The sequence below is a fragment of the Zootoca vivipara genome, chromosome 13, assembly GCF_963506605.1.
Source record: "Zootoca vivipara chromosome 13, rZooViv1.1, whole genome shotgun sequence".
Lineage (NCBI taxonomy): Eukaryota > Metazoa > Chordata > Lepidosauria > Squamata > Lacertidae > Zootoca > Zootoca vivipara.
The window spans coordinates 30799533-30910964 of NC_083288.1; the positions used below are offsets into that span (position 1 = coordinate 30799533).

Consider the following 111432-nt stretch of genomic DNA (forward strand, 5'->3'; position numbering starts at 1 on the left):
TATTCTTCCTTCCTTCCCTCCCTCTTCCATCCTTAATAAAATACTGGGGGGGGGGGCAAATAAGCCCCACATAGAAAGCCCATCAAAATGGGGGGGGGGGTGTGACTCTTTCAAATACGGTATTTACCAGTAATTGGGGGGGAGGCACCTAGGCCTCTAGGAGTTGGCTGCTATGCCTAGGAGTAGGACAATTCAAGAAAGCAGAATGATGCATATGCTATGGTAATATATCAATGGAATCATAGAATTGTAGTTGGAAGGCACCTCAAGGGTCATCTAGTCCAACCCCCTGCAATGCAGGATTTTTACCCCAAGGTACCCACAGCATGGTTGAAATATGCTGATATGCAGCAACGCCTCAGAGCTGTCGTGACTGCGGCCGTGCCTTCCCTCGCCCTCGCCCACCCTGCCACCCCCTCTCGCCTGCCCGACCCTCCCGTCCTCTTGCTGCAGAGTTCCAGCATCACACCGTCACCCAGAGGCACCCACAAATGTGAGTTATCCCTCTCTCTATTTCTTCCTTCCTTTCCTCCCTCTTCCATTCTTAATAAAATATGGGTGGGGGCAGATAAGCCCCACATAGAAAGCCCATCAACATGGGGGGATGACTCTTTCAAATATAGTATTTACTAGTAATGGGGGGGCGGGGAGAGGCACCTAGGCTGCTATGCCTAGGAGTAGGAGAATTCAAGAAAGCAGAATGATGCATATGCTATGGCAATATATCAATAGAATCATAGAATTGTAGTCGGAAGGGACCACAAGGGTCATCTAGGCCAACCCCCTGCAATGCAGGAATTTTTTCCTAAGGTGGGGCTTGAACCCACAACATGGTTGAAATATTATGCTGATGTGCAGCAACGCCTTGGAGCCGTCGTGACTGCGGCCGTGCCTTGCCTCGCCCTCGCCCACCCTGTCACCCCCTCTCGCCTGCCCGACCCTCCCGTCCTCTCCAGCCAAGCAGGGTAGCCGCCGCCGCTGCCAGCCCCAGAAGCACAAGGTGGCCGCTGCCGCCACCACGACGTCGTCAGGCCAGCTGGCCCTGTAGCCCCGCCCATGTTCCCACTTTCTGGGCCCGCCCCTGAACGACCATGGCTTGCCCCCCCTAGTTTTGATCCTGGCTACGCCCCTGCCGCTGGCTCAGTTAATATTTAAACCACAGTCACTAGGTTTTAAAAAATAAATATAATATAAAATAAAACAATAAATCAACAAATACAGATAAACAAGGCATTGGGCAATATGTAACTTCTGCTTGCAATGTAGTCTCGGTTCCCCTAGGTGCGCCATGTGGGTGGCTCCTCGGCTGCAATTGGCTGTAAGCCTATACTTAGGTTTACCGGAGGAGCGTTTTGACTCCCCTTTCCCCAGGACATCTTCTGACGGTACTAGTTTAAACATGTCAACATAGTCCCCATTTAGGATCTTAGCGCTTAATTTGGGGGTCAGATGAGAACTTGGGGTGTCATCAGTGGTGGTGTGTGTGGACTTCTTTGCATCTGCCACCAAGGCCCCATCTTTCCATTCCAAAGTTCCCCCAAATTTCTTCCGATGGGAGTTGGCTCTTCGCTCCCAACACCAATCTGGCAGGCCCCCAAATCTTCCCCTTCCCCCCAGTAACAATCAAGTGAGGCGTTGCTGTCATACGCAGAACTGGATGTACCTCATTCCTCGGTGTACAGCTGAATTTCTGTAATACCTTCTATGTTGGGCTGCTCTTGAGTGTGGTTTGGAAGCTCAAGCTAGTGCAGAAAGCTGACTGGTTGATGACACATGACAACATTGGTAAAACAGCTGCACTAGATATCTGCTTACCACCAAGCCAAGTTCAACATTCTTGTATCAATCTACAAAGCTTTGAACAACTTATGCCCAGGGTACCTGAGGGATGACCTGAACCCTTATATCCCAGCTTGTTCACTGAGATTTCTGCAGGAGTGCTATTTGTCATCCCCAAGTTGATGGGGGTTCATTTACAAGAAAAAGAAAACAAGCCTTTGGTGTCATTGGCCCAGTCCTGTAGAACACTCTGCCAATAGAGATTCAACTTTTAAATACTTGCTGGAAACTTTTCTATTTCACCAGGCCTATGCAGGTAATTAAGACTACATCCTTCCACACTGATGTCTGTTTTATTTTTTTTGTTAATGGCTTCTTAGAGTTTTATTGTATGGCTTTATGTTTGATTGATGTATGTTTGTTATATATATATTTAGTTATTTTTGTTATTTTCGTTATATATACATTTTAGTGATATAGTGATATACAAATATTTTTATAAAAAAATAAATAATAAATACATTACTGTTTATTATTGTCATCTGAAGTTTTATCTCTAATTTATTATGGGCTCTGTAACTTCAGAACTAGATAGTTAACTAGGGAATATTCCAATGTGGTTTAACGAAGAGGAGACTGGCTAAAGAGGTGGGGGGGAATTGTTGAAGAAGGATGGTTGTTCTCATATTGGTAACAGGATTTGACTGATTTCTATTTATGACTCTACAAATGAGGTTTTTAAAAACCAGCAATGGCTAAAAGTATGAGCAAATTAGCAGTGGGAATCTTTTTTTCTTTTTTTAAAGGTCAAAATGGATTTTAAAAATCCCTAAACAATTTTTCTTGCTAGAATGCCCAGCACTATTCCCACTACTTGTATTGGCTTGTCATGCCAAGTATTATTCCTTGAGAAGACTTGTTTTGTATCAGAGGTTCTGCCAAAGGGCTTGGGAATCTAATATGGATTACAGTATCTGTAATCGACTCCTGTATTCTGAAGGCTTGTCAAAATTACAATGTCATCTAAAGTAGCAGAAGTTCTATCTACATGTTGCTTCTGCATTCTGATCTGTACTGTAGGCGTGTATGAAAACTGCCAATTATCACTACATTGAGATACCTTCCAATAATTCTCTGAAAAAAGTACAGTGAATTACAGAAAACAATGAGTTTCTTGGGGGTGGGGGGATTACCAGTGGATATCACCTGTTATTCTTGCAAAGGATTATTGCATCTGAACCAGGAAGCTGCATCCTGATTCTTTTTCATACATAAGAAGAAAGGGGGGCACTTCAGAATACCTGTTATGTATTAGTGCATATAGTTTTCACTCAGGTCCTCAGGTCCTTGTCAGTTGTTTTAGGAGGGAACTTTAGGAGGGAACTTTAGGAGGGAACTTTGAATTATGTTTGATACATTGTTTGAGCCAGCCTCTATAAAAGCAGGCCGGCTCAGCAATGCAGTTCAGTTCTGTTCTGGCTTCCGAATAAAGAGCTCCTTGAAGAACTGCTGTGTTGTCTACCCACTATTTAATAATACCAGTGTGTGCTTGTCTATAAGTATGTGTTTTACCCATAGTGAATTGAGCGGAACAGAAGGTGAGAGGTGGCAGGGTGCCAAATTCTGGGTTCACGCAGGGTGCTGCCAAAATGTGAAAGATCGAAGTCTGCCCATGGGTCAAGGAAGGGCTTCTTTCAGAGCAGCCTGTGATTGCCTGCCTCCTTTACAGCAGGTGGGCCTGTGCCTTCCCAAAACTTGGCATTTTAACAATTCTAAAATTATTAGTTTTATTCAAATTACAGTAATCAAATAATAGAATTTACAACATTTATGCAGTCACTGAAATTTACTTCCCCTATTTATACGTGCTTACAAGGAACAACTAGGCTTTGAATCATTTATATTTTTTAAATTACATTTTATTAAGTTTCAACATTTTTAACATATACAGTCAAAACACAGTTTCATCTTTTATTTTTGTTTATGCACACACACACACCCATTTTCCATTGAATTGTTGTTTCTCTCCTGCTGCTGCACTCTATCTTCTACCTAACAAATCATAACCAAAATATTATAATCTAATCTATTATATTTCTAATCTAACCTAAACATTTTGTCTTTTGTCTCCCATTCTAATATTAATTTATACATTTTTGAAATACATTTTTTTCTTTTTCCTTCAAGTAAAACCTTTTCAAAATCATAACTTCATTTTTAAAACACATTTTTAAATTACTCATTAATATTAACACCAATCCATTCCCCATTCTCGGATTTCTTCAAACTTTTTCAATCTGCATACGTTTCCAGAAAAATACAGTGTGTCTATATATCTGCCCCAATTCTCGATCATATTAAGTTTATTTTGTGTACTAGTTGCTACAGGGCGTAGCCATAAAAGTGTTTCCCTTCCAAGTAGATCTTGGTATTTTGTCCACACTCCATATGCTTTGAATCATTACTACTTCTTAGATGGGGGAACATGATGGAATTCATTGATGCCATTGGGTCTACTCTGTTTCTCTCATTTTTTGGCACCTGGATTAATACCACTATCCTGGCTAAACTAAAGGGTTGCACTAATTCTGAGCCACAATCACTCTTCCAAATTCAATGGAAGAATCCTTAGTGGAGAACTATCTAGGTCTGCAGTCACAGATCCTGTGGAGAAGAAGGGATAAAGCTCCCCAGAACCAAGTGTTTTATAAGTGTGCAGTTTCCTTTGACTGGAGACATCATAAAAAGATAAGCTTCCAGCTGATATATCTAGGAATATTCCTAATTTTTTAAGCTTTCCGTTCACTTTCAGGCGGGTCCATTGCTCTGTCCGAGCCCAATAATCTTTCCCATCATCACATCCTATGACCCAGTAGCCATTCTCAGGAGACAGGGTGATCTCCCCCTTTCTAGAAGCTTTTGCAGAGGCAACTCCCAAGTCCCAGGTTTTCTTCTGACCAATCTCCACTTCCCAGTAATATTTGCCTTCTAAAAATCCACGTTTTGCCAGAATGAATGTGTGGGAGTCAAACCGCTCCTCGCAGTCAGAAACCTTAGAAACAGTTCCTGTGTTCCAAACACTTTTGCCATCTTCAGACACTTTTAGCTTTGGGTGAGCTGTCCTGGGGTCCAAGATCACATCGACTGCAACAAAAAGAAAGACCTTGATTCAAAGGCACAGACTTAAAAGAAAATGAGAAATTGTTAGCATATTAATTCAGTAAGGCGGTCTGTGGGAATCTCTCTTTTAAGTCACCAGTCTGTGGACCGCATCCTCATCTGTCTGCCAGACAGCTACATATTCCTGCCTTGCAGGGAGTTGGACTAGCTGATCCTCAGGGTCGCTTGCAACTCTTCAATTCTATTATTCTTTGATATGATGACCGATACAAATTTCTATCCAAGCTTACTGCATTGCATGATTCGCCCGCTCTCTACAAGAATGTGATTCTTCTATATTCCGCAGCATATCTCCTTATGCTTTATCCATCTGCAACATGTTTAATGTGCTAAGCACATTCAGATTCATTTATTATTACGGTCGAGGACCAGCTCTTAGAAGTAAAATAAAATAAGAATAAAATAAAAATAAAACGGATCCCTTTGAAAAACAGTTTCCGGGAGCATAACGTATAAAAGTTGCTTTGAACAAGAATTAAAAGAAAATTATTAATTATATAACAGTGCTAAAAGTTTAACCCTTAAAATAGTGGCTGCAGAAAGCTGAGCCTAGCTCGCTCGGGGTGCCATTGAGGAAAAAATCAGACGGGCTGGGAAGAAAGTCTGTGTCTGCATATTTGGGCACAGAATCTGGCGACCGCCCTGGTTGTTTTCGGGTCTTTGCCTAGCAAGAGCAGGTTGTATAATTGCTTTTCCAGGAGGCTTGCTAAGCTCCCCGGTATGGGGTCCAGGATCTCCCTGCTAAGCACATTGTATTCTGGACACATTAAAGGTGTTCATCCTCACTTTTGCATGTGCTTACCTGTCAATCCATTTCCACATCAATCTACCCTTCCTGTATGCCTATTGTATAAACATATTGCATAAAGTCTTTCTCCTCAAAATGTGCATTTAAAAATGTTCCTGCTTTTCTTAACCCAAACAGCATTAGTTACTGTGTTTCTCCAAAAATAAGACACCGTCTTATATTTATTTTTCCTCAAAAAAAAACACACTGTGGCTTATTTTCAGGGGATGCCTTTTTATTATTAAGTGTGGTACAGTTCAACCTAGAAGGTTAAACTGCCTATCACTATGGCTTATTTTTGTTGGGCAAAATACGCACCAACCGAGTGGCAACAGCGGCAGGGTCGACGAAATAACAAAGTCGTCTTCAGTATCTTTGCTTGCTTTTATTTACAATTATATACAACACACTCCTCTACTCCATTCCTCTCATTTCTCAATACATCACCATCACCACACCCACGAACCATTTGCTTAAATACAGAATTCAAAATAGTCAATTACCCAATCACATTACAGTAAGCAAACTCTAACTTCAATTATTCAAATTAGCAAAAGCTCACAGGTGTGCTATCATTCAGAACAAGGTTACAAACACACATCTCTGTGTAGCACCATTGACCACATCAGTCTTAAAGGAAAAACCTAACAACCCCCTGCTGGTCAATGATGCGTAGCAGTAACATTTAGCATTTTCTGTGTATGTTTAAGATGCGTAGCTGTTGGCAAAGCTTTTGTGAAAATATCTGCTATTTGCTCTATTCCAGCTACATATTCAAAAGTAATAATTTTTTCATTAATCATTTGTTTTGCAAACTCCAAACATAATTGTAACGTTCTGGTACGTTGGGTATTGCCTTCTGATGTCAAAATGGCTATTCCACTTTGGGAATCAATGTGCACAGGTATTGGTGATTTTACTTTTATTTTTAGGTCTGCAAACAACTGCAAAAACCATTCAATGTCTTTGATGGCTTCAGAACATGCGCAAAGTTCACTTTCTGTGGTTGACATACAAATTATATGCTGTCTGCGCGTTCTCCATTCAAATGGACATTCATTGTATCTATAAACAAAACCGGACACACTTTTATCTTTGGAAAGGTTCAGATGCATGAGATGCGTCACAAAAAATATTGAACCCTGTATCATTATGCGCCTTAAAATGTAATCTGCAATGCAGTGTATTTTTAAGATACAGCACCACTCTTTTCAACGCTCGAAAACACTGCTTGGTTGGATTCTCCACAAATGTGGAAAGAAAGTTAAAACTGAAAGATATGTCTGGTCTGGACACGCGCTGAATAAAGTTCAGCTTTCCTAATATCGACCTGTAAAGTGTTTTGTCATGAAAAGGTGTATCCTCTTTAGTAAAAGTAAATCCACATGTTAATGGGGTTTCTTTTCCTTTTGCGTTCTCCAAATTTAGCACTTCTATTAAATCTTTAATTTTTGCAGTTTGATGTACAGCAAAAGAACCATCTGCAGCCCTGTCTATTTGCATGGACAGGTAATTCTTGACTTTCCCCAAATCTTTTACATCAAAACATTTACAAAGTTGAGAAATAAACAACTGGTATTCCTTTAAATGTTTACATGAAAATAATAAATCATCAACATAAACGGCCAATTTGACAACAGAATTATCACATTGTCTGGTAAAAATGCAATTATCAGCTTTCCCCTGCGCAAACCCAAATTCAATCAAGGTTTGTTTTAAAGTTTCGTGCCAATTCCTGCCACTTTGATGCAGGCCATACAGAGATTTGTTTAATTTACAAACTACCCCAGGTGTAGCATCTACACCATCCGGAACTTTCATGTATATGTGTTCATGCAAATCAGCATTAAGATAAGCTGTGGAAATATCACAATGGTACAATTCGCACCCATTTTTAACAGCGTCTAGCATCATCAATTTTATACTTTCATACTTCACACTTGGAGAAAACACATTCTCATAATCAATGCCTTCCAATTGTTGGTAACCCCTTGCTACTAACCTAGCTTTATATCTCATTACTTTATTTTTATCATTAAGTTTTACTTTGAACACCCATCTTGAATCTATGACTCGCATATCAGGTGTTTGCTTCACAAAAGTCCAGGTGTTATTTTGCTTTAGAGATGCAAGCTCAGAGTCTATCGCTTTTTTCCATTGTTGAGCTTGTGACTTTGGCATGGTTTGTATCTCTTTAAAACTTTTTGGTTCAAAATTAACTTGGTTACAATATACATTGTTTGCAACTTCTTCTATTTCCTCATCAACAGTAGCAATATTTCTACGTTTAAACAACTGCTCCTGTCGTTTCTGCCTCTGTAGCTGTTGTTCATTGATGTAACGCTGAGGTGGTTTAGTTATTCTACTGGAGCGTCTAAGCTCTGGTAAACTTTTAAATTTACTTCTGAAACTTCAGACATATGGCTAGTAGAGGGCTTTGGACTTAAAGTATGGTCTGAGTTGTCCATTGCCTCTTGTTCCCCTTTAAACTCATATTCTCCAATCTCTGACTGATTACTGTCAGGATCGGTATCAACTGGCTGCTCGTTAGCATCAGCTGTACTCTTTGGGGATATTTCTTTAAGACCATCATCATCTTGAAACTCAGCTACACCATCCCAGTGTACTGATGGTATAATGCTACGGGTAAGGTGAAACTTTTTTGTGTCTAGTAAATAAATGCGATAATTCCCTTGTTGATATCCCATAAATTTACCCGGGATACCTCTTTCCTGCAGCTTCCCTTTAGCTGGGTAATGCATCATAACATCACTGCCCCAAACGCACAAATACTTTAGATTGGGACGCTTTCCAAAAAGCATTTCATAAGGTGTTACTGTTAATGCAGAATGATAAGATCGATTCTTTACATGCGTGTAACAGCTCAAACATTCAGCCCAGAAGCTATCAGGAAGTTGAGCATCATGAAGCATTGTTTTTATCCCAGATTGTAGGTTTTTGTTAACAACCTCAGCAATCCCATTCTGCCAGGGACTCCTAGGTGATGACACTTGGCGTACTGTCCCCTGCGCATTTAGGAACTCTTCAAAATCCTGCGACATAAATTCACCTCCAAGATCAGAGTACAGATTTTGTATATTTTTACCAAAATGAGTCTTAACCCAGTTGCAAGCACACATTTCTAGTGCTTGAGACTTCTTAGAGATTGCATATGTCCAAATATATCTGGTTTTCTGGTCCACAAGTGTTAGCCAGAATCGGGACCCTCCAAGAGATTCTGGCAATGGTCCTACTAGATCACAGTGAACCCTTTCAAAAGGCTCTGCTACTTCTCTCATAGTGCTTTTGCCCTTTCGTGCCACCTTAATTTTATGTTTGCAGCATGACAGGCAGTTCATGTAAAATTTACACGGTTTAATCTCTAGACCATGCACTATATCTCGTGTTTTCAAAACATCTGCGAAGTTTTTATGAAAAAGTTTGCGGTGAGCTTCATGTAAGCAGTTTTTATGTGGCTGGCAATTTGCTAACCCCTGCCTGCTCCTATTGGCTACACCACAACAGCTATCGCTTCCTCCTGAGGAGGAGTGAAACTTGAGCCTGTAAAGCCCATGAGTCTGTTTTGCAAAGAGAACCTGCTTATTGGCCCGATAAAACCGGCACATTTTTTCAGTAAATTTAGCTCTGACACCTTGACGTGCAAACTGATAAACCGATAATAAGTTACCACACAATTCAGGGCAATAAACAACATCTGATATAGTAATATTCAAAATATGCAGTTTTATAGTCCCCTTCCCAAGTGAGGGCAAAACTATTCCATTCGCTAAATGCACATTTCCAGTCTCTGGTGTGTAATTTATGGAGAGACTGCGATTGCTGCACAAGTGCTGCGATGCGCCACTATTGATGATGAAAAAGTCCCAATTACCTCTTTTAACCTCACAAGGCTGTGGTTCTGCAAAGAATGCTTGTGGCTCGGGTCGACTACCTCGCTGTGGTCGCTGTGAAGGCTTCCACGCCTGAGTGGCTGTGTGTCCCTTTTGCTACCTAGAGGAAGTCTTTTTACTCTTTGCTCTGCATTCTGAAGCAAAATGCCCCCAAAGGCCACAGGCAAAACATTTCTTGTTGGCTCTTAAAGCTACAACATCCCTATTGTCATTTGAATTCACATTCTCCTCTTTAGGAACCGGCATAACAGAGGCGTCTCGCCTGTCCAGCTCCGCCATCAGTTTCGCAGTCACGCCTTCAATACTCAGCTGGTCAGGAGGGACCAAAGCGAGCTGGCTTGCGACTGCATCATACTCTTTGTTTAATGAGCAGAGGATTATAAAACAAAATTGATTATCAGGAACCACAACGTCTCTTCTCAAAAGCTCCAACCTGATTTCCTGTAAATGTCTCAGATGAGCTGCCAAGTCACCGCCAGGTTGCAGCTTTGCCTGATAAAGCTGGCGGTAAAAAGCCAAGGCTGACGCGGACTCTTTTCTCAAATGGACTGCAGCCAAACTCTCCCACATTTCTTTAGCCGACGTTTTATCTCTGATATATACAACTTGCTGGTTGGACACTGCCATGTTTATAAAAGCTTTGGCTTTGTTATCCCCCCGTATCCATTCAGGGGTGAGTGGCTGAGGAGGGGTGTCTGTGGCGTAGTTAAACAGGTCCTTACATTCGAGTAATCCTCTCATTCTAAAGGACCAAAGACTATAATTACCATCAGTTAGTTGAGGAGAGGTAAGCGCCATCATCCATCCTGGATATACTTCCGGCTCCTTTTCGACTGGCAGATAGCTCAGCTTCACAGCCCTCTTAGCAAGCAGTTCAAACACCCATGCGCAGTTCCTGGGCCCATAACCGGATGTTGGGCAAAATACGCACCAACCGAGTGGCAACAGCGGCAGGGTCGACGAAATAACAAAGTCGTCTTCAGTATCTTTGCTTGCTTTATTTACAATTATATACAACACACTCCTCTACTCCATTCCTCTCATTTCTCAATACATCACCATCACCACACCCATGAACCATTTGCTTAAATACAGAATTCAAAATAGTCAATTACCCAATCACATTACAGTAAGCAAACTCTAACTTCAATTATTCAAATTAGCAAAAGCTCACAGGTGTGCTATCATTCAGAATAAGGTTACAAACACACATCTCTGTGTAGCACCATTGACCACATCAGTCGTAAAGGAAAAACCTAAAAAATTTTGGGGTATGGCTTATTTTCGGAGAAACACGGTAAGTACAGTGGTACCTCTGGATGCAAACGGGATCCATTCCGGAGCCCCATACGCAACTGGAGCAGTACGCAACCTGAAGCGCCGAATCTGCGCATGCTCGCTGCGCGATTCGGCACTTCTGCACTTGCACATGTGTCATTTGGCGCATCTGCGCATGTGCAAATCGCCGAACCCGGAAGTAACCCGTTCCAGCACTTCCGGGTTTGGCGCGTTCGTAACCCATGATGTATGCAATCTGCAGCAAACATAACCAGAGGTATGACTGTAAACCAGTCCAGTAGGTATGGATCTGGACTACAACTCCCATCAGCCCCAAACAGTATGACCAAAAGCCAGGGGTGATGGGATTTGCAGTCTAGCAACTTCTGGCAGCACACAGGTTGAGCTACCCATTGTAGGATGATTTGAAGAAGCCCAATATCCATTCTGCACATAATTTTGCATCCTTCTCACCTCTGTAGAAGCGGGCATCTGAGAATTCTGTGAATAAAAGAATGAACATAAAGGTTTCATTGGCAAGCATGTGATGAGTACTTTTACCAGTGCTTTTTTCTTTAAAAATGTTTGGGGTACTCTCATTTTGACTCAAAAAATCAACATTTTATAGTTCAAATCGGGGGAAATAAATACAGTAAATGGATTCACAAAATGTTTAGGGGTATGTGTAGTACCCCTGCGCCCCCTAGGAAAAAAGCACTGACTTTTACTAATTCTCCAACCTACAAAACAGGCACAATTTATTTTTTTGCTCAGTTAAAATATTTCTCCTCTACCCTTCCATGGATCCTAAGGCAGTATACAAAGGGGTGAATAAAGGGTGGATGGATTTAATAAACCATCCTTTGTCAAAAGACCACAATCAAAACAATTATTATAATAAATATTTCATAAAAATATATTCTAAAAGCATAAGTTAGTACCTACTCATGTCAGGCACAACTATAAAGCATAACATAATATATTTCTAAAATGAGGGAAATGCAGCACTCACAGCTTTTTCAAAACTCTGCACAGATACGAAATGAAATTTAGCAACTGCTCAAATCCCCTTATGTCCAAAACTGATGAAAATTTGAGAATACAAAAGCTTGAAGTGTGTCTCCTCTTTGGACATGCCCTTTTTGGTTAATGCCTGGACTAAGTGCAAAGAAAACGGTGGAATGAAGTGGTTGTGGCATGTGTGGTATTTTTATGATTCAGGAATATTTATTTTCGCAACAGATATCGTATACAAAATGTTAGACTACTTGCCTTTTTCGATCTTCAAGATTTCTGCAAAAGAAAATTTGCATGGCTTACAAATGAAGAACCTCAATCAAATGAAAAAGAAAATCAAATTCCAAAAAAATCAGTTTATACTGTAATGTCTTCGCTTATCAAGTTGTCTAGAATTGGTAACAAAGACTTGTACCCAAAGGACCTCCTCCACTGATGAAAGTCTTATTCTGTTAAATGTTTAATTTATGTTTTAAAATTTGCATATTGTATATTTTATTGCTGTAAGATGTTTTGATACCTCTATAGGATATGCATTTTATAATAAATAAATATAATACCCGTTCCATCCATCAGAGAAAGAGAACCTTTGGTTCAGCTTGAGTCAAAATGAAGGGGAGGAGGGTAAAGGGGAAAATATTTTAAGTGGGTGAATTGCTTGCATCGGTGATTTTTTCTTAAGTCTTCAGTGTCAAAAGCGCCTCTTTTCTCTTTTCAAATTTATAGAGACAGAGAGCACTACTACCGGTAGCTGCCCTGTTAAGACCAAGTATGGTTCCTTGGCAATGACACAACATTCACTGCACAGATCAAAACCAATCTAGACACATGATGCCCCTATTTTCATCAGAGAAATGTTAAAGGGTATGATATAGTTCTGGGGCAGACCCAAGCTGCTCAGCAAACATACAGAGGATGGTAAAATGGCAGAAGCCACTTGGATTCCGCATGTTCCAAAACTGAAAGATTTTGCAAGGCTTACCATTCACTGCCTTTAATTCATCTGCAAAAGAAGCCGGGGGGTGAGAGAAAAAGAAAGAATTATATTTCCTTTCCGATTTATAGAGACAGCGAGCACTACTAGCTGCCATTTCTCCTCAGCAGGTTATGACAATATCACTATGTCAGATCCAAGTATAGCTGCTTGGCAATGACACAGCATTTGTTGTACAGAACCAACCAATCTATACACATGATGCCCCTATTTTCATCACAGAAGTGTTAAAGGGTATGATATAGTTCTGGGGCATGTTCAAAGTTCTAGCAGACCCAAGCTGCTCAGTAAACATATATGGAATGGCAAAATGGAGGAATTCACTTGGATTCTGCATGTTCAAAAACAGAAAGATTTTGCAAGACTTACCATTCTCTTCTATTAATTCACCTGCAAAAGAGTCAGGGGGTTAGAGAAAAAGAATTACATTTCCTTTCCGATTTATAGAGACAGCGAGCACTACTAGCTGCCATTTCTCCTCAGCTGGTTATGACAATATCACTATGTCAGATCCAAGTATAGCTGCTTGGCAATGACACTGCATTTGTTGTACAGAACCAAACTAAATTAGACACGTAGTTCTGGGGCATGCACAAACTCCAGCAGACCCAAGCTATTCCCCCCACACCTCCCAGCACATAGGATGGCAAAATGGAGAAAGTCATTTGGATTTGCATGTTCTTCAAACCTGAAAGATTTTGCAAGACTGCAAGATTTTGCACTAAAAGCAATACTGTACAGTACAATGTGAGTACTGGGAGCCATTCAAAATCAGGGTGCCTGTGACACATCAGTATTATGGAAAGACACTTTGGTGGAACACATATAAAAACTGTTCTGAAAATGTTTTTTTTTAAGTGTTTTTAAAAATACATTGAATTTTCCATAAGGCTCACCATTGCTATCTATTGTCACATTGTATATTGCAAGTAAAACGTTTGATTAGCAGCCCGGGCCGCTAGACAGCTGATGTCTGAGCCCTATGGCTCCGCTGCCGCCTCCTCTCCTTCAACCCGCGGGAATCCCCTCAGCCACTGCCTGCCGAGCCGCTGTCGCCTACAGGAGCAGCGGTGGTGGGAGCGGCTCCCAAGGGGCCTCCTCTACATCTGGTGCCTGCTGCCCCACCACCACCACTCCTGGGGCACAGGCAGCGGCATGGCAACCGCCTCCTGCTCCTCGGGCCGCTGGGAGCACAGCGGGGAACAAGTGGCGCACTGCAGGACCCGGAATTCACCGCTCACGCTTGTTTTCTCCGGTGCGGATAGCGGCCGCTGGGCCACACGGCCTCTGTGTTGGGGAGGTTGCGGGAGCTGGCTGGGGCGGAGAGGGGTCAACGGCGTGACCTGGGCTGGCAGCGGGACACCGCGCAGCAGGTGAGGGGCAGCGGGAAACCTGGGCTGGTGGCACTGGGGACCCTAAGCCAGGGCGAGAGAGAGCAACTTGGGGAAAGGGAGGGGGCGCCAGAGGGACCTTTGCGCCACGGCGCTAGATTTGCTTAAGATGGCCCTGTTAGCAGCTGTATAGCTGAGTCCTTTATCTGAATGGGGAATTGATTTTAAATGTTTTTTCTTCTTTTATTACTAAACTGAGACAGTGTGTTGGGGGACAGGAAGTTCTTCTGTATTTTCTCCTTACATTGTTCATTATGGAAATAATAAATATTTTTTATAAGAAACCAATGTCCCTGGGCATGTCAGGTCTTGATGGTATTTCATAAATATTTTAGATATTTTCATGCAAACCCCACCACCACCTTAGCCTCTCATATATAACATGCAAAATTTCCCGGCGGAGAGGTACATCCTCAAAACCCAGTACTCTGAGAAGGTCTAGCTATATTGAATTCAGTGTGCCTGGAGGCAGGAGCCCCACACACTCTGTAGCCATACTTTTAAAAAAGAAGAGAAGAAGAGGAGGAGGAGGAGTCCCCTGAAATACTGAAATATCATGAAGCACAATATTAGAGTAACTCAAGCAGGAAACTCACCTTCAGACCCACCATATTGTGAAATCTTGCGTTTCTCTGGAAAAACAAGAATACAAATACAGATAGGTATTATTACTCCATTTTTTAAAGCAGGTGTTTTACACAGGAGCATCCTGGGAGCCTAAGTGCAGAAGAGGAAAGAGAGCAGCATTTCTCCCAAAGTGGTCTAGAAAGGACAGGTAGACCTCCTATTCCTCCCCTCAGACGTGTCCCAGCCTGGCTCAAAATGAGGAGTGTGCAGCTGCACAGGCACAAGCCCTCAGTCAGCCTGGACTTGGGAATTCATAAAGCTGAAGAGAACAAACCAGCCTGTGGTTTGCTTGTCTTCAGCATGGAGCAAAATCAAGAGAGGCAGTTCAGCCAGGAGGATAATATGTCCTGTGCTGTACACCATCCAATTCCCTCCACAAAAGTTCCTTTCATTGGCAAGGGGAAATTCCCTCATTGCCACTAAAATGCCTGAGAGGAATTGGGTTCAGAAGGTGTACTGTGATGCACAACGTTGGTCTGGGGAGATTGGATCAGGTGCATCTGAATCATTGCCTGCTCGCCTCCAGCCCCCAGCCTCCGGCCCCCTTCCTAACCACAACATTTAACATTTAATAACATTTAAATTACCCTAAGACAATAATGCAAAGATTTAGTTGCCAGCACCAAAAATCTACTATGCGGATATATGTAAAGCAGTAGAAGGGGACGACAGAGGACGAGATGGTTGGACAGTGTTCTCGAGGCTACAAACATGAGTTTGACCAAACTGCGGGAGGCAGTGCAAGACAGGAGTGCCTGGCGTGCTGTGGTCCATGGGGTCACGAAGAGTCGGACACAACTAAACGACTAAAGAACAACAACCTGTAAAGCATAAAATAGCCCAAAATAGGCTCGGCACATTCAGTTAAAAATGAAATAGAGAGAATTAGAACAGGTCCAGGTCTAGGACACACTACCCTGTCAGGGTAGCCCTGAGTTTCAGAGCCTGCACTATGAAGATTGCCACCCCACGTGAAATTTGGGGATTTGCATCCACAAGAAGTGATTTCAAACAGTCTTCCTTAGATGTAATGGTGGACGGGATCAAGAGGAGGAGCTTAGATCTTATTGGCTCATAAATGGGGCAGTAGAAAAAGAAATGTAGGAAGTCATTCATTGTGCATGGGCATAGGCGCTGAGTAATAGGGGTCTTAGAGTAAATCCCCTGCAGGAAGGCCGTGGGTATAGAATGGAAACGGGCCATAGTAAACGCTCTTCTCAAACTGGGCTCCGTCCGGTCTATCAAGTAGTTGGCAAGTGATCTTACCACTTTCACTTTAGGAAACCACATAGAGAAGCGGGCTGTGGTGGACCGTGCTCGGTCCATGGCCTTGTCCCTTGTAAGAATCCAGGCCCGGATTTTATGTTGGTCCCAGGATGACAGCGTGTCGAATTCTGGGAGGGAGTAGCGTGTAATAATAGTCTCCATGCCCTTAGACCATATGTTGCTATGGGAACAAGTTAAAAAGGCTTGCCTGGCTAATAGGGAACCTGGGGCATTTATTAATTTACAATAAAAACTGATAATTCTAATGTGGGCTCTCGCAACAATGGAGGGGAGGCCCAGTTCTGTTCTTAACTGTGCAGCAACCGAGCCCTTGGGGAGACCCAGTATCTTTGCAAATACTCTTTGCAAATGAGTTTTGTAGAATCTCCAGCCGTTGTAGTATTTTTAAATTCCACCCTCAAATTTCAAATGTTATTACGCCAGCAATATCACCTTGAATTATGCTTTGTTGCTTGTCTCTGGCATTTTGTATTGTTTTATTTTGCTATGGCTGTATGCTAACGCAGTAAAGGTTTTTGAACTAACCACAACAATTCCTCTGCCTTTCTTTCAGGACTAATCCTCCTTCCCCTATACACTTCCTTCTAATGGTACTTCCTTTTCAAATCTGAATGGACGTTTGCATGCACAGCTTTGTTTTAACTTTAATCACTGTACAGTTGTGCTGGTTTTCAGTGCTTTAAAGCATAAATGTAAATACATAAATATCCAGAAGCACATCATTACATTAACTCAAGCAGGAACCTCACCTGGTATTATTCTTCTGCTTTCTATATCGTCTCTACTTTGTGAATTCTTACATTTGTCTGGAAAAGGAACACAGAAAGGCAATGCATGTTTATGGGTGAAATGGGCTCTATGTTTTCCATTATTAATACAGGATGAGAAGGTAGCAGGAAAATGGTTGGCATGGCAAATTAAGAAAAGGAAATCTCAGAATACAATAAAAAAATAGAATTGAAGAAAAAGAAATAGAAAACCCGAAAGAGATAAGAAAAGGCTTGGTTGAATTTTACAGACAATTGTATAAAACATCTAGAAAGGAAAACATAGGAAAAATGGAAGAATCTTTAAAAAAGAAAGACGTGCAACGGATTCTGACAGATAAGAAAGACTGAGTGAATGAACCAATAGGAGAAGAAGAAATTCTGAAAGCAATTAAAAACCTAAAAAGTGGAAAGGCACCGGGACCGGATGGATTTACTGCAAAATATTATTTAAAAAATTGAGTTACACCCTACTGGTACCTTTCAAATAAGTAAAGAACTATATATTAAGAAAAGGAGAATTGCCAGAGACATGGAAAGAAGCATATATTACATGAATACCCAAACCAGATTCAGATCCTTTACAAGTTAAAAATTATAGGCCGATCTCATTATTAAATAATGATTATAAAATATTTGCTAGCATCCTTGCAAATAGGTTAAAGAATATATTAAATGAAGTAATTCACGAAGACCAAGCAGGCTTTCTTCCAGGCAGACAGATGAAGGATAATATAAGAAATGTTGTAAACATTATTGAATATCTGACTGCCAGGAATGAAGCAGCATTGATCTTTGTAGATGCACAAAAGGCCTTCAATAATATATCTTGGGAATGTATGTTTAAAAGCTTGGAGTTAATGGACTTAGGACAATGGTTTAGAAGAACTATAAAGGCCATATATTCTGAACAAAAGGCGAAACTCATAGTGAATAATGTTTTGACTGAAAATATTGAAATTGCTAAAGGTACAAGACAAGGGTGTCCATTGTCACCATTATTCATATTGGTACTCGAAGTCCTCCTGAAGACAATAAGGAAAACAGAAGAAGTTAAAAGAATTGCAGTTGGAAGAAAGGAACATAAAGTTAAAGCCTTTACCGATGACTTGGTACTGACAATAGAAGAACCGTTAGTCAGTGCTAAGAAAGCATTAGAGAAAATTGAAGAATTTGGACAAGTACGGTAGCAGGTTTTAAATTAAATAGAAAAAATACAAAAATGTTAGTTAAAAATATGGATAAAGAAATGGTAGATATGATGCAACAACAAATAAATATAGAGGTGGTTAAAAAAATTAAATATTTAGGAATTTGGTTAACTTCAAAGAATATAAACTTGTTTCAAGATAATTATATAACGGTGTGGAATAAAATAAGGAGAGAATTGGAAGTGTGGGAAAGAATGAAATTATCACTCCTGGGTAGGATATCTGTAATTAAAATGAATGTGATACCAAAGATGTTGTTTTTGTTTCAATCAATTCCAATAATCAAGGGGGCAGGTATATTTAAAGATTGGCAAAGGATAATTTCAAGATATATCTGGCAAGGGAGGAAACCGAGATTTAAATTTACACTATTAACAGACTGTAAAGAAAGAGGTGGTTTTGCCCTGCCGGACTGGAAGTTGCATTATGAAGCAGGAATGGATGTTATTGGGGGGAAAGATTTATTATATTTAGAAGGTCATGATAACAGATTTGTGTGGCACGCGTATTTATGGTATGATAAAATCAAGGTACATAAAGGATTTGGAAACCACATATTCCGAAAGTCTCTATGAAGTATGTGATAGGTACAAAAATATATTAGAAAGGAAAACAGCCTGGTGGTTATCACCGTTAGAAGCTATGAGTGTTAAGAAAATAAATATGAATAAAAATTGGGTAACATATGAAATGTGTCACGGTCTGGCCGGCGGGAGGTAGCAGTCCCGACTCAGGATGTCAGGACCAGAGGCAAGATGGCAGAGTGGAAGCAGGAATGGGAGTCCAGGTGGCGTGGGGCTGCAGGTCAAGCAGCAGGAAATCGCAGAGTCGAAGAACTGAAGGTCAGGAAGCAGGGTGTCACAAAGGTGAAGGTCTGAAGGTCGAGGAGCAAGGAGTCATGCAGGCGAAGGTCTGAAGGTCGAGGAGCAAGGCGTCAGCAAGGTGAAGGTCCAAGGGCCGAGGAGCAAGGCATCGGAAAGCGAAGGTCCAAGGGTCGTTAAGCAAGGCGCCGGCAAGGTGAAGGTCCAAGAGTCGAGGAGCAAGGCGAAGGATCAAGGAACAGGAGGCCAAATGCAACAAGGCAGGGATCGCATTGCTGTGGCAAAGAGCTGAAGGGAAATGCTGAGCTTTTATCCCTCCCAGCTCTTGCCACCAGGTGCAGTGAGTTATCAAGTGGCCTCACCTGAGTGGCCACTCCTTGCTTCTCCAGCACAAGCTGAGGCAGGCCCCAGTCCTGCAAAGCACTACAGGCCCCAGAGCCTGACTCCTGCCCATACTCCTGATAAAATGTTACTCAAAAATGATGGCAATAAATGGAAATTAAAACCATACAAAGAGGTGAAAGGATTTTTTAATGACTGGTTGCACTATTACGAAATTAATGAGATGTTTAAGGATGATATGAAGAAAAATGGATTTGGAAATATCAAATCAAAATTTGAAATGGAAATATTGAATAACAAATATAAAACATTGTCAACAATGTATAAAATATTGCTGGAATGGCATCTGAAAGATGAAGAGGTAAAGTTGGTAATGATTCATTGGGCTAAAGATTTTGGGTATAATATAAAGTTAGGAGACTGGGAAAATTATGGAAAGGAGGAATAAAATTTACAGCATGTAATGCCTTAAGAGAAAATGTGATGAAAATGATGTATTGATGGTACATTACACCGGTGAAGTTAGCCAAACTCTATAAGGTAGATAATAAATGCTGAAAATGTAAGGAAAAAGAAGGTACCTTTTATCATATGTGGTGGGAATGTAAGAAGTGAAATGCTCCTGGGATACAATATATAATGAAAATAAGAAAATATTGAAATATACATATATTAAAAAACCGGAAGCTTTTCTGCTGGGAGTTGGAGGTACAGGCATTAACAGACAAGATACCAAGCTTTTCCTATACACAACAACCGCAACAAGAATTTTATTAGCACAGAAGTGGAAATGAGGAATTACCGACAAAGGAAGAATGGCAACTGAAGTTAATGGAGTATGCGGAACTGGCTAAAATGACGGGAAGAATCCGAGAACAGCAGGACCAGAAGTTCATCAAGGACTGGACTAAGTTTGTAAATTATTTGAAAGACAATTGTAGTCAATCAAACACGTTGGTAGGATTGCAAGAAACTTTGTAAGGAAAGGTATAAAAATCACTGCAGAGAAGAATAAGAAAATACCTGTATGATGTTTTGATGTTTCTGATTTGAAAGCAATGATTAAGTAGTGAAAATGCAGAAAATTGAAATGAAAGATATAAAATCATAAGGACGGTTTGAAGGAAGTCATGGCCCTTAAAAGCCAAAATGAATAATATAAGAGGAGAAATTGTAATGGAAAGCATTATTGTAAAATTAATAAAAAAGATATGGCAAAAAAGAGAAGGTAGCTATTATGATGCTATATTTTTAAGAGTGTGTGCCACCTCTGAGAATCCTGGTAGTCTAAATGCAGAAGAGCAAAGCGTGGCACGTTTCTCCAAAAGTGGTAAAGAAAAGACAGGTTGGCCATCCAATTCCTCCCCTCAGCCTTCGCCCAACCTGCCTCAAAATAAATAGCCAAGGATGAGGGTTGTGCAGATGCATAGGCACAAGCCCTTAGTCAGCCTGGACTTGGTGTTCATAAAGCTGAAGAGAACAAACAGGCCTGTAGTTTGGCTGTCTTCAGCATGGCGCTGAACTGGGAGAGGCAATTCAGCCTGGGGGATATGTGGACTGTAGGTGAAAGGGAGGGGCAACAAGGCGAAGTGGGACTGAGCCACAAAGCTCCTTTAGGGAGAATCAGAAACAAATACCAAAGAGGGGGCATCAGATACTTATTTGTAAATGAAACTGAGTGGGGGCTTACAATATTTTGCAAAACCGGGTCCTTCAAAGTATGAGTCATTGATACATTTTTAAAATCATAGAAACAATGGATGACACAAATACACCTAAAACAAAAGCGTTTCCTTATTTTCATCAAAGACTGCTATTCATTCATTTTGCTGCACAGATTCAGCCAAATTTGAGATGCATTTTATCAAACACCTTTACAAAAACATGTGGCAATGAGAGCAAGAAAAAATATGACTGCAAGCAGTGTCCAGGAAACAGAGTTCCAGTTCCAGGCAGGGCAATCTGAGGTAGGGTTTCCTGCAAAACAGAAATGTCAAAGAAGTCAAAATAAAATAATAATAATAATAATAATAATAATAATAATAATAATTTATACCCCGTCCATCTGGCTGGGTTTCCCCAGCCACTCTGGGTGGCTCCCTACAGAATATTAAAAACACGATAAAGAAGGTAGTAAATGAATTACATCTTTCTAGACTTTATTGCCCCATATTTTTATTTTCAGTGTATCCTACATTGTTATATGGGGCAGTTAACACAGCATAACGGCTTCGCCCAAGCAGAAGCCAATTTCTTTGCTGAGGACTAAGCATGCTCATCCCAATAGATTTTACCATGTCTCACATTATGGAACATTGCATGTTTAAATATGTGGACTATGGCTAAGGACAGGCTCACTTTCTCTTAGTTTCTCATTTCTCTAATCTTCCCTTTAGCCTATTTTCTCATCAGTTCGTTTTGGACAGCTGGAGATATATAGATAGGTAATCAGCACAAATATTTGTGCAGTTTCTTGTGCATTTTTCCTAATACACATATTTTTCCTTACAATAGTTGGCCTAATATAATCTATTTTTGTACATTAATCTCCCTAATGTAAATATTTTTGTATTTACTTTCCCTAATATACGTTTTAATATGCAACTTGTAACTTACATTATTTATTTAATCACTTCAAATACTATTTAATATACAGTGGTACCTCTAGTTGCGAACACAATCCGTTCCGGGGTGACATTCGCACCCCTAAAAGTCCGCAACTAGAGCAGCTCTTCTGCGCAAGCGCAGAGCACGATAGAGCACTTCTACGCATGTGAAACCCGGAAGTATACACAACATTCGCAAACCAAAAATCTGCAACATGAAGTGAACACAACTAGAGGTATGACTGTAATTTTACATATACAGTACCATAAGCTGTGCTCCCCCTGCCACTCCCCCCACACAGGACAGAGTAATCATCATTACCTGAAGCAGAGAGACTTAAGGTACTGGTATTTAGAAATGGTCTTTCATTATGTGATGCCCTTAAACCTCCAGATGGAGCTTCAGAAAACAAAGAAAAAAATAGAAAATGAGTGAATTCTTCATCACCAATAGAAACCTTTAAAATCCTGCTACAACACCTTGTGGTACAAAATGGGCTTTGCATGCAGTCAGCTCCAGGTTCAATTCCTTGTACTTCAAGTCGTTCAAAATGTGGGAAGGCGCTGTCAGAATAGGTGCCTTGCGGCCCCTTGTGATATGTGGACTCCATACAAGTTGCAGAGCAGTCTTGTGATGTATTGTGGGCCTATCTTATTGCAGTGGTTGGCATTGATTTCAGTTGCTGTGGCCAGCAGTTGTAGACAGTTTTGTTTTATCTGTCTGTTGACCTGAGCTCCAGATCCTTGCCCTCTTCACTAATTCTAACTTGCTGTGGGAAAAGTCTTGCCATAGACATTTCTTTACAGTTCTTTCCAGGCTGTGTTCTTCATAAATTCTCACCCCCCAAAAAGTTCAAAATGACTTTTTTTTTAATTCTGTAAATAATGCAGCCATGTAAAAATAATCCAGAATGTGCTCTAGATCAAGGAATTCAAAACAGTTTGTCCTTGAGTCCCTGAGGGAGTCCCTTTGCAGTTCCTGAAGGTTGGGAAGGAGGTGGGCAGTCCTGTTCCCTCCCCTCATAATCTAGACCAGGCATCCCCAAACTGCGGCCCTCCACATGTTTTGGGCTACAACTACCATGATCCCTAGCTAACAGGACCAGTGGTCGAGGAAAATGGGAATTGTAGTCCAAAACATCTGGAGGGCCGAAGTTTGGAGATGCCTGATCTAGACTGTGATATGAAACACTGCAGCTGCTTTTTGTTCAGATGAAATGAGACCTGTATAAGCACATGTTTTGGATATGCATATGTGAATAATGTCATTTGTATTTTGTCTCTTAATGACTTCAACAGGGAGTCACAAATAAACACATTTTTATAGGAAGAAGAAGAGGAAGAGGAAGAGGAAGAGGAAGAAGAAGAAGAAGAAGAAGAAGAAGAAGAAGAAGAAGAAGAAGAAGAAGAAGAAGTTGTTTAAAGTTCCTGGTGTGTTTTAATGAGATTTAAAGTTGATCCTGAACTACAAAAAGGTATCGATTTAGTTGCTTGGATTCCCTCAGCATCTGTAATAGGAGCATAGCCCCAAAGCAGGCACTTGTTTCCTGATTCTGGTAACCTGATATATACAAGTAAGGGTTCCTTGATGAGAATTATGGGAGGTGGGGGAAAGGCCCATTTATTTGTAGGAATGCATCTGCTATGAAGCAATAGGAGCCTCAAGCACACCTGGCTCATAGCCTGCATTTAAGTACTTTACCAAATCTATGACGATACAACATTTTTCTAGTGTTTCTCTGAACCTTTTACCTAATAAAGGGATTGGTGTTCCCAGGATAACAGCACAGAAGGAAGCAGAAATTATACATTCCACGAGAGCCATGTCTCTTGTTCCTCTTCAGACTGTTCTGATCTAAAATAACAGCAACAATGCCAGCAAAATTAAATATGTGCCAATAACATGAAATTGCTTTCTGTTACATTCGTGCGAATGCAAAAACAGCCCACCTGATTCAAAATTAAGGAAGAGCACTATCTGCCTTTCTACCTAGCTGTTTCAGAGGGATCAAAATGTTCTGGAACTGACCTTTTACTGAGGATGAACTGCCAGGCCCGGCTCGCCCATTGACTCTAGTGGCGCAATGCACCACGGCGCCTGGGCGATCAGGGGGCGCTGAGGGGTGCTGAGGGGCACCCCAGCAAGTGGGGGAGCTTCGCGGCAGCCTCCCTTTTCCCTCCACCAGCCGCAAAGCGAGACCAGGGAGGGAAGCGAGCGGAACAGGGGCACTAGTACCCTGTTCCGCTCTGCAGCACCAGGGTCATCCCTCACCCCGAAGCTGCGTTTCATTGGTAGAGGTGACGGCACATGGCAGCACCTCTACCAATGAAATGCACCACCCCGTTGGTGGGAAGGAACCCAGCGTGGCCCGGCCTGCCCAGGCACCCCGCTCCGCTGGGAGAAGGGATGAAGGCCCCCTCCCCCACTCAATCCGGCAGCATCGGACAGGCAGGCGGCCTCTGGTAACGCCTGGTAAGAGTTTTCCTTTTTTTTAAGAGTGGGGGGGGTGCCCGAGGGATCCCTGCACCAGGGTGCCCGATGACCTTAAGACGGCCCTGTGAACTGCTATAAGAAAGGTGGAGAAAGCTTTTTTAATATAAAATCATCATCTCAATCATCTCCATCTTTTAAGAAAATGGTATAAGCAAAAATAAGACAAACACAACCCATTTTACAAACAAGAGGTCACTCACGCAAATAGTGCAACAAGGCTGGTGCACACTTCTGATTACTCTGCACCCTGACCCAGTGCACTCCCACAGCTGGTGTGAAAAGCTGTATACATGAAACATTAACCACAATATAGATCTACCCTGAACTTCCTTATGAAATGCTGCATTTTGATGTTGTTTCCCTCAGACCAACTTCAAACTGAAATGAGAAAAAGAATAACATAGCTGCATTTTAAGCCAGTGATGCATATACAGCCAGAGTATGTAACCATAAGCACATTTAACCATTTCCCCAATAGAATTATAATACAATCTATTACCTTGACAAGTGCTAAAAATGTATCTTGCATTTTTCATGCAGGGTGTTCTTATTGAGACCATGATTTTTTCAGTCCCAGAAACTACCAGGAGAGCGAAAGTTCAATCAATGACACAATTTAATATACAAGGGTGTGTGAACTAACTTGCATATAATGGGAGGGAGACAAAGAAACAGGTCATAATCCAAAAATATTTCATGAACTGCTCACCGCCCCCCCCCCCTTTTAAACAATATATCACCCATTTTCATATTATTTGGGGAGAGAAAACAAGGAAAATGTACCTTTTCCTGAGCATTAGAAGTAATCCCAAAGTTCAGTCCCCAACTACTGAAATGAGAATTGCATTTGACATGCATTTTTTGTGGCACAAATGAAAGTGAGAGTAGAGAAATCATAAAGCACATATTTGTCTTGAACATTGACCAGGAAAACTTAAGGATTAGTTACCTATTAATACACAGATCTTTGTTTGCAAGAACTCCCTTTTGAAAGAGATCTTTGTTTGCAAGAACTCCCTTTTGACACACATGTAACTGGTTTGTAACTAAGAAAATACGCTAGCAGAAACCACCTGTCATTATGATGGGTGGCTTGTGTTTGAACAGAGAGCTTTCTGGGCCTGTGTGCACATTTGCCTATTGTAGACACTGTGCTGTGGCACTCCACATGTTGCAGCAGTACAACTTTCATCAGTTCCAGCCAGTATGGATGAGGATGATGAGAGTTGTTCAGGAACAGTTAGAAGAACACAGGTTAGTTACCTAAGGGGCATAGCTGCCAAGTTTTCCCTTTTCTCGCGAGGAAGCCTATTCAGGATAAGGGAATTTCCCTTTAAAAAAGGGAGAACTTGGCAGCTATGCTAAGGGGTCCCTTTTTCTAAGGCTTGGAACTTGCCCCACCCCAACTCTCCATATATGTTGTCCTCATGTCGAATTGTACTTAGTAGTTTATCCAGTACATTAGGTCGTTGTTGATAACTTGGTTTTTTTTAATTGATTAGGAGTAATATTATATGGAGAGCATAGCTACCAAGTACCCCGTTTTCCCCGGGAAACCCCCGTATTTTCTTACCGTTTCCCGCAGGTGTCCCAAATGGCAAAATACCCCATATTCCCCCGGATTGCGGAGCTCCTGCCGGCGGCCATGTTCTTCTGGTGCCGCGCCGGCACCAGAAGTCACTTCTACGCACTTCCGGACATGCGTAGAAGTGACTTTCGATGCCGCTGTGCCCATTTCCAAAATGTCCGCAGCGCCAGAAGTCGCTTCTACGCATGTCCAGAAGTGCATAGAAGCGACTTCTGGCGCTGAGGACATTTTGGAAATGGGCACAGTGGCATTGGAAGTCGCTTCTACGCATGTCCGGAAGTGCGTAGAAGCGACTTCCGGTGCCGCGGCGCTGCTGATCCCAGATTTTTCAATCCGGAACTTGGCACCTATGATGGAGAGCTGAAAAAAGAAATTTAACTTGCCATTTTCTCACTGCAACACTACACAAATATAGAAGGCACTGTTCAAGGCTCTCTTCACACTTCCTCACCTGCCAGAAAAACACTATCCCTGCCTGACCATGCCTAAGGCATGAATGCTTTCTTGTGCCCTCAGAGACTGCCTGGCTTGAGCAGATGCAGCCAACAAGCCCAGGACAAGGAAAGCCATGAAGTAGAAGCCAGGACAGCATCAAACAACATTCTAATGTTATCATCACTAATATACTCTATATGTATTTTTATTCACACTGTTACCGTTTGTGTACAAATTATTTGGCTAGAGAACTGCATGGCAAAATTTGGAGCAGTGTGAATTTCAAAGGATGCCCGTGCTGTGCTTGTTATACTGTTTCAGAAAGCATGAATTTGGTAGGTTCACTTTTAAATGCAAACTGAACTTAATTCTTCCCCAATTGCTAGGCAAGAATCACTAGGCCAGGGTGCTCCATGGCTGGCCTCTTCCATGCACCTTCTGCTTTCCCTCTTTATGTTCCCCATTTTCTCCTCCTTACTCTTGAACTTTCCCCAATTCTCCCCTCGCCCTTTTCTTTCTCACACATTTATTTCCCCAATCCCCCACTTCCTAATGTGCTGCTGCTTCTTCCCTCCTACTCCTCTGCCAGCAAAAAAAAAGCGAGGATTGTTTTGTTTGCATTTTCTGGTGTTTATGTTGCAGGTTCCCCCTAAACAGCTCCCTTCCATTTAAAAAAGGTTATCTCTTTGCTTGCTTGCTGCCCCACTCCCTGTGATAAAAAGGCAGAGATTAGTGGGATGGGGGCTTAGGGGGTGGGCGGCTTCTGTGCCACAATAGGGGAAATGGAAGGTGGAAAATTTAACTGGCCACCTTATGATGAAATGGGAAGTTAGATAATTGTGACTAAATTGTTGACTATCCTCAACCTTTCTGTTTTGTTCCTATACTTCAGAGTGCCGCTATACCCAAATGGGTGAGTTACACATTATACAACCCCCCTCCCAAGTCATTCCTATAATTGTGGGGTGGGAATGAGGAGGAGGGGGAGCTTGTCAGTAAACAGTGCAAGCAAATGTGTGTCTGTCCACATGTAAGCCCTACTAAATTAAGTGGGGCTTACTCCCAGGAAAGTCAGGGATTTCCACACAGTGGGGTCAATGTTGCCAGCCTTCGTGTCATGTTTGCAGACATCTTTGTAATGCAGAGTTGGTCTGTCAATGGACCTGGTGCCTGAAGCCAGCTCCCCCTAGAGCACATCCTTAGAGAAACTGCCATTTCCATTCTGTGGACATGACCAAACCAGTGTAGATGTTGCTATTTAATATGTGGTTGGCCAAATGTTATTGTGTGGTACAGAGGCATATAAACTGCAGGTCCATATTAAGTGTACTGCTTCTGTTTCAAACTTTCATGCAAATTAGGAACTGGGAATGGTGTGCTACGCACAAAGCATCTCGTTCTGAAGCATAGGAAATGCTGTGTGAGTAGCAGAAACCTCTGTCCGGTTTGCACAAAGAAGAACTACTGTTATATTTGTAATGATACTTCTGCTGGGGCTCTGCCTTTGTTGTGAGTATATTAAGGGTTAGCAGGGGGTCCATTTAAAGTGGAGTGATTTATAATATAATATAAATAATCATGTTTATTTATCTAGTCAATTGGTGCTTGGAGCATTTTATAAAATGGAATTATATGATAGTCGGGATTATAATGAAAAAGGAGCCACTCTTCCAGAGTTGCTGAATTCCTTTGCCAAATCTGTATAAACTACAAAAATTTTCCAGCATGCTGAAACATTCTGTAGCTCCTTCATATTTGTTTGTTTGCTTTTGTTTGTTTTATAAACTGTCTGTCATCCAAGGATCAGAGGGCAGTTTACAGTATAAAAACACAAAAATACATAACATAATAACAAACTAAACACACAACAACAACAACAACAACCATTTCCCATCTTTGTCAGTCATCCAAGGACTTGGCTACAAAAAGCAATTGCTGGAAAATTGTGAGTGGAGATTCTTGTTCAATCTCATTTTTGTGTGTGCAAATGCTACAGTAGTGAGTAGGTCTTTAAGAAACAATGGGGAAAGTTTATAATTTATTTGAAAAGCTATTGTAAACAACTACAGTGGTACCTCAGGTTAAGTACTTAATTGGTTCCTGAAGTCCGTACTTAACCCGAAGCGTACTTAACCTGAAGTGAACTTTCCCATTGAAAGTAATGGAATGTGGATTAATCCGTTCCAGATGATGAAAAGCACCCCCAAAACAGCAATTTAACATGAATTTTACTGTCTTAACGAGACCATTGATCCATAAAATGAAGGCAATAATCAATGTACAGTGGTACCTCGGGTTAAGTAAATAAATGGTTCCGGAAGTCCGTATTTAACCTGAAGCGTACTTAACCTGAAGCGAACTTTCCCATTGAAAGTAATGGAAAGTGGATTAATCTGTTTACTTCCAGGTCCGCGGAGTACTTAACCTGAAAGTACTCAACCTGAAGCGTACTTAACCCGAGTACTTAACCTGCTGCCTTTTAAAGAGGTCAAAATCAGTATTTCCTTGCTACTAAAAGCTTATTATGGTATGTTCACTTTTAAAGGTATTCATCTCACAAGGCAACAGACTTGTCCCACCCCAGGTAAGTGTCGCTCTCATTATGGGAGCTGTTTACCTTTTTGCAAAAAAAGAAGTGCTTTTTCCACCTCACTGCTATTTATACACCACCTCTTTGCCACTATTCTCCTACTAATATAGATGTGGGAAGTTTTGGAAATGGTGCTACCTCCTTAAAAGGGTAACATGACTTGGACCCTAGACAGACAGGAAAAACAGCTTTAGTTTTGTAATGACTGTTTTTTGGTGTGCAAATAGCTCATCCAGTAGAAGTATATTTAAAGAGCCTTCCCTCTATGTAGATATTTGAGGGCATCTAAGAACCAAACTAGATGTACACATGTTTAATAGACTGGCACACTTTTAGTTTGGTCTAGAGGGGCTTGTTTATGAGCAGTATTATGTGCAGTGGTGTAGTATGGTAGGGCACAGGGGTGGTTGCCCCAGGCAGGAAATTGTTAAGGGCACAAAATTTCAACACCCGGTGGTGCTTCAATACAGCTGTGTGCTTCTATCACTGGGCTCCATTGCAAACGGCTTCTACATGCAAACTGAAAGTGATCTCTCCAGACAATGGAATGACTCTTCTTATCTCTGTGGCTGCGATCTCTTGGGTGATGTGGATGCCATTAGGCAGCTGAATGCACAGGCGTACTCCATCCATTTCCACCCCTCTACATGGCCCTGGGGACTGGCAATCCATGCTACACCACTGACTATGTGAACATCTAACAGAGTGGGATCTGAATGGATTATCTATCCAGGTTTTTTGTGGAGCACAGTGTAGTTCATCAAACACATGCAGTAAGTACTGCTGGTGGCAGTGCAGGAGGTTATTAGAAAGATGTGACTACTTAGTATTGATTAATGAGAACTCTTGCACCATAGCTATAGAGGTGACTGCCAATATACTATTATAGGAGTGCTATAATATCAGTTGTGTCCTAATTCAAGGTACACAATCATTCTCAAGTTGCATGAAGATTTTAAAAAAAATTTAAAGCTATTCATCTCACAATGCAACAGACTTGTCACACCCCAGGTAAGTGCTGCTCCCATTGTGGGACGCAAGGAGAAGGAGTTTACCCTTCTGCTCCATCATGGTCCCAAAATCATTTATCAGCAGCTTCTATTTGCATTAGAAGCTAAGCTCCATTTGGTACGAATTGGAACTTTCATATTTGTATGCAATTTATTGGGTTGTTTTCTCATTCCTACAGGTACTCTTACCAAACCAAACATATTTCTGGAAACCTCACCCAGTGATGAAGCAGATGAAGTTTTGGTTAAGTGTCAAATACCACCAGTCTCTCCTTTTACCAAAATTATTCTCTGTGAAGACGGGGTAGAAATCAAAAGTCAGAAGCAAAGGGATGCAATATTTTTATATAAATTCTCTTATAAAATATCAAGAGCAAGTACAAGACAGCTTTCGTGCATGTACCAGAACAAGGATAAAAACAACCAGGTGAATAATTCCTCTCCAAGTGATGCCAGGAACCTTTATATTTCAGGTAAGAAAACTACAAATGAAATAGATTTTATAGAAAATTGTAATATTCTTGGTGAATCAAGAATGGAAATTTCCTGTTGTGATACATTAATGCTACCCAAAATGCCTTGAGTTTATTTCCTTCAGGCTTCAACTACTTTTATTGCTGCTGCTCTTCCTCATTTCTGTTTCTTTTTTAGAAAGGGGGACTTGGAGAATAGACTCCAATGAAGATTTCAGGATACATGCAGGTAATTATGCTAATTATGCACTCTCCTATCAAACTGAGCCATGGCTTTCCTAGCTCCTTATTAGAAGGAGTGATTGTAGCAAGTGAGAAGCCACAGCAAAATATCTAAGGTAAACTTTGCCCCTAACATTAGGCTTATGGTGCTGTTTAGGGCTTGTGAGAAGGAAAATGACACCTTTGTATTGCTCATCCTTCAGAATGCTTAGGTTCAGGGACCCCTCCTCTCTCCCCCCAGCATAACTGCTTTACTGCTGTTTATGTGAAAACAGTTTCTGCTATTCGTCCCACCATAATTCTCCCTATATGATACTTCAAAGGGGCTCAAGAGGCTGGTTTCTTCTTCCCCACTGACAGCCTCATGGTCCTGGATGCCAATGAATCGTCTCAGTTCATGTTTTATATAAAAGTAGCAGACCCGGCCACGCGTTGCTGTGGGTTTTTTGGGGGGGGAGTATTGATGTCATTTGTGTTTTGAATGGTAATGGTTGCATAACTTGTTTTTGGTTAGTGTTTTGATGTAATATGCTTTTCCGGATGTATGAACTTTGTCCTTGGATTTGTTGTTTTAATTTATTTTCTTATGATTGTTTGCTGTGCCTGGCTCAGGGTCCTTGTTTCCTAGGAAAGGGGGAGGATGTGTCCGTTCCCCCCTGGACTATGTGTTTTTTCCTCCCTCCCCCCTTTGTTGTGTCTCATCCCTGTGATTACTCCCATCCTGCAGCGACCCATGATGTATCCTGTCCCCCTACCCCTACCCTGTGGCTCCCCCCACCCTACATCAGGCCATGACCTTTTTGGGCCCCTCCTCACCCACCCCCCCCCCAGGGCTCCACTCGGGATAGTATTTAAAGTAGAGTACAGGCCTAGTCTGTAGGCTGTATAGTTGAGGCCTAGTCTGTAAAGTGGAGCCTAGGCCTAGTCTGTAGGCTGTAAAGTAGAGCCAAGGCCTAGTCTGTGAAGTAGAGTCGAGGCCTAGTCTGTAGGCTGTAAAGTATAGGTGAGGCCTAGTCTGTAGGTTGTAAAGTAGAGCTGAGGCCTAGTTTGTAGGCTTTAAAGTAGAGCCAAGGCCTAGTCTGTTGGCCTTGGCTTGGGCTAGTATTTAAATGCGAGGTGAGGCCTCTGCCCTGTATCTCCATTCCTTGGCTGTGTATTGTCTGGTAATGGCCGCCTTGGTGGTTTCAGTTGCTCGGTTGATGGTGTCATTATTTGGCACAGCCCTTCAGAACTTTTGCTGATGACAGCGTGCAATCTGCTTTTCTACTGGATGCTGCTGGAGTCTTCAGAGCTTCTGCTGGTGATGTCTAATTTGTGCACCACTTTTTGTGTTTAATCATTATTTTAGGTATGAAAGGTGTGCTTTGGGGGGGGGATTATGCCAGATCCCTCCCTGATGGGCAAGGTACACTTTGTCCTAATTTGATGCAATTCGGTTCAGCGGTTACGGTGAAAGGCTGGGACATCTGCGCACGCAGTGGTAACATTGTTTTATATATAGATATATCCACTTCTGCATACCTGGGAAGTCCCAGAGTGTGCTGAAGCCACTACCTTATATGTGGTTGGCCCTGTTTCATTTTCAAATATGTAGACTCATGAAGTTTGAAATTCAAATACAAAACGACAATGATAATACTTTAACAAGCCGAGTAGAAAATGAGTCCATTCTCAACCTCATATAAAGTGGTTCTAGTAATATATGTACAGATATACCAACAATATCCCACAAGTCCACAGGTCACATACATATCAGAGCTGCCCATTGTAAATCTTACATAAACCCATATCTGGATTTCACCAGCTGTTTAGCTGGGTTTTTATGTTGAAGGTGGGATAAATGGGGGTGGGAATTCGTTTAATTTTAGGGGGGCGGTGTTTCTGTTTCTTGTTTAGTTTCTATTTTATTTAGTTTATATTTTGGTTTTAAGGGAAGAGGGTCAGGGCTGCCTGGGAGTGGGCCCCAGCCAAGAGAATAGCAGCTGGGGCAGGTTCCGCTGGGGGGGGGGGGAATGTATTGGGACACCCGATCTCAGTGATCACAGGCAGGAGGTTGAGTTACTCTGAGGCCAGACCATGTCATTACCGAGGAGGCAGGCTTAGTTGTTGTTTGAGGACTATCCCTGCCTCCAGGTCTGGTCCTGACCAGAAGGATATTGGAATCAGCAATATGACCTGAAGGTGCTGCTGTGCAATGCCAGGTCAATGATTAATGAGACCACTGCCATCCATGACTTGATCCTGGATGGGGGACTAGACCTGGCATGTGTGACAGAGACTTGGTTGGATGAAGCAGATGGGCCTGTGCTTGCTGCTGCTTGTCCACCAGTTTTCTCTTACACACAGCAACCCAGGTCATATGGGCGGGGAGGGGGTACTGTAGTGGTTTTTAGGAAGTCGTTAGCTTGCACCAGGTGTCCTGTTGGGAAGACCCAGTTTTCTGAGTGCATGTTGGGCAATAGGGGCAGTAGAGGATTCCTTTTGGTGTACCGACCTCCCTGCTGCACCAAGGATTCTCTGGCCGAGCTGCTTCAGGTCATGGTGGATGTGCTCCTGGAGACACCTACTGTAGTTTGGTTGTCCAAGTTAATTTTAACATCCATGCCAACACAACCTTACAAGGGGCCACTCGGGACTTCGTGGAAAGCATGGCCTCCATGGGGCTGTCCCTGAATAGGTTTGGCTCAACTCAGACCTGGTGTTTACCTCTATGGATGTGTAAAAGTGAAACAAAAGAAGTGCCATGGTCAGATCACTTCTTGGTGCAACTGCAGAGAGGTGGGACTGATTTGGATTGTTCCCCCCCACTTAATGGATTCAAATGGTTTCCAGAGAGTGATTGGGGATGTTTTCTCCCATGTTGATGGCCTTTCAGCTGATTCCCTGGTGGCCTGCTGGAATGCGGAGTTAACCAGGGCTATCAACTATCTGTCTCCGAAGTGCCCTCTTTGATTGCATGGACCCTGGACAGCCCTGTGGTTTTCCCCGGAGCTACAGGTTACGTGTATAGTTTTAGATGAAAATTTCCTTTTATTCTCTGTTGTCCATTGTAAAGGCCTTTGGCTATATACAATAAAAATTGATTGATTGATTGATTGATTGATTGATAGTATTTGAGAGAATCAATAGGAGTATATAATCAGAGTAGGGAAAGTGTTATGATACGCTTGTACATTCTTCCCAAAAGCATCAAACCATAGGGAACTTGTTAATGTTTATTTGCTGATTTATCTCCCTGTCTCTGCTCATATCTGAATAGACACCCAAACCTTTCTGCTTTTTTTTCTAGTCGATCCAGGTCAGACAATACCTCCCTATATTTGGATTCTCTGTTCCTCATTGGTGCTTCTTCTCCTGGTATCTCTGCCAATCATCACCTATTTCATGGAGAAGTATAATTGCTCCTTGGCTGGACCTAGAAACTAGGAAATTCCATTAGAAGTAGAAAATGCCTCCAGACTGTTCTTTGTCTGTCCTCCTAACCTCACCCATTTATTCACTTACAATAATGTTTCCAGTATTTTACTAAGTCCAGTTCAAGTGCTGGTTTTGACCTTTAAGGTTCCAATAAATGGCTTGGGTTCATGATATCTGGTAGGCTTCCCAGAAGTTTTTATAGCAGGTACTGAAAACAATAGAGCAAAGGTGTCTGCATGGTATTAATGGACATCGTCAATGGATAGCCTTTTGTCTGCTGGGATTTATATTATTTGCTGCTTATTTTAACATGCCGATGTTTTAAAATATTATCTGTATTTCTGCCAAATAAATTGTTTAGCTATTGTGTCGCTTTGTATTGTGCCATATTTCTATAATATGTTAGCCACCTGGTGTGTGCTATGTTTACAAAGACCAAATTCTATGTAAATGAGCAGAGAAATATGTAGACAGATAGAAAAACAATTATATAGGGATCCTCAGTAGACTATGGTGGGGAACCTTTGGGGTCCAACCCTATTAGCCAACTTTGATAGATGGACCAGGCAACCCACCTGTCCATCACATGACATAATTCTGTTAAAATCCCTTCATAAGGTTCCCAAATATGGGAAACTCAAATCAGGGAGGGTTGGCAGCCCTATGTTTGTCAAGCCACCTCCAAAACTAAGGACTCAAAAGAAGAGGAGATCTACCCTGAGCTTTCTTATGAAATGCTGCATTTTGTTGTTTTTTCCCTCAGACCAGCTTCAAACAGAAATGAGAAAAAGAATGACATAGCTGCATTTTAAGTCAGTGATGCGTATACAACCAGAGTATGTCATAACCACATTTAACCATTTTCCCAGTAGAATTATAGTACAATCTATTACCTTGGCAAGTGATAAAAATGTACCTTGCATTTTTCATGCAGGGTGTTCTTATTTATACCATGGTTTTTTGAGTCCCAGGAACTACCAGGAGGGCAAAAGTTCAACCAGTGACACAATTTACAGTGGTACCTCTGGTTATGAACTAAATTAGTTCCGGAGGTCCGTTCTTAAGCTGATACCATTTTCATCCTGAGGCGCGCTTTCTCTAATGGGGCCTCCCGGTGTGCGCACGCCTCTGGGGTTCACATCCTGGGGCAAAGTTCACAACCAGGAGCAGCTACTTCCGGGTTAGCAGAGCTTGTTACCCAAAGCGTTCCTAACCAGAAGCGTTTATAACCAGAGGTACCACTGTAATATCCAAGGGTGTGGGAACTAACTTGCATGTAATGGGAGGGAGACAAAGAAACAGGTCATAATCCAAAAATATTTCATGAACTGCTCATCGCCCACCCACACCGAGGCCGTTTAGGGCTTTAAAGGTCAGCACCAACACTTTGAATTGTGCTCAGAAACCTACTGGGAGCCAATGAAGAAGAAGAGGAGTTTGGATTTGATATCCCGCTTTATCACTACCCGAAGGAGTCTCAAAGCGGCTAACAATCTCCTTTCCCTTCCTCCCCCACAACAGACACCCTGTGAGGTGGGTGGGGCTGCGAGACTTCAGAGAAGTGTGACTAGCCCAAAGTCACCCAGCAGCTGCATATGGAGGAGCGGAGACACGAACCCGGGTCCCCAGATTTCGAGTCTACCGCTCTTAACCACTACACCATACTGGCTCTTTCAGGACCGGTGTTATATGGTCTCGGTGGCCACTCACAGTCACCAGTCTAGCTGCCACATTCTGGATTAGTTGTAGTTTCTGGGTCACCTTCAAAGGTAGCCCCACATAGAGTGCATTGCATGGGATAGTCCAAGCGAGAGATAACTAGAGCATGCACCACTCTGGCAAGACAGTCTGCGGGCAGGTAGAGTCTCAGCCTGCGTACCAGATGGAGCTGATAAACAGCTGCCCTGGACACAGAATTGACCTGTGCCTCCATGGACAGCTATGAGTCCAAAATGACTCCCAGGCTGCGCACCTAGTCCTTCAGGGGCACAGTTACCCTATTCAGGACCAGGGAGTCCTCCACACCTGGCCGTCTCCTGTCTCCCACAAACAGTACTTCCGTCTTGTCAGGATTCAATCTCAATCTGTTAGCCACCATCCATTCTCCAACCGCCTCCAGACACTCACACAGGACCTTCACCGCCTTCACTGGTTCTGATTTAAAAGAGAGGTAGAGCTGGGTGTTGTCAGGAGTATGGGCAGGAGTCAGGCTCAGGAGCCTGTAGTGCTTGCAGGACTGGGGCCTGCCTCAGCTTGTGCTAGAGAAGCAAGGAGTGGCCACTCAGGTGAAGCCACTTGATAACTCACTGCACCTGGTGGCAAGAGCTGGGAGGGATAAAAGCTCAGCATTTCCCTTCAGCTCTTTGCCACAGCAACGCGATCCCTGCCTTGTTGCATCTGGCCTCCTGTTCCTTGATCCTTCGCCTTGATCCTTGGACCTTCATCCTGCTCCTCAACCCTTGGACCTTCGCCTTGCTCCTCGACCCTTGGACTTTTGCCTTGCCAACACCTTGCTCCTTGACTCCCAGACCTTCGCCTCCGCCTTGCTCCTTGACCCTGCGACTGATTGCTGCTGGACCCTCAGCCTTGCACCTGTTCCTGCTTCTACACCACCATCTTGCCTCTGGTCCTGACGACCACAGCCAGGGCTTAAACCGCCCACCGACCGGACCATGACAGGTATCATCTGCATACTGATGAACACCCAGCCCAAACCCCCTGATGATCTCTCCCAGTGGCTGCATGTAGATGTTAAAAAGCATGGGGGAGAGGACAGAACCCTGAGGCACCCCACAATTGAGAGCCCATGGGTCTGAACACTCATCCCCCAACACCACTTTCTGAACACGGCCCAGGAGGAAGGAGCGGAACCACTGTATGACAGTGCCCCTAGCTCCCAAGCCCTCTAGACGGTCCAGAAGGATGTTATGGTCGATGGTGTCAAAAGCCGCTGAGAGATCCAGCAGAACTAGGAAAGAGCTCTCACCTTTGTCCCTAGTCCGCCGGAGATCATCAACCAGTGCGACCAAGGCAGTTTCAATCCCATGATGAGGCCTGAATCCCGACTGGAAGGGATCCAAATGGTCCGCTTATTCCAGGCATGCCTGGAGTTGTTAAGCAACCACTTGCTCAATCACCTTGCCCAGGAATGGAAGATTTGAGACTGGGCGATAGTTGGCCATATTGGCCACATCTAAAGACGGTTTTTTAAGAAGCAGTTTAATAACCACCTCTTTCAGCGGGTCTGGGAAAGCTCCCTCACAGAGAGAAGCATTCACCAACCCGCGAAGTCCATCGCCCAGCCCTTCCCTGGCTTTTATAAGCCATGATGGGCAAGGGTCAAGGAGACAGGTGGTTGGTTTCACTCGTCCAAGCAGACTGTCCACATCCTCGGAGGTAACAGATTGGAATTGATCCCACACAACTTGACTAAACAGGACTCTAGCACTCCCCGGCCCCGGCCCTGCTCCCACGGTGGAGTCTACCTCTTCCCAAATCTGAGCGACTTTATCTGCAAAAAAACTTTGCAAAATCATTGCAGGAGATCATGTGGCCTGTACTGGGCCCCGATGGAGCAGGTAGTTCTGCTAAATTGCGAACCACCTGAAAGAGTCTCCTGCTGCTGCCGGTCAGCTTCAGAATGAGTTATCGGCCACCGGCGCTCTAGCCGTCTCAGCGATTGTTTCATTGCCCTCAGATCCATGGAGAATCACGGGGCTGTCCGGGCTCCATGCAATCGGAGAGGGCGATTCGGAGCCAAACAGTCAATAGCCCTAGTTAACTCCACATTCCAGCGAACCACCAGGGAATCGGCTGAAAGGCCATCAACATGGGATAAAGCATCCCCTACCACTCTCTCGAAACCATTTGGATCCATTAGGTGGCGGGGGCGGAACCATCCGAATCGGTCCCACCTCCCTGCAGAGGGGAAGGGTCGCGGAGAAGTCCAGTTGCACCAGGTAGTGATCTGACCATGGCACTTCGTTAGTTTCGCTTTTACTTAGTGTCAGATCACCAACATCCATAGAGGTAAACACCAGGTCCAAGGCATGTCCGCAGCTATGAGTTGGGCCAGACTTATTCAGGGACAGCCCCATGGAGGCCATGCTTTCCACAAAGTCCCGAGCGGCCCCTTGTAAGGTCGAGTTGGCATGGATGTTAAAATCGCCTAGGACAACCAAACTAGGTATCTCCAGGAGAACATCCACCACAACCTGAAGCAGCTTGGGCAGGGAATCATTGGTGCAGCGAGGAGGTTGGTACACCAAAAAGAATCCTGTACTGCCCCTATTGCCCAACTTCCAGAACATGCACTCAGAGAACTGGGTCTTCGCAGTAGGACGCCTGGTGTAAACTAATGACTTCCTAAAAATCACTGCAACCCCCCGCCCACAAGGCCTGGGTTGCTGTGCGTAAGAGAAACCTGGTGGACAAGCAACAGCAAGGACAGGCCCATTTCTTCATCCAACCAAGTCTCTGTTACACATGCCAGGTCAAGTCCTCCATCCATGATCAAGTCATGGGTGGCATTGGTCTTATGGATCATTGACCTGGCATTGCACAGCAACACAATCAGGTCGTTTGGGTACCCCTTGCTGATTCCAGTATCCATCCGGTCAAGACCAGAACCGGAGGCCGGGATAGTCTTCAAACAACGACTAAGCCTGCCTCCTCGGTAATGACGTCGTCTAGCAATTTTTCTTGCTAGAATGCCCAGCACTATTCCCACTACTTTGCCTTCCATGGGAAGTATATTGGCTTGTCATGCCAAGCATTATTCCTTGAGAAGACTTGTTTTGTATCAGAGGTTCTGCCAAAGGGCTTGGGAATCTAATATAGATTACAGTATCTGTAATGGACTCCTGTATTCTGAAGGCTTGTCAAAACTACAATGTCATCTAAAGTAGCAGAAGCTCTATCTACACATTGCATTCTGATCTGTACTGTAGGTATGTATGATAACTGCCAATTATCGCTATGGTACATTGAGATACCTTCCAATGACTGTCTGAAAAAAGTAGAGTGAATTACAGAAATCGATTAGTTTCTTGGGGGGGATTACCAGTGGATATCACCTGTTATTCTTGCAAAGGATTATTGCATCTGAACCAGGAAGTTGCATCCTGATTCTTTTTCATACATAATAAGAAGGGGGGCACTTCAGAATACCAGTGTGTGCTTCTCTATGAGTATGTGTCTTACATACTGAATTGGGCAGAACAGAAGGTGAGAAGCAGCAGGGTGCCAAATTATGGGTTCACACAGGATGCTGCCAAAATTTGAAAGATCAAAGTCTGCCCATAGGTCCAAGGAAGGGCTTCTTTCAGGGCAGCCTTTGATTACCTGCCTCCTTTACAGCAGGTGGGCCTGTGCCTTCCCAAAACTTGGCATTTTAAATTTAACAATTCTAAAATTATTATTATTATTCAAATTACAGTAATCAAATCAATAGAATTTACAACATTTATGCAGTCACTGAAATTTACTTTCCCTATTTATACATGCTTACAAGGAAAACTAGGCTTTGAATCATTTATATTTTTTAAATTACATTTTATTAAGTTTCAACGTTTTTAACATATACAGTCAAAACACAGTTTCATCTTTTATTTTTGTTTATGCGCACACACCCATTTTCCATGGAATTGTTGTTTCTCTCCTGCTGCTGCACTCTATCTTCTACCTATCGAATCATAACCACAGTATTATAATCTAATCTATTATATTTCTAATCTAATCTAACCATTTCATCTTTTGTCTCCCATTCTAATATCAAGTTATACATTTTTGAAATTTGTTTTTTCTTTTCCTTCAAGTAAAATCTTTTCAAAATCAGAACTTCATTCTATAAACTTTTTAAATTACTCATTAATTTCATAATATTGAAACCAATCTATTACCCATTCTCGGATTTCTTCAAACTTTTTCAGTTTGCATACATTTCCAGAAAAATACAGTATGTCTCTATATCTGCCCCAATTCTCCATCATATTAAGTTTATTTTGTGTACAGTGGAACCTCGGTTTATGAACACCTCAGTTTACGAATTTTTGGTTTATGAACACCGCGGACCCATCTGGAACGAATTAATTCATTTTCCATTACTTTCAATGGGAAAGTTCACTTCAGTTTATGAACGCTTCAGTTTATGAACAGACTTCCGGAACCAATTGTGTTCATAAACCGAGGTACCACTGTACTAGTTTCTACAGGGTTTAGCCATAAAAAGTGTTTCCCTTCCAAGTAGATATTGGTATTTTGTCCACACTCCATATGCTTTGAATCATTACTGCTTCTTAGATGGGGGAACATGATGGAATTTATTGATGCCATTGGGTCTACTCTGTTTCTCTCATTTTTTGGCACCTGGATTAATACCACTATCCTGGTTAAATAAAAGCTAATTCTGAGCTATTCCAGGCCTAGCTGGTATGTTTTCCCATTCTATAGCCACAATCACTCTTCCAAATTCAATGGAAGAATCCTTAGTGGGGAACTATCTAGCTCTGCAGTCGCAGATCCTGTGGAGAAGAAGGGATAAAGCTCCCCATCACCAAGTGATTTATAAGTGTGCAATTTCCTATGACTGCAGACATCATAAAAAGATAAGCTTCCAGCTGATATATCTAGGAATATTCCTAATTTTGTAAGCTTTCCGTTCACTTTCTGGCGGGTCCATTGCTCTGTCCAAGCCCAGTAATCTTTCCCATTATCACATCCTATGACCCAGTAGCCATTCTCAGGAGACAGGGTGATCTCCCCCTTTCTAGAAGCGGTTGCAGAGGCAACTCCCAAGTCCCAGGTTTTATTATTACCAATCTCCACCTCCCAGTAATGTTTGCCTTTTGAAAATCCATGTTTTGCCAGAATGAATGTGTGGGAGTCAAACCGCTCCTCCCAGTCAGAAACCTTAGAAACAGTTCCTGTGTTCCAAACTCTTTTGCCATCTTCAGACACTTGTAGCTTTGGGTGAGCTGTCCTGGGGTCCAAGATCACATCAACTGCAACAAAAAGAAAGACTTTGATTCAAAGGCACAGACTTAAAAGAAAATGAGAAATTGTTAACATATTAATTAAGTAAGGCGGTCTGTGGGCATCTCTCCTTTAAGTCACCAGTCTGTGGACCACACACTCATCTGTCTGCCAGACAGCTGCATATTCCTGCCTTGCAGGGAGTTGGACTAGCTGATCCTCAGGGTCACTTGCAACTCTACAATTCTATGATTCTTTGATATGATGACTGATACATATTTCTATCCAAGCTTTCTGCATTGCATGATTTACCCTCTCTCTACAACAATGTGATTCTTCTATATTCCTCTCCTTATGCTTTATCCATCTGCAACATGCTTAATGTGCTAAGCACATTGTATTCTGGTCACATGAAAGGTGTTCATCCTCACTTTTGCATGTGCTTACCTGTCAATCCATTTCCACATTGATCTACCCTTCCTGTATGCCTATTGTATAAACACATTGTATAAAGTATTTCCCCTCAAAATGTGCATTTAAAAATGTTCCTGCTTTTCTTAACCCAAACAGTATTAGATAAGAACAGTGGTACCTCTGGATGCGAACGGGAGCCATTCCGGAGCCCCATACGCAACCAGAGTAGTACGCAACCTGAAGCACCGAATCTGCACATGCTCAGCGCGTCTGCGCATGTGCAAATCGCCGAACCCGGAAGTAACCCGTTCCAGCACTTCCGGGTTCGGCGCGTTCATAACCCATGATGTATGCAATCCGCAGCAAACATAACCAGAGGTATGGCTGTAAACCCATCCAGTAGGTATGGATCTGGACTACAACTCCCATCAGCCCCAAACAGTATGACCAAAAGCCAGTGGTGATGGGATATGCAGTCTAGCACCTTCTGGCAGCACACAGGTTGAGCTACCCATTATAGGATTATTTGAAGAAGCCCAATATCCAATATCCATTCTGCACATAATTTTGCCTCCTTCTCACCTCTGTAGAAGCGGGCATCTGAGAATTCTGTGAATAAAAGAATGAACATAAAGGTTTCATTGGCAAGCATGTGATGGGTACTTTTAGCAGTGCTTTTTTTTTCTTAAAAAATGTTTGGGGTACTCTCATTTTGACTCAAAAAAATCAAGATTTTATAGTTCAAATCGGGGGAAATAAATACAGTAAATGGATTCACAAAATGTTTAGGGGTATGTGTAGTACCCCTGCGCCCCCCAGAAAAAAAGCACTGATTTTTACTCATTCTACAACCTACAAAACAGGCACAATTTTTTTTTTTGCTCAGTTAAAATATTTCTCCTCTACCCTTCCATGGATCCTAAGGCAGTATACAAAAGGGTGAATAAAGGGTGGGTGGATTTAATAAACCATCCTTGGTCAAAAGACCACAATCAAAACAATTATTATAATAAATATTTCATAAAAATATATTCTAAAAGTTAGTACCTACTCATGTCAGGCACAACTATAAAGCATAATATAATATATTTCTAAGATGAGGGAAATGCAGCACTCACAGCTTTTTCAAAACTCTGCACAGATACGAAATGAAATTTAGCAACTGCTGAAATCCCCTTATGTCCAAAACTGATGAAAATTTGAGAATACAAAACCTTGAAGTGTGTCTCCTCTTTGGACACACCCTTTTTTGTTAATTCCTGGACTAAGTGCAAAGAAAATGGGGAAATGAAGTGGTTGTGGCATGTGTGGCATTTTTATGATTCAGGAATATTTATTTTCGCAACAGATATCGTATACAAAATGTTAGACTACTTGCCTTTTTCGATCTTCAAGATTTCTGCAAAAGAAAATTTGCATGGCTTACAAATGAAGAACCTCAATCAAAATTAAAAAGAAAATCAAATTCCAAAAAAATCAGTTTATACTGTAATGTCTTCGCTTATCAAGTTATCTAGAATTGGTAACAAAGACTTGTACCCAAAGGACCTCCTCCACTGATGGAAGTCTTATTCTGTTAAATGTTTAATTTATGTTTTAAAATTTGCATATTGTATATTTTATTGCTGTAAGATGCTTTGATACCTCTATAGGATATGCATTTTATAATAAATAAATAAATATAATATCCCTTCCATCCATCGGAGCAAGAGAACCTTTGGTTCAGGTTGAGTCAAAATGAAGGGGAGGAGGGTAAAGGGGAAAATATTTTAAGTTGGTGAATTGCTTGCATCGGTGATTTTTTTCTTAAGTCTTTGGTGTCAAAAGCACCAGTTTTCTCTTTTCCAATTTTTAGAGACATTCGCCGAAGCAGGGTGCAGGCTAGGACCCAGATCCTGATAGGCGGGAGTGTCGCGAATTCCTTCACGGCGCTTTAGCAGAAATGTTAAGAGTTCCAGGTTCTTTAGTGCAGTATATTTATTGTGAGCTATATACAGGGGCGGCTCGCCCATTGGCCCTAGTGGCGTGGGGCACCGGGGCGCTGAGGGGTGCCTCAGCAAGTGGGGGAGCTGCACGGCGGCCTCCCTTTCCCTCCTCCTGGACGCCCGCCAGCCGCGCCGCTTGGGGAAGAGAGGTAAACGAGCGGAGCAGGGGCACTAGGACCCTGTTCCACTCCGCAGCGACAGGGTCATCCCTCACCCCGGCGCTGTGTTTCATTGTTAGAGGCGATTCCACATGGCAGCACCTCTACCAATGAAACACAGTGCCCTGTTGGCAGGAAGGAAATGGCCGTGGACCCAGCAAGCGTTGGAGTCGCGGGAGATGGCCGGGAAGGCCCTGGTGCAGCGCGGCCAGTGCCCAGGCACCCCGGCCCGCTGGGAGAAGGGAGGAAGGCCGTGCGGAGCAGCGGCGCCCCTCCCCCACTCAATCCGGCATTGGACAGGCGGGCGGCCTCCGGCATAGCGTGGCCCCGCTGTGAGGTGCGGAGGCCACCGTGAGGCTCCCGCTGCCTGGCACGCCAGATAAGAGCTTTCCTTTTTTTAAAAAAAAAAGTGGGGGGGGGCACCCAAGGGATCCCTGCACCAGGGTGCCCGATGACCTTAAGACGCTACTGGCTATATACAAATATCTACAGGTAGTTCATACACGAGCACTTCATACACTGTCTAAACCTCTCACTGACCACACCCTTCTACAACACCACCACACTCACTGCTGGAAAGGTTTCCCTTTTAAACTGATGACAGCCAATCAACTGACAGCACATTACTGCTGAGTCATTCTGACCCAGCACTCCTATAGAAAGTATTGCATCAGCCAGTTTCACTTTACTAGTACAGTCAGGCCTGCAGACTTACTATCTCACAAAGCATTCTGTGGATCCCAACAGGGAGGGGGGTTATGCCCCCACCGCCTGTCAGGAAGGGCACCACTGTTCCAACTCCACCATCAGAGCCCCAGGGAAGCCTCTGCCATCCTGCAATGCCGCCGCACCGAGGGGTGAGCGGACTTGTACAAATCAAAACCAAACTAGTTCTGGGCCAATTTCAAAGTTCTAGCAGACCCAAGCTGCTCAGTAACCCTCCCACCCCGCCCACATACCTACCTTTTTATTAATCTAGCATATTTCCTTTTAATTGTTGAATGATTCTGTGTACATTATGGCAGCCTTTGGCTATGTGCAATAAAACTGACTGACTGACACTTGGATTCTACATGTTCAAAAACTGAAAGATTTTGGAAGACTTACCAATCCTTGCCTTTAATAAATCTGCAAAAGAGGGGGGTATAAAAAAAAGAAAGACTTACATTTCTTTTCCAATTTATGATTTATAGAGACAGCAAGCACTTCCAGCTGCCATTGCAAGACCAAGTATGGTGTTTGGCAATGACACAACATTCATTGCACAGTTCAAAACCAATCTATACACATGATGCCCCTATTTTCATGAGAGAAATGTTGGAGGGTATGATATAGTTCTGGGGCATGTTCAAAGTTCTAGCAGACGAAAGCTGCTCAGTAAACATATATGGAATGGCAAAATGGAGGAAATCACTTGGATTCTGCATGTTCAAAAACTTAAAGATTTTGCAAGACTTACCATTCTCTGCTATTAATTCACCTGCAAAAGAGGTGGAGGGGTGAAAAAAGAAAGAATTACATTTCCTTTCCGATTTATAGAGACAGCGAGCACTACTAGCTGCCATTTCTCCTCAGCAGGTTATGACAATATCACTATGTCAGATCCAAGTATTGCTGCTTGGCAATGACACTGCATTTGTTGTACAGAACCAAACTAAATTAGACACGTAGTCCTGGGGCATGCACAAAGTTCCAGCAGACCCAAGCTATTCCCCCCACACCTCCCAGCACATAGGATGGCAAAAATGGAGAAAGTCATTTGGATTTGCATGTTCTTCAAACCTGAAAGATTTTGCAAGACCTTGCAAGATTTTGCACTAAAAGCAATACAGTACAATGAGAGTACTGGGAGCCATTCAAAATCAGGGTGCCTGTGACACATCAGTATTTATAGAAAGACACTTTGGGGAACACATACAGTGGAACCTCGGTTTATGAACACCTCGGTTTATGAATTTTCAGTTTACGAACGCCACGGACCCATCTGGAATGGATTAATTCACTTTCCATTACTTTCAATAGGAAAGTTCGCTTCAGTTTATGAACGCTTCAGTTTATGAACAGACTTCCGGAACCAATTACACCCATTCTTCGGGTTAAGTACGCTTCAGGTTGAGTACTCCGCGGACCCGTTTGGAACGGATTAATCCGCTTTCCATTACTTTCAATGGGAAAGTTCGCTTCAGTTTATGAACGCTTCAGTTTAAGTACTTTGCGGACCGTCTGGAACGGATTAATTCACTTTCCATTACTTTCAATGGGAAAGTTCACTTCAGTTTATGAACAGACTTCCGGAACCAATTGTGTTCATAAACCAAGATACCACTGTATAAAAACTGTTCTGAAAATGTTTTTTTTAAAGTGTTTTTAAAAATACATTGAATTTTCCATAAGGCTCACCATTGCTATCTATTGTCACATTGTATATTGCACTTAAAATGTTTGATTAGCAGCCAGGGCCATCTCTAGGCCTGGGCTGGGTGGCGCAATGCGCCAGGGCGCCTGGCCACCAGGGGCGCTGCTGCGCCCGCCAGACAGCTGATGTCTGAGCCCTATGGCTCCGCTGCTGCCTCCTCTCCTTCAACCCGTGGGAATCCCCTCAGCCACTGCCTGCCGAGCCGCTGTCGCCTGTGGGAGCAGTGGTGGTGGGAGTGGCTCCCGAGGGGCCTCCTCTACATCTGGTGCCCGCTGCCCCACCACCACCACTCCCGGGGCACAGGCGGCGGCGTGGCAACCGCCTTCTGCTCCTCGGGCCACTGAGAGCACAGCAAGAGAGCGCAGGCGGAGGCAGCGGTGGATAGGTCAGCCGGCCAGGGAACAAGCAGCGCACTGCAGGACCCGGAATTCACCGCTCATGCTTGTTTCCTCCGGTGCGGATGGCAGCTGCAGGGCCACGCGGCCTCCGGGCTGGGGAGGTGGCGGGAGCTGGCTGCGGCAGAGAGGGGTCGGCGGCGTGACCTGGGCTGGCAGCGGGACGTCGCGCAGCAGGTGAGGGGCAGCGGGAAGCCTGGGCTGGTGGCGCTGGGGACCCTAAGCCAGGGCGAGAGAGAGCAACTTGGGGAAAGGGAGGGGGCGCCGGAGGGACCTTTGCGCCACGGCACTGGATTTGCTTAAGACGGCCCTGTTAGCAGCTGTATAGCTGAGTCCTTTATCTGAATGGGGAATTGATTTTAAATGTTTTTTCTTCTTTTACTACTAAACTGAGACAGTGTGTTGGGGGACAGGAAGTTCTTCTGTATTTTCTCCTTACATTGTTCATTATGGAAATAATAAATAATTTTTATAAGAAACCAATGTCCCTGGGCATGTCAGGTCTTGATGGTATTTCATAAATATTTTAGATATTTTCATGCAAACCCCACCACCACCACCACCAGCACCTTAGCCTCTCATATATAACATGCAAAATTTCACTGCGGAGAGGTACATCCTCAAAACCCAGTACTCTGAGAAGGTCTAGCTATATTGAATTCAGTGTGCCTGGAGGCAGGAGCCCCACACACTCTGTAGCCATACTTTGAAAAAGAAGAGGAGAAGAAGAGGAGCAGGAGGAGTCCCATTAAATACTGAAATAATAATAATAATAATAATAATAGTAATAATAATAATAATAATAATAATAATAATAATAATAATAATAATAATTTATTATTTATACCCCGCCCATCTGGCTGGGTTTCCCCAGCCACTCTGGGTGGCTTCCAACAGAAAAATAAAATACAATAATGGATTAAACATTAAAAGCCTCCCTAAACAGGGCTGCCTTCAGGTGCCTTCTAAAAGTCTGGTAGTTGTTTTTCTGTTTGACATTTGATGGGAGGGCGTTCCACAGGGCGGGCGCCACTACCGAGAAGGCCCTCTGCCTAGTTCCCTGCAACTTGGCTTCTCGCAACGAGGGAACCGCCAGAAGGCCCTCGGTGCTGGACCTCAGTGTCCGGGCAAAACGATGGGGGTGGAGACGCTCCTTCAGGTATACTGGACCGAGGCCATTTAGGGCTTTAAAGGTCAGCACCAACACTTTGAACTGTGCTCGGAAACGTACTGGGAGCCAATGTAGATCTTTCAAGACCGGTGTTATGTGGTCTCGGCGGCCGCTCCCAGTCACCAGTCTAGCTGCTGCATTCTGGATTAATTGTAGTTTCCGGGTCACCTTCAAAGGTAGCCCCACATAGAGCGCATTGCAGTAGTCCAAGCGGGAGATAACCAGAGCATGCACCACTCTGGCGAGACACCCCACAAGTGAGAGCCCAGGGGTCCGAACACTCATCCCCCACCACCACTTTATGAACACGGCCGAGGAGGAAGGAGTGGAACCACTGTATGACAGTATTAGAGTAACTCAAGAAGGAAAATCACCTTCAGACCCACCATATTGTGAAATCTTACATTTCTCTGGAAAAACAAGAATACAAATACAGATAGATATTATTACTCCATTTTTTAAAGCAGGTGTTTTATATAGGAGCATCCTGGGAGCCTACGTGCAGAAGAGGAAAGAGAGCAACAATTCTCCCAAAGTGGTCTAGAAAAGACAGGTAGGCCTCCTATTCTTCCCCTCAGCCTTGCCCCAGCCTGGCTCAAAATGAGGAGTGTGCAGCTGCACAGGTACAAGCCCTCAGTCAGCCTGGACTTGGGTATTCATAAAGCTGAAGAGAACAAACCGGCCTGTGGTTTGCTTGTCTTCAGCATGGAGCAGAATCGAGAGAGGCAGTTCAGCCGGGAGGATAATATGTCCTGTGCTGTACAACATCCAATTCCCTCCACAAAAGTTCCTTTCCTTGGCAAGGGGAAATTCCCTCATCGCCACTGTTGTGTATTAAAGTAATAGCACAGCCAAGTATGTATTGTAATATAGAGTTCATTGTATTGTATTACAGAGTTTATTTGAATGTATATGTTCCAGAGGGAACATCTATCATTTGCTGGTTCAGAGTGCAGGATTTGGATCCGCTGCTGGATTGGTTTCCGCTGGAGGGAACCCTTGCCATTGGTTCCCGCCAAAATGTATCTTTTCCCTGCTAGTTCTCTGTTACTATATACCAGTAAGCCCCAGTTTTCCCCATTCCCTGTGTTCTGGCTCTTACTTGTTCTTTGAAGTAAAGAGATGTTGTACCAGATCCTCGCCTCCTGTTTCTTATTTGCACTGAGCTGAAATCACTGAAGACCCACTACACAACAGCCACTAAAATGCCTGAGGGGACTTGGGTTCAGAAGGTGTACTGTGATGCACAACGTTGGTCTGGGGAGATTGGATCAGGTGCATTTGCGTCATTGCCTGCTCGCCCCCAGCCCCTTTCCTAACCACAACAATTCCTCTGCCTTTCTTTCAGGACTAATCCTCCTTTCCCTATACACTTCCTTCTAATGGTACTTCCTTTTCAAATCTGAATGGGTGTTTGCATGCACAGCTTTGCTTTAACTTTATTCACTGTACAGTGGTGCTGGTTTTCAGTGCTTTGAAGCATAAATGTAAATACATAAACATCCAGAAGCACATCATTAGATTAACTCAAGTAGGAACCTTACCTGGTATTTTTATTCTGCTTTCTTCACTGTCTCTACTTTGTGAATTCTTACATTTGTCTGGAAAAGGAACACAGAAAGGCAATGCATGTTTATGGGTGAAATGGGCTCTATGTTTTCCATTACTAATACAGGATGATAAGGTAGCAGGAAAATGGTTGGCATGGCAAATTAAGACATGTTATTAAACCTAAAATGCGGGAAAGCACTGGGACCGGATGGAATTACTGCAAAATATTATAAAGAAATGAGTTACACCCTATTTGTACCTTTCAAAGAAGTAATGAACAATATATTAAGAAAAGGAGAATTGCCAGAGATATGGAAAGAAGCATACCCAAATAAAAATGGGTAACATATGAAATGTTACTCAAAAATGATGGCAATAAATGGAAATTAAAATCATACGAAGGGGATTTGTTAATGATTGGTTGCACTACTACGAAATTAATGAGATGTTTAAGGATGATATGAAGAAAAGTGGATTTGGAAATACCAAATCAAAATTTGAAATGAAAATATTGAATAACAAATATAAAACATTGTCAAAAATGTATGAAATATTGCTGGAATGGCATCTGAAAGATGAAGAGGTAAAGTCGGTAATGATTCATTGGGCTAAAGATTTTGGGTATAATATGAAGTTAGAAGACTGGGGAAAATATGGAAAGAAGGAATAAAATTTACAGCATGTAATGCCTTAAGAGAAAATGTGATGAACATGATGTATAGATGGTACATTAAACCGGTGAAGTTAGCCAAACTCTATAAGGTAGATAATAAATGCTGGATATGTAAGGGTAAAGAAGGTACCTTTTATCATATGTGGTGGGAATGTAAGAAAGTGAAATGCTTCTGGGATATGATATATAATGAAATTAAGAAAATGTTGAAATATACATATATTAAAAAACCGGAAGCTTTTCTACTGGGAATTGTAGGTACAGACATTAACAGACAAGATACCAAGCTTTTCCTATACGCAACAACCGCAGCAAGAATTTTATTAGCAGTGGAAACAAGAGGAATTACCGACAAAGGAAGAATGGCAAAACAGAAATGTCAAAAAAGTCAAAATAAAAGAAAATAATTTATACCCCACCCATCTGGCTGGGTTTCCCCAACCACCCTGGGTGGCTCCCAACAGAATATTAAAAACACAATAAAGAAGGTAGTAAATGAATTACATCTTTCTAGGCTTCATTGCCCCATATTTTCATTTTCAGTGTATCCTACATTATGGAACATTGCATGTTTAAATATGTGGACTGTGGCTAAGGACAGGCTCACTTTCTCTTAGTTTCTCATTTCTCATTTCTCTCATCTTCCCTTTAGCCCATTTTCTCATCAGTTTGTTTTGGACAACTGGAGATATATAGATAGCTAATCTGCACAAGAATTTGTGCAGATTCTTGTGCATTTTTCCTAATACACATATTTTTCCTTACAATAGTAGGCCTAATATAATCTATTTTTGTACATTAATCTCCCTATTGTAAATATTTTTGTATTTACTTTCCCTAATATACGTTTTAATATGCAACTTGTAACTTATATTATTTATTTAATCACTTCAAATATTATTTAATATACATTGGTACCTCTAGTTGCGGACACAATCCGTTCTGGGAGGCCTTTCACACCCCTAAAAGTTTGCAACTAGAGCGGCGCTTCTGCGCATGTGCGAAACACGCAGAACGCGTCTGCACGTGCATGCGCGGTGAAACCCGGAAGTATACACAACATTCGCAACCCGAAAATCCACAGCATGAAGTGAACGCAACTGGAGGTATGACAGTAATTTTACATATACAGTACCATAATCTGTGTGCCCCCCCCCCCACTCTCCCCACACAGGACAGAGTAATCATCATTACCTGAAGCAGAGAGACTTAAGGTATTCAGAAATGGTCTTTCATTATGTGATGCCCTTAAACCTGCAGATAGAGATCCAAAAAGCAAAGTAAAAATAGAAAATGAGTGAATTTTTCATCACCAATAGAAACCTTTCAAATCCTGCTTCGCAGTCAGCTCCAGGTTCAATTCCTTGTACTTCAAGTCGTTCAAATTTGGCCACAACCAATGTGAGGAGGTCATCATGCACTTACACTGACCAGCTGACACACCTAAGACAGGTATAAACCTGGATTTGTGGTCCCAAAAATTGCACCCACCAGTGGTCACTCAATGAATAACGGACAAACATACTCCCACAATCCCTCACTTTTCGGAGACGATGACTCCAACAGAGAGCAAACCGCACGGAGACCAAGCTGCTCCTCAGGGAACCAAGCCCGCCTCGGAGATTGCACATCCGAGACCAGGCCGCTCCCCAGGGACCCGCGCCCACCCAGGAGATCACGTACCAGCGACCCCCCCCCCCGACCAAGCCCGCCCAGGAGATCACATACCAGCAACCCCCTCCCCCCAACCAAGCCCACTCCACACACACCCCACGGATCGCGCCCCTGCCGATTCCGCCGCCTCGCACGACATCCTCCCACCCCGAACAAGCCCACTCCACACACACACACCCCACGGATTCCCCCCCCCCGCCGATTCCGCCGCCTTGCACAACGTCCTCCCACCCCGAACAAGCCCACTCCACACACACACACCACACGGATTCCGCCCTCGCCGATCTCGATGTCTCCCTGACCACCCGATCGTACCCCCGCCAATTCCGCCGCCTCGCACGACCTCCCCCCACCCCCACGGACCAGGCTGCCTCCACAACAGGCCTAGCCCTCTGCAAACTACCTCCCGCGACCCCCTCCCCCCTGAACAACCCCACCCAACACCCCACGGATCACACCCCCACTGATCCCAACAGCTATCAGTCTGTCAATCACCCACTCCCTCCACCCTTCTGGGTAATACCTCCCCCCCACCATCTGACTATATATAAGTGTCTGGGGACTTCTGCTTCAGTGCATGCACACGAAAGCTCATACCTATGACAAACTTAGTTGGTCTCTAAGGTGCTGCTGGAAGGAATTTTTAAATTTGTTTCGACTACCGTGTTTCTCCGAAAATAAGACACCAACTTGTATTTATTTTTCCTCAAAAAAAAAACACAGTGGCTTATTTTCAGGGGATGTCTTTTTTATTATTATTAAGTATGGTACAGTTTAACCTACAAGGTTAAACTGCCTATTGCTATGGCTTATTTTGGGGTATGGCTTATTTTCGGAGAAATCCGGTACGTCAGACCAACACGGCTACCTACCTGTAACTGTGACTAATAAAGTTAGTGCAACTACGATTGCAACTAAAATTATACATTCCATGAGAGCCATGTCTCTTGTTCCTCTTCAGGCTGTTCTGATCTGAAATAATAGCAACAATGCCAGCAAAAATAAATATGTGTCAATAACATGAAATTGGTTTCTGTTACATTCGCGCAAATGCAAAAACAGCCCACCTGATTCAAAATTAAGGAAGAGCACATTTAACCTATTTTGTATAACTGTAACTACCACTGCTATCTGCCTTTCTGCCTGGCTGTTTCAGAGGGATCAAAAATGGCTGGAACTGGCCTTTTACTGAGGATGAACTGCTATAAGAAAGGTGGGGAAAGCTTTTTTAAAAATAAAATTGTCGTCGTAGTCATCTCAATCATCTCCATCTTTTAAGAAAATGTTATAAGCAAAAATAAGATAAACACAACCCATTTTACAACAAGAGGTCACTCACACAAATAGTGCAACAAGGCTGGTGCTTACTCTGCACCTAGTGCACTCCCACAGCTGGTGTGAAAAGCTGTGTACATGAAACATTAACCACAATATAGATCTACCCTGAACTTCCTTATGAAATGCTGCATTTTGATGTTTTTTCCCCTCAGACCAGCTTCAAACTGAAATGAGAAAAAGAATGACATAGCTGCATTTTAAGCCAGTGATGCATATACAGCCAGAGTATGTAACCATAACCACATTTAACAATTTCCCCAATAGAATTATAATGCAATCTATTACCTTGACAAGTGCTAAAAATGTATCTTGCATTTTTCATGCAGGGTGTTCTTATTGAGACCATGATTTTTTGAGTCCCAGAAACTACCAGGAGAGCGAAAGTTCAATCAATGACACAATTTAATATACAAGGGTGTGTGAACTAACTTGCATATAATGGGAGGGAGACAAAGAAACAGGTCATAATCCAAAAATATTTCATGAACTGCTCACCGCCCCCCCCCCCTTTTAAACAATATATCACCCATTTTCATATTATTTGGGGAGAGAAAACAAGGAAAATGTACCTTTTCCTGAGCATTAGAAGTAATCCCAAAGTTCAGTCCCCAGCTACTGAAATGAGAATTGCATTCGACACGTATTTTGTTGTGGCACAAATGAAAGTGAGAGTAGACAAATCATAAAGCACATATTTGTCTTGAACATTGACCAGGAAAACTTAAGGATTAGTTACCTATTAATACACAGATCTTTGTTTGCAAGAACTCCCTTTTGAAAGAGATCTTTGTTTGCAAGAACTCCCTTTTAACACACATGTAACTGGTTTGTAACTGAGAAAATATGCTAGCAGAAACAGGGCCGGCTCTACATAGATCCCCGGTGGCGCAGTGCACCACAGCGGGGGGCTGGTAAGCTGGGCCCCGGCCTGGCAAGGAGGGCGCCGCGCAGCAAAGCCGCACGGAAACCAATTGCGCCCTGCGAGGGCGGGGCGGGCGGCGGAGCGATCTCCGCCCCTCAGCACCAGGGCGCGCGAGCTGCTCAAGACGGCCCTGAGCAGAAACCACCTGTCATTATGATGGGTGGCTTGTGTTTGAACCATAGCTGCCAAGTTCTCCCTTTTTTTAAGGGAAATTCCCTTATGCTGAATAGGCTTCCTCGCAAGAAAGGGGAAAACTTGGCAGCTATGGTTTGAACAGAGAGCTTTCTGGGCCTGTGTACACATTTGCATATTGTAGACACTGTGCTGTGGCACTCCACATGTTGCAGCAGTACAACTTTCATCAGTTCCAGCCAGTATGGATGAGGATAATGAGAGTTGTTCAGGAACAGTTAGAAGAACACAGGTTAGTTACCTAAGGGGTCCCTTTTTCTAAGGATTGGAACTGTCCAACTCTCCAGATGTGTTGTCCTCATGTCAAATTGTACTCAGCAGTTTATCAAGAACATTAGGACATTTTTGATAACTTTTAAAGGATGTTATCTCTTTGCTTGCTTGCTGCCCCACTCCCTGTGATAAAAAGGCAGAGATTAATGGGAAATTGTTGACTATCCTAAAACTTTCTGCTTAGTTCCTATACCTCAGATTGCCGCTATACCCAAATGGGTGAGTTACACATTATACAACCCCCCCCCAACTAATTCCTATAATTGTGGGGTGAGAATGAGGAGGAGGGGGAGCTTGTCAGTAAACAGTGCAAGCAAATGTGTGTCTGTCCACAAGTAAGGCCTACTAAATTAAGTGGGGCTCACTCCCAGGAAAGTCAGGGATTCCCACACAGTGGGGTCAATGTTGCCAGCCTTCATGTCATGTTTGCAGACATCTTTGTAATACAGGGTTGGTCTGTCAATGGACCTGGTGCCTGAAGCCAGCTCCCCCTAGAGCACATCCTTAGAGATACTGCCATTTCCATTCTGTGGACATGACCAAACCAGTGTAGATGTTGCTATTTAATATGTGGTTGGCAAAGGTTATTGTGTGGTACAGAGGCATATAAACTGCAGGTCCATATTAAGTGTACTGCTTCAGTTTCAAACTTTCATGCAAATTAGGAACTGGGAATGGTGTGTACGCACAAAGCATCTCATTCTGAAGCGTAGGAAATGCTGTGTGAGTAGCAGAAACCTCTGTCTGGTTTAAGAGGAACTACTGCTATATCTGTAATGATACTTCTGCTGGGGCTGGGGCTCTGCCTTTGCTGTGAGTATATTAAGGGTTAACAGGGGATCTATTTAAAGTGGAGTGATTTATAATATAATATAAATAATTATGTTTATTTATCTAGTCAATTGGTGCTTGGAGCATTTTATAAAATGGAATTATATGATCGTTATTATAATGACAAAAGAGCCACTCTTCCAGAGTTGCTAAATTCCTTGGCCAAATCTGCATCACACATCTGCATTCCTTTGCCAAATCTGCATGTACTACAATATTTTGCCAGCATGCTGAAACATTCTGTAGCTCCTTCATATTTATTTATTCGTTGTTTGTTTGTTTGTTTGTTTTATAAAGGATCAGAGCGCAGTTTACAATATAAAAACACAAAAATACAAACATAATAACAAACTAAACACACACACACACACACACACACACACACACCATTTCCCATCTTTGTCAGTCATCCAAGGACTTGGCTACAAAAAGCAATTGCCGGAAAATTGTGAGTGGAGATTCTTGTTCAATCTCATTTTTGTGTGTGCAAATGCTACAGTAGTGAGGAGGTCTTTAACAAAGAATGGGAAAAGTTTGTAATTTATTTGAAAAGCTATTGTAAACAACTACATAAATTTTTATAGAAAACTTGTAAAAATTTGAACTATGGATTGACAAAGAATTTATAAAAATAGAGTTATGATAGAGTTGCAGAGGGGAAAATCATTAGATTAAGATCCGCAATTGGGGGGAGGGAAGTCAGAAGGGATTATATTTTATGTTTTTAATTCATTTGTTTATGTAAAATAGAAAATGCAAAAATCAAACTTATTTTAAAAAGTACTACTGTAGAAATGGGATTTTGACTCTCTTCTCTTTGATCAAACACTCCAGTATCATATTCCAAACTCCCCCAAATGTTCATAATAATTTTATTGCATAATAATAGGAAATAATACTGGGGAAATTAATGATATCACAGTATTTTTCCATCATATATTGAGTGGTGGTTTTAGAGTTAGGTACGTTTTTATTTGAGATACAAATCTAAATATTCTCAATGATTCTTGCTTCTGAATGACACTGCTGCCTTTTAAAGAGGTCAAAATCAGTATTTCCTTGCTACTAAAAGCTTATTATGGTATGTTCACTTTTAAAGGTATTCATCTCACAAGTCAACAGACTTGTCCCACCTCAGGTAAGTGTCCCTCTCATTATGGGAGGTGTTTACCTTTTTGCAAAAAAAAAAGAAGTGCTTTTTCCACCTCATTGTTATTTCCACACCACCTCTTTGCCACTATTCTCCTACTACCGTGTTTCTCCAAAAATAAGACACCGTCTTATATTTATTTTTCCTCAAAAAAACACACTATGGCTTATTTTCAGGGGATGTCTTATTTTTTTATTAAGTATGTTACAGTTTAACCTACAAGGCAGTTTAACCCTGTAGGTTAAGCTGTCTATCAGTATGACTTATTTTCAGCGTATGGCTTATAGTCCTTGAATGCTTAAAAATCCTGCTATGGCTTATTTTATGGCTACGTCTTATTTTCGGAGAAACAGGGTTATATAGATGTGGGAAGTTTGGGAAATGGGTTCTACCTCCTTAAAAGGGTAACGTGACTTGGACCCTGGACAAAGGAAAAACAGCTTTAGTTTTGTAATGACTGTTTTTTGGTGTGCAAATACCTCATCCAGTAGAAGTATATTTAAAGGATCTTCCCTCTATGTAGATATTTGAAGGCAGCTAAGAACCAAACTAGTTGTACACATGTTTAATAGACTGGCACACTTTTAGTTTGGTCTAGAGGGGCTTGTTTATCATCAGTACTATGTGCAGTGGTGTAGCATAGTAGGGCACAGGGGTGGTTGCCCCAGGCACAAAATTGTTAAGGGCACAAAATTTCAACACCCGGTGCTGCTTCACTACAGCTGTGTGCTTCTATCACTGGGTTCGATTGAAAACGGCTTCTCCATGCAAACCAGAAGTGACCTCTGCAGAAAATGGAATGAGGACTGCTATCTCTGCGGTTGTGATTTCTTGGGTGATGTGAATGCCATTAGACAGCTGAATGAACAGCTGTACTCCATCCATTTCCGTCACTCTACATGGCCCTGGGCACTGGCAACCCATGCTATGCCACTGACTATGTGAACCTCTAACAGAGTGGGATCAATATATTATCTATCTAGGTTTTTGTGGAGCACAATCCAGTTCATCAAGCACATGCAGTACATACTGCTCTTGTCCTTCTGGCTTGCACTCTTTATAAAGATTTGAGGAGTGTGGTTATCACTCCTCTATTATTGTCCATTCCTGGTCACCCAACCACTGTTACAGTGTACTTTCTCTTGGCAGACCAAGATAAGCAGGTGACAGCAAAGGCTGCAAAATTTTTAGCCAGGGCAATTAGAATAAGATCCATTATTTGACTATTGACCCAAACCCCCAAAATGTATTTTATATAATTGACTTTTTACCTTTATCCTCTGCATACCGCATTTTGTTTGTTTTATTGCGATGGCTGGTGGCTGATGCAAATAAAGATTCATTCATTCATACTGCTGATGGCAGTGCAGGAGGTTATTAGAAACACGTGACTAGTTAGTATTGATTAATAAGAACTCATGCACCATAGCTATATAGGTGACTGCCAATATACTATTAGAGGAGTGCTAGTAATATCAGTTGTGTCCTAATTCAAGGTACACAATCATACTCATGTTGCGTGATTTTTTTAAAAAAATTAAGGTATTCATCTCACAAAGCAACAGACTTGTCGCACCCCAGGTAAGTGTTGCTCCCATTGTGGGACACAGGAAGAAGGGGTTTACCCTTCTGCCCCGTCATGGTCCCAATATCACTTATCAGCAGCTGCTATTTGCATTAGAAGCTAAGCTCCATTTGGTACAAACGGGAACTTTCTTCCTGAGGCAAATAGCAGCTCCAGAGGAATGTTTGGGAAGAGAACAATGAGAGGAACTGCTCCCCAAAGTACAAATCCTGACCGGAGTCCCCATTGATTGGAATTTTGCAGTTTTAAAACAATATGCTATATTATGTTAAACAATATCATGAGTTGTCTGGACAAAATATACACTGTCTTTAATGGATTCCTGGCACAGGAAATGGACTGAAAACTATAAACTAGTCAAACGCTACACAAACTTTCATATTTGTATGCAATTTAGTGGGTTGTTTTCTCATTCCTACAGGTACTCTTACCAAACCAAACATATTTCTGGAAGCCTCACCCAGTGATGAAGCAGATGAAGTTTTGGTTAAGTGTCAAATACCACCAGTCTCTCCTTTTACCAGAATTATTCTCTGTGAAGACGGGGTAGGAATCAAAAGTCAGAAGCAAAAGGATACAATATTTTTATATAAATTCTCTTATAAAATATCGAGAGCAAGTATAAGACAGCTTTCTTGCATGTACCAGAACATGGATAATAATAACAAGGTGAATAATTCCTTTCCAAGTGATGCCAGGAACCTTTCTGTTTCAGGTAAGAAAACTACAAATGAAATAGTTTTTATAGAAAATTGTAATTTTCTTGATTAATCAAGAATGGAAATTTCCTGTGATACATTAATGCTACGCAAAATGCTTTGAGTTTATTTCCTTCAGGCTTCAACTATTTTGGTTGCTGCGTATTCCTCTACTTTCTTTCTGTTTTGTTTTTTTTAGAAAGGGGCACTTGGAGAATAGACTCCAATGAAGATTTCAGGATACATGCAGGTAATTATGCTAATTATGCACTCTCCTATGAAAGGAATGATTGTAGCCAGTGCTTTTTTTCTTTTTTTAAAAAAAAGTTTAGGGGTATTCTCATTTTGACTCAGGAAAATCACCATTTTATAGTTCAAGTCAGGAAAAATAAATAACAGTAAATGGACAAAAGTACAAAGATTCACAAAATGTTTAGTGGTATGCGTACCCCTGCATCCCCCCAGGAAAAAAGCACTGGTTGTAGCAAGTGGGAAGCCACACTGTAAACCTCACCCCTAATATTAGGCTTATAGAGCTGTTTAGGGCTTGTGAGTAGGAAAATGGCACATTTGTATTTCTCATCCTTCAGAATGCTTAGCTTCAGGGGCAACAGCCCTACTCCCCCCAGCCTTGCCTTTCATAGCTGCCAAGTTTTCCCTTTTCTTGAGAGGAAGCCTATTCAGCATAAGGGAATTTCCCTTTTAAAAAGGGAGAACTTGGCAGCTATGTTGCCTTTACTGCTGTTTATGTGGGAACAGTTTCTGCTAGTCATCCCACCATACTTCTCCCTACAGGATACTTTAAAGTGTTAGGGGTTCAAGAGGCTTTGACAGCCTCATGGTCCTGGAAGCCAATGAATAGTCTCAGTTCTCATTTCATGTTTTATAAAAAAAATATATCCACTTCTGCATACCTGGGAAGTCCCAGAGTGTGCTGAAGCCACTACCGTACTTTAAATGTGGGTGGCCCTGTTTCACTTTCAAAATGTGTAGAATCATTAAGTTTGAAGTTCAAATACATACAAAACAATGACAATGATCATACTTTAACAAGCCAAGTAGGAAATGAGTCCATTCTTAATCTCATATAAAGTGGTTCTAGTGATATTTATATATCACTCACCAACAATACCCAACAAGTCCCCAGGTCACATATATATTACAGCTGCTCATTGTAAATCTTCTTACATAAGCACATACCGGTATCTGGATTTCACCAGCTGTTTAGCTGAAAGCCTTGTTAGTTACTGGGTGTGCGGCATGTCATGATAGCATTGAGCAAAATAAAAGTTCTGAAGGACTGTATATCTGAACGATGGCTGGTGAAAAGGGGAAGTTACTGGAAAGTCTGTTTATTGGTAGTATATGTGTGTGCTGCTTAAGTTCTTGCTTATGTTTTATTGAGTCTGTTCTTTGGCTTATTGAATTTTCAGTAAATGGGGTAAACATTTGGGTTGGATCAAGAGTAATTTAGTTGCACTTCCCTTTTGAAACCAGGGAGACTAATAATGACTGTCACATGGATTTCAATGGGAAATAAGTGTGACTAAAGCACAATCCTATTAATGTCTCCTGAGACGTGTCATTACTTTAATGAGGTTTACTTCAATGTAAGTAGGTACAGTATAGGAATGCAACCTAAATTGGTCAGCAACTAACCCATTATGTTCAGTACCTCCTGTGCAGAAAGCACAAAGGGCTTCAGCTGCTCTAAATGATATTGTAATAAATATGAATCTTTTTTAACACCTTAGCTGATCCTCAAAAAGGCAGTCACCCCTGTGTGATTATACCTTTGCAAGCACCATAGAAATGGAGTGAATTCTCAGCTACAGCAGAAGTGGTAAGAAATGCAATTACATCTTGCACATTGATCCAATTATCCACTTTTATCCAATTCACAGGTGCCTCAAATAATGCAGGTTCCTTAGGTAAGTGAGTTTTTACTCTAAAACCCAAATGCCACAGGACTCTTGATTAAAGCCTTCTTTGGTTATTGGATGAATTGATGTTCCATCACTGGGTGAAGATGCAAAAGTCCTGTGAATCACAGAGCCCAGCAGGCAGTGCTATCTATTCCATTGCTCCTGAAAGCCACTGAGAAGTCCCTATGCAGAATCCCTTATGCAATGATACTCTAGCAGGAAGAATAGGAAGGGGCAATTCTCATCTCAAAAGGAAAGAAATTACATAGGTCATTTTAAAGCCATAGATTATAAAACCTACCGGTAAGTGATCAGAGATGGGAGGATTGGTTGGTTGACATGCTGTTTCTTATAACTTTGTAAAAAGCACCACAACTTGAAAAGCCAAAAAGGAGGGAGAATTTTTGTATAACAGATTTGCTTTCAATTCGCAGGTTTTGAAATTTCCCTAGGTAAGTAGTTTTTATTTATTCCAGGGGTGAATGTGGCCATGTGCTTTAAGGCAACTTTTGGAGGGTCACATGTGATTGGTTGGTGAAACCCAAAGCAAACATGGGCAGAACAACACATCTGGATTTTATCTTTGCATGCACACATACCTGACTACAACCAAGGCAGGCAAGAAGCATTAGAGTTCAGTAACACATTCCAGGCAGCCAATAATCACTCAAGAGGATGCAAAGCAGGGCTGGTGAGGGTTGTGGCCTGGGCAACACCCCCAGGACCAAACATTTAGCCCTTGCACATGAGGTTTCTCCAACCCAAAGCCTAGTACAGTGGAACCTCGGTTTATGAACACCTCGGTTTACGGATTTTCGGTTTACGAATGCCGCGGACCCATCTGGAACGGATTAATTCACTTTCCATTACTTTCAATGGGAAAGTTCGCTTCAGTTTATGAACACTTCAGTTTATGAACAGACTTCCGGAACCAATTACACCCATGCTTTGGGTTAAGTACGCTTCACGTTGAGTACTCCATGGACCCGTCTGGAACGGATTAATCCACTTTCCATTACTTTCAATGGGAAAGTTCGCTTCAGTTTATGAACAGACTTCCGGAACAAATTGTGTTCATAAACTGAGGTACCACTGTACGTCTATTACTTGTTACCAGACTCTTGCTTGCAAACCTCCATGTTGATCCCATGAGTTGCTCTGTTGTAAGTTCCACAGCAGCAGACACACTGTATCATAACAAAGTTTCTTTTCTTTTTTTAATAATTTTTTATTGATTTTACAGAATAACACATAAAATACATATATCAAATTCATCCCACCCTCTTCCACCACCCCCCACGAGTCCCCTCCTGCCACGAGAAGATCCCGCGCCGGGCAGATAGTTGAAGGTGGTCCATTTTCTAGATGGGTTTATCCCCCTCCCCCTTGTCCCTCCCCCAGAGCCCTCTTCTGCCACCAGTGGGCCCCGGGTTACGAGGCAAGAGAGAGGAGAGTGTCCACCCTACCTCTATCCATACATATAAGAAAAGCAACAGGAAAAAAGCCCCCCTATCCCTCCCCCTCCCCCTCCCCCCCGAAAATAAAAATAAAAATAATCCCCTCCCCCCAAAAAAAGCTTTTAAAAAACGGGAGAGAAAAAAGAAAGGAAAAAAGAGGAAAAAGAAAAAGAGGAACAAAAAAAAGAAAAAAATCCTTAGTTCATATCATTATTTAAAACAATTTGGACTTCCCTGACTCCCCCCGCTCTGTGTTCTTTGTTAATTATCAATTTGGCAGTTTCCACAATAGTAATAATATAATCCTTTTTGATACTCAAAATTAACTCTTCTGTAATATACATATTATCCATAATTATATATCTAAATAATTCATTTTCATACTATCAATTCCCAAACTTAAATCACCTCTATCTTAATTCTTCTGTCTTATATTTCTTCCCTTAACTTATTATTTTTACCAAGAATGTATTCAATTGCATTTTAAATCAAATAATCTGTCCTCTTTATTCCTCAATAATTAGTTAGTCCCATCCCCCCTACTGCTGCAGCCAAATCCTCTGGACATTTCAGCGAATTCCTTTTATCATACCCAAATCACGCCATTCATACCAGTCCATTGAAAAATATTCTTTACTCATTCATCCTACTCCCACCCTATCCCAGATCCAACCCCAATGTTCTTCCCACAAACTCTGCCGCCCCCCCATGATTACACCTGTTGTCCAATCCCTCCCCTCTTCCTTTGCGCTCTTTTTCTCCTCTGTATCTCGTAACCGAGTCTTTGCATAGTCCATCTCCATATCTGTCTCTTTTTTCCTGCTTTTTCCTTCTTTCTTGCAGCTTTTACCCTGAACTCCTCCTCTCACTAGGAGTTCAGAAGTGTCCGCTGTTTCTTTCTTGAGGACTCCTTGGGAAAAGTCTAGATCTCGCCCCACATCTCCCACTTGTGGGGCATTGTGTTCTTCCTGTTCCTCTTCTTCCAGAGTTTGTATTTGTAAATCTTTTGTACTGACTCTGTCTCTCCATAATTTGTTCAGCTCCTGCAGCTGTTCTGAATCTTGCTTCAACACTTGCTTAATGTCCGAGAGTACGGAGGAAATCTTTTGCCAAACAAGGTCTTGTGATGTTGTTGTGGCTAAGTCCTTCTCAGACATCTCGGATTTCATGTGCCTCTAGTTGTTTGGGCAGCCGGAAATGGCAGGAATCAGATTCCAGCACTCTCTACGCCATTTTTAATTGAATTGGGTATATTCCTCCTTTATTATAAAATATCCTTTTTCATATATCTCTTAAATCCATTATCCACATTTTAACAGTTCTGTTTTAAGCACCTCCAGATTGTTCAATTCCAACTTCAAAATTATAATCCAAATCTTTGATAAATTCGTATTCTCAGGTCCTTCACTGAGCTGTCCCTGGACCCGGGTACAGCTTTCAAGGGAACTCGCTTTTGTCAAATTACATTGCTTGCAGGCTCTCCATTACAATCAGCTCTCCCCCCTGCGCCTGCAGCAGAGGGGCTTCTGTGTCCGCTTCCCTGATAAATTAGATACCTTCTATCTTTTGGACAGCCAAGGGCTAAGTCACTGCCTCGTTGTCTCACGGGGGGGGGGGTAATCGACTCCCTTTTTGAATTACCCCCTGTTGCCAATTGGTTTTTCTGATTAGCTTTGATTTCACAGTCTTTGGTATTTATAAATAGTTTGATCCTTACTTTAGGGGAATCCGCCGCTCTCCTCCGCCGGTATCAGGGCTTCGCTCCGTGGGGGTAAGATGACGCTCAAAATGGCTCCCGCGGCGCTACCTCCACTTTCTCCGGGGCTCTTTCGGAGCTTACCGGGAAGTAAAGGGGCCTGCGTTCGGAGCACTGCTGAGCAATTTCATCCACAGAAAGCTCAATCTGTGGCTCTATGGGGGTCGCGACGCCTTCGCGACTCCCCCCCCCCCCTCGCGGAGCTGGGTTGCCTCGGAGCCGAGGCAAATCCTGCCGACGGAGCTGGCGGCAGACCGGAAGTCTTCGTATCATAACAAAGTTTCAATGGGCATGTCTGAAATCACAATGATCAAACTGTAGGTACTCCATGCCACATTTCAGAAATCTGGACAAATCAGGTTCTTGTGAACTGCCCTGAGATCTTTTGATGAAGGGAAGTATATAAATCTAACAAATGAAAATAAAAACTGTTCTTTTTAGCAATTCAGACTTTCAGGTTTTATGATCATTGAATGTTGCTTGATGTATCCACCTTTACTATGCACGCACCATTGTATAACATGTTTCCTTTTGTGCTCTATTCACTATCTTAGCTTTCTCATCCTTTGGAATAAAGTGGGTTGATCCATGCATTTTTTCTCCCTGTCCTTAGCATTAGGATTTGGAATTGCAACTGCTTCCACCTTTATCTGTGCTGCATTGTTTTATGTGCTGGAGAAAAGAGGTAATGTTCAAGCAAAACACAGCAATCATAATTTAACTACTAAAATAAACCCTCTGCAATCCTGCCTTGCTAGGATTTATGTTACAACCGACTTACTTCAGTATAGTCTTATTGCACAGTCTGTTTCTCTGACAGTGGTGGATGTGGATGATGCCTCTGTCTTGACACTGTTCACACATTCATCTTATCTCTTGGTTGCTCCTGGATGGGCAGCATATGCATAATAATGTTCCTGCATGCTGTCTGCATGTCCACTCCAGCAATCACACTGTAAGGTGTGTGCACATATAATGAACAAATGTCATGTTGAAGGAATGAGCACTACTGTCCCTGATATTGGAGGAACAAGTGGGATGATGTCCCAGGGAGGGGCAAGTTTTAAATAGCTGTCCAGAACTTTCCCCATTTATGTCTGCCCCCTTATGCAATGGTTCAATGTGTGTTATAATTATGGTATTATGTCATAGCAGCTATGAAGAGATTTATCTAAGATGATCCAATGTACACTGTATCTCTCTCAGGTATAATCAAATGGAGAGCAACCAGGTAGGTGTAATGAGACTTCAATAATTATGCCTTGAATTCAGTAAAGTGTGATTCAGTATGCAGGAAATATGGTAAAGCAGCTTTGTTCCTCAAAACAGCATATTCTGGGCAACAAGTTCTTTTCTGGATATTGGTCATGCCTAAACCTGCTTCATATCGTAACTGGAACTAATGCTTTCATATCTTCTCCTGGGTTAAATAGAAATCACGCATTTCAAGTAGAGACAACTTCCTCTATTCCTCACAGTAATAAAATTGGAGAAGAAGTAGCAAAACTTGGATGGGTAAATTCAGACAGTCATTTATCAAGTAGTAATGTTTCATGGCACTATATCTAATCATATTTTAAAAATGAGTTCATATAGTGAAGCGCCTGCTCTTAAGAAGGGTCAGACAATATGTTGTATGGGGGCAGTTTGTCCTCCTCTTGAGTTGGGGCTCTTAAGTTTCTTTCCACTCTAATACTTGTTTTGTGAATACAACACCCATAGGTAGATTTAGGGAAGTGTGTGAAGCTGATTCTCCATGGAAAAAGAGAGAATTTGGCTTTAAATGAAGTTGCCTGCTGGAATGTTATTGCAGACATATAATGTCTGTGTTTATGTTGTGAACCACCCTGCAGATAAAGGACAGCATACAAACTTAATAAAAAATAGAACCCATGCTAATCTTTGACTTCAGTTTAATAGCTTGAGATGTATATTAATGTATTTCATAAAAATTGATATACTGCTTGATTGTAGAAAAACCTCAAAACAGTTTATAAAAGAGATAAAACAATAAAATTTACAGCAATAATTTAAAGTATACAAAAAGTTGAAACAGTAATAGATTGAAGCTAATTAAAACTCTCTAAACTTTCTATGTATGTCCACATACACATTTGAAACTAGAGAACTTCTCTCTGCCCCTCCAGCTTTATATATCTCACACATCTTTGCTTTCCACAGACATCCAGAAAGAGAAAACCAAACACGTAAGGATATGCTTTATCATCTCTCTCTTTCTCTTCCTGTATTGTAAAGATTGGAGCACGTAGTCAAGTGATGTGAGGTCTGGCGCTTGCTCACAAGCAAGCAAGAAAGAAAGAAAGTTGAATCTACTGTGCTTATGTCCTTATGTTGTAAAGGCAAGCATGTATGGGCAGAATTGTGTGGTAGGGAGCTGTGGCCCTCCAGATGTTGCTCTCTGATCATTGACCATGCTGAACTGGGTTGATGCAAGCTGGTGTTCAACCATGTCAGGAGAACCAAAACTTGCCCTTAATAAGCTTGTGAGCCCTCCTTCCCACTACCACTTCCCTCTCTCATAAGAAAAAGGAGCTAACATGCAGTGGGAAAGAGCATGGCTCCTATATTTGATATCCCCACTCCATCCAATGCAGCCAATACATGCCAAATTGAGGAGGGCCTGCTCTTTAAAATCCAAACATGGGTTCTTGCATGGTAGTGCATCCTTCCTTGAATTCTTGTCCCATCACTGGTACTCCTGTACAGTGGTACCTCGGTTTACAAACACAATTCGTTCCGGAAGTCTGTACTTAACCTGAAGCAAACTTTCCCATTGAAAGTAATGGAAAGTGGATTAATCCATTTCAGACGGGTCCGCGGAGTACTCAACCTGAAGCGTACTTAACCAGAGGTATGAGTGTAATTGGTTCCGGAAGACCGTACTTAACCGGAAGTGTACTTAACCTGAAGTGAACTTTCCCATTGGAAGTAATGGAAAGTGGATTAATCTGTTCCAGACAGGTCCGCGGAGTACTTAAACTGAAAGTACTCAAACCGAGGCATACTTAAACCGAGGTATGACTGTATCCCTATTATCCCTTTTACAATCTAGGCTGACGGGGAAATGAGGTTAGAGACCACTGTTTCCCACCTGTGATTTAAATTGGGCAGGGTCACAGATTATGTTTTATCATTTTCATCCTAACTATTACTGCTAACCCCAGGCTTTTCTGTTGTTGCTTTTCTTCCCAGAAGGGCAACCAGTTGGTTCATTTAACGATGAATCAGAGCAGAATCCCTTGCATGTTTACACAGATATAAACATCAGTCCCGTCAGTGGGATTTACTGCCAGGTGAGTATGCATAATGTTACAGTCTTGGTGAGTTGCAGAGCAATTCTAATCAGACCGATCCCCCAAACCTATAACAATATTTTTCAATACTTTTGATACATCGTGGGTACTTCCGTATGTTTTCATCTCTTTTAGGTCCAAACTGGACCTAAAAGCTGCATTTGTTTATAATGTGTCTACACATTCACATAGAAATGGTGGATGTTTAATTTTTACAACTCTTGTGAATTTAGGTTGTGATCCTATGTGCACTTGCGTGTTGCCCATCCCCACTTGGGACATATATAGGATTGCATTCCAAATCTGCATGCTGGCCTGCTCCTGTCTGCTGGTGGTAGTTTACCTCTCATTGGTTACTCCTCCTGTATGTCTCCCCCACCCCCGACTCACACACACCCTTTGGTGTGTTTCATGGTTTTCAAAGAGAAGAGCACCCATATAATCTGACACTTTTCCCCCCCAAGGCAGAGGCACCCAAAGGAATTTTGCATCCAGCCTATAGCCATGTAAGCTTTAAGAAGAGACAGGAAGCTCATCCTGCTCTGGGAAGGTTCTGTGAGGTCAGTATATACTCAGAGTGTGCCCTAAAATTCATCTTTTATCTATATGTATGCATTTTTTTAAAACCCAATTTATTTTTGAATAGCTCTGTGTTGATCTCGGAAAGATCTGTATACAATGCTTTGCAGGTGTTGCAGTGCCTGGCCTTTACTTGCCCAATGATGTCAGGTGTAGGGCATATAGGGAGGACTGGGGGGGGGGGGCAATAGGCCCATGGACAAGAGATTCGCTAACACTATATCCTATTGTGAACATCTCTAATGTAGTCAGCGCAAAGTTGGTATGTGGGAATCACATGCTGATGTTTTAGCCACATGCTTGAGATTTCATTTATTCATATGAAATATGTATGTTAGAGTTTCATTTTCTGTTTTGCTTCCTAGGAAAAAGTATGATTTCCAGATGTGGGGCTTAAATAACACAAACTATTCCAAAACCTAAATCTCAACATCCTGAAAAGTATTCTCATTTCTACTGCATGGAAGATTCCGCATGTTGAACTTATGCATGCAAAGATTACCAATTCTTCACAGCAGATTCTGTGAGGCTTCTCACAGTTTTTGAAGTTTTCATGTTGTTCATTATGCAGATGCATTATGTTAACCAGAAACTTTATACGTTCCCAGGAAGGAGAGGCCCACAGACATAAACTACAGACATAAGCTGTTAATTAGGAGTAAGGGGTTTGTCATAACCTTAAGTAATATAACTATTCAATTAAAATTATTTTGATTTGGGCTTTTTGGTGTGTTTCTTCAAGGAAATTGAGTGCTCAAGCTCCACCTCCACCACCACCCCTCACCCTACCTCCACATAGAATAACCAGACCGGACAACATATTTGGGGGCAAATAAGGCCATGACTTTATTTATTACAGATGTAGAGGTTTGGCATAGGCATTGAATTTAACTGTTGACTTCCAGCCCAGTAGGGGAGTCCTATGACATACGTCAAATGACATACATAGGCAGGGGAGTCCTGTGACATACGTCAAATGACATACATAGGCAGGGGAGTCCTATGACATACATCAAATTGGAATACTGCCGTGGGATCACCAGTTTGAGAAGTGCCATAGCCCAAGCCCCCACTTGGACCTCTGGACAGATGCAAGTCCTCCCAGATCCCTTTAACAGCATACCCTTTCCTTCGGAGAGGTAGGCAAAGGTTACAACCTCCCCTCCAGCCAAGACTAAGACTTATTCAATGCCTAAATTGCCAAACGTTGTGGCAATTGCTATGAGGTAGGTGAAAACCACCAAGCGGGAGGCAATTGGCCTGGTAGGGGAATTCCTGCCCAGCCCCGAAAACAGAAACCAACAACATCCAAGTACCAAACAAGCTTAATACTGTAATGGTGGGGAGGTAAATCTGGTGATCCATCCCCCAGGAATGTCCTGCTTCCAAGCCTGCTTGTGATTGTCTGAATTTTCAGGCAGGCTTGGATTCCAACCAGTGGAGAAAGCCGATAGACTTCTCCACCAGCAGGAGACTACTGTAAGAGGTGTCCATCAATGGATCTCATTGGGGCAGCAGAGCCACCCTGCAAAGCCACCGCTTACAAGTTCAAGGACTCAGGTGCTGTTCTACCTCATAAGCAGCAAGTACACCTTGGGCTGTGCTCACATTTCCATTATACCTGCTCTAAAGAACCCTTTGGTGGTGGCACAATGAGGCATACCTCCAGTAGGACAGCCCATGAGAACTTGACATTGTGTGCTCTTGACAGATGCCATTTCTCAATCTCAGGATCTAAGAGTAAATGTAGTTGTGTACATCAAATGTCTGTAGATGTGACATGAAGGCTGCCAACATTAACCCGGTCACATGGGAATCCCTTGCAGATGACCGCAGTGCCTGGAGACAGACAGTCAGGTTGTGCATCCGCAGCAGTGACCAGATGAGGAATAACTGCTAGGAGGAGCACAGAGAGAATAAATGTCATGGAGCCTCTACAGCAGCACAACCGCAGGAAAACATGTGTCCCTGGTATCAGTTTCCACAGCCACAGCAGGCGCTGTAACTTTCCAACAGTTTGACCTTACCATTGAAAGCACACTCTTCCATGTAGATGGCAATCACATCAAATTATTGAGAAGAAAGAAGCTATAGCTGAGTAGAAGTAGATTTGTAGCAAGGAAGGCAATAAACAGGGCTAAGCTGCACATTCACTGCATAAATTCAGATTGTCTGGTCTATCGTGATTTAGAATGAATGAGCTGTGTGCTTGCATATGCTGCTGAATCTCCTCCTTTAATGCTAGTAGCATAAACAAATCAGGAAAAGCGGGCATCAATTTGCATGTTCTGATTTATACATTACATGTAGATGCAAATTTAGAAATAATTGCTATATTTTAAATAGAAATTCAACACAGCTCATCATAGAAAGGAAGTCTGTGACTAGGAGACTTGTGTGACTGTTGGGCTGTTGTCCTGATGCTAATTGTTGCTGCAGTACTTCAAGGTCTCTGTTCTCCCTTCTTAAGGTTATCTTCTAACCAGACTTGGGGTACAGGGACATTCATATAGGACTGTCCTTTCAAATGAAGCCCTGTAGTCACTGCATTAGCTCGACAAGTATCTGTGGAGCATAGTGTTTCCATGGGACAAGCATAGTGTTTGCACAGGGCACTCCTTTTTCCTTCAGAGGTAGGTGCTGAATGTCACAGCCATTAACTGTAGAGCAAATTGCTGGCAGTTACTTACAGTATCTCAATGCAGAGCAGGAAAATGAAAGTAAATAACTCCCGTAACAAAGGTCTGCCAGAAGCGGGAGCAAGGTACAGGAACTGACGAACAAATCTCACTGTTTGGTAAGAAGGTAGGAAAAAATATTTCCAGAATTACATTTCATTCTTTTAGTTATTGGAATGTGTTTGCTTAATGATGAATTGGTGGTCAGGTGAAAGGAGAAAGGCTTTCCCCTTGCTTCCATTCAGGATATATATAGGATTAGTTTACCCTCGTGTAGAAACTTTCAAGCCACATTTGCAAATATATTTGTGATAGTAAATTTCAGGAACTTCCACGCAAAATGTAAGTTTACAAATAGAAATGTGTGTGTTTGAGAGAAAGATGAATGAAAGCGACTTGCTCATTTCTGCAAAGATCCTTCCTAGCCACATAAGCCTGAATACTCGTCAATGCTTCTTTCATTTGTAATGGACCTGAAATGGCTGCTTCTTTGCCACTCCCATTTTAACTGGCAAGTGATATTTATCCCTTAGTTCTGCCATGGGACGTCTCAGACTTTTTTCCACCAAGTTCCTGGTCTTCTGAGTAGGGGATGTCATTGACCATCTCTCAACTTGAAGGGCTTTTCCTGCTTTTGAAGCTCTTTAGCTAAATATGGATCTCCCATATAGTCATTCATTTCAGTACAGATGCAGAACCAGCCACTTCTAGACCCTTTCCACAAAACCTGTTTTTCACTTTAGAGGATGAAGTTTCCCATTATGGGAATATTTCTTATACCTCAATATGTTGTGTTGCACAAAGCTCTGTATCAACATTTACATGAGGAAAGTGGATCACTGAGTGTTGTGGGACCGACAGAGCAGTAACTGTGTGGCATGCATACATGGTGCTGCACAACACAATTTACCTGCAACTTTTTGAATTCTGTATTGTGGCTCAACAATATTGGAGCAGGGCGTTCAAGATATGTAATACATTGCTTTTATCAGCTCCAAACTGAAATAGGGTAAGAACATAAAATGTATTATATATAAACAAAAGTAAAATCCTATACATGCCTCATTTTCAGATAAGTGTGCCTATAGAATACAGCTTTAGTTGACACATACATTCTGCTGGTGTGGTAAAATGCACAGCTATAATTCCCTTTGTTTTATTTAAAAAAATAATAAATTACAAATATACCTATTTGTGGAGAAAGAGTAGAAGAAAAGACAAAAGGGGACACTGGAGCGAATGAATACTATAAGTAGCAATCTCCTTTTCAACTTCCTTCCAACTCTAGAGGAAAGTGGGGGGAAAGGCTTGCCAGTATCGTTGCCACTTTATTTGTGTACCATTTCCCCACATACTTTGTGCTCGAAGTGATACACATGAAATGCATGACCAGAAAATCATTAACCATATTAACCCATAAGAGCAAGTGAGCCCAGGCCAGAGAGTCCGTATCATTGATTTCTGACAAAACTACCCAATTGACTTGAAAGAATCATTGAGGCAGCCCCTCCCCCATGTCCTAGGGCTACTGTCCTCCTTAAGGAAAATCAGAAACTGGGATGCCCAGGCTAGAGCTCATTGGTGCATCAGCTCCTGATAGGAATTAACAGTGGCCTGAGAAAACTACTGGGACAGCCCCTCATTCACCTTCTCTGGGACAATTAAAGTCCCATCTGCCCTGAGGGATGGCAAGGAAGCCGAGGCCAGGAGCAAATGCCATCAGTTGTCAGTCAACCTGAGAGGTCTCTGCCACTACATTTTTGTTCTACTACAGCATTTTAAAATTGTAAATGACCTAAAGTGCATTGACTTAAAAGTGCTGTATAATAAACGCAATGACTATATTGGTAAAATAAGTTCAAAACAAGATAATCAGAATATCAAAAATACATCATAATAGAAAAATAAACTTCAAAAGTAGCTTGGCTACCGGGAAGAACAAAACAAAACACTGTATTGAATACGGCCCTCTGACCCACTTGTGAAAGAGGATGCAGATTTGCATAATATACACCATTCCTTGTATATATAGCATAAATTAAGTTTTAACAAAGCCAAAGTACATTACATGAAGATTAATGTACAAAAATGCCTATATTTATTTAAATAAAGTAGACAGAACTGTTGACAGTAATTAATAAATGGTGACCAGTGAATCTTGCAATTTTATATTTTATTTCTTCCTTTCAACAATTGTATAGTCCTATTCTTCAGATCTTTGAGCCATGTGTTCCTCATCAACGACTGTTTGCATCTTTATCTTTCTTCAGATCTCCCATGTGCTAATTGCAGGTAGGCACGATACTTTTGTAAAGTTTATTGCAGTGAGCAGTTCACCTCTGAGGTAATACTTATTTAATGAAGGACAATCCACCACTTTCTGAGGGAATCCGTTCCACTGTTTAGCAACTCTTACTGTCTGAAAGTATACCCGTATTTTTCAGAATAGAGTGGGATTATTGCTTTTCAGAACATTATACCTCAGTTGATGCAGCCTAGAATAGCTTTTTTTGTTACTGCATGACAATGTTGACTCATGTTCAGGCCTAGTTTTTCAATCCATTATGGTCAACTTAAGGTTACCAGATGTCCCCGTTTTCTGGAGACAGTCCCTGGATTTGCAAATCAGTCCCCTGACAAAATCCTTCTGTTTAGTAGGAAGTTGAAAAATGTCCCTGGATTCATTGAAAAAAATCTGGTAACCTTAGGTCAACTTGGATCTCAATTGTCTTCAGTGGCATTATCTACCCCACCCAGTTTGGTGTCATCTGCAAATTGGACAAGCATCCTCTCAATTCCTTCATCCAAGTCATTTCTAAAGATATTAAACAACAACAGACCCAGGACTGAACCCTATGGCATCCTCTTTGTCACTTTTTTACAGAATGATGAGGAATTAATAGAAAACACTCTTTGGGTTCGGTTCATCAACACGCTACAAATCCACCTAACACTTACCTCATCCAACCCACGTTTTATCAGCTTACTCACAAGTTTATCATTGTTGAAGGCTTGGCTAAAATCAAGGTACACTACATCCATGGCATTCCCCTGATCCACCAAGCTTGTAACTCTATCAAAAAAAGAAAATGAGACTTGGCAAGACTTGTTTTTTGAGAAAACCATGCTGGATCTTTTATTTCATCATCCTGTTTTTAGGATGTGAAGATAGAGGGCATTTCATATTTAGAGGAGTTGCACAATTAGGGGCAAGGGATTGGATATGCTTAGCAGCAGGAGCTACCATGGTCCTAGCTGTTGGTGATGGGTGCCATATTCTTCCAGCCCCCCAAAAAAGAATTCCACAGAGGAATCACCGCCAGTAGTGGTCTGTTTAAGGTGAACTTTTGGTTTTTTTAATTCCCCAAAGGTCAATATGAAATCATTCCACCCCAAAACCGTATAGTTGGTTTCCTTGGAAAAGAAGTGATCCTGCCATGTCAACTAACAACGTCAAGCATACCAGAAAGCACCAACATCCAGGTCCAGTGGATCTTGGATAAATCCTCAGAAAAAATTGACGTGAAATCTTACTACGGTCGAAACAAGCCAGAAACACAGGATAACAGATACCGAGGTCGAGCTGAGCTTTCCCTTACTGATCTTAATAAAGGGAACATGTCTCTGATTCTGAAGAAAAGCCGTCTGTCTGACCAAGGAAATTACACCTGTATGATCTTCCTTGGAGACTGGTATAATGAGGTGGTGGTTGAGTTGGTGTTGGCAGGTGAGTCTATTCTTATTATTCTTATTATTAGGGTTGTCAAACCTCTGGGGCTGACCTGGAATCTCTAGGTTTGCCTGCCCCCCTCCAGGGTGAAGAAGAGGACTTGAATCTCCAGGTAGGCAAGAGCACCTTTTGGAGGGGACGGGACACGGTTGGTGTGTCTCTGTGTGTGTCTGCCAATTAACCTCCTTCTCCAAGGCTCTGTGGTGGGAGAGAAAGCAGAGGAACAAAAGGAACTGGGCTGGGTTCTAGAGGAGGATGGGGTTAAGAATGTGCATGCACACTTGGCACAAGATGTATGGCTGCAGAAGCAAGAGGAACACATGAAGAATAGCAGCAGCAGCCAAGCCTTGCTGCCTCCACCACCTACACTAACCCCTGGGCCATATTCAGCATTCATTTTCAGAAATACAAGTTGTCTACCTTAAAACTGTAGAACCCAGGTCAGTGACTCAGTCATCCAGACTTCTCCCTCTCTTCTCAGCCATGAGTTCTACTCATAGGACCAATCATTATAGGACCAATACAAGAATATATATGAAATTTTGAATGGTAGCTTGGCACAAAATGTGTACTGTAAGAGCTGACTGTAATAAAGTATCATTCCTGGTGTTTGGTCAGAGTGCAGAAACTCTAGACAGGTTCTATGATATTTGGAACAATGGAAAATTAATATGTGGTGTTCTTCTTGTGCAGCAAAAGGAACAGAGCCCACCATTGCCTTGGTGGGTTATAAAGACTGGGGGATTGGCCTCACCTGCAGCTCCAACGGTTGGTACCCAAAGCCCAAGGCTCTCTGGCTAGACAGTGAAGGGAAAGTCCGAAGTAAACAGTCAGACACTACAATCACAGAGACCAAGGCTGGGAACTTCATTGTTTCCAGTTCCATTACGACAGAATCAGGAATTGACCATGAAGTCTCTTGCAAAATCATCAACGAATTGCTAGGGATGGAGAGTGAATCGAGAATCCTGATCTCTGGTGAGTAGGGGTGAAGCAAAAGAGCCAAGAAGTTCAATGCTTTCAGTGTTTTTTCAGTACAAGTACTATAAGAATTATTTTATTTTCCCCCACCACTCTGGGCGGCTTCCAACAATACCAAAATACATTAAAATATCACAGATTAAAAACTTCCCTAAACAGGGCTGCCTTTAGGTGTTTTCTAAATGTCAGGTAGTTGTTTATCTCTTTGACCTCCGATGGGAGGGCGTTCCACAGGGCGGGCGCCACTACCGAAAAGGCCCTCTGCCTGGTTCCCTGTAGCTTTGCTTCTCGCAGTGAGGGAACCACCAAAAGGCCCTTGGCGCTGGATCTCAGTGTTAAACGATGGGGGTGGAGACACTCCTTCAGGTATATAGGACCGAGGCCGTTTAGGGCCTTAAAGGTCAGCACCAACACTTTGAATTGTGCTCAGAAACGTACTGGAAGCCAATGCAGGTCTTTCAAGACCTGTGTTATGTGGTCTCAGCGGCCACTCCCAGTCACCAGTCTAGCTGCCACATTCTGGATTAATTGCAGTTTCCGGGTCACCTTCAAAGGTAGTCCCACGTAGAGCGCATTGCAGTAGTCCAAGTGGGAGATAACTAGAGCATGCACCACTCTGGTGAGACAGTCTGCGGGCAGGTAGGGTCTCAGCCTGCGTACCAGATGGAGCTGATAGACAGCCGCCCTGGACACAGAATTAACCTGTGGCTGCATGGACAGCTGTGAGTCCAAAATGACTCCCAGGCTGCGCACCTGGTCCTTCAGGGGCACAATGACCCCATTCAGGACCAGGGAGTCCCCCACACCCGCCCGCCTCTGTCCCCCCAAAACAGTACTTCTGTCTTGTCTGGATTCAACCTCAATCTGTTAGCTGCCATCCATCCTCCAACCGCCTCCAGGCACTCACACAGGACCTTCACCACCTTCACTGGTTCTGATTTAAAAGAGAGATAGAGTTGGGTGTCATCCGCATACTGATGAACACCCAGCCCAAACCTATAAGAAGAGAGAGGTTTGGGAAATTTATTCAATTTTGTTGCCTCTGAAGTACACCAGGCTCTTTATTTGAATGGATTATCCAGATTCTCTACAACTGTAGTTCTGCTCAGCAGCATTTCATCAGTTATCATCTGGGGTAATGGCTAAAGTGTCTTCTGGCTTCTATCCCATATACAACAGCAATCTTTATTACGGTCCATAGACCCATCAATTCATTACAAAGCGATACCCAATAAGGACATCCTGCCTTCAGGTTTCAATAACATTTTGTTCAAACCTAGAGTTGGGATCATTGATTCTTGCAACCACCAATAGGAACTTCGCCGCTGCTAATGTTCTATCATTTGACCGGTCTTCCAATAGGAACTTGATATAATACTCCTCCGATTTTCCTGGGATCAGAGCTAGCAAGGGTGAAATCAATTCAGCCCTAGCTTGCTTGAACTTCACACAGTGCAGCATAATATGTTTTGTAGAGTCTGTGTCTTGGGCACACGAGCACAGTATTTCCTGGTAGGGGACTCCTCTCATCCTACCCTCCAGCACTGCAGAGGGGAAAACGTTTAATCTGGCTTTTGTGAATAACCTTCGGTAGTCTGGTACAGTCAGGTTTTTAATGTAAGCTGTTAACTTAAAAACATGCCCATATTGTACTCCTACTGCCAACAGACTGCAGACTGCATGTGATCGATGTCGCAGGTCACTGTGTGTATTATCCCAAAGTCTTTGCTTTAAGGTCTTTAGGGCACCTTCATAGCCCAGGTAATAAGAGTTGGGTGGGTGACAGGCCAATAGCAGTGACTTTTCTAGCCATGGTTTTCTGCCAATTGCTGACATATTCCTCATTGGTCAAGTGTTTATATAATCCCACCCCAAGTCCAAATACTGCAACCTTGAGCCAATGTGTTAGTGCAGCCCACCATGCTTTTGTTGAAATTGGGCATTCACCCATTTCTAGCAGGAGTATGGAATTTTGGACACAATTGGGCACCTGAAGCAAAGATCGTAAAAATTTTGCTTGAAAGCCGTCCAGCTTAGGCAGGTCCCCATTATGCCAGACATTTGCAGTGTACACTATTCAGCGGAGAGGCAGACAGGTCACAGTTGAAACCCCACCCCCACCCCATTGGCACAACTTCGCTCAGTTCTGCCAATCCCTCCCAAAATGGGAAGTTCAGGAGAGTTTGGGGCAATGAAGGTGAGTGGCAAAATCAGACTCTATTTGGGTTAGTTTTGCAACTTGAAACTGGTTGGGTTAGTTTTGCTGTAACTGAGATTTTAATGTGTGTTTCAGATGCCCTTTATCCTACCACATCCCCTTGGCTAGCACCCTTCCTAATCATTCTGTTGATTTTCATCTGCCTTCTTGTTGGTGCTGGGTACAAAGTGAGACGTAAGTATTTTAAATCTGTCATTTTCATAATCTCATTTAACTGTAGATGTGAACTGTTACAGAAACCTTCAGGTTTTTGTACCTATGTTTATAAAAATGAGTGGTGTGTAGAACTAAAATGTTGGTGAATTTTCATGAAGAAAAAATGCAGAATATTGCAAACTAAACTTAAGATTTAAAATGAGAAATGGAGAGAAACCAAAATTCGTGGATTTATTCATTGCTATTGGCAGGTCATGTAAATAAAGCAGAATTTGCTTGTCCTTTTTAAGGGGCATGACCCACAGACTAAGGCACACCCGCTGAAGGGGCTGTTGGCCTGGCAAAGGCCAGACTCAGGGACTCATACCAGGCTTCACTAATCAAGAATCTTCCTACCGTCTGACAGTGACACATGCTGGTATCCCTCAGGTTCAATCTCAAGAGTCTTTGGCAAGAATAATCAGTGGCATTCATTTGTGATTCTCCCACCCACCCAATCCTAATATGGTTATAAACAGTCCGATTTTAATAATTTGCTATACTTTGTTTCAGAGAGTTATCAGAAGTTATCTCAATGTGGTAAGTAATTGACAATGGCATATTTTATACATATCATTTATGTAAAGGACAGAGAGTTCACTGCAATGTTATCGGGAGAGGTATAAAGGATCATAATCAAATTCCCTGGCATGACTATTTTCTTTTTCTTGAATGAAAGCAAATTCCACCTCTACAGAGGATCAAGCCTTATTCAACTATGGCTAACCATGGAAAGTTCTGTTATTCAACTTTTCTGGGGTTTCATTTGCCTTTTTAAATGTTTATTTGTTGATTTAAAATTGTAATCATATATTCTGTGAATTAGTTATATTCACACTTTTGCTATCAGATCTTGTGATGAAGGGCAGTCAAATTACATTTTAAGTATTGGAGATGTCTCTAAGTGATTGATAATTAAATGTAGATCATACCCTCCAACATTTCTCCAATGATGTCCCATTCCATAATGATAATTTTACTATTTATACCCCACACATCTTACTGGGTTTCCCCAGCCACTCTGGCCAGCTCCCAACATACATAAACACAATAAAACACTAAACACTTTTTTTAAATAAAAAAACTTCCCTATACGGCAGGCATGTCCAACAGGTAGACCATGATCTACCGGTAGATTACTGGATGTCTGTGGTAGATCACTGGTAGATCACTGGCTTCCCCCAAAGAAGCTGAACAACTGTGGCTCCCCTAAAAAAAAAGCTCAACATTTTACCTCCTCCCTGAAAAAACTCAACTTTGACCCGAACCCCCCCAAAATGGGCCTTCCTCATTCCTAAAAAAACTTCAACAACTTTAACCTGAACCCCAAAAAAGGGGGTAGATCACTGCCACTTTTTAAACTCTGTGAGTAGATCGCAGTCTCTTGGGAGCTGGCCACCCCTGCTATACGGGATTGCCTTCAGATAACTTGGGAGTCAAATAACTCCATTGTTGTTGTTTAGTCGTGTCCAACTCTTCGTGACCCCATGGACCATAGCATGCCAGGCAATCCTGTCTTCCACTGCCTCCCGCAGTTTGGTCAAACTCATGTTCGTAGCTTCGAGAACACTGTCCATTGTCCAACCATCTCGTCCTCTGTCGTCCCCTTCTCCTAGTGCCCTCAATCTTTCCCAGCATCAGGGTCTTTTCCAGGGAGTCTTCTCTTCTTATGAGGTGGCCAAAGTATTGGAGCCTCAGCTTCACGATCTGTCATTCCAGTGAGCACTCAGGGCTGATTTCCTTAAGAATGGATAGGTTTGATCTTCTTGCAGTCTATGGGACTCTCAAGAGTCTCCTCCAGCACCATAATTCAAAAGCATCAATTCTTCGGCGATCAGCCTTCTTTATGGTCCAGCTCTCACTTCCATACATCACTACTGGGAAAACCATAGCTTTAACTCCATACCCTCTAACATTTCTCCATTGAAAATAGGGACATCCTAAGGAAAAGTGGGACATTCTGGAATCAAATCAGAAACTGGGATGGCTTCTCTAAATCAGGGACGTCCTTGGAAAACAGGAACACTTGGAGGGTCTGGTAGATGAAGTCATGCTCAGACATCGTCTTCCTGCTGAGATCAGTAGGATCAATTGAAATAAGATCATTGATTATAGTGCGTCTACTTTGATTACTAATTGTTAGATACAACCAAGAAGTGGGGAAATCCACAATGGCTATAATTAATTGCTGGTTGTTTTGGGGAGAAGCATTAAATTCTTGTTTTCTGTTTCTGAAACAGAAAACTTTAAATATTGGCATTGGAATCCCTGATGACCTTGGTGGCTAGGAGTGCCTTTTATCACCTTGGGCTGGTGCCACAGCTAGAATCATTCCTGAACTGTGATAGCCTGACCACAATAGTTCAATCATTGGAAATGCCAAGAGCCTTGTAATTCAATCTATGCAGGACTTCTGTGGTTGATCTGGAACCTGCAGTCAGTGCAGAATGCTGCAATACTGGCTGCACCGGCTGCAACTTTGTTACTAAGCTAAGTTGAAGGTATTACTATTAGTATGTACAGCCATTAACGATTTGGAACCACTTTACATGTCAAGTTGAATGTTTCAGTCGGCAGAACTTGCACTTTTGCAGGTGCCACAAACTTCTTTATTTCAGCAAGTCTCCCCAAATATATATTTAGTTTTCTATGCTCTGTTTCATTGATATTTATCTTCTGTATACTTTTTAATCAGTCTTGTGGGTTTTAACTGAGTTTAGCTGAGTTTTACTAATACTTTCAGTGTGTACATCACTTTAAAAGCTTTATGATTGTGGTCTACGGATCTTTCTAAATAGATACAGTGCAGCATATAATGTTTAGTAAATGAATGAATAATGTTGCAATGCATCTTGTTTTCTGCAGAAAAGAAGAAGAACGAAACACAAGCTGGTAAATGCCTCTAAGAGAGATGCACATCTTCTATAGTACTGTTCCATAATTGTTTATAGTTTTAGCATATGCCTCCCCCTATCAGTATTGTTTTCAGGGTGACTAGGAGTAACACTTTTTTTAACCACAATAAATGAGTAAACCACAGATTTTTTAAATTAGTTTTATTTATTATTTATACCCGCCCATCTGGCTGGGTTTTCCACTCCGGGGAATATATAAATGCACTTATTACCTGGCATAACTTAATATGCTGAGATAGCTATATGAGTGGATGGTCATACAGTAGCCCTGGTGACTAAAATTAATCAAAGCAGAGGTTGGGTTGGGTTGGGTTGAGCAGAGAAGGAATAATCCTGCCATATCCTCAAAATGACAAGCTAATGTTTTATATGCCATAACTTGTATTATTAATAGTAGTTGTGTTGGCAATCATAGCTAACAGGCAGAGTAGTAGAAGGGACTCTCCCCGCATAAGATACCCCTTTGGCTATATTGGTGGAAGTAAATCCGTGATTAATACTTACATGTATGTATAGAGTGTGTATGACTAACTGTGGAACATTTTGATATCACTGTTTTCAGACCGAAATAATCTAACCGAAGCAATAGGTAAGATGAGATTATTTCCCTTTTCTCAAGTTCCCTTTTATATATAGGCAGGATTTCTTCTATACTTGCAAGATTTCAAAAGCCCAACTTTCTGCAGTATAGGTTCATCAATTCATCTCCTGTCTAGGCATTTCATATTGCTATGAAGTTTTACTCCTGGAACCATGTTCAAATTGTCAACTGCAAGAGGCATTTCAAACTGGAGGCATCCCATAATGCTGACAACTTGGAGTTGGGCTGCTAAGGGTCTTCCAGATATATCAAAAAAGGAAAAGTTGAACTTGACCCATTAGCTAGAGAAGAGAAATCCAAGAAGAAGAAGATATGTAACCACGTTTATATGTTGGGGGGATAAAAAGAGGGAGAATAGTATATGTATTCTTCTGTTTTAACGTGTGCCTTATAATGTACAGTACCAGAAATTCAAGTGGTAAAACATTGTTGGGCAAACCCTGCCACTGTCTATATATGGTCACAACTCACTTAAATACCCTTGTTGTTTTACAGTCATATATGAAAGCAGCATATAAGAGAGAAGTACTTCTGGGAAAAGAAATCTTCCAAATTATGGACAAATAGGTTTAGGATTTTTTTTCTGTGGGGCACAAACTAAATTAAAAGGAATTTGCTTCCCTGTCGCTGGTTTTAAGAGCAACGATTTTATTATTAAAATAGCACACATCATACAGGTATCCATAGGAAAGTACTGTAACCTGCACAATTGCAGGAGGACAGAGGCTATGAAATTACGATGAATGGAAGATGGGCTGCCTCAGGCTAGTGTTCTGCTCAAATTGCACCAAGTATCCCAGGAACTGAATGAAAAGCTGTGTACATGTGTGCTAAGATTTACTCTTTCATTTATTGTTGTAGAAACTGAGAAACGCACAGGACAAGCAAGTGAGTATCCTTTTAATGAATAACTAGCCACAAAGTGCCTGTAGTCTTTGATAAACTGCAAGTTTTTTTCCTGCACTTATGTGAACCATTCTTACCAGCTCCTTGATACACAGCAGGCACTGAGAGAACCCTTGGGATTTGTTTTCTTCCAGATCTCCAGACAGGCATTTGGGAGCAAGGGTCAGATGTACATTTCAAAATGACTCTATGAAAATAGAGACAAGGCACCTATTTTTATAACCCAAGAAAATATTTAATAAAAATTATTTAAAAAATAGAAAATGAAATAAACAAATCCATGTTCCTAGTAGAATAAAGAGCATGGGGAACAGGCCCACCTAATGACTGCTAAATAAATAACTTTGCTGGATGTTGTGCTGATGAATCATTTATTGTTCTTGGGGCAGTGAAATAACCCATTATCATAAAAGTTTGCATGTGATAATAGCAGTTTTCAGTATATACATAGGAGAGACATGGCTGCAGTGGGGAAGAAGGGGATGAACACCCAGCAGTGGGGAGCAGCAGGGGGTGGATGCCTGGCGGTGGCAAGGAACAAGGGGTCACGGAGGGTCACGGGGAGCAGCACTGTGGGTTTTGCATCTATCATCTACTGAAAGCAACGTATGACCTATATGGATTTTCAGTTGTGTAGCTTGACCTCACATCTTAGTCATTCGCTTCTTCTATTTTCTTAACTCTTCATTGTACTAATTCAAGTCATTCTTTTATAGGTGTTTCTGAACTAGAACACCGTTTTGGTAAGGCAAAACTTGATGTATGGATTTGGAGGCAGGGATTGGGAATTGAATTAACAGGGAAGGAGTAGGACAGTGACATCCATTTTGGTATGAGAAAGTACTGTATTTTGCAATTATATAATAGTATTATGAGTTTACCCTGCAATATATTTTTCTTAGGTTGGATCCAGACTAAGTTAGTTGCACTTGGTCCACCTTTACATCAATGGGACAAATAGGTCCCTGTGACTAATTTCTTACTTTAATTTCAATAGGACCTAAGTGTGACCAAGGTCACACCTGCAGCATACATTGAAAGCAATATTATACCATTTTATCAGGAATGGCTTCCCCAAAGCATATTGGAACTGTTATTTGTTAAGGGTGCTGGGAGTTGTGAGGAAACCACTATTCCTCTCACAGAGTTGCACTTTCCAGAGATTGATGGTTAAAGCACTGTGGGAATTGTAGCTCTATAAGGCGATTAGGTGTCTCCTAACAGCTCTCAGCATTCTTAACAAACTGCAGTTCTCAAGATGCTTTAGAGGTAGTCATAGTATAATAATGTTATAAATATAAGTTGAGGATGTGGACTAAGTTTGTCATGATGCAACCCCATATATTTTGACAATGATATCACTAATTGGAATATTCTTTCAATTCAGGTCATCTCACCAATGAGCTGGGTAAGGCAGATTACTTTTGATGAGGCAATGATTGTTCTGTACTGAAGTATTGTTTTCTAGTATTTTAATTGGGTTTAAATCACTTTATTCAATTCTGAAAAATTCTGGGCTGTTCACTTATTTCATAGATGTTTGCCTGTTCTCTATGACTGATCAATTTTCTCTTCTGTTTGTAGAGGCTAGAAAAGCTCAGGAATGCGCAGGTAAGGAAACTGTCATGATTAGGCTTAATGCATGGATGTGCATAGATGACTCAAATGTCATCACTCAGTGACTTTTCACTTGTGGTCCTTTTTCATATGAAAACATCACAGACAGAGGTGAAGCTAGATGCCCCAACACCCAGAGAGGTGCACATGCTGTGATTCAGGGATGACACTCGGGGGGGGGGACCGCACCCCCCGCACCCCCCTTCCTCCACCAGTGATCACAGTAGCAATGGATTGATTCAATTTGTGCTTTCATAGTTTGAATTAATTTTAACGCAACCAGAATTCAACATCGGGAGGTCTAAAACTGCCCTATCCTTGCTCTAGTTGTATGTATTTGCATAGCTGACATGCATACAGACCAGGGAGAAACTGAGCTAACTGATTCCTTTAGGACTGTACTTTGCATGTGGCTGTCTGTATAGAAAAGTCCGCACTTGAGCTCTTTCTCAGGTGTATTATTTATTTATCCCAAAAGAGCCCAGGGCAGAAAACAGATCCACAATGTAAAAACAAAACAAAAACATTCTGAAACAGGGGAAGGGGTGATCACGACTCCTCTACAGCCATGTCTTCTCATTGTACTGAGTTTCTACACAAGTGTGTTGGCATTTCTATATAGACAAACCAATTAAGTTTCTATATCCAAGTTGAGCAGTAAGAATAATTGGTCAGCTATGAGATAAAATGTGTTTGCTACAGCAGATTGAGGCATCTACTGCTCCAGAACTAAAAATTGTTTCCTTTTGCTCTGTGATTGCTTCCTTATAGTTGCTGTCACTTTGGATTCATATTATAAACATCCAGATATCAGCATCAGTGGGGATAAAGAAAGAACCAGCCTTCAAACTCTCACCCCAGGGGAAGGAGCAACTGTTCTGGGAACTCGAATTTTTGTGGGGAAAGAAGGTTATGCTGCTGGGAAACACTACTGGGAGGTGGATGTGGGAGAGAGGTTGGACTGGGAGCTGGGGGTGCTGACTCAGGCTGAAAGGGACAAATTCAGAGAGAAAAAGGCTGTTAAGTCCTTTAAGGAAGGCCGCTGGGCTCTGAGAAGCAGCCAAGGAAAATTCTTTTCCGGTCCATGTGAGAAAATGATTGAAAAGAAGCCACATCAGTCTTATTCAGTGATTGGTTTGTTACTGGATCAAGAAAAAGGGGAAATCTCATTTTATAACACCAGTAATCCCATATTCCTTCTGGATTCTATCCCCATTAAATTCACTGACAAATTGTACCCATTTTTAGATTATGGCAGTGCTTCAGAAAACAGTGACCCAAAGCCATCAGAGAAAAGCAATGCTTCAGAAAACAGTGGTCCCAAGTCATTAAAGAAAAGCTTTTCAAACTTTTTCAAGAAACCCTGATAAAAGAAGAGTTCTCGGGGAAGAACTGTTGGCATGAAATGTCCAGGTTTCACAAGGAGGGTAGAATAATGGAAACAGTAATGGACATACTAGCACGATTGAACTGATGGATATTTTGCTTTGCTTTTGCCATTTCTTTTTCTTTCATTTCTTTTTAAACATTGCTACGGATATACATTTATGGCATCAACTCAGCCACCATACTGTACAGTATATTTTCCTTCATTTTTGTGTATGAGCCTTTCTCATATTTGTAAATAAATTTAAAATAAAAAATACTAAAAAAAAGAGTTTGTTGGGAATTTAATGCTAATAGTAGGGTCCTCACCCCCTCCCATGCACACACTGGTTCAAGTGAAAGCTTTTATGTCCTAGAGTTCATGTGCAAAGCAGGCAGCAGAGTCAAGATTGTAATGGGACGATCTGTGTTTAAGGAAGAGTGGAGAAAAGGAAGGAAGAATGTGAAAGGGGAAAGAGAGTGAATGTGAAAATGGGGGGACAAAAGGGGTTGCAAAAAATGAGGGAATGGGGGACATGGGAAAAGGGTCAAAGATTAAAGCAGGGGTATGCAGCAGCCTGAAGAAGAGGAGGGGATGATGTCTTTAGAACTGAGCAGGAGGTAAAAAGAGTGTTGTGAGATATACATGCTTGTACACCACACACATCAACCCAGTGCACAGGTCCAAGAGGATTAGGACCTTTTGTGTGGAGTCAATATGTGAATAGCATTCTCAGTTAAACAAAAAAACAAAAACCTGTCACACTAGGAAGTAGGGAAATATTGGTTTATTACATGGAAATGAAAAGCGACAATGTAGATTGATGTAGTACAGACACCTTTATCCTAAAGAGCAAAGAGAGTCCCTAAGTAGTCAATGAGTGCAGTTGTGTGCCACAGACTCCCACGAAAAAGAAAGGAAAAGTGAGGGGTACATCTGATCAAGAAGCAAGCAGAACACAAACTGAGGGATCTGAGATCTATGCCTTTGGAAAAAGTTAAGTTCTCCCCTTCAAGGCAACAGTGTCTCTCACCCATTCCTTGGCTTGTGGTGAGGAAAAGTGTGTGGTTCAAAAATTCACTTTTGAAACAGGATTTCATTGTCTGTGTGAATTCCGGTTCCTGCTTATAGGATGGTGACAATTAAACTTTCTGGTAAATACAAGGATTTGTGTGCTGATCTTTACTGTAACTGTTAAGGGTCAGGTATTTGCTATACCTTCCAGATCATGTCTTAGATAGGAGCTTGTACCAGCATTACAGATAGTTCATGAGAAGTATACTTTATGTTAAACTCATGCTAGCTGCACTAATGTCATAATCCATTGGTTTTCAACCAGTGTGCCATCTATAGGTTGGAATACTTTTGTTATTTTAATCTAGAGGGGAGAAAGTGTTTTGGAAATTGAAAAGTCAAATTGATTTTGGTAGGGAGGAGCACTGCATGCAACTGGAAGCAAGTGTTCCACAAACATTGTAAAACCTTGGTGTGCTTAGCATGTTGACATGGGATACACAAATTCAAAAAGAAGTCTTGTGGTAAGCTTTATATATAGAATCATTCATCTGAAATTCATACTTGGGCCCACTTAAACGGACTGTCTTCCTCTGTCCATATATGTGCAAAAATATTTATTTGTTTATTTGTTTATTTATTTATTTCAATGGGACTGTGCACACTAAATAAGTACTGTAGAAGCCCTACTGTGATGAAAACAAGAAGGTTAAAAATTGCAGGCCTGGCAACTCAAAATGTTATCAGTTGCCACTGATTGTAACTTTTTGTATTTAATTCTAAGTATCTGATTATAATTTAGATAGATGTCGGTAACAATGCAGAGGAGGGGAAGTGCAATATACTCCGTTGTTCTTTCTTGCTCCCTTATCCAAGCAGTCATCTGTACGGTGTGGCTGGCAACCTCTCCACCATTCCCGGATGTTGATATGCACTCTATGAGTGAAGAAATTGTACTTGAATGTAATGAAGGGGCACCTATTCTGTTTTATTGTGTGCTTGGGTACCTGGGTTTCCTGGCCATTGTCAGTTTGGTAGTGGCTTTCCTAGCCAGGAAACTGCCTGACAACTTCAATGAGGCCAAATTTATCACTTTCAGCATGTTGGTGTTTTGCAGTGTTTGGCTGTCCTTTGTTCCCTCTTACTTGAGCACCAAAGGGAAATGCATGGTGGCTGTGGAGATCTTCTCCATCTTAGGTTCCAGTGTTGGGCTGCTGGGCTGCATCTTCTTCCCCAAATGCTATATTATTGTCATGAAGCCAGAGTTGAATAACAGGGAACAGCTAATGAAGAGACCAAGTAAAAGCACTTAAGTGTCTGGAACTTCTGCTTCAGGCTGTAGGCTGCAGGCTTGCAAAGGCATCAATAAAAGTTTTAAAATCCACATGAGAGTTGATGCACAGAATTATTAAACCACGGGTTGGAACCTGCAGCCCATAGCCTGAATCCAGCACACCAACCAGCTGTCAATGGCCCATCAGCCCCCAGAAAAATTGGGCACCTCTTTCTATCTTTGCAATGGCTCTTCTTTCCCAGGCATAGCTAAAAGGTATTCCATTTTACTATTAAAGAGAAACAACAATGAACATCCAAAATGTTATTGACCCTTGACTTTGCCGTTTAGGAGCTCTCCTTCCTGAAATGCCCTTTAACACACAATGTAAAATCTATGCAATAACAATTGTAAAATGAAAATGCAATGTCAGGTTTAGCACTTCTCCCACACAAGACACGACACGTTGGCAGTTTGACCAGTTGAGGTCTATTTATCAAGAACAGGCTTTGAGCAATCCAAGCTTCCCACAACTCATACCTCACTGTCGGAGTCAGTTGACTCAGCTGGCTTCCGGTCCCTTCCAAGGCCAGATATACACCAAGCTCACCCCCACTTCCTGCTGGTCTTCCTTTCTTCTAATCGTTTGCTTCACCTCCTACTTCTTGGAGACTCGGGTGCAGCCAATTCCCCCTCCTCTGGAGTTGAATTAAAGCCCCTACTCATAGCTGTCAAGTTCTCCCTTTCTTTAAGGGAAATTCCCTTATGCTGAATAGGCTTTCTCACAAGAAAGGGAAAACTTGACAGCTATGCAACGAAAGACCCTTACTTCCGTCTTATTTATTCTACCTCTCACTTAATGCAAGAACTAACAGGGATGATCTGGGGTAAACCGATCCTCCCCCTATTGTTCCTTTTAGCCTATCCTGTATTCCCTCATGCATTCGAGGGTTTTATTCTTTTTCTTCTCCTTTTATACAAAAGAGAGTCCTCTTCCAGCGCAAACGTGGCCAGGTACCTTTTAAAGTTCAGGGCTATATCTGAGGCTATGCCTTGTGTCCACAGTATAGGGAGTTCTGCCTCTAGAAATCCCTTTCTGTAAAAGCTTGCCTCTCCTCTGAGGTAACTTTATGACACCCTGGGTCTGTCTGTCTGCCTGGCTCGCCCTCTTGGTGCACCCCAAAGATACAAACTAACCGTTCCCCTCTCAAAGGAAGTGTTGTCTTTTTAATGGATGAATTCCTGAATGAGTTTTCATGTACCTTGGCTGGGAAAATAACACAGAAGATTTTCTAATTGGCACTTTAACACTGGAAATTGTATTGCTCAAGAACGTAATGGTTGCTTTAAGGTTTCCTTTGCACAAGCTTAGTTTCAACAGTCATAACTTTGTTACTCGTGTACTAGATAACCTATCGACTACCTAGCCTAAACATACTCTCCTAGACCTTCTTTTCAACCACCCTCACACTCCCGCTCCTCAGCACCCTCTCAACTGACAAAACGGCTGACCCTTCTCCTTAAACATTCAACCATTCCCCTCCCCTCATGGAATGTCCAGTCAGTCGACACGGAGTTTGAGTTAACCCTTGATGGGTTGGGTTGATAAGGCTATACCAAACAGCGTAAAAACGTCACACCCCTACTACCACCTGCCTCCTGCTCCTTCATCTCTGTGCTGCTGCGAAAATTTACAGGCAGTAATCCAGAGCAAGAAGGGCTTATCTCACTTTTGTGGTGTGAATGAATCAAGTTCCTGTTTTCCTCTGCCTCTTCCTCCCCCTCTGCAGAGTCCTCTCTGCTGGCCATGTCTCTGACATGTATATAAATAAATAAATAAATAAATAAATAAATAAATAAATAAATAAATAAATAACAATTCATGCATTATTGTTGTGGGTTGAACTGTAGATTTCTTGTAAATAATAAAAAAAGATATATAAAATTATTGAAGTCCCCCCCCCCACTACATCTGTGTACTAAGCACTTTCTTCTTTTGGTTGTCTAAATATGTTTTGATATCTAGCTACAGAACATTTAAAAATGTTGACCTGCACAGTCACATAACTCTTAAATGGGACTGCAAAGACCGCAAAGAATAAAGGCTTTTTAAAATTTTTAAAAAATGGACTACTTTTACTTCCAGTGTGGAACCCTCAAATCTTGCAAATATTTTTGCACACAGAGAGGGAGAGACCTCAACCTTAATCTGAGGTAGCTATTTGAAGTTTATATATATATATATATATATATATATATATATATATATATATATATATATGGAATCACAACAATCGAACACATTTGCTCGTGGTTATTTATGCTATGTGTTTTTAAGATGGAGGTTAATAGATCCATATATAAATACCTTAGTCCTTGGAATATTCTCCTGCCTGAAATAATTTAGAAAGTCCTTGTCTGAGAAACAGTGATCAAAATTTTTCATGGAGTTTTTTGGGTCCCTGCACTAGCATTTTTTCAAGTGTGTGTGTGTGTGTGTGTGTTTCTTAGACAAGGACTTTCTAAATCATATACAAAAGAAGCTGGTACGGCATTAAGTTAAACTGGGATAAAGTACACTCATTTCCTTCTTCCTAAATTTCCTTCTCCCATCATAAAATTGGGAGAGGAATTCAATCACCTTACATTTAAAGGTATTTTATAACCATCTGTCCCAGAAGACAATCGAAGGGTGTGCCTTCAGAGGTGAGGTCAACCCGCTGGAAAGTTACAGCGCCTGCTGTGGCTGTTGAGACTGACATGGGAGACACGTGTTTTGTTGCAGCTGGGGCAGATGAAGGCGTCCAGTTGTGCCAGAAGCACCTTTGCTGTTCCTGTTAGCCTGAGGCTGTGTTGAAGACGAGAGCAGGCAGGGGGGGGGGGGCTGGCACGCATCCTGGGGGCGGGACGTACTGCCTGCGGGGCGTACTGCCTGCCGGGATCACGCTGCCGGGGGCAGTGCACTCCAGTGCCCACACCCCATGCTACACCCATCCTGGCTACACCCATGCTTGTGTGGCAGTGCATACTCAGCCCAGCAAATCCTGCTGGCATCCCTGGTTGAATGTCCCTTCTCAGTGAAACTTGACTAGCACCAGATCTTCTAACTCTTAGATCCCAGGTGAAAACCAGGGCCGTCTCTAGGCCGGGGTCCGGTGGCGCGGGGCACCAGGGCGCCAGGCCACCAGGGGCGCCACTGCGCCCGCTGAGAGGCACTGCGGAGGCCGCTCCAGGCGCACCGGATGCAGCCCTAGGCGCGCCTCTCAGCTGTTCAGGCCGCTCTCCAGAGGCGCGCAGGCCTGGGGCCGCCTCCGCCGCGTGCAGGGGAGTTGCAAGAGGGGACAGCCAGGCTGGATGGCGCAGAGTGCTGGCCCTCCAGGCGGCAGCCGCACTGCACCCGACCGGCTGACCACCGCACCAGGAAACGGGGCGGCGCCAGAGGTATCCGTTGCGCCAGGGCGCCAGGCATGCATAAGACGGCCCTGGTGAAAACGTTGTTTTCTCAAGCATATAATGGAAAGGGGGCATAACGATGGCAGAACCATATTTTTCTCCCTGGAAGAGAAGGCAGTTGTGGCCTTATTTAGAACACCCAGACTTCCAACCTGCTTGGACCACCTATTACAAGTCTGTGTGTATGCTGAGGTGAGGGAGAAAATATTAGGCATTAAAACACAGCTTGGATTTATCTTGTAAAACTATGTTTTTAAAAGAATCTTTGGAAATTCTGCCAAGTCCACCTGAGAAAGCACCACTGAAGAAGTTGAGACTCTTCCATCCAATGCCACATGGAGTTTTCTTTCAATTTCATCATAATCCCGTTCAATTTATGTAGCTGTTAAGAGTTCCTCTTTCAAGAACTGTTATATAGCCTTTAGGTCATGTTCAGATGCATAAGAAGAGCATTGCTGGATCAAACCAAAGGCCTTTCTAGCCTAGCTTTCTGTTCTCACTGTGTCCAACCACAATATACATGTTGGAAGCCCACAAGCTGCACCAGAGAGTAAGAGCAGATACCCTTCTCTGCAGACATAGTGACCAAATTACAGGCAGAGATGAGTCTGGATAGTACCGGTATGTGTTTGCGCAAGCTATTTAAAAAATCATTAAGGTAACAGGTTAAACAGTACGTTAACAAAAACCTCAAAGGAAGAGAAAAAATGAGCAAATGTCCCAAAATAAATGTTATGCTGTCGCAATGTGGTCAGTTCTACAATCAGCCTAAAATACATTCTGAAGTTGTTGTTGTTGTTTAGTCGTTTAGTCGTGTCTGACTCTTCGTGACCTCATGGACCATAGCACGCCAGGCACATTCTGAAGTATTATTATTTTTTACTGTTCCCCTTCTGAGGATTTTGCCAACACAGCTTTCATACTTTCTCTTAATCAATGTAACTAGTGAGATTTAGGTATTGTTATTATTACTATTAGGGACCCAGGTGGCGCTGTGGGTTAAACCACTGAGCCTAGGGCTCGAATCCCTGTGAGCTCCTGTTGCTCGGTCCCAGCTCCTGCCAACCTAGCAGTTCGAAAGCACGTCAAAATGCAAGTAGATAAATAGGAACCGCTACAGCGGGAAGGTAAACGGCATTTCCATGTGCTGCTCTGGTTCGCCAGAAGTGGCTTAGTCATGCTGGCCACATGACCTGGAAGCTGTACGCCGGCTCCCTCGGCCAATAATGCGAGATGAGCGTGCAACCCCAGAGTCAGTCACGACTGGACCTAATGGTCAGGGGTCCCTTTACCTTTATAATTACTATTAATTATTTATTCGATTAATATACTGCCCTTTATCTAAAGATCCCGAGGTGGTGTACAACATTAAAACATTAAAAATACATTACAGAACATCAATGATAAAAACATAGTAAAAAGCACAGTGACAGGCAGCCTGAAATGAGAAACTACCTGACAGACAGGTATGCTTCCGATTAAAATCTGGCTGGGAAAGCTGCTCCTTCCATCCCAGTCAGACTCCTCCTGCAGGTCTTGCTGTTTAGGGACGTTCCTGTTACAGGTGCATGGAGGCACATAGTCTTGAAGTGCTTCATGATGGACCAGCAAGGCTTTGGCTCCAAGCTCACGCTTGATAGTTGCCCATTTGTACATATGGCCCATCATGGCCCTCATGGCTTATTTGGCCAATAGGCCACGTTTATCTGTTGGTTAATCAGGATTCCTCAGCACTGATGCAGCTTCAGTTTGAGGCAGTGTTGCCCCAGGCCCTACATCACCAGACGATGTGACTATTTGGAATGCATTCATTCCCTATTGGAACCATGGCTGTGGCTTGATGGGCATCCCTACAGATCGTATCAAGGACATCAAGAGAAGGCGTTCCAGTGTTTACAAGTTAAATGTTAGGTGCACTCTGGTAACTCTCTCCTTTCTTTAGACAGATTTGGGCCAGTTGCCAGAGGCTGCCAGAGTTACACTATGAGAGCAATCCCTCTTGTTCTGTGTGCAATGGAGGACTGCATTATCGGCTGTTGGTATGCAGTTACTTCTTCCCACCCGTATTACTTTCCAGTGTGTAACTAGGAGAAGCATGCTTTGAGGAGAGCTGCTGCCCACATTTTCTCACCTTGAGGAGCCTGGGTTCTTCCCCCACATCTTACACATTCATTTGGGTGAGAATTATTTCATCCAATGGACAGGAATAAACATCCTAGCAAGTTACGAAGGATCTTTGCTGGATCCCTACCTTCTTTCCTTGATTTGCTCTGAGTCCTTGGAGCCTTGTGTGTGGTGAGAGGCACACCTACCAATCAAGGTCAATAGGGCCCACAGGAAGATGAATTGCCTCTTTAAGGACTTTGTTTGGGGAACATTCCTCAGGGGAGGATCCACGTTGATTTCCCCCAGCATTTTTCAGGATGATGGCATCCAACCTGTCCTAGGCAGGCTGTGGCTTATTTCTAGAGGATCTGCAGAGAGCTGTTTTTTGAGTTGTATTTATGGAAGACGTAAACTGGATGGAGTGATGGGGTAATTAGATGTGGTCGTATTGGGTTAAAGGCACTCTTGGCCAGTCTACACTTTTCTGGTGTCATTGGTGGTGCTCTTATTATTGGCATGCATGCTGAGGTGAACATCAGGGCAGGGGGGCCACAGGACACAGGGCATGTTTACATACAGAAGGTGCTCGGAGCAAGGCTTCCTTCCAATCTTTTCTACCACCAGCGATGCCTGCAAACATGCTCCCATGAATAAGGAAGGTCTTGAACCCTCCAAATTAGGGATCTGCCCTGCCTGGACTGCATGTTTTTTGTTCGTTTGCTTCTTTTGCAGAGGCTCTCTGCAGCAGTTGTCATTTTCTTTCTCCACTTAAAACATTGCACTTGCAAACAGCATTGTCAGGAGGTACCCCCACCTGTGTCTTTACTAGCAGGAATTTCATAGTGAACCACAGTTTTCAGTGGTCTTAGCAGTAGGCAAACCCTACCTCTACAATACACCATTTATCATATTGGCAAGTATTCTGCTAATGCAAACATTATGTATTATTGCTGGGAGGTGGTTGCTCAACTGAAGCCGAGGAAATGTTTCTTGGTAGGGTAGCTACTTACACATCACCAGAAAAGACGCAAAAGAGGGCACATATTTGCATAAAATCAGCATGTGCTAACTGCCTGGAAGAGAAATTCTCTGCCACTGAGCTTCAGCCCTTCCCCTAAATTAATCTGTAACTTTATCTGTTGTTGTTTTTTCTGGTCAAGGTTAAGCAGCACTGAACCTGCTCTCACCCTTTCAAGAAGAAAAGCAAAACAAATACCAACCGCAGTTTGGTTTCTGGTAGTCAAGGGCAGAGCGTTTTTATCATGATCATGATCACAATTTCTTCTAAATCCAGGAAAAGGTACCTTCTTCTTTGTATTTTTCTTTTTAAAAATTAATATTCTATTGTCAAAAGGTGGGACAGCATAGCTGCTTTTATGGATAATTCAAAGTGCACTATCATAGTCAGAAAGTGGGATTTCTTCACATGATCGTCCGCTTGAGCTTTTTCACCGTTCACAAAATGTAAGGACACAATAGAGTCAAAATTAATGACCTAACATAACCCCCATTGTTGTCAGCAGGAACATTAAGTGTATGCTTGGATATTCTAACCTGAAATCAAATCGGATTAAAACTGAGGTTAGATTATGTCCTGGTCTCAAATTACCTTTTTCTGAATTGCTTAAGCAGTTTTATAGAGTATATCATTTGCCTGTAGAAGAGAGAGAAGAAATGGAAGAGGGGATATGTGGAACAGATTTGAAGAACTTGCGTTACCTACAACTCTTTAGTGGGAGGAACTGAAACAGATACCAAAGGGGAGGGCTGTATTCACACCCCCACTTCCTCTCCATTTAGTACACTACCCCCTGCTGGTTGGGGAGGCAGTCTACACACAACGTTAGCCACTATCCATATCTATCCTGCCTGCATAAAATCCTGCATTTTAATGCATTTCTCTCTTGTTTCTCTTTTCCCCCAGAAAAATACATAGAAGTTATGTCTGAGAAAGCATCCAGGAAGTAGGTTTTTCCCCCAATGGATGAATGTGCAATTCTCAGTGCTGGTGTGAGGTATGTGTACATTGCAGAGGTTTACTACTACTACTTTACTACTTTTTAACCCAGGAAAATCTTCTCAAAAGTCAGGGGTCATCTTATATGCCGGGTCGTATTTCTTATACGGTGAGTATATCCCAAACTCTATATTTTAACTGGAAAAGTTGGGGGTCGTCTTATACGCCCAGTTGTCTTATACGCCCAGTTGTCTTATACGCCGGAATATACAGTATATTACAGTATGTTTTCTAACAGCCAACAAGACCCGGACATTTTAGTGCTCACTTTCCCTTCATGGATCACTGCCTTGTCGTGGCTAAGGGGCTTGAATAACTCCAGGAAGCTATGAGCTATGCCAGTGTTTCTCAACCTTTTTTGGGCCACGGCACACTTGTTCCGTGAAAAAAATCACGAGGCACACCACCATTAAAAAAGTTAAAAAAGTTAACTCTGTGCCGCCCTATATTATAATTATGACTGTAAGAAACACTTGCCAAATATTGCTTTCCGGCGGGTCAGAGTTGTGCATTGGCAGCCGCCAGGCTCGTTTGCACTGAGCTTTGGGAAAGAGGAGGAGAAATATTGCTTTCCGGTGGGTCAGCGTTGGTTATTGGCAGCCGCCAGGCACGTGACAATGCAAATCGCCCTTCTCGTCGCCGCACGTCGCGGCACACCAGCCAGCGTCTCGCGGCACACTAGTGTGCCGTGGAACAGTGGTTGAGAAACGCTGAGCTATGCCGTGCAGCGCCACCCAAGACGAACAGGTCATAGTGGAGAGTTTAGACTAAATGTGACCCACCTGGAGAAGGAACTGGCAAACCACTCCAGTATTTTTGCCATGAAAAATCCATGGACATTTAAAAAGAGAAGCTTTGAGAAGAAATTTCCAAGGCATGCTCTGGTTCATGGGGTCATGGAGAGTCAGACACTACTAAGATGACTAAACGATGATATTACAGTATGTTTTCTAACAGCCAACAAGACCCAGACATTTTAGTGCTCACCTTCCCCTAATGTGTGCATTTTTGTACACAGATTTTGCTTGGAGAACTGCATCGCAAGAGTCAGTGTGAATTTTGAAGGATCGCTGTGTTTCACTTTCGTGTGTCTTTTTAGCAAGCGCAGATTAAGTAGATTCTCATTGAAATGTGAACCAAACCAAATTTCTCTCCCATCCCTACCCAATACTCTATAGCAGGCATGTCCAACAGGTAGCTCACTGGACGTCTCCAGTAGATCACTGGCAGATCATTGGCTCCCCCAAAGAAGCTGAACAACTGTGGCTCCCCTAAAAAAAAGCTCAACATTTTACCTCCTCCCTGAAAAAACTCAACAACTTTGACCTGAACCCCCCAAAGGGGGGTAGGTCACTGCCAGTTTTTAATTCTGTGAGTCGATTGCAGTCTCTTGGGAGTTGGCCACCCCTGCTCTATAGCAATAAAACAATCAGAATGAGGCAAGCAACCAACTACAAACCTAAACCACACAGGTTTATTTACTGTGTGGTTTCAGGAAGATGGAAAATAATAATGTATCCAGTTCGCTTCAACTCCTGAAAGCTTCCCTCTCTCTACAAACTGCATTTTAAAAAAAGCTTTACTGTACATGGCTCTTGCTCCAGACTGACTGGACTCCCAAGCAGCAGCAGCAGCAGCCCTGTTGGGAAGCAGGAATGATATGCAAAATTTTGTTTAGGTCCCCATTTTTCATGTGGTAATGTCCCTTATTGTCACTGCAGTACCTCAGAAAGCGCATGACAGGATTTCTTCTTCAAAACCCCTCACCATCCAAAACCTCCCTAGCTGCGGAATGCCAGCAGATATTATTGTAGCTGATTTTGATACTTTTGTCGTAATCATTATTTTACATTTCTCTTCACTCGCCCCGCCCCGCCCCCCCCCCCCCACTTGTACTTTACCCTATGGTCTGAGGTCGGATTTCAACAATGTAAAAATGCATTATGAAAAGTCAGCTAAAACATTTTACAACCAGAAAAATAAGATCAGCCTCAAAAGTAAATATCTGAAGTGTCGAAGGCCAAGGTAAAGAGATGTGTCTTAGAATCATAGAGTTGGAAGAGACCACAAGGGCCATCCAGTCCAACCCCCTGCCAAGCAGGAAACACCATCAAAGCATTCTTGACTTATGGCTGTCAAGCCTCTGCTTAAAGACCTCCAAAGAAGGAGACTCCACCACACTCCTTGGCAGCATGTTCCACTGTCGAACATCTCTTACTGTCAGGAAGTTCTTCCTAATGTTTAGGTGGAATCTTCTTTCTTGTAGCTTGAATCCATTGCTCCGTGTCCGCTTCTCTGGAGCAAAAGAAAACAACCTTTCACCCTCTTCTATATTACATCCTTTTATACATTTGAACATGGCTATCATATCACCCCTTAACCTTCTCTTCTCCAGGCTAAATATACCCAGCTCCCTAAGCCGTTCCTCATAAGGCATCGTTTCCAGGCCTTTGACCATTGCCCTCTTCTGGACACGTTCCAGCTTGTCAGTATCCTTCTTGAACTGTGGTGCCCAGAACTGGATACAGTACTCCAGGTGAGGTCTGACCAGAGCAGAATACAGTGGTAATATTACTTCCCTTGATCTTCTAGATGCTATACTCCTATTGATGCAGCCCAGAATTGCATTGGCTATTTTAGCTGCTGCATCACACTGCTGACTCATGTCAAGTTTGTGGTCTACAAAGACTCCTAGATCCTTTTCACATGTACTGCTCTCAAGCCAGGTGTCTCCCATCCTGTATTTGTGCCTTTCATTTTTATTTTTTTTGTTCAAGTGTAGTACTTAACATTTCTCCTTGTTAAAATTCATCTTGTTTGCTTTGGCCCAGTTGTCTAATCTGTTAAGGTCATTTTGAAGTGTGATCCTGTCCTCTGGGGTATTAGACACCCCTCCCAATTTGGTGTCATTTGCAAACTTGCTCTTGTTGTGAATATTAGCAAGAAGGACTTCTAAATCCCAGCTACATTAAATTTCCACATGGAAGTAGCTATTGACAAAAGGGAGTTTTTTAACAAGCAAAAAAAAAAACTTCACAGAATTAAAGCATATTATTCTCCTTGACTTTGACACCTGGATTGCTATGATTTGTTGGGATAGATGAGGATGTAACAGAGAGGGGCTTCAAAACACAAAGCTTTTGCTCCTAATTATGTTTGCTGGTGCTGGTGCTCATATTTCAGATCGGAGCGGTCTAAAGAAGGATGGGGATCAATAAATCTCAAGAAATTGTCCATCTCATTCTTGGTTCTTTCTATATTGTAGTCCTGGCACTGATCCCTTCATCAGGTAAGAAGTGTAGAGCAGCAGCAAAATGTTTTGTTGCCATGGTCTTAGCCAAGAAGGACTTTTAGGCATGTTGTGACACAGAAATCATTGTGTGCGTTCTCATTGGCGGATCTTTGCAATTTCTCCTTTCCTACTTGACAGTGGAGAAGCAGTAGCAGAATTTGGAAAGGTGTCTGCCTCCATCTTGATTGTGTTTGCATTATAAATCGACTGATTCTCATGGGGAAACTAGGAGCTGCAGTGGCCCTGCGGAAAAGCTAATTAATTCTTTCTGCCTCCCTACATCTTACTCTCATTTCAAGTAGGAGTAAGCAATGAAATGTTCAAAGGGAAGGTGGGGTAGTCACTGTTCAGCAGGAGGGTGTCTCAGTAACGGATGAGGCTTTGGTGTGAGAAGAGTTCAGTGAGCAAACTGTAGTTTTGTTTGAAAGCAGCCTAACCCTTATACTGAATTCAGACCACTGATCCATCTAGCTCAATACTGTCTGCACTGACTGGCAGCAGCTCTCCAGAATTTCAGGCAGGGTTCTCTCCCAGCTCTACCTGCCAATGCTGGGGATTGAATCTCAGACCTGCATTCTCTACTATTGAGCTACACACACTCACCTCCTTCATAGTTGATTTAAAGGCTTCTCCTGCTTCTATCATCTCAGCTACCTCTGCTGTTGAGGCTATGAACTTATTTATAACCTTGACTGACAGATTGCAAAACCACTTGAGAACTGAGTAGTGGCTCACAAAGATCATTGGGGTCTTCCAGCTGGTTTGACAAAGAGTGCAAACAGGCCAAAAGCCAGCTGAAGAGAATCTACTGTAAATACAGGAACTCTAATAATAATAATAATAATAATAATAATAATAATAATAATATTTCCCTGCCCATCTGGGCGGCACCCAACAGAATATTTAAAACATGATAAAACATCAAACATTAAAAACTTCCCTAAACAGGGCTGCCTTCAGATGTCCTCTAAAAGTCAAATAGTTGTTTATTTCCTTGACATCTGATGGGAGGGCTTTCCACAGGGTGGGCACCACTACCAAGAAGGTCCTCTGACTGGTTCCCTGTAACCTCACTTTGAGGGAACTGCCAGAAGGCCCTCGGAGCTGGACCTCGGCATCCAGGCTAATGATGGGGATGGAAACGCTCCTTCAGGTATACTGGGCCGAGGCCGTTTAATTCAAAACTTCCCCGATAGTGATAATCAGATAGTGTAGCCATCAGCAAATGATCTCAAAATGAACCTTAAAAATGGTATTCCGTGCAAGTGCGTCAAACGTCTGTAGACAAGTCTGGCCCATAGATCCAGTGAGATCCTTGTAAAGGCTGCCTGTTCCTCTCAATCAGAATATTCCCCAATCTCACCACTCACCTCCATGTACACAAAGTCATGTGGAGGGAAAATATTTGCTCCTTCTGTAGGAAATCCAAACCCTTAGATGTACCATTTGAGGAAACGTTTCAAACTTAGACATGGTGGTGCTGTTGTTGCCTTTATTATTTGTGATTTTCCCCCCCAGACCATTTTGAACTAAACTCTGCCCTATTTGTCATTGGATATGTGGGGCAAAATGTCATCTTGCCATGCCAGAGCTCTTCTGGGACACTGCCACAAAACGTGGAAGTTCAGTGGAAAAAAACTGTAGATGACAACACGGAGAACATCTACCAGTTCACAGCTTTCACTGGCCAGGAAACATTTGGGCAAGGCTACGAGCCCAGAGCAGTGTTTGCCAAAGAGGGACTGGACACTGGAAATGTTTCCTTGATGCTGAAAATGGCCAAAAAGGCTGATGGAGGGAGCTACAGCTGCATTGTCAAGACCAAGGACTGGGGTGCTCAGACCCAAACTGTTCTGGTTGTTGAATCTTCAAAAGGTATGAATCACAAAGTAGGACGGGCACGGAGGAAATAGCTCAGGCCTAACTTTTGCATTTGTGGTGTAAAATTTAAAGCTACAATAATCACCAGAGATGACCTCTTCTTTCCAAAGGACAGTCCTATTTGAAGGCACCCTCTCTTTGAAAAGCTTCCCAGTCCAAGACTGGTTTAAAGATGAAGAGCCATAAGGGGGGGAAAGCAGTGGCCTTGAATTTGATCATTAAGAGTTAGTGACCGCTCAGCAAACTGAGCAGGAACCTGGGTCATCTATTCACTAGGGTGAATTGCATCCTATTTTTGCATCTATGCTTATAAAGTGGCACAATGTATTTCATCTTTTTTGGTTGATTGATGTGGGCAGGGGAGGGGGGTAACAAAGGAAAACAGGCCCCCTTACAATTATATTTCCCACTACTCTCTTTGCGACATCATAATCCGATCAGCAAAAGAAAGGACCAGGCTGAACTTCTGGAATAATGTGTTGCCAGAGTCTTCTCCATTGTCCTCCATGAGTTCTTGTTGCCACAACTGATACTGATTCCCTGGATAGATGGCAATGACTCCAAAAATCTCAGAACTCAAGTGGTTCCATTTAAAATGGTTAACATTCTTTAAATATCTGCTGCCTGGTCAATTAGGAACATATTTTTAATCGATCGAAAGGTTTTCAGTTGATTGATCATACTGCCTGATTGTCTGACTATCACAGCATATAAAAAGACAACCCTCATTCTCTGTCATTTCTTTCTTTCAGGCAACAGTACCTCAGAGAATTCTTGTTCCTCCACTGCCTTTTGAGTGACATTTGTCTTTCTTCTTCTCGCTCTTCTCGCTCTTGCAGTCACTGTTTGGAGATTCAAACACAAAGGTACCGTATAAATCACTCTCTCTAATAGCGAATTCATGTGAGGAGTGGAGTACAGGCAGTGCGGCCATCTTGCATAAAATATTGGGGGCCCCAGGTAAGCCCCTCTCCACATAATCAATCACAAGATGCAGTGCGCACACACCATTTGCACAGCAATGCCCATCAATTTGGGGGGCAGCCCCCCTCAAATATTTTATTGGGGGGCAAAGACCCCTCAGCCCCCAGGGACTTGGCTCCTATGAGTGCAGATAAGATTATAGCCAAAACTATAATCTCGAGACTCAAGAGAGATTTATCTACATGCTCAGAGTAATTACAAGACAATGGTGGACCCTGGCTTTTCACATTTCAGTGGTGTCCCGTGTGACGCCCAAATCTGGCCTTCTGTAGGACTTCATAGTTGTGTCACCTGCTGCAGTGTTCCAGAAGCTCTGTGCCCAGTGTGGCCGAACCAGCCATGCTCCCCTAGATCTGCCTCTGCACAAGGTCTGCAGATGTACAAAAAGAATTCAACAGAGGGTACAATCCCCCTCAAATGGCTTATAGCACAGATGACTTATCTGTGATTTTAACAGTACTGTACTGTAGCTGGATTACAATTCCCATCATCCCTGCTGATGCTGGCTGAGGCTGGAGTCCAGCAATATCTGAACAGCCACAAGTAGACTACCCCAATCCACAGCATTTACCCACTCCTACATCCTTGCCTTGGGACTTTTACCATAGAGTCCTACAGCTCTATAATCCGTAGTTGGGTGCAAATACAAAAATCCTTTAGGGTACTCTATTCTGGTGGTGCCCTTAGATGCCAAGCTAAATTGAACTTCCTTATGATTCCCCCAGCCCCCCGCTCCACATCTCAAGGCGCCAGAGAAAGGGGAACTTTCTCACAGAATGAAGAGCAGAGTGTTAAAGAAGAAGAAAGGGAAATAAAGGAAGAAGAAGGTATGTCTTGTAAAATCCGTCTGCTTGTAAACAACCATTTGATCAACTGAAAACACAGCCATAAATTCATTTTTTAAATTTAAAAGGAGAAATATGAACCATCAAGATTACCCCTTTGCTAAACCAAGAGGCATTTTCTACCAGCCTGAGCCCGACATTAAACCCAGGACATTATCTGGGGTGTGGGTAGGTGGTCCAAGCATCTCCTTGTAACTGATGTGTGGGTTAGGGACTGAATAGAAACAACGCCCCCTGCTGAATGTAGCCTGGATCAGCTCTACTGATCAGAGGGAAGTGGTGTGAAGCAATGGTCTCCAGAATAACACCATCAACCCCCTCCACACACAAATCAGGTTGGTGCTTGTGTACACACAGCAACTATGCCACTCTAAATGGTATTTGTGGAAAGTTCCTCAGTCAGTCAAATTCCTCCTGTAGGCAGGCCACTCACTCAGAGAGACCTGGATCGTTCCCTCTGTTGAGATGGGTGGGCCATATCGTTTAGAATGAAAACCATATGCATTTCTGTTTTTTAGGACTATTTCTAGGACTATTTTTAGGACTATTTGCAGGAAGAAAAAGCGATGCCTTATAAAATGTTTCTGCTTTCAAACAACCGTTTGATCCGATTAAAATATAACCCTGTATTTCATTTCTCCTTTGTGACAAAACACGTTGTGTTCTGCATAGTTGTAGTACTTTGAAACACATGAAAACAAGGTAGACTTTCTTTTTATCCTTTATTAAGTCATTGTAGAGGCACAATAGGAGATTCCACTTAATACCACAAAACAGAACACCAGAGAGAGTGAAAGAGAGAGAACCACTTGCCTGTTGAATAAAATAAATTGTCAATAAACATACTTTTAGATATAATTAGCAGATTACTAGTCAATGAGCTTGAGTGGTGGGAGGGAATCAGAAAGTTCTGCACACTTTGTGTCATGCAGCATATTCTGATGGTCCTGTAAAGAGCAGCTCAATTCTTCCTTTGTAATCATCCTTCAGTGAGAACACAGAAGGGACTGTGCACTCTTCTTATTTATAATTATATGTGTAATGCTAAAAGCACATCTGGGGGTGAGATTTGAACATGGATATAACTCCATCTTCTCCTTTTATAAAATCTAGTTACGACATTCTCACACTCTGGGCTATTGAACTGGGGTGTTGTTTAGAGGGTTTTTGTTGCTGGGGAGGGACGTTTTGCTATTGATGTTTTTTGGGGGGGGGGTTGTATCTTTGTTTTGTATCTTATTATTGTTGATCTTGTGATAGTTGATCTTATGAAGAATTGTTCAGTTTGGTTTTATACTTGTTGGTGTTCTATTGTTTATGAATGTACCATAGTTATGTTAGGAAACTGGTGTTCTGATTGAGAAATGTTACGTGAATGTCTTCCCCAGTCCATACTTCCCCCTGTGTTACTCCAGCCAGTAAATATCAGCATTATGAGCTGGCACAAATCCCTTCTGTAGACATGCCACTAACCCTAAGGGACCTGGATCATTCTCTCTATTAGGGGATTGCAGGCCATATTGCTTAGAATGAAAACTGTTTGCATTTCTGTTTTTAGAACAATTACAAGAAAACAGAAAATCGCAGGAGGAAAAAGGTATGTCTTATAAAATGTTTGTGTTTTTAAACAGCCATTTGATCCAATTAAAATATAACCACATATTCCATCTATCTTTGTTTGTGACAAAACACATGAAAGAAGTAGGTACAGTGGTACCTCGACTTACGAACGACTCGACAACCGAATTTTTCGACTTACGAATAGGGCAAATGGCCGCACGCTTACGAATTTCTCGACATCCGAACGGAAACCGCTGCGGTTTTAGATAGGGTTTTTTCAGCTTATGAATTTTTAGATGGGGTTGCTTCGACTTACAAATTTTTCTATTTCCAATGCATTCCTATGGGAAATCACGTTTCCAATGGCGCTTTTCGACTTACGAATTTTTCGACCTACGAAGTTGCCTTCGGAACGGATTAAATTCGTAAGTCAAGGCACCACTGTATTAGATTGGAGGGTTAAGGTGCACATTGGCATGGATTCAGTTAGTTAGGGGCCTTAGATTAAGCCACAGTGATGGCACCAACACAGTTTTAAAGATCGCTGGGCCTGAATGTTTTGTTCTTCCCTCAATCACCATCTGCCACTGCCTAGATTTCCCTCAGTTTTGTAGCTTGCCTTTGTCATTTTTGTATTAAAAAATGAACCATCAAGATTATCCCTGTGCTACGAAGCATTTTCTGCCAGTCTGAGCCAAACAGTAAACAAAGGACATTATCTGGGGTGAGGGGTTCCAAGTACTTCCCTGTAACTGATTTGTGGGTTAGGGGCTGATGTCAGAAACCTGGCTCTCCAGGACCCAGCAAACGAGGCAGGAGACGGGGTAGGACAGGGGACCCCAAACTAAGGCCCGGGGGCCGGATGCGGCCCAATCGCCTTCTAAATCCAGCCCGAGGACGGTCCAGGAATCAGCATGTTTTTACATGAGTAGAATGTGTCCTTTTATTTAAAATGCATCTCTGGGTTATTTGTGGGACCTGCCTGGTGTTTTTATATGAGTAGAATGTGTCCTTTTATTTAAAATGCATCTCTGGGTTATTTGTGGGGCATAGGAATTCATTCATTATTATTATTTTTCAAAATATAGTTCAGCCCCCCACGAGGTTTGAGGGACAGTGGACCGGCCCCCTGCTGAAAAAGTTTGCTGACCCCTGGGGTAGGAGATGGGAGTCAGCTGGCAGAAGAGACAGGAGGCTTGTCTTTTCAGAATGACACCCCGTTTCTAGGCCTGACACTGTGTTATCAATGGCAGGGGGAGAGCTGGAAGGGAGCTCAGACGAAGACAGTCCACCAAGGGGTCGTGTGACTCCGGAACCACTCTCTTGTGACAGTGATGGAGAGCCAATTAACACTCTCAGTCCGAAGTCCCAGTGTTGGGCACACCTATAGGAAGAGCATAAACACAGAGGCAAGCTTCAGAGGTTTTGGCATGGATCTTGTTGGGAACATAACCAGAAAGACTCAGATTCGAACATCTTTGATGTGTGGTGGATGTGTGTGAGAGCAGCTCTGTAAATATGCTTGTAAATAAAGCTTAATTGAACTGATAACCATTCCCGTGCTTGCTGGACTGTTCACTGCTAACAATCATTATAGCTGAATGGAAACACTGTCCCATGCTGAATGTAGCCTTGATCAACTCCTCTGTGACTCTCTGTTGGTAGTGAGAGAATAACCTAAGTCTGATTGAGTGCCCCACTACTCCATGCATAGTTTCCATGGTGTTCTGTCTTTACTTATTAAGGACCCACACCCCAGTATCTCCTGCATCTTCTTATTCAGATCTCTTAAGTGCCACATAACTACTTTACTTGGACTTCCTTGTCCACTGCTCTGGTCCACAGCTGAGGCAACAAAAGAAACCCTGCAGCTGTTGCCATTTCTTTTTGGCCGGTCCTAATGAAAGTATTGCCCAATTGTAGATCTGGATGTTTCTTTTGATGCGATAACAGAGTTACCTTTGTTTTCCACATACCTTTTAGATTTTAAATTAAATGTTAGGTGTTGTAATTCATGCATTCATTCATTATATCTCTATGCTGCTTTTCACTCACATGAGTCACAAAGTGGCTTACAAACAATAACGTAATAGAACATCACAGCATAAATCATACAAAATAATTTACAAATCAGTAAAACAACCACTTTCTATAATTAATAATTTTTATTAGTTTTCAATTACAGCCCAATAATAGCCTCATTATAACAATACCAATTTATAATACCAATCGTTCAAATACCGAATTATATAATTTAGATAACGTGCCCCCCACGTGCTAGATTTGATTGTTTGGTGGGTTTTTTAAATTTCTGCATTCAAAATCATATTAATTCCAATTACATTCCAGTCATAATAATCCCTCATACAACAACTGCAATATTAATAACTTCTATTTGTGTTGACACATTAAATGATTTATAAAACTACAAATGAGGAACTCAATCTATATCCTATATCTTTCTGTGTGTGGAAATTATTCTGTCCATGGTGTTCCTTCCTGTCCTTGTAAGATGTTATGTCTTTCTTTCCCCCAATTGTTGCTGTTATCTGTCTTGCCTTGGGTGGAGCTGATATCTCACTGTTGTTCCAGAAATTTCTCATTTGCTCCGGCCAGTGCTTCATTGTTTTGCAACTTTAATGACAGCTGCAAAAATCACTCTGTCCCAGTAAATATTACCTGTTGTCACCATTTTTCCTCTCAGCCTGGGAAGAAGAGCGATCTGTTGAACTGCAGATGACTCAGTAAAGAACCTTATCAGTTCCTTGGCAGTTTACAGACTCCTTTCATCCTTCCTTTCAACTGAAGATATAGGAGCAATTATACTTCCAACTTAATTAAATTCCAAGTCCTCTTGGCGTTATTCAGTTCACTTCATAAATAATAAAGGATGGGGAAGAGTCAGCTCTAAATTTGCATTGTATACCTTTTGCAAAATAGAGCTTCCCTCCCTTTTTCCTTTTTTTGTGGTGGAAAGATACATGATCTGAGCTTAATAAATATAGCAGTGATGGGGTAAATGTAACATATTCTTTGTTTTTGTTGCTTATATTAAATTGATGTTTTATCCACTGGTTTGTTGTTTCTAAAATGACATTTTGCAAGCTAATTTCAGCGCCCTCTCACTCCAAAAGATACATATATTTCATTCAAAGAAGTACACAAAGAATCTGGGAGAAGCTCTTCTTAACACCCTGAAGAGCTATCGCCCGTCAGTATGGGCTACAGTATACTAAACCACACACTCAAATAGTCTTGAGCTTCAATAAGACACTTCCTGGGGGAATTTGGGCAGCTCCAAATTACAAACTAATTATGTGGTTTATAAAAATTCATTGACAGCAATGTACAAAAAAAAATCAACACCACCTAATACTTAAAGAGTCTTTAATGGGAAAGAACACTCCTTTCAATCATGTCACTGGTCCCATCTGACTCCTGTGTTCAGTGATGGTTTGAAGGAGCACATGCATAGGTTCCTTGATGGGTTGCAGAGTCCTTCATGATCAGGATTTTCAAATCTAGAAAAGCCTACACACGAAACTATGTGTGTGCAGATTCCTCAGTCCGTATTCTCAGTCCATGTTTAATGTTTTATTCTGTTTTTAATATGTGTTGGAAGCCTCCCAGAATGGCTGGGCCAACCCAACCAGATGGGTGGAGTATAAACAATGAAATGATGATGATGATGTTCTTCTTGTATTCCTTGGCCTTCATTTGAGTATGTTAGCCTACCTAACTTGTGATTGGTGGTGCAATGATATCAAAAGTGTGACAGTTGCCTAAAGTACCCCCCCCCAAAATCATAAGACCAGAAAGGTCACCAAGATTATCAAATAAGAATTTGCTGAAATCATCCAGCAGCACCCTAAAAGCAGGCCTTCCCCATAGTCAGTCCAGGGTTTGGGAGTCCAGGGTCTAAAATTACCTAAACAACACCACTAAAATTGTGAGATCAAGTTTTGGCTACGAGGAAAAGGCACTCTGTGAATGCTCAAAGATACTTTGTTGTGACATTTCAAAGAAGGGGTCTGGGGGCCTAAGATACAAGAAGTGATGCTAAATGGCTGAGCAATGATGGAGCTACATGACCAAGAACAACTGTGCCTGCAAGAGATTATTATTATTTTTAATACATTGCTAATGAGACCATGAGATATTTCTGCACCTTTACTTTGGAAAGCATCTCTGATGTATCACGGTATTTTCCATATCATTCTTAACATTTAGCAAATACAGTACTGTACAGTACTGTACTGTACTTAATAGCCTGTCATTTTAAAATTTAAACACCAGAGGGAGCTAAACACATACAGCTTGTTGCAGAATTGATTTTTATTTTTTAACAAATCTGACTCTACTTCTCAGGAGGCAAGTACCGTCTATGAAAACACCTGCAACAGTCCAAAATAATTATTTTTTAAGGGAGGAGAGTGGAATTTGGATCAAAAACCAGCACAAAAGAGACTGTGCCTAATCCTTTGCATCCCCTCGCCACAATTTCAAATGTCAGATTGCAGCAACACCGCAATAACCCCGTCTCATCCTTCAATTTATAATTTATTCAGTCTCTTTTTTAAAAAGAGCTAGATTCCTATGCCCTCATAGATGGTTTAGCAATCATGTCACCTCTGCTCAGAAAAGTAGTAGTAGTAGTAGTAGTAGTAACTACCATCACAGAGATTTGAAACTTCCTGGTTCCTTTTTCTTTTACTGTCCCAGGGGAGAAGCGAGAGCCATAAACAGAAAACAAGCAGAAGCACCTGCAACTAAGATGTTGCAGTGTATCATCACCACTAACAGGAGTTCATTTCAGAGCTCCAGCTAGTCAGCCATGCATTCCCTCCATATTATAAGCTGGAGGTGAAAGGATAAAGGAGGGCATTCCACTCTCTCAGTTTTTCTTTTCCAACAGACATTCTGCGTTCTGTGGTTACTACCCAGTCTTCATTGGGCTGTGTGTGTTTGTTTCTCTTGGGGGGGTGTCCTAATAATAATAATAATAATAAATAGTAATTGTTCTCCATACCTTGGGGTTCCCTAAAGTATATCAATACTTCTCTTTTGCTTCTTGGTGGCATCATTTTAGCTCCAACCCTGTTAGGACACACTACCTGAGTTTGATATTAGGAAGAGTGATGAAGAAATCCAAGATTTTAGTATAGTCATGATTGCTAAGCAGCATGCCGACCCAGAAACAAAAGATAACAGCAAAGACACAAGACTGTGCCTTTCTAACTTAGTTCTTATTTCATGCAAGACGGGAAGCTATTACCAAGAAGTAACATAGCCCACTATTAATACTGCCAGTCAAACAAAGGGCTGAAGTTGGTTTTGATCTGTAGCCAGGAAACAAACACACACCCTTCAGATTCCCAGCCCAAATCCAGCACTTACAGATGAAACTCAGAAAATTAGAATATCGTCGAAAAGTGCATTTATTCCAGTAATGCAACTTAAAAGGTGAAACCAATATATGAGATAGATGCATGACATGCAAAGCAAGATATGTCAAGCCTTTATTTGTTGTAATTGTAATTATTTGTCGTTAGGCGGGTCAATTATAAATGAAATGTAATAGCGATGTTTATTTTTGTATTATTGTAACTATTAGTTTTATTACTGTGGAATTTCCAAAAGAAAGCATTTGTAAAATAAAAAATAAAAAATAATAATAATACCGGTAAGTTGCATTCCTGAAATAAATGCACTTTTCGACGATATTCTAATTTTCCGAGTTTCACCTGTGATTGCCAACAGAAACCTTGCGCTCCTTTAACTTAAATGCAGGCATGCGGTCCTATTCAATGTTTAAACGCTAAACAAACAATTTAAATACAAAAAGAGGTGCGTGTTCAGAAAAGGAAGTTTCTATCTATGCTGCTATCGTTTGATGGGGAGGGATGGATGTTTCTGCCCAATCACAGCAAACATCCGAAGAGTCTGTAGATTTTCTCCGGGCATCTAAACCAGGAAATGGACCCTGTGGGTCAGTCTACCCTTAAAAGTCTATGGCGATCTCATGTTCAGCCCCAGGGGCTTGTGGGAAGGCATCTCAGCCCCCACCCACTGAAGCAGTTAAAGAGCCTGCGCAGGTTTGAAGAGTCGCAATAGCTGCAAGGCGCAAGCTACACAAACCCGCTTAAGAAGCTTGCTGAGCCAGTAGGAGCAGTTGTGTGTGAAAGAGCACAGCGAGAAGCAATTGGAAGCAGCCAGTTTTGTGAAGGCAGCGTAGCCCCCAGGGCACACACACATACAGCTTTGTTTTTTTTAACAAGGAATGCCGCACCAATGTACGAGGATAAAATTCAAAGAAAGTATTTGCACCACCTTTTCTGCACACAGATTGCTGCACCTGGATAGCTTGCACACTGTGTCCTGCCTGGATTATTTACTCCCTTTGTGGGAAACTAACACAGATGACTGCCAAATTAAAGAAGTCCTAACTTTGCAATCTTCTTTATTATGCTTACTCTCTGGCTGTCATGCAGATGTTCCTCATCCTTGCCAATACTCCCATTCTACTCTGGGCATTCTTTTGTTTCTAATCTCTTGCGCATATTCACCTATTCCTCAGTTCCAACTATCTGCTTTTCTGGTTTGTTCCCCATCACATATGCTGTGTAACCCCATCCACTTCCAAATCTCACAGAAATAAATGTTTCCTCCATCCCTACCTCTTAAAGATGGACTCTTACAAAGATAAAGTTGAACACATTTAATACTTTAGAGCAGGAAAGTGTTAAGAAGAAATAAATCCAAATAGGAAGCATGCAAACAGCAGAAGAAGAAACAGCAAGAGAAACTTGTGGTAGATCAGATGTTGGAACTTTGGGAGCAGGGAAGCCTAGTTTCAAATCCATACTTTTTGGCTGGTCTTCAGCAAGTAGCTATTGAAAGCCAGGGTGGTGCTGTGGTCTAAACCACTGAGCCTAGGTCTTGCCGATCGGAAGGTCGGCGGTTCGAATCCCCGTGACAGGGTGAGCTCCCGTTGCTCGGTCCCAGCTCCTGCCAACCTAGCAGTTTGAAAGCATGTCAAAGTGCAGTAAATAAATAGGTACCACTCCGGCGGGAAGGTAAACGGCGTTTCTGTGCGCTGCTCTGGTTTCGCCAGAAGCGGCTTAATCATGCTGGTCACATGACCCAGAAAAACTGTCTGCGGACAAACAGCAGCTCCCTCGGCCAGTAAAGTGAGATGAGCGCCGCAACCCCAGAGTCGTTCGCGACTGGACTTAACTGCCAGGAGTCCTTTACCTTTATGCTGTAGGAACTGCTGCATTTGGGCTATGGCTGCATTTGGGCCATGGAGACCTCGGTTCAAAGCTTCACCCTGCCATGAAGGTCTTTCCATGACCTTGGGCCAATAGGGATCCTCCAGGGTTGTTGTGAAGATGAGGAGCGGCAGGGAAGTCCCATGCATGCCTCCCAAAATATGGGCTAAAAATGCAACATATAAATCAATGACCAACGCTTTATTTTATCTCATGGTTGTTCTGAGGATAAAAATGGGATACTGTAATCCTGGAGGAATGGTGCAATATACACGATAAATAAATAAAACAAAGAAACAATCGAGGAGTTTAAAAAAGGAAGAACTACGTCCCTAGAACTACTGGGAGGCAGTGCCAAACTCAGCTAGGACTTTTTAATCAGCCTCAGGTATGCTGTTTTGGCGAGTGCACCTGTATCAAATTACACTCTGCATCTACCGGTAGCTCTGGGCCCTTTGTTCTGTGCCAGTCTCTCTACACTCACCGGCATGCATATAAATATTTAGGAAATGGTAATGCTTGACAACTGTTTAGTAATAAGGAAACAGACACTGCCTGCATAATTACCCACAATAACACTTAATGGGCAAATGCCAGGCAGGGTGTATTTACAGCTTTGTTGGCAGGTGATTTTGAAGTACAGAAACGGTGCAGTAAACACTGGTAAGAGCTGGACTGTGCTTGTACTGTAATGCATATTCCTGTGCCTCAGCAAGTCAAAAAAGAAACTTGTGTAAGGGAATGGCACCACTTGCATTGAACGGCGAATAGTGCTGGCAATATTGTGTGTATGTGCAAAGTTTGGGAAAGGAATTTTTTTTTATTTCAGTTTTGCAAAACTTCTTAGGAAGTGAACAGGAGCTGGAGGTGAGC

The 111432-nt window shown here is 42.3% G+C and overlaps 4 protein-coding genes across 17 annotated transcripts; 2 read left to right on the forward strand and 2 right to left on the reverse strand.

The window, feature by feature from the left end:
- Positions 1-3605: 3605 nt before the first annotated feature.
- On the reverse strand, positions 3606-25556 carry LOC118095083 (butyrophilin subfamily 3 member A1-like). Of its 11 annotated transcripts, none has more exons than XM_035136040.2 (12): positions 25276-25556; positions 24812-24870; positions 23751-23853; positions 22321-22398; positions 21265-21369; positions 17001-17057; positions 14934-14969; positions 13316-13336; positions 12935-12955; positions 12208-12228; positions 11410-11436; positions 3606-4923 (listed from the first exon to the last, which is right to left on the reverse strand). In XM_035136040.2, the coding sequence occupies exons 3-12, from the start codon at positions 23821-23823 to the stop codon at positions 4379-4381; spliced, it is 984 nt and encodes a 327-aa protein (XP_034991931.1). In that variant the 5' UTR covers positions 23824-23853; positions 24812-24870; positions 25276-25556; the 3' UTR covers positions 3606-4378. The 11 variants fall into 11 exon arrangements, 10 of the variants coding, with proteins under 10 accessions (XP_034991931.1, XP_034991930.1, XP_060137538.1 ...); XM_035136039.2 differs by lacking the exon at positions 24812-24870 and adding an exon at positions 24992-25072; XM_060281555.1 differs by adding an exon at positions 24992-25072 and having other exon boundaries at positions 23751-24870.
- Positions 25557-37581: 12025 nt separating this feature from the next.
- Positions 37582-53589, reverse strand: LOC118095085 (butyrophilin subfamily 3 member A1-like). The gene is made up of 9 exons (XM_035136043.2): positions 53544-53589; positions 52509-52608; positions 51157-51216; positions 49283-49339; positions 45216-45236; positions 44864-44884; positions 42992-43012; positions 42196-42222; positions 37582-41228 (listed from the first exon to the last, which is right to left on the reverse strand). Exons 2-9 carry the CDS (start codon positions 52576-52578, stop codon positions 40684-40686), a joined length of 822 nt encoding a protein of 273 aa, XP_034991934.1. The 5' UTR covers positions 52579-52608; positions 53544-53589; the 3' UTR covers positions 37582-40683.
- Positions 53590-54115: 526 nt separating this feature from the next.
- LOC118095087 (uncharacterized) lies at positions 54116-68718 on the forward strand. Of its 2 annotated transcripts, XM_035136046.2 has the most exons (12): positions 54116-55174; positions 56292-56330; positions 58349-58642; positions 58825-58875; positions 60530-60556; positions 60985-61002; positions 64377-64448; positions 64970-64994; positions 65945-65970; positions 66977-67077; positions 67542-67637; positions 68022-68718. In XM_035136046.2, the coding sequence occupies exons 1-12, from the start codon at positions 55138-55140 to the stop codon at positions 68031-68033; spliced, it is 798 nt and encodes a 265-aa protein (XP_034991937.1). In that variant the 5' UTR covers positions 54116-55137; the 3' UTR covers positions 68034-68718. The 2 variants fall into 2 exon arrangements, 1 of the variants encoding a protein (XP_034991937.1); XR_009558466.1 differs by lacking the exons at positions 67542-67637; positions 68022-68718 and having other exon boundaries at positions 64377-65970; positions 66980-67078.
- A 1583-nt stretch (positions 68719-70301) lies between these two features.
- Positions 70302-85264, forward strand: LOC118095077 (butyrophilin subfamily 3 member A2-like). Of its 3 annotated transcripts, none has more exons than XM_035136005.2 (13): positions 70302-70461; positions 72536-72626; positions 73705-74061; positions 74758-75042; positions 77339-77437; positions 77972-77998; positions 80324-80350; positions 80936-80962; positions 81836-81862; positions 82597-82623; positions 83268-83288; positions 83465-83491; positions 84269-85263. In XM_035136005.2, the coding sequence occupies exons 2-13, from the start codon at positions 72560-72562 to the stop codon at positions 84862-84864; spliced, it is 1587 nt and encodes a 528-aa protein (XP_034991896.1). In that variant the 5' UTR covers positions 70302-70461; positions 72536-72559; the 3' UTR covers positions 84865-85263. The 3 variants fall into 3 exon arrangements, with proteins under 3 accessions (XP_034991896.1, XP_034991897.1, XP_034991898.1); XM_035136006.2 differs by having other exon boundaries at positions 70306-70453; positions 84269-85264; XM_035136007.2 differs by lacking the exon at positions 70302-70461 and having other exon boundaries at positions 70473-72626; positions 84269-85264.
- Positions 85265-111432: the final 26168 nt, after the last annotated feature.

Coding starts and splice junctions, on each gene's coding strand:
- LOC118095083 (XM_035136036.2), bottom strand. CDS start 23,823: ATGGCTCTCGTGGAATGTATAATTTCTGCTTCCTTCTGTGCTGTTATC. Junction 21,370..22,320: donor CTTAAGTCTCTCTGCTTCAG/GTAATGATGATT, acceptor TCTGTTTTGCAG/GAAACCCTACCTCAGATTGC. Junction 14,970..17,000: donor AAGCAGAAGAATAATACCAG/GTGAGGTTCCTG, acceptor TTGTTTTTCCAG/AGAAACGCAAGATTTCACAA.
- LOC118095077 (XM_035136005.2), top strand. CDS start 72,560: ATGTGTTCCTCATCAACGACTGTTTGCATCTTTATCTTTCTTCAGATC. Junction 74,062..74,757: donor GGTTGAGTTGGTGTTGGCAG/GTGAGTCTATTC, acceptor CTTCTTGTGCAG/CAAAAGGAACAGAGCCCACC. Junction 77,438..77,971: donor TGCTGGGTACAAAGTGAGAC/GTAAGTATTTTA, acceptor ACTTTGTTTCAG/AGAGTTATCAGAAGTTATCT.
- LOC118095087 (XM_035136046.2), top strand. CDS start 55,138: ATGATACTTCTGCTGGGGCTGGGGCTCTGCCTTTGCT. Junction 65,971..66,976: donor AGAAAGAGAAAACCAAACAC/GTAAGGATATGC, acceptor TTTTCTTCCCAG/AAGGGCAACCAGTTGGTTCA. Junction 67,078..67,541: donor TCAGTGGGATTTACTGCCAG/GTGAGTATGCAT, acceptor TTCCCCCCCAAG/GCAGAGGCACCCAAAGGAAT.
- LOC118095085 (XM_035136043.2), bottom strand. CDS start 52,578: ATGGCTCTCATGGAATGTATAATTTTAGTTGCAATCGTAGTTGCACTA. Junction 49,340..51,156: donor CTTAAGTCTCTCTGCTTCAG/GTAATGATGATT, acceptor TTCCTTTTCCAG/ACAAATGTAAGAATTCACAA. Junction 45,237..49,282: donor AAGCAGAATAAAAATACCAG/GTAAGGTTCCTA, acceptor CCTCTTTTGCAG/GTGAATTAATAGCAGAGAAT.